Source organism: Salmo salar, chromosome 24 (assembly GCF_965601325.2).
Source record: "Salmo salar chromosome 24, fSalSal1, whole genome shotgun sequence".
NCBI classification, from domain to species: Eukaryota; Metazoa; Chordata; class Actinopteri; order Salmoniformes; family Salmonidae; genus Salmo; species Salmo salar.
Genome location: NC_138314.1, coordinates 11,928,295 through 12,033,544, shown reverse-complemented (window position 1 = coordinate 12,033,544; position 105,250 = coordinate 11,928,295). Strand labels below are relative to the sequence as shown.

At 42.0% G+C, this 105,250-nt stretch overlaps 4 protein-coding genes, 1 long non-coding RNA gene and 1 pseudogene across 7 annotated transcripts in view; 1 reads left to right on the top strand and 5 right to left on the bottom strand.

The window, feature by feature from the left end:
- The first annotated feature begins 27,137 nt into the window (after window positions 1-27,137).
- On the top strand, window positions 27,138-43,860 carry LOC106585116 (transmembrane protein 150A). Of its 2 annotated transcripts, none has more exons than XM_014170961.3 (8): window positions 27,138-27,363; window positions 28,819-29,084; window positions 29,199-29,246; window positions 29,406-29,492; window positions 29,992-30,059; window positions 35,080-35,207; window positions 35,562-35,739; window positions 40,334-43,860. In XM_014170961.3, the coding sequence occupies exons 2-8, from the start codon at window positions 28,903-28,905 to the stop codon at window positions 40,630-40,632; spliced, it is 990 nt and encodes a 329-aa protein (XP_014026436.1). In that variant the 5' UTR covers window positions 27,138-27,363; window positions 28,819-28,902; the 3' UTR covers window positions 40,633-43,860. The 2 variants fall into 2 exon arrangements, with proteins under 2 accessions (XP_014026436.1, XP_014026438.1); XM_014170963.3 differs by having other exon boundaries at window positions 27,257-27,363; window positions 28,823-29,084.
- Window positions 43,861-46,783: 2,923 nt separating this feature from the next.
- Window positions 46,784-48,604, bottom strand: LOC106584932 (E3 ubiquitin-protein ligase RNF181-like; annotated as a pseudogene).
- Window positions 48,605-53,134: 4,530 nt separating this feature from the next.
- Window positions 53,135-61,909, bottom strand: LOC106585117 (vesicle-associated membrane protein 5). The gene is made up of 3 exons (XM_014170964.3): window positions 61,629-61,909; window positions 55,103-55,246; window positions 53,135-54,044 (listed from the first exon to the last, which is right to left on the bottom strand). Exons 1-3 carry the CDS (start codon window positions 61,698-61,700, stop codon window positions 53,841-53,843), a joined length of 420 nt encoding a protein of 139 aa, XP_014026439.1. The 5' UTR covers window positions 61,701-61,909; the 3' UTR covers window positions 53,135-53,840.
- A 3,072-nt stretch (window positions 61,910-64,981) lies between these two features.
- LOC106585118 (vesicle-associated membrane protein 8) lies at window positions 64,982-75,532 on the bottom strand. 2 transcript variants are annotated; one of them, XM_014170966.3, is made up of 3 exons: window positions 75,301-75,532; window positions 67,460-67,615; window positions 64,982-67,130 (listed from the first exon to the last, which is right to left on the bottom strand). In XM_014170966.3, the coding sequence occupies exons 1-3, from the start codon at window positions 75,313-75,315 to the stop codon at window positions 66,945-66,947; spliced, it is 357 nt and encodes a 118-aa protein (XP_014026441.1). In that variant the 5' UTR covers window positions 75,316-75,532; the 3' UTR covers window positions 64,982-66,944. The 2 variants fall into 2 exon arrangements, with proteins under 2 accessions (XP_014026441.1, XP_014026442.1); XM_014170967.3 differs by having other exon boundaries at window positions 67,460-67,609; window positions 75,301-75,472.
- A 3,557-nt stretch (window positions 75,533-79,089) lies between these two features.
- Window positions 79,090-87,967, bottom strand: ncaph (non-SMC condensin I complex, subunit H). The gene is made up of 18 exons (XM_014170968.3): window positions 87,826-87,967; window positions 87,075-87,294; window positions 86,871-86,961; window positions 86,596-86,688; window positions 86,174-86,291; window positions 85,811-85,962; window positions 85,123-85,312; window positions 84,698-84,780; window positions 84,249-84,445; window positions 82,724-82,869; window positions 82,488-82,594; window positions 82,030-82,149; window positions 81,441-81,548; window positions 81,076-81,222; window positions 80,747-80,857; window positions 80,346-80,422; window positions 79,987-80,062; window positions 79,090-79,509 (listed from the first exon to the last, which is right to left on the bottom strand). The coding sequence occupies exons 2-18, from the start codon at window positions 87,287-87,289 to the stop codon at window positions 79,450-79,452; spliced, it is 2,091 nt and encodes a 696-aa protein (XP_014026443.2). The 5' UTR covers window positions 87,290-87,294; window positions 87,826-87,967; the 3' UTR covers window positions 79,090-79,449.
- A 15,602-nt stretch (window positions 87,968-103,569) lies between these two features.
- The window catches only part of LOC106584954 (uncharacterized), a 4,955-nt gene continuing 3,274 nt past the window's right edge, over window positions 103,570-105,250 (bottom strand). Inside the window, exon 3 of the long non-coding RNA XR_014382502.1 lies at window positions 103,570-105,250. This exon is cut by the window's right edge and continues 2,161 nt beyond it. This is a non-coding gene — a long non-coding RNA (uncharacterized LOC106584954).

Below are 105,250 nucleotides of genomic sequence, written 5' to 3'. Positions count from 1 at the left end.
GGGGGGAAGGTCTCGGCTACTGGAGGTGTAGGCGCGTGGCTATAGCAGCGTGCTAGCGCATCTGGTTTGACCTTCATTGATACCAGTCGGAGCTGCGGAAGCGAAGTTGCCCGGGCCTTACTGAACCCCTCCCAGAGGTCCTGGTACTCCGTGGGGCTGGCGGAGAGGTCCGGGGGAAATTCCAAGCCCCAGGAAGACGTCCCGAGGCAGGCAGAGCTAACTTCAGGCAATGAGTGTGGCAGAACGGACTCCAGCCCACGATGGCACCAGTAGAGGGATTGTGTCACTGGAGCCAAAATAATCCCAATACCACGGGAACCTGCAGAGACTCAACCAGCAGGATTTGGATCATCTCGCTGTGGTTCCCCGACACTCGTAGGTTGACGGGGTGGTCTGGTGGATGACCTGGCCTATAGAGCACCCGTCCAGTGCTTTAACACCCATGGGAATGGAGAGGGGTTGAGTGGGGATGCCCAGCTCGGATGCCAGAGTAACGTCCATAAGACTCACATCGGCCCCCGAGTCGATAAGTACCTAGAGAGACTTGGACTGGTTGCCCCACCGCAGGATGGCACGGAGAGGGGGGCAAGCAAGGGGAGACAAAAAATTATCATTAAGACCCACCAGAGTACTCACTCCAACGAATGAGCCTAGCCCTGCCGAGCTGCATCGGCTCGGGAAGAGGTGAATCGGCAGTCTCTGAAGGCTCTTGGAGGGACTCGGGTAAGCTCGGAAAGACGCCAGGGTTCAACAGATGCAAGGTGGGATCCTTGAGTGAGCGATTGGGACCGCAATCAGACCTCTTCTCCCTCCTACGTTCCCGTAGCCAACCATCGAATCGGATGGTTAAAGCGATGAGTGAGTTGAGATCCGTCGGTAGTTCTCGGGCTGCAAGCTCATCCTTTACCTCCTCCAATAATCCATGCAGGAACGTGTCAAACAGCGCTTCCATGTTCCAGGTACCCTCGCTCCTAGTGTGCGTAACTCTACCGGAATAGTCTGCCACACTGAAGGAGTCCTGCCGAAGCTGGAGTAACTTCCGGGCAGCTTCCCTCCCAGACCACGGAGCCTCAAAAACTTTTTTCACCTCCGCCACGAATCCCTCCAGACTGAAGCATACGGCCGACTGTTGTTCCCAAATGGCCATAGACCAAGCGAGGGCCCTCCCGGACATCAGCATGATAAGGTACGCTATCTTAGAGCGGTCTGAGGGAAAAGAGGAAGGCTGCAGCTCCATGATGATGGAATACTGAGCCAGAAATGTCCGACAGGAGCCAGACTCTCCATCGAAGCGCTCTGGGGGAGGTAAGCGGGGTTCCCGGGAAACCAGGGTGACGGTGCTGCTACCAGCTGGGTTACTGAGGGGCTGTGAGGTTACCTTTGTGCTAGGCTGCCTAGTAGACAACCCACAGACTTGCTCCCACAATGTGTCCAATGCTTGGTTGTGACGTTCGGCTACGGCCTGGAACCCTTCCATCAGTCCACGAAGCAACTCCTCTTGCCTTCCAATGACTCCTTGGGAGGCGATGGCATTGTGCAGCTGGTCCGAGTCTGCTGGGTCAGTCATAGCCAGTTCATACTATCATGTTTGAAGGTAAGACCCAGGTGCAGACAATGTCGAAGTAACAAAAGTGTATTAATTTGAACACTGGCAGGCAAAGGTACAGGACGGTAGGTAGGCTCAGGGTCAGGTCAGGCAGAGGTCAGTAATCCAGAGTAGTGGGGCACATTTACCAGACGACAGGCAGGCTCAGGGTCAGGGCAGGCTGAGGTCGGTAATCCAGAGTAGAGGGCAAAGGTACAGGACGACAGGCAGGCTCAGGGTCAGGGCAGGCAGAAAGGACAAAACCAGGAAAACTAGAAAACAGAAATATAGACAAGGGGGGAACGCTGGTAGGTTTGAGGAACAAAACGAACTGGCAACAGACAAACAGAGAACACAGGTATAAATACACAGGGGATAATGGGGAAGATGGGCGACACCTAGAGGAGGGTGGAGACAATCAAAAAGACAGGGGAAACAGATCAGGGTGTGACAGATATCCAAAACGGCATAAGTAGTACTTTAAAGTAGTTTAACTTAAGTACTTTACACCACTGCTTAATAGATTATACAGTGCCTTCAGAAAGTATTCAGACCCCTTGACTTTTTCCACATTTTGTTACGTTACAATCCTCAGCAATCTACTTATATTTCCCTCACTAACTTTAAACATCAACTATCTGAGCAGCTAACCGATCGCTGCAGCTGTACATAGCCCATCTGTAAATAGCCCACCCAATCGACCTACCTCATCCCCATATTATTTTTATTTACTTTTCTGCAATTTTGCACACCAGTATTTCTACTTGCACATCACCATCTGCTCATCTATCACTCCAGTGTTAATTTGCTAAATTGTAATTACTTCGCTACTATGGCCTATTTATTGCCTTACCTCCTCACGCCATTTGCACACACTGTATATAGACTTTATTTTTTTTCTATTGTGTTATTGACTGTATGCTTGTTTATTCCATGTGTAACTCTGTGCTGTTGTTTGTGTCGCACTGCTTTGCTTTATCTTGGCCAGGTCGCAGTTGTAAATGAGAACTTGTTCTCAACTAGCTTACCTGGTTAAATAAAGGTGAAATATATTTTTTTTTTTTAAACACACAATACCCCATAATGACAAGCCGAAAACAGTTTAGACATTTTTGCAAGGTATTAAAAATCAAAAACAGAAATACTGTCACGTCCTGACCATGGTAAGTTGTTATTTTCTATGGTAGAGTAGGTCAGGGTGTGACAGGGGGGTGTTTGTCTGTTTTTGTATTTCTATGTTCAGTTTCTAGTTTTGTATTTCTATGTTGGTGTTGTTTGGGTTGATCTCCAATTGGAGGCAGCTGATCCTCGTTACCTCTAATTGGAGGTCATATTTAAGTTGATGTTTGTCCCTCCTGTTTTTGTGTGTGATTATATTTTGAGTAGTGTGTTTTCTCTCTGCGTCACGGTTTGTTGTTTTTGTCAGTTCAAGTATTTAGTGTATTGCATTACGTTTCATGAATAAATAAAGATGTGGAACTACAAACACGCTGCATTTTGGTTCGATCCTTCAGACAGCCGTGACAGAATCACCCACCAAAAAAGGACCAAGCAGCGTGCCCAGGAGGAGCAGGGATCCTGGGCCAGGGAAAGGAGAGAACGGAGGACGTCCTGGACATGGGAGGAGGTAATGGCAGGGGACAAGACCCTGCCATGGAAGCAGGTGGAGACAGCGAGGGAGGAACGGCGACATTACGAGGAGCTAGCCCAACGAAGGAAGCACGAGAGGCATCCCCAAATAAAACTTTTTTGGGGGTCACACGGGAAGTTTGGCAGAGTCAGGATGGAGACCTGAACCAACTCCCCGTGCTTACCGTGGGGAGTGAGTAACGGGGAAAGCACCGTGTTATGCGGTGATGCGCACGGTGTCGTCAGGGCGCACTCACAGGCCGGTGCGATCTGTGCCCGCGCCCTGCATTAGTCGAGCTAGGTTGAGCATCCAGCCAGAACGGGTTGTGCCAGCTCTACTCTGGAGATCTCCAGTGCACCTACACGGCCCAGTATATCCTGTTCCTGCTCCCCGCACTCGCCCTGAGGTGCGTGTTACTAGTCTGGCGCCTCCTATGCCAGCCCCACCCATCAGGCCTCCAGTGCGCCTCCACGGCCCAGTATATCCTGTTCCTGCTCCCCAAACTCGCCCTAAGGTGCGTGTTACTAGTCTGGCGCCTCCTATGCCAGCCCCACGCATCAGGCCTCCAGTGCGCCTGCCCAGTCCGGGGTATCCTGTTCCTGCTCCCCACACTCGACCTGAGGTGCGAGTTACTAGTCTGGCGCCTCCTATGCCAGCCCTACGCATCAGGCCTCCAGCGACGCTCCCCAGTCCGGAGCCTCCAGCGACGCTCCCCAGTCCGGAGCCTCCAGCGACGCTCCCCAGTCCGGAGCCTCCAGCGACGCTCCCCAGTCCGGAGCCTCCAGCGACGCTCCTCAGTCCGGAGCCTCCAGCGGCGTCCCGCAGCCCGGAGCCTCCAGCGGCGGCCCGCAGCCCGGAGCCTCCAGCGGCGGCCGGAGCCTCTAGCAATGATCTACAGTCCGGTTCTTTCGACGACGATCCACGGTCAGGTGGTAAAGAAGCAGAGGGATCAGTGGGTGGTGTGGGGGTTACGCCCCGAACCTGAGCCGCCTCCATGGGGGGAGGCGCTAGATAAGGTTCTGGGTACTGCATATGAGCCGCCATAGACATTAGTCGCCCACCCTACCCTCCCTTTGTGTTTTGTTGTTGGGGGGGTTTGTTGTGTGGGGAGGTTTGTTGTTGTTTTTTGTTGTTGTTGTTTTTTAGGTGCGGTCGGAGTCCGCACCTTTGGGGGGGGGGGGGGGGGGGGGGGTACTGTCACATCCTGACCATAGTAAGTTGTTATTTTCTATGGTAGAGTAGGTAGAGTAGGTCAGGGCGTGAAAGGGGGTGTTTGTCTATTTTTGTATTTCTATGTTCAGTTTCTAGTTTTGTATTTCTATGTTGGTGTTTGGGTTGATAGTGATAGTTGATAGTTTAGTGTATTGCATTACGTTTGGGTTGGTGTGATAGTTGATAGTTTAGTGTATTGCATTACGTTTCACGAATAAATAAAGATGTGGAACTACAAACACGCTGCATTTTGGTCTGATCCTTCAGACAGCCGTGACAAATACCTTATTTACATATGTTTTCAAACCATTTGCTATGAGACTCGAAATTGAGCTCAGGTGCATCCTGTTTCCATTGATCATCCTTAAGATGTTTCTACAACTTGATTGGAGTCCACCTGTGGTAACTTCAATTGACTGGACATGATTTGGAAAGGCACACACCTGTCTATATTAGGTCACACAGTTGACAGTGCATGTCAGAGCAAGAGCCAAGCCATAAGGTCGAAGGAATTGTCTCTAGGGCTCCAAGACAGGATTGTGTCGAGGCACAGATCTGGGGAAGGGTAACAAAACATTTCTGCAGCATTGAAGGTCCCCAAGAACACAGTGGCCTCTATCACTCTAAATGGAAGAAGTTTGGAACCAGCAAGACTCTTCCTAAAGCTGGACACCTGGCCAAACTGAGCAATCCGGGGAGAAGGGCCTTGGTCAGGGAGTTGACAAAGAACTCGATGGTCACTCTGACATGAGCTCTAGAGTTTCTCTGTGGAGATGAGAGAACCTTCCAGAAGGACAACCATCTCTGCAGCACTCCACCAATCAGGCCATACGGGAGCCACTCCTCAGTAAAAGGCACATGACAGCCTGCTTGGATTTGGCCAATAGGCACCTAAAGACTCTCAGACCATGAGAAACAAGATTCTCTGGTCTGACGAAACCAATATTCAACTATAGGCAATAGGCTATGAAGTGCATGCTTGGAGAAGCACAGAGCAAAGTTATATTTCTAAGATAGCTGCTGGGATGTTGTAAATAAAACTAGGCTGCATTACACACTACAATGGATATTCCAACCCCGGCCTGCTCTGCTCTTGCAAATCCCAAACTTTTTTGTGTGCTGCCTAACCAATGTCTGTGCTGTGTTGGCCTATGGTGGCCGTTTCAAGAGGAGAGTCAAGGGCTTCTTCTGAAAATAATTTTAGATTACTTGCTACTTGCTTGCTACTACCATTAAAAAAAAAAAAATCTTGCCCATTATGTATTTATCAGAGTTATTGACAATAAGACAGATTTGAGTAATTTACACTGTGGTGCTGAAAAGCAGAAGCCTCAGCACAATCAATCAGAAATGGACAGCTCATGGTGCTGAAAGTAAGCAAATTAGAGTAGGATTAATTTTAATTTCTTCATTTTAATTAGACTTTACTAACAATAAGATGGCTTTGTTTTGGAGCCTATTACTTCCTATTTAAGAAATAAGAGGTAGGCCTACATGTTTGACAGATGAAATTAGGCTATAGGTTGCTACTGTATATCTATAGATTTGTCTGTCAATTCCTCCACACACTATGCACTCTTCAGAGGCTACCTCCGTGTCAGTGAAACGCTCTTAAGTTAAAACCAAAACTCTAATTGAGGGTGTATGAGAGGGTATGCCTAAGGCCTAACTTTTATTAAATCAAATGGCAAAAAGAACAGGCCTTAGCTTAAGATGTTGAAGAAAATAAAACTGATCCGATTATATAAAGTGGTTTATAATAGTGTTTTTGGTCCCCCCCCCTCAATGCTAGAAACAATTTGTAAAATACCATAGAATGATGTGACTCTGATGCATATGGGGATATCGTTGTGTCATTTCTTTGACATTCAGAGGCTGAGCTACAACCTTCTATAGCCAAAGAGAAGAAAAATAACTTTGCTTGGGAAGTAATCTAATTCTGTCAGTATCAATTGATTAAGCTATTCACTTTCTGTACAATAGATGTTTAAACCCAGACAGCTTTTGGGGAAACACTTGTGACCTTCTCTGATTGTGACCTTCCCTTTCCTGCAGTCAAATTACCTAGTGGCTTCTTGGGTGGAATGTTATTCATATTTTTCATAATTTCATAATTAATAAACATAATACAAAAATGAACACTGAAAATCCTGTGTTTCTATGTCAAACGGTTTTGTTATATTTCAGTGTAATATTGGGATGGAAATTCTAAACTGAATATATTTCAACTCTATATCTGACATGGTACAGGTGTCTTGTTTTTTTTAAGCCCATAAACATGTGTGTGAGCTATATACTTTTGTTTCAAAGTAGATTTGTTTAAGTCTACCAATAAAAACACACTGTGTGACCCTGATTTAGCCCACTGTTGTCACGTCCTGACCAGTAAAGGGCCTATTTGTTATTGTAGTTTGGTCAGGACGTGGCAGAGGGTATTTGTTGTACATGTTTTTGGTTATGTGTTTATATAGAGGGTTATTTTGTGTAGAGTGTTTCTGGGTTTAGTGGTGTATCTATGTAGAAAGGGTATTTGATTTAAGTGGTTCGGGGTTTATTAGATATGTATTTATGTAAGATGGGGTGTTTGATTTAGGTGTTCCGGGTTGTTGGGTATGTTCTTGTATTGTATTTCTAGGGGGCTGGTCTAGTGTTGTATTTCTGTGTTGGCCTGGTGTGGCTCTCAATCAGGAACAGCTGTACATCGTTGTTGCTGATTGAGAGTCAAACTTTGGTCGCCTGTTTTCACCTGTTAGTTTGTGGGAGATTGTGCTTGTTTAGCTGTGTGCCTGACAAGACTGTCCAGTTCGTTTGTGTTTTGTATATGTTTATTGTGTTTCCCTTCTTCACCAAATAAAAAGAAGATGAGTATATATTTTCCTGCTGCGTCTTGGTCTTTACCCTACAACAACTGTGACAACTGTAGTAAAAGGTTAGCAATGGAAGAAGATTAGCCAGCAGTTAAAGCTTACATTTTTCTGCTTCAGGTGGCCTACCCTGTCTGGGGTGGAAAGATAGGCTTACCCTTTCTGGGGTGGAAAGATAGGTCTAACTTTTGAAAGTACCATCCACAGATTCCTAATGACATCTCAGATTTAACTATTTGCAAACAGGGACAGTTTTGTTGCAAACAAGGCATTAGAGAAATATGATAAGATGAACACATAGGCCTATATCTCTGTCCATTCTTAGCCTGTAACTTCAGTAATTTGTGTGGTATTAAAAAAGATTATGCTAAAATGATGTAGAATTGCATGAAATGTTTATAAAAGTTTTGTCAGACATGTGAACACGATGATACGCTATATATACAAAAGTATGTGGATACCACTTAAAATGAGTGGATTTGGCTATTTCATTGCTGACAGGTGTATAAAATTTTGCACACAGCCATGCAATCTCCATAGACAAACATTGGCAGTAGGATGGCCTTACTGAAAGAGGTCAGTGAAAGGAGGTCAGTGGGATGGCATAGGAGGCGCCAGAGGTCAGTGACTTTCAACGTGGCACTGTCATAGGATACCACCTTTCCAACATGTCAGTTTGTCATATTTCTGCCCTGCTACAGCTGCCCTGGTCAACTGTAAGTGCTGTTATTGTGAAGTGGAAACGTCTAGGAGCAACAACGGCTCAGCCAGGAAGTGGTAGGCCACACAAGCTCACAGAACGGGACAGTCCAGTGCTGAAGCGAGTAGTGCGTAAAAATCGTCTGTCCTAAGGTTGCAACACTCATTACTGAGTTCCAAACTGCCTCTGGAAGCAACGTCAGCACAAGAACTGTTCGGCTGCAGCTTCATGAAATGGGTTTTCATGGACGAGCAGCCACACACAAGCCTAAGATCATCATGCGCAATGCCAAGTGTCAGCTGGAGTAGTGTAAAGCTCACCGCCATTGGACTCTGGAGCAGTGGAAACGCATTCTCTGGGGTGATGAATCACACTTCACCATCTGGCAGTCCGACGGACGAATCTGGGTTTGGCAGATGCCAGGAGAACACTACCTGCCCCAATGCATAGTGCCAACTGTAAAGTTTAGTAGAGGAGGACTAATGGTCTTGGGCTGTTTTTTATGGTTTGGTCTCGGCCCCTTAGTTCCAGTGAAGGGAAATCTTAACGCTATAGCATACAATGAAATTCTAGACGATTCTGTGCTTCCAACTTTGTGGCAACAGTTTGGGGAAGGCCCAAATATATTTTGCTTAAGGGCGGGCCATCCACATGTTCACTCCCTTATGCCAGAATTTGTTAAACAAATTATTATTATAATTGACAAGATTAGATTTCATAGGGGGAAACGCCACCATTTAGATTTTAAAACATGATCACAGAATCATATTTTCTTTTGCATTGAAAATTCAAGTGTCAGTCTTCGCATTTTTTGCTTTTTATTTCTTCAGAAACCATACACATCTCATGGATTTCTTCGAAGGTCATGTAGCCTTATCTGTGTGGAATTTCCTCTTTGTGTTCTTCTCAGGCAAGATGAACCATAGGCCTATCCTTACTGCAGATATGAACAGCAATATATGATTTTAACAGCAACAATGTGTTAAACGAAATAAAATACAGCACGCTGTATTATAGCACAAAGTATGAGAAAACATGGTCCTAGTGTTTTGTTCTACCTCTTATTCATTCTTGTTATATGAGGAGACAATTGTGCTGGATGTCTCAGTTCTCTGGAGCAAGATTCTCTCACTAATGAAGGTGGGGTCTGGCTACAATCGACTGGCTGTGTCGATGCTGAAGATCACTCCAGGGACCAGGAATGCACAACACCATCCCAGACACAGCCAGAATGCATTCTTCATGCAGAGAGAGACAAAAACCTAGAGATTAAGACAAGTACAGACAGAGAGAGAGAGTGAGAGAGAGGTGAGTTACATGCTCAGATTGATTAGACCAGCGAGAGAAAGAGGGACAGGGAGAGAGAGGGAGATCAGATGACATGTGGTATGTTTGGGATAAAGTAATAGGGAAATCTCTCACCCATGGATCAATCACATTGAGATAGACTGCTGTATACACATTGTCCAGAGACACAGCAAGTCAATGGCAATCCAGGACCTCATATAAGATCTATAAATCTTATAAGTACAGTCAGCATCAAATATCAAGTTGGCCTAGTTTAATTATATTGTTCTCCATGGAAAGTACTGTGCATAGAAAAAATATTTAATATAGGCTGATGTTTTGTGTCCTGTATGTAAGCTACTGAACATACAGTGAGGGAAAAAAGTGTTTGATCCCCTGCTGATTTTGTACGTTTGCCCACTGACAAAGAAATTATCAGTCTAGAATTTTAATGTTAGGTTTATTTGAACAGTGAGAGACAGAATAACAATAAAAAAATCCAGAAAAACCCATGTCAAAAATGTTATAAAATTATTTGCATTTTAATGAGGGAAATAAGTATTTGACGCCTCGGCAAAACATGACTTAGTACTTGGTGGCAAAACCCTTGTTGGCAATCACAGAGGTCAGACGCTTCTTGTAGTTGGCCACCAGGTTTGCACACATCTCAGGAGGGATTTTGTCCCACTCCTCTTTGCAGATCTTCTCCAAGTCATTAAGGTTTCGAGGCTGACGTTTGGCAACTCGAACCTTCAGCTCCCTCCACAGATTTTCTTTGGGATTAAGGTTTGGAGACTGGCTAGGACCTTAATGTGCTTCTTCTTGAGCCACTCCTTTGTTGCCTTGGCCGTGTGTTTTGGGTCATTGTGATGCTGGAATACCCATCCACGACCCATTTTCAATGCCCTGGCTGAGGGAAGGAGGTTCTCACCCAAGATTTTACGGTACATGGCCCCGTCCATCGTCCCTTTGATGCGGTGAAGTTGTCCTGTCCCCTTAGCAGAAAAACACCCCCAAAGCATAATGTTTCCACCTCCATGTTTGATGGTGGGGATGGTGTTCTTGGGGTCATAGGCAGCATTCCTCCTCCTCCAAACACGGCGAGTTGAGTTGATGCCAAAGAGCTCCATTTTGGTCTCATCTGACCACAACACTTTCACCCAGTTGTCCTCTGAATCATTCAGATTTTCATTGGCAAACTTCAGACGGGCATGTATATGTGCTTTCTTGAGCAGGGGGACCTTGCGGGCGCTGCAGGATTTCAGTCCTTCACGGCGTAGTGTGTTACCAATTGTTTTCTTGGTGACTATGGTCCCAGCTGCCTTGAGATCATTGACAAGATCCTCCCGTGTAGTTCTGGGCTAATTCCTCACCATTCTCATGATCATTGCAACTCCACGAGGTGAGATCTTGCATGGAGCCCCAGGCCGAGGGAGATTGACAGTTCTTTTGTGTTTCTTCCATTTGCGAATAATCGCACCAACTGTTGTCACCTTCTCACCAAGCTGCTTGGCGATGGTCTTGTAGCCCATTCCAGCCTTGTGTAGGTCTACAATCTTGTCCCTGACATCCTTGGAGAGTTCTTTGGTCTTGGCCATGGTGGAGAGTTTGGAATCTGATTGATTGATTGCTTCTGTGGACAGGTGTCTTTTATACAGGTAACAAACTGAGATTAGGAGCACTCCCTTTAAGAGTGTGCTCCTAATCTCAGCTTGTTACCTGTATAAAAGACACCTGGGAGACAGAAATCTTTCTGATTGAGAGGGGGTCAAATATTTATTTCCCTCATTGAAATGCAAATCAATTTCTAACATTTTTGACATGTGTTTTTCTGGATTTTTTTGTTGTTATTCTGTCTCTCACTGTTCAAATAAACCTACCATTAAAATTCTAGACCGATCATTTCTTTGTCAGTGGGCAAACGTACAAAATCAGCAGGGGATCAAATACTTTTTTCCTTCACCGTATGTACATTGACAGCTATTGTATGGAGATGATAATTAACCAATCCATCAGAGCAGTATGTTACTTGTCATGTCACTTGGTCAATGTACCCTCTTTAAAACCAAACAAATGGGATATCCTCACATCTATTGACACCATACCAGCATGACATTATGGAGAACATTCCTCTGTCTTAAGAATCATGGCCTAGGAACAACTGTCCATTACACTTTACTATTGCACAAGCTTTGGGGGGGTTATCTTTAGAGAAAAGTTGTCTCTTATGACTGCCTTAAGTGATTTGGTTCTAGGTGCTGAAATTAGAGAGAAGGGAAGAGCATACAGAAGCAATTAACCAATATTTGTATTGTACTGTATATGGTGTCAGAATGTAATACTCAAAGGCAGCAACATGGTGTCTGAAATCCTTCCTGTGTATGACTTTTGTTGTGTTTATAATAATATTGAGGCCCTGTATGTTAACACCATCACAAGTTCGTAAAGTTTGTGTGGAAGAGGAGGAAAAATGGTTGTTATCCATCCATAATGATAAGCCACCAAGTATAGATAACCTAGATGGGAAACTATTGAGAATAGTAGCAGATTGTATTGCCACCCCTATTTGCCATGTCTTTAACCAAAGCCTAAAGGACTGTGTGTGTTCCCAGGCGTAGAAGGAAGCTAAAGTAATTCCACTGCCTAAAAATTGTAAAGCATTCTTTGCTGGCTCTTACAGCCGCCAAATCAGTTTGCTGCCTGTTCTTAGTAAACTGATGGAGTGGATTATGTTTGAACAAATGCAATGCTATTTTTTAAAGAACAAGTTAACTACTGACTTTCAGCATGCATATAGGGAAGGGCACTCAACTTGTACTGCACTGACTCAGATTACTAATGATTGGCTAAAATAAATGGATAATAAGATGATAGCTGGAGCTGTACTGTTTCAGTGTAGCCTTGCTGTTATTGATCATCATTTGTTATTGAAAACACTCACTTGTTATGGCTTTACATCACCTGCCATCACATGGTTGGAGAGTTACTTATCCAATAGAACTCAGAGAGTATTCTTCAATGGAAGCTTTTCTAACATCAGATATGTACAGTGCGATATTCCTCAGGGCAGTTTCCTTGGGCTGTTACTCTTCTCTATTTTTACAAATGATGTGCCACCAGAAATTAAAATGACTATGTATGCTGGGTATTGTGTGTAGATCAGTGACACAAAATCAAAATGTAGTCGATTTTAAATTCAGGCTGTAACACAACAAAATTTGGAAAAAGTTAAGAGGTGTGAATACTTTCTGAAGGCACTGTTCCTGACCAATATTGAAAACTTAATGCCCCTTTTGCAGAAAATATTTGCTGAATACTCAAAAATGTCAGGAAGTAAAATTATCGTGAATAATAATAATAGGAAAAATACAAAAATAACTTACGGATCTACAGCAATCCTTTAATAAGTGAACCAATAAAAATATTTAAAACTTAGGATGCTTAATAAGTGACAACAAAACAACAAATAGATAAATAACTTCATGCATTGCAACTTATGGCTCCCTGATAAAATAAAGGTTAAATAAAATAATAGAAAAGTACAGAATATTGTTCATTGTCCTACGGTTCTTCAATAAAAAACGTACAGTATATTTATTGTTCATTGTGCTATGGGTCTTCAATAGAGACTTACTGTATATTGTTCATTGTGCTATAGTTCTTCAATAAAAACACAGTATATTGTTCATTGTGCTATGGTTCATCAATAAAAAAACATACAGTATATTGTTCATTGTGTTATGGTTCTTCAATAGACACTTACTGTATATTGTTCATTGTGCTATGGTTCTTCAATGGAGACTTACTGTATATTGTTTATTGTGATATGGTTCTTCAATATAAACACTTACTGTATATTGTCCGTTGTGCTATGGTTCTTCAATAGAGACTCACAGTATATTGTTCATTGTGCTTTGGTTCCAAGCTGTTTAAAGGCACAATCAACTTAGTGTATGTAAACTCCTGACCCACTGGAATTGTGAGACAGTGAATTATAAGTGAAATAATCTGTTAACAATTGTTGGAAAAACTATTTGTGTCATGCACAAAGTAGATGTCCTAACCGACTTGCCAAAACTATAGTTTGTTAACAAGAAATTTGTGGAGTGGTTGAAAAACAAGTTTTAATGACTCCAACCTAAGTGTATGTAAACTTCCGACTTCAACTGTATAGTCACCCTTTCAAGCTGCTACAAGCTTTCACGGTTCCTAAGGCCAGAACTGAAATAGGATAAATATAATTTTCCTATAACGCTCCTTGGTCTGGGAACGAGCTGCAAAAGACTTTAAAACTGGAGGAGAGGGTATCAATTGTTGAGTTTAAAGCTCTGATAGAGAAATGTTTTTGACCACTGTGATTGTTTTTGTATTGTATTTTGCTCTTTGTATATACTGTACACGCTGACTACTTCCTGCAGACCTCTTGGCCAGCTCCCTCTCGCAAAAGAGGTTTCTAACCACAAACGGTATTTTCCTGGTTAAATTAAGGTAAACAAATACAAAATAACACACACACAGATTTGCTGCTCCTATACATTATATACCAGCAGTAATTGCCCATCGTAGTTGAAGTTCAGCGGGCCCCGTCTGCCATTGTCAGGTATTATTTCAAGTAATTTAGGTTAACTGACCAATTCTGAGCACTCTGATTGAATCCATCCAAGAACTACAATAAATGAGAGAAGCAGACAGGCACATAAATAACGGTCACAGGCAGTATAGTTCCTTCAGTGCCAATATACTGTAATCAAAAGGTAGGCTACAATAGTAACAGTGCCTTAGATACACTGGGTGATTTTTTTTTTTTAACAGAAAACAAAATGAAATATGACACAATGTCAAATTGAGCAACACTTTGCTAGCATTGAGGAAGTCGTCCAGATCAAATTGCTGCTCCATGGCGCATGCTAGGGAACAATGACTGTCATCTCGTACAGCCACTGAAACAAAGAGCACAGACAGGGAGGTATGCATGAGTAAACCCAGAAACAGAGTGTACAAAACCTGTAATCCAGTTTAAAGGGCTGAGACACCTTGTGATTGTGACTGAGCATCATTGTGGAATGTTGGGGCAGTAACACAGAAAAGTACAGATGCTGAGGTGCTGGGCTGAATTTAGTGGGTATTAAAGCTGGTCTCTTCAACTGCTGTTGAAGTTTTGAATGATGTTGTTGAGGCTGCTGAAAATATCCTTCTGCTGGTCTAAGAACTGTGATAGAAACAACAGCAGGGGACAGAATCATTTGAATCAGTTGGGATGTGTATTTATTGATTTACCTATGGGTAAAAAGGTTTTTACAATAGCCAAGTACCTAAAGATTCCCTATGCACAGATATTTCCCATTCGCCATCACTCACCTCAAAGATCTGTCCATGGGTCCAGCTCTGCCAGCCCAGGGTGAGGGCCTTCCCCCCATAAAACAACCAGGGTGATGAAGGGCCAGCAGAACATGAAGCTCACCACCACAGCACTGTGGAATGATGTTAGAAAACAGCATCAGTCAATACCGTCAGGAGATGTAATGAAATACAGGGCAATGTCAGAAGAGGACAGGATATGTAATCTGTGGGAAGATGCAGAACAGGGCCCGTATTCCTAAAGCATATCATATTAGGAATGCTGACCTAGGATCAGTTTTTCATTTTGCATCACAATGAATATGATTACATGGACGGGGGACTTGATCCAAGATCAGCACTCTTGCTTTTTGCCGCTTTCTGAATACGCGCCCTGATTTTCTAAATCAGTTATACTTCACTTATGCTTTGAACAGGCCAATTGCTGTGTGTTCCAGTTGAGCATCTGGGTATGTGAAGTAAATGGTAGGGTAGAAGATCACATTCCCAGAGAGTGAGCAGCCACCATCAGTAGCACCATGACCAGCATCATCACCATGCTGTGTCACCACCACTGCCCACCTGCAGAGCACGCCCAGAGAGCACACAGACGTCAATCCACATCGTTGATATGTAGCAAAAAGTATGTCAACGTCATTATTTTATTCGTGATGGAAAAATGTGTGTGCCACTATAGGGAAAGACAAGGGAGACAGATGTATACAGAAGTCTGTGGGTAAACACTATCATAATTGTTTTTGTTTGTTTAAGTGACACTCATGAAAAAGTGCTACTGAATTACTAGGCAACTCATCACTACAACACAAAACATGTTGGTTTTACTACTTGATTGCTATTGAACGAGTAGTGATTTATGTAGTAATTTAAGTAGTAATAAGTGATAAATTGGGACGTTTCACTACTGGTGAACACTACATATGAACACTCATATTCAAATCACTACATAATTCTCCCTTAAATGATTACTGTGTAACTACTGAGCTTTTGGGTATATACACACCACATAAAACCTACATACTTACACAATTCCTACATGTTCACTATTGAATTACTACACAATGCTTACACATTACTGCTGTATGGCTACTCAATCCCTATTGAATTGCTACTGTAGTGTTCTGTCACTACTGAATTGCTCCTGATCCTTTTTCATTTCATACATAAACCTCTTTGAATTACTATTGGAAACGGACACATTTACAACTGTTTGCCTATTCAAAAATCACTATTGACATCTATCTTCTTGTTTCAATACTGCGTCACTACTAGACAAGTGCACCTGTAATTTCCTCATGTTTTCTAACTGTAGTTATATCAACAAACAATAAGCTTGTACAAACTTATTTGGAATTTTTGTATTTATAAAATGTACATATTAAATTACCTATTTACACATTTTTGTTAATCCCACTGAGGTCTTCATTCAGCTTTGACTTAACTATCTTCAGAATCTATTTTTTGTTGCAGCCACATTTCTCCACCACATAACCTTTTAGAAAATAAAGACAAACACAAGAGACAACCAGTTATAAGCCATTATCATGCATCTGCTAACAGAGGTCACATAAGACAAGACAGATAAGATTAACGTTGTTTAACAGCAATGGCCTCCAGTTTTCTTAATTGGTGGGCCTCCTTGGTAACAGGTAGGTAAGTATACCAATATGAACATACTGTACATTAGCATACAAACACACATTAGCTAGCATGACGAAAACAGAGGCTACATAGCTATACTGAACAAAAATATAAAACACAACATGTAAAGTGTTGGTCCCATGTTTCATGAGCAGAAATAAAAGATCCCAGAAATGTTCCATATGCACAAAAAGCTTATTTCTCTCAAAATGTTGTGCACAAATTTGTGTACATCCCTGTTAGTGAGCATTTCTCCTTTGCCAAGATGATCCATCCACCTGACAAGTGTGGCATATCAAGAAAGTGATTAAACAGCATGATCATTACACAGGTGCACCTTGTGCTGGGGACAATAAAAGGCCACACTAAAATGTGCTGCTTGGTCAAATTTTATCAATGGCAATTTGAATTCAGAGCGACCATGATAAGATCCTGAGGCCCATTGTCGTGCCATTCATCCACCGGCGTTCACCTTATGTTTCAGTATGATAATGCATGGCCCCATGTCGCAAGGGTCTGTACACAATTCCTGGAAGCTGAAAATGTCCCAGTTCTTCCATGGCTGCATACTCAGACATGTTACCCATTGAGCATGTTTGGGATGCTCTGGATTGATGTGCACGACAGCGTGTTCCAGTACCGCCAATATCCAGAAACTTCACACAGCCATTGAAGAGGAATGGGACAGCATTTCACAGGCCACAAACAACAGCCTGATCAACTCTATGCGAAGGAGATGAGACCACCATTTGCCTCATTCAGCGTGACACACCAGATACTGACTGGTTTTCTGATCAACACCCCTACCTTTTTTTTTTTTTTTAAAGGTATCTTTGACTAACAGATGCATATGTGTATTCCCAGTCAGGTGAAATCCATAGATTAGGTCCTAAGGAATTTATTTACATTGACAGATTTCCTTTTATGAATTGTAAAGCTGTCAAATCTTTGAAATTATTACATGTTGTGTTTAATTTTGTTCACTATACATTTCAATGGGACTAGCAAACAGCTAGGTTTAACACAAAACATCTGACAATGGCTAACGGCTATGTCACGGTTGTCGTCTGGAATGGAGGACCAAGACGCAGCAGGAATGTGGATGCTCATCTTGTATTTATTTTAAACCAAGAAAACACCAAAATAACAAAAGAAGAACTTACGAACAACAAAACAGTCTTGTCATGCTCACACACGCAAAACAAGAGACAATCTCCCACAAACACTAAACCAAACAATTACCCATATATAGGACTCTCAATCAGAGGCAAAGAGAAAGCACCTGTCTCCAATTGAGAGTCCAAACCCCCATTAACCTAAACATAAAAATACAACTAACTAGACTAAACACAGAAATACATTAACATAGAACAGTGCCCAAAAACCCCGGAATACATAAATCAAATACCCTTCTACAAAACCACCACCCCGAACCACATAAAACAAATAGCCTCTGCCACGTCCTGACCAAACTACAATAACAAATAACCCTTATACTGGTCAGGACGTGACAGGCCAAGACCATTTTGGATAGCAATCTTTTTGATGTGGTAAAAGGTTATATAAAACGGCTATACAATGACATGGGAATATTCATAAAACAAAGGAAAGTTAAACTTACAGATGGGCTATGAAAGACAAGATGATGAAGAATGAAAGATGATTACATTCGGGAATGTCAAAAACATTAGCTAGCTAACAACAACCAACTACTTCCGATTTTGTCTTCTTCTGCCTTTGTGTAAAGCCAATTTAGTTTGGCTGTAGTGTTGTGACTACTTATTTACTACCAACATCAAGTAGTAAAATCTACCTGATAACTATTGAAAAGCCTGGGTAGTAAAAGAGTAGTGTTGTGACTACTTATATACTACCAACATCAAGTAGTAAATACAGTTGAAGTCGAAGTTTACATACACTTAGGTTGGAGTCATTAAAACTCGTTTTTCAACCACTCGACAAATTTCTTGTTAATTAACACACTATAGTTTTGGCAAGTCGGTTAGGACATCTACTTTGTGCATGACACAAGTCATTTTTCCAACAATTGTTTACAGAGATTATTTCAATTATAATTCATTGTATCACAATTCCAGTGGGTCAGAAGTTTACATACACTAAGTTGACTGTGCCTTTAAACAGCTTGGAAAATTACAGAAAATTATGTCATAGCTTTAGAAGCTTCTGATAGGCTAATTGACATCATTTGAGTCAATTGGAGGTGTACCTGTGGATGTATTTCAAGGCCTACCTTCAAACTCAGTGGCTCTTTGCTTGACATCATTGGAAAATCAAAAGAAATCAGCCAAGACCTCAGAAAAAAAATTGTAGACCTCCACAAGTCTGGTTCATCCTTGGGAGCAATTTCCAAACGCCTGAAGGTACCACGTTCATCTGTACAAACAATAGTATGCAAACATAAACACCATGGGACCACGCACCCATCATACCGTTCAGGAAGGAGACGCGTTCCGTCTCCTAGAGATGAACGTACTTTGGTGCGAAAAGTGCAAATCAATCGCAGAACAACAGCAAAGGACCTTGTGAAGATGCTGGAGGAAACAGGTACAAAAGTATCTATATCCACAGTAAAACGAGTCCTATATCAACATAACCTGAAAGACCGCTCAGCAAAGAAGAAGCCACTGCCATAAAAAAGACAGACTACAGTTTGCAACTGCACATGGGGACAAAGATCATACTTTTTGGAAAAATGTCCTCTGGTATGATGAAACAAAAATAGAACTGTTTGGCCATAATGACCATCGTTATGTTTGGAAGAAAAAGGGGGAGGCTTGCAAGCTGAAGAACACCATGCCAACCGTGAAGCACAGGGGTGGCAGCATCATGTGGTGGGGGTGCTTTGCTGCAGGAGGGTCTGGTGCACAAAAGATGGCATCATGAGGAAGGAAGATGATGTTGATATATTGAAGCAACATCAAGACATCAGTCAGGAAGTTAAAGCTTGGTCACAAATGGGTCTTCCAAATGGACAATGGCCCCAAGCATACTCCCAAAGTTGTGGCAAAATGGCTTAAGGACAACAAAGTCAAGGTATTGGAGGGGCCATCACAAAGCCCTGACCTCAATCCTATAGAAAATTTGTGGGCATAACTGGAAAAATGTGTGCGAGCAAGGAGGCCTACAAACCTGACTCAGTTACACCAGCTCTGTCAGGAGGAATGGGCCAAAATTCACCCAACTTATTGTGGGAAGCTGAGGAAAGCTACCTAAAACGTTTCACCTAAGTTAAACAATTTAAAGGTAATGCTACCAAATACTAATTGAGTGTATGTAAACTTCTGACCCACTGGGAATGTGATGAAAGAAATAAAAGCTGAAAAATCACTATCATTCTGACATTTCACATTCTTAAAATAAAATGATCCTAACTGACCTAAGACAGGGATTTTGTACTAGGATTAAATGTCAGGAATTGTGAAAAACTGGGTTTAAATGTACTTGGCTAAGGTGTATGTAAACTTCTGACTTCAACTGTATACCAAATAATGATGAAGAGGAAGGCAGTCTTTAAATTCCTTTAAGGTCACTCTCACCTGCTATTGTGGGCGGAAGGTTAGGTTCCCCTAGATTAGAAGACACCCACTGGGCAAAGACGTCAATTCCATATCTATTCCAAGTTGGTTCAATGTAATTTAATTTAAATAACGTTGATTCAACCAGTGTGTGCCCAGTGGGCAGCCGATAAACATGATTTCAGTTTGATTTCATCCATTCCAATGCAACAACATATCAAGAAGAGTTTCGCAAACAATTCCATTCTGGTATGGTTAAAACTAATTCTGTTTGTGTGCTCACCTGTCCAACAAGGCCTGCAAGGCTGGATACAGGTGGTGACAGGTGTGCGGGATAATCAGCAGCCTGATGACCTAGAGGCCGGCGAGAGAGTGTACGTGACAAACAGACACATGATACAAAAAACAAAGGGAAAATGTCCTTTTCCTTGATCAGTCTTCATCATATCCTTGGTTTTCGACAGACAAGAAGACTAGATTAGAGAAAGAAAGACCTGGCCTGTCCCCCAATGGCACCCTATCCCCTAAAAGGGTTATTCGGCTGTCCCCATAGGAGGACCCTTTGAAGAACCATTTTAGGTTCCAGGTAGAACTGTTTTGGGTTCCATGTAGAACCTTTTCCACAGAGGGCTCTACATGGAACGCAAAAGGGTTCTACCTGGAACCAAAAAAAGGTTATACTTGGAACCAAAAATGGTTCTCATATGGGGACAGCCTAAGAACCCATAGGAGAACCCTTTTGGAACCCTTTTTTCTATGAATGTAGGGTCAGGGACTTCCCAGGTGTGGCACTTTCCCAGAATCTCCAATCAGCTTTGTAGCTCCTGGAGGCTTTTCTGCATCATTGTGTGATAGGCCTACAAGTCTGTCTTGTCGCCTGATACATCTGCAAGTTCTCAATGGTTCTAATAGCATCTGTGGCCATACCGAGAGACACACGGGCCCATGTGGAAGAAAATAGAAGTCAACGAGATTCATCCACACTTGAATAAAACATTGTAAACAACTGAAAGGCTGTGTATGTGTAATCCTATATATACACACTACTGGTCAAAGGTTTGGGGTCACTTAGAAATGTCCTTGTTACTGAAAGAAAAGCACATTTCTGTCCATTAAAATAACATCAAATTGATCAGAAATACAGTGTAGACATTGTTAATGTTGAAAAATGACTATTGTAGGTGGAAACGGCAGATTATTTATGGAATATTTACATAGGCGTACAGAGAGCCATTCTCAGCAACCATCACTCCTGTGTTCCAATGGCACGTTGTGTTAGCTAATCCAAGTTTATCATTTTAAAAGGCTAATTGATCATTAGAAAACCCTTTTGCAATTATGTTAGCACAGCTGAAAACTATTGTTCTGATTAAAGAAGCAATAAAACTGGCCTTCGTTAGACTAGTTGAGTATCTGGAGCATCAGCATTTGTGGGTTCGATGACAGGCTCAAAATGGGCCAGAAACAAAGACTTTATTCTGAAACTCGTCAATCTATTCTTGTTCTGAGAAATCAAGGTTATTCCATGCGAGAAACTGCGAAGAAACTGAAGATCTTGTACAACGCTGTGTACTACTCCCTTCACAGAACAGCGCAAACCGTCTCTAACCAGAATAGAAAGAGGAGTGGGAGGCCCCGGTGCACAACTGAGCAAGAGGACAAGTACATTAGAGTGTCTAGTTCGAGAAACAGACGCCTCACAAGTCCTCAACTGGCAGCTTCATTAAACAATACCCGCAAAACACCAGTCTCAACGTCAACAGTGAAGAGGCGACTCCAGGATGCTGGCCTTTGCAGAGTTGCAAAGAAAATGCCATATCAGACTGGTAAATAAAAAGAAAAGATTAAGATGGGTATAAGAACACAGACACTGGACAGAGGAACTCTGCCGAGATGGCCAGCATCCCGGATTTGCCTCTTCACTGTTGATGTTGAGACTGATGTTTTGTGGGTACTATTTAATGAAGCTGCCAGTTGAGGACTTGTGAGGCGTCTGTTTCTCAAAGGATAGAAATTTGTTTTCCAGAAGAAAACCGGCAAGATTACATCATAACCAGTGCACATTTCAAATAGCAAATACTTCATAATGGTCAGACTGGTTTTATCAATTGATGAAAATCTGAATGAGGAAAGAATGATCCCTTAGTCAGGGGAGACAGGTTCACCTCTTTGAAAAGCATGCGTTGCATACTGTTACCCCCAATGTTACCAGTGTGGGACAGAGGTTATGAAATTATCTGTTGAGCTGATATGATTGTAAAAGCTGGCCATTTGTCTTCATGTATCCTTGACACTGACTAAACAGTTACCGGTTAAGAATGGTATCTAACTGTCTGCATCCAATGACTGGGGTCCATCAGTCCCTACCAAAGGGATGTCATGCAATTGGACTCAATGGGTATAACAGCAACATATGAATAAATATATCTGAGGGTAAGGGAACATCATGGAGACAGACAATTTTATCTCCATGAGAAACACAAGCACATACTTGTAGAATGTATAATTGTTCAGTCTTTAAAGCTGTACATATGATATCTGAAAATAGAAATCATATCACACTAGTGTCATTGTTTGTCCACTGAATCTGCCACTAAAACATACCTTCTATAGGAGGGGATTGAGAACTAGTTGTACAGGGTTATATATGTTTGTTCCACGCAACATCTGAGTTGATTAATTGGCCCAATATATTCATAGACTTTAAAATAAAGTATTCAGTTTAGAGTGATTAACACAATGCTTAGCATATGTATATATTTTCCCTGACTGTAGCTAGGTTTCGATCCAATTGGCGACAGATTGTCATGATAATATTCTAAAATCCGCATACAAACAATAGGAGCATTTTCCCACCAGCGATGTGTTTCCGTCAAATGGACTTTCGCGGTAAAATTCCCATGTACCGAATAAAAAAAAAAAAAAACACAAATGGGTTTCCATCCCATTTTCAACTCTTCTGATGGTTCTCACAAAACAAAGTGCATTATATAGTGAGTGCCCACTCTCTTATAGGCACGTGCGCTCTAGGCAACAGCTTGCAGATACAGTGCAGATGGACTATGGTGAGATCATTGTGGACAAAAAAGCGAGTTTATTTTTATTTGTCAAACGGCAGCCAAGCATCCATGATCATCTCACCAGAATAAGACCCTCGATATTAATTGGATCAAGCTCATCCCCTTGCACTTTCACCATCCTGTGAAGGTCATCACCATGTATTTAATCTGCAGCCTAATAAAATGCATGCTTTCCCGACGAGTGGTAGTGGGAAGTCAATATGATGGTTAGAGGGCCTACATCAATATTTGCACATAAAAGCGTTTCCACCGACATTTCTCTCATAATTAGTCATTTTACCCACACAAAAAGATCCCACCGTGACTAGTGTATTAGTAATTTTACTGACACAAAAAGATCCTACCTTGTCTAGTGTATTTTGTTTTGTCAACATTTTTACATTTTACCGACAAATGTTCTGTTTCCATCAGGCTTGTCATAAAAAAATTTAACCATCATACTTTACCCGCATAAAAATGTTGGATGGAGACTTGGTTTTTAATACACATCATTTGTGTAATTAGGATAAAATGCCTTCTGACATTTTTCTCTGCTTCCGTTCTGAAGGTGTCTCCCTGTTGCAACTTGTAATTGATATTATCACTGACTGCGCTCCTTTTTGTTCAGCTGGAAATCCCCTTTACAAGTACTGTGGAATGCTTAGATTATAAATGACCACAGGTTCCGATATGGGGTGATGGAGGGGATCTTCCCTCCAATAAACACAAATATGAGAGAGAGAGAGAGAGAGAGAGAGAGAGAGAGAGAGAGAGAGAGAGAGTGTGTCAAGTCAAATCGAAATCAAATGAAAGTTTATTTGTCACATGACAGAATACAACGGGTGTAAACCATACAGTGAATACGTGATATATTTACTTACAAGTTCTTCCTCAACAATGCAGGGTTCAATATCAGAGGAAAGATATTGTGTGTGTGTGTGTTCCTCAACAATGCAGGGTTCAATATCAGAGGTAAGATATTGTGTGTGTGTGTGTGTGTGTGTGTGTGTGTGTTAAAGGTATTACATAGGTATAACATTTCATTTGGGGTATTATCATTTAACTATTTTTCTCTTTTAGTATGTGATGTCTAGGAAAATAAATGTTTAATTGGTCAGGTGTATGCACAGTCGTCCTGGCCAATACAGTGAGTGGCGAGGAGGAGCTCCACAGACCTGAAGTTATTTAGCCATTCATTGTTGCCATTGCGATCTGTAGAGTTGTTATTTTCTAGAGTTATCGTGTCAATTAACTCGTAATATTCATGGATTACTCATTATATTAATAAACTCTGATTTAATCAACAAATACGATAGGCAGTTGAAAATGTTTTAATGGTACAACAGTGTCACAGGAGGTTGGTGGCACCTTAATTGTTGAGAACTGGCTTGTGTTAATCACTGGAGCGGAATTCGTGGAAAGACATCAAATACATCAAAAACATGGTTTGCAGGTGTTTGATGCTATTCCATGTGCTCCATTCCGGCCATTATTATGAGCAGTTCTCCCCTCAGCAGCCTCCTGTGATTACAGTGTACATATCTGCCTGTGTTGGCAAAATCCCTACATATCCTATTGAACCAAGCGTGGAGAAGCTGCCTGTTGTCACAGTTCCAAGACCAGTCAGAAACGTCCAGTAAATGCCGCGTTCACGTGCTAGTCGGTCCTACGAAATTTGCTAATAGCTAACTGGTTTCACGCGGCACGTGTATAACTACAACCAGTTAGCAAGTCTACAATGTCCGAGTTGCTTAGTTCCGACTAGCACGTGAACGTGGCATACCCCTACGCCAATGATGCCGGTGGAGCTGATGCCGCGTTCAAAACAACTGGGAACTCTGAAAAATACGAGGTCAAATCATGACGTCAGTGAAAGAGGCCCGAGTTGAATGGCCGTTCAAATCAATTTTTCCCAGTCGGATCTCGTTTTTTCGAGTTCCCAAATGGATTGAACGCACGGAAGTCGGAGATTTTCAAGTTCCCCGTTGTTTTGAACGCGGCAAATTATATCCTTCGCCACGGTGGTTTTATGGCAGACATGTCGAACCATGAGTATTCAACAAAACAATACATACTTTAAGTTTCTTTCCAGCAAATTTCTTAGTTAAATTATTGTATAACTAGCAAAGGAATTTTGAAGTTGAAGGGTGCAGTATTTATGAAGTTTGGCAATGAGGACTAGCCACTAGCGGTTCTGGGGGGGGGGGGCAGTGCCCCTGTGACAACAATTTTGGACCCCCTTGTGGCCCCCCTAAATGTGGAGTATGAAATAAGTTTAACATACATTTTTGCTATCGTTCTTTTTTTACATCTGTTATTAGACAGTGGCAACGCGGAACATGGTCTTTTGCCTGCTAATGCCTGCAATTATATGACAACGATATGACCAATAACGTCTATTGTAACTGGCCCCTCTAACAGTACAACTGGCCCCAGCTTGGCCCCCCCAGTTGAAATGGTCTAGGACCGCCACTGGGCCAGCTAGTTTAGTTTTAGCCATAGAAAACAAGAGAAAACGAGCTCACGATACAGTTCTTATGCCCTGATATTAGGAGCTGCTGGCGAAAAGTTTTATTAAACAATAGAGACTGAAACAAATAAATCTTATGTTTAAGGACAGCAGATCGATATATACTGCTCAAAAAAATAAAGGGAACACTTAAACAACACAATGTAACTCCAAGTCAATCACACTTCTGTGAAATCAAACTGTCCACTTAGGAAGCAACACTGATTGACAATACATTTCACATGCTGTTGTGCAAATGTAATAGACAGGTGGAAATTATAGGCAATTAGCAAGACACCCCCAATAAAGGAGTGGTTCTGCAGGTGGAGACCACAGACCACTTCTCAGTTCCTATGCTTCCTGGCTGATGTTTTGGTCACTTTTGAATGCTGGCGGTGCTTTCACTCTAGTGGTAGCATGAGACGGAGTCTACAACCCACACAAGTGGCTCAGGTAGTGCAGCTCATCCAGGATGGCACATCAATGCGAGCTGTGGCAAGAAGGTTTGCTGCGTCTGTCAGCGTAGTGTCCAGAGCATGGAGGCGCTACCAGGAGACATCAGGAGACGTGGAGGAGGCCGTAGGAGGGCGACAACCCAGCAGCAGGACCGCTACCTCCGGAGCAGGAGGAGCACTGCCAGAGCCCTGCAAAATTACCTCCAGCAGGCCACAAATCTGCATGTGTCTGCTCAAACAGTCAGAAACAGACTCCATGAGGGTGGTATGAGGGCCTGACGTCCACAGATGCGGGTTGTGCTTACAGCCCAACACCGTGCAGGACGTTTGGCATTTGCCAGAGAACACCAAGATTGGCAAATTCGCCACTGGCGCCCTGTGCTCTTCACATATGAAAGCAGGTTCACACTGAGCACATGTGACAGACGTGACAGTCTGGAGACGCCGTGGAGAACGTTCTGCTTCCTGCAACATCCTCCAGCATGAACGGTTTGGCGGTGGGTCAGTCATGGTGTGGGGTGGTATTTCTTTGGGGGGCCGCACAGCACTCCATGTGCTCGCCAGAGGTAGCCTGACTGCCATTAGGTACCGAGATGAGATCCTCAAACCCCTTGTGAGACCATATGCTGGTGCGGTTGGCCGTGGGTTCCTCCTAATGCAAGACAATGCTAGACCTCATGTGGCTGGAGTGTGTCAGCAGTTCCTGCAAGAGGAAGGCATTGATGCTATGGACTGGCCCGCCCGTTCCCCAGACCTGAATCCAATTGAGCACATCTGGGACATCATGTCTCGCTCCATCCACCAACGCCACGTTGCACCACAGACTGTCCAGGAGTTGGCGGATGCTTTAGTCCAGGTCTGGGAGGAGATCCCTCAGGAGACCATCCGCCACCTCATCAGGAGCATGCCCAGGCGTTGTAGGGTGGTCATACAGGCACGTGGAGGCCACACACACTACTGAGCCTCATTTTGACTTGTTTTAAGGACATTACATCAAAGTTGGATCAGCCTGTAGTGTGGTTTTCCACTTTAGTTTAGAGTGTGACTCTAAATCCAGACCTCCATGGGTTGATAAATTGGATTTCCATTGATTATTTTTGTGTGATTTTGTTGTCAGCACATTCAACTATGTAAAGAAAAAAGTATTTAATAAGATTATTTCATTCATTCAGATCTAGGATGTGTTATTTTAGTGTTCCCTTTATTTTTTTGAACAGTGTACAATCCGGAAGTCAGCTGTAACCGTCGATTGTAAAACAAAGTTTAAAACGATATTTGAGTGACCCTGAATACATCAAATGAATGGTGACTCCTCATCACTATCTATGGTCAAGGCCCGGCCATTTATAGTTATGTTGATGGTTAATGTAGTCCATTACTCGTTGTCCTTCATCCATTGTCTCGCAAAAAAACTACAGTTACAGTGTCGGTGCTTGAGTGGCACGCACGATCGCGTGGGGCCCGAAATATTGTAGTTTTAAAGGGAAACCAAGGTTGTTGAGGTTCGTGGTGGGAGTAGCAGGATCTGGGGTATGTAAATAGTGATTTTCATTATATACATTTTTTTACAGATACAATGTCGTGGACGTTTAACGAGTATGTGTAAACGTACTGTTATTTTCTAAAGCGAACTAGCATAAAATAGCTTGGTGGGTCAAAACTAGCCAGCCAGGCAATATAGCCCCTCTTTTGTTCGATTGCCAGCCCGTAGCCAGCTAGCGGTCTAACTAGCTAATTGCTGTGTGGAAATTTGAGAAAAATGGACACCTAAACGTTGTGCCATCTGAAACAATCTGGCTGTCTGTGAACACATTTTACATGTACTACCGCTCTAAAGTGTACCGGTGTCTTGTTAGCAGCGCTTAATGTTGGCTAGCTAACAACTAGTTAGCCGTTGGTTAGCTTGGCTAGCTTGTGTTAGTCCATACACAATCAGTTTGAGATGTTGTTAGCTAGGAGGAAAGACGCACTGGGATGAAATGCATTACCTAGCCAGGTAGTTTACCTGTCACACTTGCAGGGTGTACTAAAGTGTAAACAATTTTAGAATCTAGCTTTAATTAGCTAGCTAAAACAGCCGGCGTTCTGACAATCTGCTGATGGTGAGTTGATAATCCATGCCAGCCACAGTTCAACAATGCATCATACATACATCAATTGTAGGTACCCCAAACCTTTTTGCTTGCTGCAGGTGGTCCTCAAATAAACTACCATTAGTTAGCTTGATAGAGAGAGACCCATTAGCCTTACAAAGTCAGATGCTGCAGTGGAGGGGTTGATCATTGTGAGACTTGAGAAGAGAGAGCCAGTTAAATGGGGAAATTGATCAAGCCTAGACAGGAAATAAGCCTAAACTGGCTTTGTATCATCAACCTCTCCCTGTATCTGTTCCCTGTGTAATTGTATAAGGAAACAATTGTCTCTCATTTGAGATGTGTTCACTGCACAGCCCCCAACATTGTAGGAAAACCTATTGCATACCTCTTCACCTGTTGTTATTTCTCAATGTGGTTATGGAAAACAAGAGCTTGTTTTATTTGGAGCGTTACAGTCGGATTTCCTCTGAAAAGGTCATTTTTAGTTCATTCTAGTCTGAGCAAAGGTCAGAGTTCTAAACTGCACACTGCAATATCACCACTTTATGATGGCCTCTGCTTTTGGCCATTGAATTATCCTCAATCAACACACTCATTTGACCAATTACCTGTTGTCAGATTGTTTGTCTTCTGTAGGTAGGCCAACCTTTGTGAAAAAGGCTTATTTTATTGTGTTTGTTCGTAGGCCTAGGCTATCTGATTTTAGAATTCCTGAGGTGTCTGATTTTATTTATTTAATGAAGGAATCTCAAAGTCAAGTCACCCTACTGAAAAATAAAACTCTAAATGTTAATCTTTGTCTCTTTCTTTCCTCCCTCTCTCTCTGCTCCCCTCCACCTCACATTTGGCCTTTTTGTTCAACTCTCTTTCTTCCTGCTCTGTGGTAAAGACAGCTGCTGGTTGCAGGCACCGAGCGGTGCAACAGAAGCAGTGTGCCGTCCCCCTGTCCTACTCTCATGCCTCCCCTCCATGTATGTCCTCCCTGCCTGTTAGTGTCCCCATCTGGTCCCCTCATTGTCTCGCTACCTTCTCCAGCCTGAAGCCCTCCTTTCCCTCATGCTTTGGACAAAGCCGGCACACAGCCAGCCCAATGACTGCCTGGATCGTCCTGCCTGTCAGCCTCTCTGCCTTCTCCATCACAGGGATATGGATTGTGTGAGTCCTGACGGCCAAGCATGTATCACAAAGTGATTGAAAGAGAACTATTCATAAGAAATTCATGATTGTGGGTTTGAATCATTGTTGATTTGTGTTTGTTTTTCCCCGCAGCTACGCCATGGCTGTGATGAACCATCACGTTTGTCCGGTGGAGAACTGGTGAGTGCTTCACTGAGAGTTTCATTAAAAGCAGTGGTAGTAAAGAAGACCCAGTTTTGTCTTTAGATTTATAGCCTACATTAACTTGATATACTACAGTATATCACCTGCTTGAAAAGAATAATAGCTAATTTAATTGTTTTTCTTTCTTATCTGCAGGTCCTACAATGTTACATGTACAGAGGAGATAGCCAGGCCAGGCTTCCCAAAGACATGCTGCACCATACAGGACATCCCCCTTATCAGGTGTTACATTCATTTATACTCTCTCTCTCTCATTCATTTATATTATCTCTCTTCGCGCCCTCTGTCTTTCAATTACATTTCAATTTAAAAAATTTGGCATGGGGAACATATGTTTACATTGCCAAAGCAAGTGAAATGTGTAATAAACAAAAGTGAAATAAACAATACAAAAATTAACAGTAAACATTACACGCACAAAAGTTCCAAAAGAATAAAGACATTTCAAATGTCATATTATGTGAAAATAGTTAAAGTACAAAATGGGTTGTATTTACAATGATATTTACAACAACAAAGTCTTAGCCTTGTAACCAGACCAGAAGAGAAATAGTAACAACCTTGTAATAAACCAGTGACATGAAGGCCTTTTCCTAACATTTGAATCATGGCCATATATAGGCCTAGTCAATGTCATTCAATGAATTAAAGTCTAGTGAGTGGATTTCTTATTCGTTTTGGGTGACATGTTGTTTCCTCCCCCATCTTGTGTCTTGTACAGTAAGTGTGGCTCCTTCCCCCCTGAGAGCTGCCTGTTCAGTCTGATCGGGAATGTTGGAGCCTTCATGGGTAAGTAAGGCCTCTTCTCCATCCCAAATGGCATCCATAGGGCTCTGGTTAGAAGTAGTGCACTATGTAGGGAACAATAGGGTGCCATTTGGGATGCAGACCTCTTCTCTCATCACTCCACAGCCCACTCACACTGACAATAAGCTGTGTCCTTTGTCTCACTCATCACTGATGTAGTGAAGAGCAAACTCAGTTTACTCACCTTTTTTATTTTGTGAAAAGTGTTTACCCAGCCATTATGCTAAAGTGTTTTTTTTTGCATTAGTGTTTAAAGCTGAAATCCTTAATGTTGGAACTGCCATGTCCACTTGCGATATTACAACAACAAAGAAGTTACTGCAAACAATAACAAAAAATGTCTCTCCTTCTGACATTATTGCACGCACGATAGAGCAGCAGATTGTGATTTATTTTACCACATTGGCCGATGCTCCTCACCTCCGCTTCGTCAACAAAACAAAAACAATAACAACGGCCGTTTGGCGGACAGTGGTGCTGTTTCCCCTACTGTGGATTCCATCTTTAAAGGGATAGTTCACCCAAATTACAAAACGACACATTGGTTTCCTTGCCATGTAACCAGTCTATGGACAAGGTATGACAGCAATCCGTGCTTTGATTTTGTTTCCCTGCTATTTTTGTGCTACAAATGGATTTGGAAACAGTGCCAGGGAAATTAAACCAAAGCATGGATTGGTGTCATACCTTGTCCATAGACTGCTTACAGGGTAAGGAAACCAATATGTAATTTTGTAGTTACTTGGCGCTCACGGTTTACACATCTATATTTACCCATAAATTCCTGCTTGTTTATGCAACCATGCAGATAATACTATTGTTGTGTCATGGTGATAATGATCTGAAGGTGGTGAAAATACCTGTAAAGATAGTCTATCAGCTTTTTGCTCATTGGTTTCAAGAATATATCACCTCACAGAATCTTCTTTTCAGTACTGTAGTCAATTGTGTGCTGAGTTAATCTGAATAGTTTACAGAATTTCCAATACAACTGATATTGTACACATTGTTTCAGCTATATACAGTGGCTTGCGAAAGTATTTACTAGAGGTCGACCGATTAATCGGAATGGCCGATTAATTAGGGCCGATTTCATGTTTTCATAACAATCGGTAATCAGCATTTTTGGGCACCGATTATGGCTGATTACATTGCACTCCACGAGGAGACTGTGTGGCAGGCTGACTACCTGTTATGCGAGTGCAGCAAGGAGCCAAGGTAAGGTGCTAGCTAGCATTAAACTTATCTTATAAAAAAACAATCAATCTTAACAAATCACTATGGTTGATGGTTGATGATATTACTAGTTTATCTAGCTTGTCCTGCGTTGCATATAATCGATGCGGTGCCTGTTAGTTTATCATTGAATCACAGCCTACTTCGCCAAATGGGTGATTTAACAAGCGCATTCGCGAAAAAAGCACTGTCGTTGCACCAATGTGTACCTAACCATAAACATCAATGCCTTTCTTAAAATCAATACACAAGTATTTTTAAACCTGCATATTTAGTTAATATTGCCTGCTAACATGAATTTATTTTAACTAGGGAAATTGTGCCACTTCTCTGTGCAACAGAGTCAGGGTATATGCAGCAGTTTGGGCCGCCTGGCTCGTTGCGAACTGTTCGAAGACCATTTCTTCCTAACAAAGACAGCCAACTTCGCCAAACGGGGGATGATTTAACAAAAGCGCATTTGCGAAAAAGCACAATTGTTGCACGAATGTACCTAACCATAAACATCCATGCCTATCTTAAAATCAATACACAGAAGTATATTTTTTTAAACCTGCGTATTTAGTTAATATTGCCTGCTAACATGAATTTCTTTTAACTAAATATGCAGGTTTAAAAAAATATACCGCTGTGTATTGATTTTAAGATAGGCATTGATGTTTATGGTTAGGTACATTCGTGCAACGATTGTGCTTTTTTCGCAAATGCGCTTTTGTTAAATCATCCCCCGTTTGGCGAAGTTGGCTGTCTTTGTTAGGAAGAAATAGTCTTCGCACAGTTCGCAACGAGCCAGGCGGCCCAAACTGTTGCATATACCCTGACTCTGCGTGCAATGAGTGCAAGAGCAGTGACACAATTTGCCTAGTTAATATTGCCTGCTAACATGAATTTATTTTAACTAGGCAAATTGTGTCACTGCTCTTGCGTTCATTGCACGCAGAGTCAGGGTATATGCAACAGTTTGGGCCGCTTGGCTCGTTGCGAACTAATTTGCCAGAATTGTACATAATTATGACATAACATTGAAGGTTGTGCAATGTAACAGCAATATTTAGACTTATGGATGCCACCCGTTAGATAAAATACGGAACGGTTCCGTATTTCACTGAAAGAATAAACGTTTTTTTTTCTCCAAAATGATAGTTTCCGGATTTGTCCATATTAATGACCTAAGGCTCGTATTTCTGTGTTATTATATTATAATTAAGTCTATGATTTGATGTCGCAGTCTGACTGAGCTGTGGTAGGCAGCAGCAGGCTCGTAAGCATTCATTCAAACAGCACTTTCCTGCGTTTGCCAGCAGCTCTTCGCAATGCTTCAAGCATTGCGCTGTTTATGACTTCAAGCCTGGCAACTCCCGAGATTAGGCTGGCAATACTAAAGTACCTATTAGAACATCCAATAGTCAAAGGTATATGAAATACAAATGGTATAGAGAAATAGTCCTATAATAACTACAACCTAAAACTTCTTACCTGGGAATATTGAAGACTCATGTTAAAAGGAACCACTAGCTTTCACATGTGCTCATGTTCTGAGCAAGGAACTTAAACGTTAGCTTTTTTACGTGGCACATATTGCACTTTTACTTTCTTCTCCAACACTTTGTTTTTGCATTATTTAAACCAAATTGAACATGTTTCATTATTTATTTGAGACTAAATTGATTTTATTGATGTATTATATTAAGTTAAAATAAGTGTTCATTCAGTATTGTTGTAATTGTCATTAATACAAATATACATATAAAAATCGGCCGATTAATCGGCATCAGGGTTTTTTGGTCCGTCAATAATCGGTATCGGCGTTGAAAAATCATAATCGGTCGACCTCTAGTGTTTACCCCCCCTGGCATTTTTCCTATTTTGTTGCCTTACAATCTGGAATTAAAATAGATTTTTTGGGGGTATGCAATCATTTGATTTACACAACATGCCTACCACATTGAAGATGCAAAATATTTTGTTGTGAAACATACAAGAAATAAGACCAAAAAAATGAAAACTTGAGTGTGTATAACTATTCACCCCTCCAAAGTTAATTCTTTGTAGAGCCACCTTTTGCAGCAATTACAGTTGCAAGTCTCTTGGGGTATGTCTCTATAAGCTTGGCACATCTAGCCACTGTGATTTTTGCCCATTCTCCAAGGCAAAACTGTACCAGCTCCTTCAAGTTGGATGATCTTTAAGTCATACCACAGATTCTCAATTAGATTGAGGTCTGGGCTTTGAAAAGGCCATTCCAAGACATTTAAATGTTTCCCCTTAAACCACTCGAGTGTTGCTTTAGCATTATGCTTAGGGTCATTGTCCTGCTGGAAGGTGAACCTCCTTCCCTGTCTCAAATCTCTTGAAGACTGAAACAGGTTTCCTTCAAGAATTTCCCTGTATTTAGCGCCATCCTTCAAATCTCTTGAAGACTGAAACAGGTTTCCCTCAAGAATTTCCCTGTATTTAGCGCCATCCATCATTCCTTCAATTCTGACTAGTTTCCCAGTCCCTACCGATGGAAAAACATACCCACAGCATGATGCTGCTATCACCATGCTTCACTGTGGGGATGGTGTTTTCAGGGTGATGAGAGGTGTTGGGTTTGTGTCAGACATAGCGTTGTCCTTGATGGCCAAAAAGCTCAATTTTAGTCACATCTAACCAGGGTACCTTCTTCCATATGTTTGGGGAGTCTCCCACATGCCTTTTGGCGAACACCAAACGTGTTTGCTTATTTTGATCTTTAAGCAATGGCTTTTTTTCTGGACACTCTTCTGTAAAGCCCAGCTCTGTGGAGTTTACGGCTTAAAGCGGTCCTATGGACAGATACTCCAATCTCCGCTGTGGAGCTTTGCAGCTCCTTCAGGGTTATCTTTGGTCTCTTTGTTGCCTCTCTGATTAATGCCCTCCTTGCCTGGTCTGTGAGTTTTGGTGGGTGGCCCTCTCTTTGCAGGTTTGTTGTGGTGCCATATTCTTTCCATTTTTTAATAATGGATTTAATGGTGCTCAGTGGGATGTTCAAAGTTTCTGATATTTCTTTATAACCCAACCCTGATCTGTACTTCTCCACAACTTTGTCCCTGACCTGTTAGGCGAGCTCCTTGGTCTTCATGGTGCCGCTTGCTTGGTGGTGCCCCTTGCTTAGTGGTGTTGCGGACTCTGGGGACTTTCAGAACAGATGGGTAGATATACTGAGGTCATGTGACAGATCATTTGACACTTAGATTTCACACAGGTGCACTTTATTTAACTAATTATGTAACTTCTGAAGGTAATTGGTTGCACTGGATCTTATTTAGGGGATTCATAGCAAAGGAGGTGAATACATATGCACACACCACTTTTCAGTTTTTTTTTTTTTTCATTTCACTTCACCAATTTTGACTATTTTGTGTATGTCCATTACATGAAACCCAGATAAAAATCTATTTAAATTACACGTTGTAATGCAACAATATAGGAAAAATGCCAAGGGGGTGAATACTTTTGCAAGGCACACATATATACTAGTGTGTATGTTAGCCATTACTTAGCAGCACGTGCAGAAGGGCTTCAAATAGGCTCTGCGATCAATAATGGATGTGGCTTTTCCTCCACTCCTCCCTCTCATCCTCCATTACTTCCTTTTCTGTCTTATTTATCACCACTCACTCTGACCCCTTTTTCCTGTGCTCCTCTTCACCCATCTCTCTGTCCTCCCCCCTCTCTCACCATCCCTTCTTCCTCTACTCCTTCCTGCTTCTATCTCTCTTTCGCTCTCTCTCTGTCTCTCCAGTGGTGATGGTGTGCCTTCTGCGCTATGCCCAGGTGATTGAGCACAGCCACCGTTGCTGGATTAACACCAGCGCTCTGGTGTCTGGCTGCACCAACGCTCTAGGACTGGTCATGGTGGGCAACTTCCAGGTGATTCTTCTCACTTCATTACTCTATGTAAAGGTTGATTCCATGGGTGTGTCCAAAATGGTCCCATATCTGTCACTCTTGGCTAGAGCGACAATTACTAAGTGGTGGTGGGTTATATTCTATATTTTCCTCATTTGTTATCTCCATTTGGTGATTCCCTGTGTTTTCTAACATGTCTCCATAAGTTACAAACAAGGAGTGTGGGCGGCCATGTGCATAGGAGTGGGAGGGTTCAGGGGGACGTCAATGGGATTTAGGTTTTCGGAGTGGGTTCACTTGTGCATTAAATGTATGTTTTCAATCACAGTAAAAAATACATGAATAGATAAATAAGATGTTTCCCTCCTTGGGCAGGTTGACCATGCCAAGTCTCTCCATTACGTTGGCGCGGGCGTGACGTTCCCCGCTGGTCTGCTCTTTGTGTGCCTGCAGTGTGTGCTCACCTACCGGGTGGCCGTCACCGCCCTTGACTACTGGATGGCACACGTACGTGTGGCGCTGGCCGCAGGAGCCCTCGTCTCACTGGTCCTCAGTATCCTTCCTGACTCACTGGGATTGGTTAAGGGAAGGGTTGAGTGGCTGGGATTGGATGAGGGAAAGGGGTGGGGGCTGGGCATTAGACTGGTCTTGTTATTGGTCGTGATGGGCTCCACCAGTTAGTAAAAGGTGACTGATAATTTATCCTTAGCGTTATTTAATTTCAATCAGGCACAGTTAAAGATGGAATCCGCAGTAGGGGGAAACGGCGCCACTGGCCGCCCCCACCACAGTTCAAATAGTTTTTGTTGCTGAGCTGAGGTGCGTAAAATTGCAGTATATATTGTGCTCTTCCATCGCGCAACGATGTCAGAGAGGAATAAACAGTGTTTGTTGTTTGCAGTAACTTCTTTGTTGTTGTATCACAAACGGACAACATTAACATTAAGGATTCCAGCGTTAATGTGGGATGTAGTATTGTCATTTCTCTTCTGTAATGAAACCTTGCGATGGCTAGTCTGTGATACCACCAAACAACTAGTAGGCCCCATGTGCTCCATATATATTTGGTAAGTCTAATTCCTTTCAGTGGTCTGTGTTAAATAGGCAGATTTATAGTGGCTGTAGGAAAGGAGGGTTTGGGGGTCTGAAGAGGATGTGTGTGTGTGTGTCTGTAGAGGCCAGGGAGGCTGTTGGGGGACGGTTGTTTGGATAGGTAGCTAGGGTTCTGTGGTTGGTTAGCTAAAACATATGTGTCTGTACAGGGAGGCTGTTGGGGGAGGGTTGTGAGTGTGACCAGTTGTTGGGCTAGATGGGTAGCTACGGTCATGGCTAGATTCTCCTAACCTGCAAGAGATGGCGCGGAAGAACATGGCTGATGCTTTACATTGTCTCATCCAATTGTGCAATTTTTTATTTATTTTAGCGTTTTGTGTAACTTATTTTTTTTGTTGCTGCTAACGTCTCTTATGACTGAAAATAACTTCTGGACATCAGAAAAGCGATTACTCAAGCGGACTGGAAGAAACTTTTTTCCTTTAACGAGTCCGACGAGAAGGATATCCTACTTTAACTGGAAAAGGCCCAGATCCACACCGCGTGAAGAAAAGACGCTGGAAAAGGGGACACAGATTGGGGATCCTTCTGAGAATCCGTAGGCAAGCGAGTAAACTCCCAATGCATTCCATTCTTCTTGCTAACGTGCAATTGTTATAAAATAAAATTGATGACCTACTATTAAGATTATCCTACCAACGGGACATTAAAAACTGTAACATCTTATGTTTCACCGAGACGTGGCTGAACGAAGAAACTGACAATATAGACCTGGCGGGATTTTCCATGCACCGGCAGAACAGAGACGCTACCTCTGGTAAGATGAGGGGTGGGGGGGCTGTGTCTTTTTGTCAATAACAGCTGGTGCGTGATGTCTAATGTTAAAGAAGTCTCGAGGTATTGCTCGCCTGTGGTAGAGTACCTTATGATAAGCTGTCGACCACACTATCTACCAAGAGAGTTCTCTGTATTATTTGTAGCCGTCTATTTACCACCAAAAAGCAAAAGACCACTAAGACCGCTCTCAACCAACTCTATAAGGCCAAAAGCAAAGAAGAAAATGCTCACCCAGAAGCGGCGCTCCTAGTGGCCGGGGACTTTAAATGCAGGCAAACTTAAATCAGTTTTACAAAAATTTTACCAGCATGTCACATGTGCAACCAGGAGAAAATCAATCCTTGACCAACTTTACTCCACACACAGAGATGCATACAAAGCTCTCCCCCGCCCTCCATTTGGCAAATCTGACCACAAATCTATCCTCCTGATTCCTGCTTACAAGCAAAAACTAAAGCAGGAAGTACCAGTGACTCGCTCAATACGGACATGGTCAGATGACGCGGATGTTACACTACAGGACTGTTTTGCTAGCACAGACTGGAATATGTTCCGTGATTCATCCAATGTCATTGGGGAATACACCACCTGTCATCGGCTTCATCAATAAGTGCATCGATGACGTCGTCCCCACAGTGACTCAGAAGCCATGGATTACAGGCAACATCCGCATCGAGCTAAAGGCTAGAGCTGCCGCTTTCAAGGAGCGGGAGACTAATCCGGACGCTTATAAGAAATCCCGCTATGCCCTCAGACGAACCATCAAACATGCAAAGCGTCAATACAGGATTAAGATTGAATCCTACTACACCGGCTTTGACGCTCGTCGGATGTGGCAGGGCTTGAAAACTATTACGGACTACAAAGGGAAACTCAGACGCGAGCTGTCCAGTGACGCAAGCCTACCAGACAAGCTAAATGCCTTTCATGCTCGCTTCGAGGCAAGCAACACTGAAGCATGTACGAGAGCACCAGCTGTTCTGGATGACTGTGTGATAACGCTCTCGGTAACCGATGTGAACAAAACCTTTAAACAGGTCAACATTCACAAAGGCGCTGGGCCAGACGGATTACCAGGATGTGTACTCAAAGCATGCGCGGACCAACTGTAAAGTGTCTTCATTGACATCTTTAACATCTCTCTGACTGAGTCTGTAATACCTAGATGTTTCAAGCAGACCACCATAGTCCCTGTGCCCAAGGAAGCGAAGGTAACCTGCCTAAATGATTACCGCCCCATGGCACTCACGTCGGTAGCCATGAAGTGGCTCATGGCTCACATCAACAGCATCCTCCCGGACACACTAGACCCACTCCAATTTGCATACCGCCCCAACAGATCCACAGATGACGCAATCTCAATCGCACTCCACACTGCCCTTTCTCACCTGGACGAAAGGAACACCTATGTGAGAATGCTGTTCATCGACTACAGCTCAGTGTTCAACACCATAGTGCCCACGAAGCTCATCACTAAGCTAAGGACTCTGGGACTAAACACCTGCCTCTGCAACTGGACTTCCTGACGGGCCGCCCCCAGGTGGTAAGAGTAGGCAACAATACATCTGCCACGCTGATCCTTAACACTCAGGGGTGTGTACTTAGTCCCCTCCTGTATTCCCTGTTCATCCACGACTGCGTGGCCAAACACGACACATTCATTAAGTTTGCTGACGACACAACAGTGGTAGGCCGGATCACCGACAACGATGAGATGGCCTATAGGGTGGAGGTCAGAGAACTGGCAGTGTAGTGCCAGGACATCAACCTCTCCCTCAAGTGAGCAAGACAAAGGAGCTGTTCGTGGACTACAACAAAAGGCGGGCCGAACAGGCCCCCATTAACATCGACAGGGCTGTAGTGGAGCGGGTCAAGAGTTTCAAGTTCCTTGGTGTCTACATCACCAACAAACTATCATGGTCCAAACATACCAAGACAGTCGTGAAGAGGGCACGACAAAACCTTTTCCTCCTCAGAAGACTGAAAAGATTTGGCATGGGTCCCCAGATCCTCAAAAGGTTCTACAGCTGCACCATCGAGAGCATCCTGACCGGTTGCATCACCGCCTGGTATGGCAACTGCTCGGCATCTAACCATAAGGTGCTACAGAGGGTAGTGCGAACGGCCTAGTACATCACTGGGGCCAAGCTTCTTGCCATCCAGGACCTATATAATAGGCGGTGTCAGAGGAAATCCCATAAAATTGTCAGAGACTCCAGTCACCCAAGTTATAGACTCTTTTCTCTGCTACCGCACGGCAAGCGGTACCGGAGTGCCAAGTCTAGGACCAAAAGGCTCCTCAACAGCTTCTACCCCAAAGCCATTAGACTGCTGAACAATTCATAAAAATCACCACCAGACAATTTACATTGTACACTGCTGCTACTCGCTGTTTGTTTGTTACCTATGCATAGTCACTTCACAAAGAAATTTGTTTAGTGGTTGAAAAACAAGTTTTAATGACTCCAACCTAAGTGTATGTAAACTTCCGACTTCAACTGTACATGTACAGACTACCTCAACTAGCCTGTACGCCTGCACACTGACTCTGTACCGGTGCCCCCTTTGTATAGCCTCGTTATTCTTATTGTGTTACTTTTTATTATAACTTTTTATTTTAGCCTAGTTGGTAAATATTTTCTTCTTCTTGAACTGCACTGTTGGTTAAGAGCTTGTAAGTAAGCATTTCACGGTCAAGTCTACATTTGTTGTATTCAGCGCATGTGGCAAATAATGTTTGATTTGATGTTAATTCTCCTAACCTTCGACAAAAAGTCAAATCTGATGTTAATTTGACAAAAGCTGGATCCCTTCTAGCCATTACCAGTAGCTACAAGCTAGGGTTCTTAAAACATGATGACTGTCCTCAGAATTGTGAGAAGTTCTCGGGGACAAGGCTGATCTTCCTCCTGCTGGAACTAAGTAGGGGTGAAGACTAGGAACAGATGTTCTCCTATCTATCTGCCTGGCAGGCTCAGCCATACTCTGAAGCTCTCATCAACATATTGATGGATGAAGAAGCATATTGATATATCCCTGCCTAAATATTTCCACAGCAACAGTACTGCACTCTGTGAACCGTGCACTCATTATTTACCATAGCATAATTTAAGTCCCAAATGGCATCCTATTCCCTTTAAAGTAGTGCACTATATAGGGAACAGAGTGCCATTTGGGACGAAACCATAGATTTATTAATGTTGCCCTTCCTCCTCCATCGATGTGGCTGTTGCTTCTCCTTAACTGTCTTTCCCCAGGTGGTATTTTCTTCATCCACGAGAGCTTTGTCCTCCAGCATGCGGCGGCCATCTGCGAGTGGGTCTTCACCGTGGACATCCTGGTCTTTTATGGCACTTTCACCTATGAGTTTGGCACAGTCACCAACGACACCATGATGGTCGGCCTGCAGCAGACCCACCACCACTCGGGGGTCATGATGGGCGGCGCGGCCGGGGCCATGACGCTGGGCATGGGAGCCAAGGGCCTCAAGTCCCCTGGAGGAAGTAGCACATCCACCCATCTCAACTGCACCCCTGAGAGTATAGCCATGTTGTAGCTTTGTGGGGATCACAGGAGGTCACCACGCTGCTGCAGAGAGGAATCACCACACAGGCAGCAGAAGTTAGGGCTCAATGATAGTACTGGCCGCCAGGGGAAGGAGGAAATACAAGACATTGAAAATCACAAGATATGATTGACACAACGGGTCGGTATTGCTGTATTGGGTTTTCGTGTTGTAATAAGCCGTCCGTTTCTCCACTACGGTCTAATTTTCTTTGCTTCATCAGCAGGAAGGAAGACTTACAGGAAGGATAAATATGTGGGATGATGATGTTCTGAGTGTTTCCAAAATGACAGCTGGCACATGGGCCTCCCAGCACACTGACCCGATGATACTTTTTTCTTTCTTAAAGATCAGTTTTTGACCGGTCACTGAGGCTTTTGCCAGTGTTCATCCTTATCATGTCGGGATGGCAGACACAAACGGTTTCTTTTATATGCCAACACAATGTTTTTTTTTTTGTGGCACATTTTACAGACTTCCTCTACCTGGTGAATGAGTGAGTAGAGTACGTTGTTGGATTGATCAGACTTGGTTTGAGTTTTTCTTTTGTGTATACTCTGCCAATCTTAAAGCATCGTAGTAAAAACTATTGAATGTTTGAGAAGTGGAACTATGGATAGTATACTGTTATGTACATGACAGGTTGTATGCACACGCCTTTTTATTTATCAAATCAAGTATAAATGAACTGTAAAACGATTTGTGAACTCAGAAACATAATTTGACAAGACAATTTACACATTCTGTGCACAATATCTGCCCAATATCTCGAATAGCTGCCTTGAGGGCAAGTGATATGAACAACTTTATTGTTTAAAAATGATATCTCTGTATGTTTAGATAAGATTTTCTAGATGTATGAAATGCTATACATCTAGATGACATGATATGAGCATAGAATGCTCACACAAACCTGTTGGTCTGTTCTGCCCCTCTGTTACTGGGGCAACCTCTGCGTCTCAATCACTCTTGCTTGATTTGTTTTATATTTCCCATGTTGCCACTGAATTTCCTTCACCTGTTAGCCACTGGCAACATGGCTTATTGTGTTGTTTTTACGGGGTCACCTTATTGTTTTCCATCTTTGTTGGTGAAACAATGGCCATTTCATCTGCCAAAGTAAAGTACAGAGTATGTGTTAAGCCTTGCTTTGGAGAGTTTTGAACACATTGCTCTTTGTTAGATGTCATAGTACAACATGTAATTAAATATATGGTTATAAATATGTCAACCGATAGGCTACGATCCATTTTTAAAAGGTGCAAATATGACTAATTATACAACAGCTGTCTTATCTGGGAAAAAAATACAGGGGTACCTACTATTTGGATTCCAGGCTGGTTCCTTGGAAGCCTTATTTGGAGACTGTGGGCAACACAATCTCTGTAAGAAACGTCTCGTCAAAGCCTGTCATTAATGTTCTGAGTGAGATACTGTGTTGAGAACAGTGTTCGTATTTATAAAGCATCTCAGAGTAGGAGTCCTCTTTAGTTCCCCCCTATCCATGTAACCTTGTTCGTTATGATAAAAGTGATCTTCGATCAGCGCTCTTACTCTGAGATGCTTTATGAATACAGGCCCAGTTGTATCGACGGTAGGGACTAAAGAGGATGATGCCTATATAGACCTTGTGCCATTGACCTGATAATGACGAGTGTCTGATGTGTGTCGACAGGTTGTGAGTATTGTTGAAATCCTTTCTGTCATGCCTCTGATTTGGAAATGCATGAGGACATTTGTCGTTTAGAGTTGAGATGCTGCATGCATGTACTGTGTGGGCGACGGGGTGCAAAATTGTTAGACTGAAATAGATGTGTATGATGATATGTAGACCATGACTTATGAATGACTTATAAAATTGTCTTTCTCATTGCCAAACATCTATAACTGAAATGGTACAGAATAAACCTCTCAACGTTGTGACTGACAACCAACCAAATATACCCCAGGTGAGAGTCACCAGGAAACAAATGTATTTCTGTAACCAACCAGCGCCACCTTGAGGCCAATGATTGTCTCCACATGGAGAAATCAAATGCAAGTCAGCAGTTTGTATGCTATGCTTTCTCTCTCTCTCTGGCTCTAGTAGGCCCCAGGGGCGGACTTTGCTATGTTGAAGGGGTTTCAATTAATTGAAGCTGTCCCCAGCTGCCCATGGGAACCCCACTGACTGTTATTTAACAACTTTATATGGCCTATATATTCCGTGGGATAATAATCATATACGGTCATTATCCATGGAAAAATGTCAATTTAAGTCCGCCCCTGGTTGGCACTTTTAACATTAGTGATCTATGATATTATCACTTCCACGGTATTCTCTATTGGGTCATTGTGTTCCTGGCAGAGTATATATTAAACTGTACAGTACAGCCACTGGATGGTTTTTCAGCCAACAAAACTATTTTAAACCGTGTTTTATAGTTTTCTTCATGTCAGCTACCTCTGTGATTGCGAGTGGACTTGATGTTATTCCAGAGCAGATGCATAGATTGTATTTCCTATTCCTATAGCTGGAAAAGATGAGAATCTACACTGGAATTTGATGGGTTGGCTCTGTTGCTATAAAACAGGCCACACAGAAAAGACAAGAAAATGAAAGCACTCTGGTGGTTTCCGATGCAAATATTCTGTAGCTCCTGTGTATGTTCACTATGTTCGATCTTTTGGCATTTTCCCCCTTATCCTGTACCAGCCAAAAAGTTTTTTTTCAAATATTTGATTTCAAATAACCATATTTTCTGATGTATTTCACCACACTGTAATTTAGTATCAAGGTTAGACTTCAACAGGCAGCTTTGATGAAAATGTACCTACATGGGATTGGAACTATTCTGTGTAAACTTTTGTGTTCTCTTACAGTGGACATGGCCAAAACATGACAAAATGGCATTTCTATACATGATTGTTTTTGTTAAAAAATAAATAAATAGATTCCTGCACTCTTTCAAGACGTGAGAGAATAACAATTCCAGTAGCAGAAGACAGCCTGTATGTTAAATTATGTCTTGAATTCGAAATAACAGCAATGCACATCAAATGTCTTGAAAGATGTAATAGTCATTTTATAATTTTTGAAAACTATGTAAAACGGATGGTATGGGAGGGAAGTTGATTACCCCCTTCTGTAAATGTGTGATGTATCTATCATTTAGCTATTTTTCTTTTCTCAGAGATTTATATTCAAATATGAAATAAAATGGATGAATTATAAGCAAATTCTTTGCTCTTCGTATTGTTTATTCGTGGGCAGAAGATGGGTAAATCATGTTTTATTACACAAGCTGAAGGTTTGTTTCGACATGACTGATCTGGGATGAGTCTCAGCTGCATACCCTCAGAGAAGGGAGTAAGTAAGCTGGCTTGGCAGACATTGACTTGGCAGACATTAGCCTACCCATTAAAATGATATTTCTTCAATATTGCATAAATCAACATTAGGCCTACCTTTGAGCCCAGAAAATCAACTTCTCTCTTCCGCTCCTCTGCTCTAGCCTTGTGAAACCACACTAACTGCAATGTGAGATATTGCAAGATTATTCAGGTTTCATGAGGCCTTTACTATAAATAAACGTATCATGTGCTCTCTACAAGACAGCCCTTCGTTGTAGACAGAGAGAAATATGGCAGAACAATTATCACTGCCTTGAAATAGTGTGTTCAGTACTGTCCACATTTCACAGCAACTGTTTATTTTAAGGACTCACTCACAGGACTCAGCAGTTGGAGGTTATTTTGTCATATGCCTACTGAGATACACTCATTGACATGAAGCACAAACCAGCTATGCCAGCCAGACCAACAACTGAATGCTATACATGCTTTATAACCACCCATTGGACTTAGCCTGTGTATTAACAATGCTGGGTCATTCAACAAACAATTTAATATTTGAGGAAATGCGATTGAATGGACCTGAGAAAAACTACAGTTGTGAGATTGGTCCTTAATCTACAATGCCTTTAGAAAGTATTAACCCCCCTTTACTTTTTCCTAATTTTGTTGTGTTATAGCCTGAATTAAAAATAGTTTAAATTGAGATTTTATGTCACTGATCTACACACAATACCCCATAATGTCAAAGTGGAATTTTGTTTGTAGAATGTTTTTTTGTATTAATACAAAATGTAAAGCTGAAATGTCTTGAGTGAATAAGTATTCAACCCCTTTGTTATGGCAAGCCTATATAAGTTCAGGAGTAAAATGTGCTAAACAAATCGAATAATATTTTGCATGGACTCGTGTTCAATAATAGTGGTTAACATACATGTTTTATGATTACCCCATCTCTGTACCTCACACATACAGATAATTGTACGGTCCCTCAATCGAGTAGTGAATTTCAAGCACAGATTAAATCACAAAGACCAGGGAGGTTTTTCAATGCCTCGCAAAGAAGGGCACAGATTGATAGGTGTAAAAATCTCCCTTTGATCATGATGACGTTATTAATTAGTCTTTGGATGGTGTATCAATACACAGAGTCACTACAAAGATACAGGCGTCCTTCCTAACACAGTTGCCGGAGAGGAAGGAAAATGCTCAGGGATTTTACCATGAGGCCAATGGTGATTTTAAAACAGTTACAGAGTTTAATGGTTGTGATATGAGAAAACTGAGGATGGATCAACAACATTGTAGTTACTCCAGAATACTAACCTAAATTATATATTTTTTCATTTTACTAGGCAAGTCAGTTAAGAACAAATTCTTAATTTTACAATGACGACCTACCCTGGCCAAACCCTCCCCTAACCCGGACAACACTGGGCCAATTGTGTGCCGCCCTATGGGATAAAGTGAAAAGATGCCTGTACAGAATAAAAATATTCCAAAACATGTATCGTGATTGCTACAAGGCACTTAAATAATACTGCAAAAAATGTGGGATTTTTAAAAACTTTTTGTCCTAAATATAAAGCGTTATGTTTAGGGCATATCCAACACATCACTGAGTGCCACTCTTCATATGTTCAAGTATCATGATGGCTGCAACATGTTATGGGTATGCTTGTCATTGGGAAGGACTAGGGAGTTTTTTATTATAAAAAGAAACGGAATACAGCTATAAGCATAGGCCAAATTCTAGAGGAAAACCTGGTTCAGTCTTCTTTCCAACAGACACTGGGAGATGAATTCAGCTTTAAAGCAGGACAATAACCTATTACACAAGGCCACATCTACACTGGAGTTACTTAACAAGATGACATTCAATGTTCTTGAGTGGCATAGTTACAGTTGTGACATAATTCGGCTTGAAAATCTATGGAAAGACATGAAAATGGCTGTCTAGCAATGATCAACAAATCAACTTGACAGATCTTGAAGAATTTATAAAAGAATAATGGGAAAATATTGTACAATCCACGTATGCAAAGCTCTTTGAGACTTACCCTAAAATACTTACAGCTGTAATCACAACCAAAGGTGCTTCTACAAAGAATTGACACAGGGGTGTTTACTTATGAATATTAGATATTTCTGTATTTAATTTTTAAGACATTTGCAAAATTTTCTAAAAACATGTTTACACTTTGTCATTATGGGGTATTGTGTGTATATGTATTTTTATATTTCATCTATTTTGAATTCAAGCTGTAATAGAACAAAATGTGGAATAAGTCAAGGGATATGAATACATTGTATGTTCACAGGTTTTTCTCTGTGCACTGAGTGGTGTTCATTGAACTTTCTTCAATATCCTATACCAGGGTAGGGAGTTACTGCTGGTGCCAAAGCAATCAACACTATAAACATATTGTTTTTAAAATCTGACAAATGTGAGGCCAGCAAAAACATATGCCATTTAATAATCTGCTTTGGTCATTATATTGCATCTTGGGGGGAAAAGAAAAGGAAGAGACATGGTATGACATGTTAACGCAGGGAATGTAGAGAGAGTTCAAACTGACTGAACTGCCTCAGTATTCCTTTAATATTGTATAATGATCATCCATAATTTATATCTGTATCAAAAAACAGGTCTTTGTACAATTGACTGTATATAAAACTGACATATTTACAATACACCCGATAAAACATAATAGCTAAACAATATTTTTTTGTAGCTCTTGTCAATTCTCAATTCTATTGCGACCCAATGCAATAAATGTGAAAAAAGCAATAAGTGTGCTCTGAGCTGCTATGTGTACATGGCTACATGTAGATACTCCAGTCTATGTTCCCTCTGTTTTCTCTTCTACTTTAACACACAAATACACGCTTTAGTAACAGGCTGACACTGACCATTTCTGTGTCCCAAATTTTTGACCAGGGCCCATAGGACACTAAATAGGAAAGAGGGTGCCATTTGGGACACATCCAAAGTCTCAACTCTAAATGGGACAAGCACTTTGATTATGATTTCCCATGCCAGAGTTCCACACCCACCTTGTCCTTCTTAAACTCCTCATACTCTGGATTGTCAGTTGGTAGCTCGAGTCGGCATAGCAGACAATAATTGGCCTGTAAAGATACACAGCAATGGTTAGGATTCTCCAAGGGTTATATATTGTTCAGGTAAATAGTAAATTCACATCAAAACCAACAGAATTGATCCGTGTGTGTGTGTCGACTCAGTGGCCAGGCCCTCACCTTCCTTAACCAGGGCAGGATACAACCAGAGTGAAAGAGGTGTTTGCAGGGCATCTCCCGCACTGTCTCCTGCTCCTCAAACTCCAGCAGACATACAGGACACTTCAGCCCTTTGTCTGGATGATGGGAGAGAGGGAGTTCAATCACAGACCATAGACTACACTTTCAGACTACATTGGTTGTCGTGCAAGCAATTATAATGAATTCAATGGATTTTTTTTTAAATAATCATAAATATTTTTTTACGGGGTGGACCAGCTTCAACATTGCAAATAGATTGCAGCTTCTATCAATGTAATGTTCTGCATCATTTCCAATCCCACATATTTTTTTAAATAAATATATTATTTGAAATATATATATTTAAAATGTTGATATTTAATGCAGGGCCGACAGACAAGTTCCATACTTTCTCCCCCTTCCACTTGCCTCTTCCATTTTTGCCGTAATGCTGCAATTAGTTGGTTATAATTTTGGATAGAGCAGACACTTCCATATATGTTTGTTAGCTGCATGTGTGACATAACTCCACCAGTCCTATATATATGATATAACTTACCAAGATTACACCGCACACTTTTTTTTTATCCATTTGTATATTTGAGTTAAACCATAATATATGTTGTAATATTTGTTGTGTATTTTCCATTCCATGGTAGCCAGATCTTATCTATTTTTGCTAACTTTCTTTTAAAATGTAGTGTAGTGAGATAATTTCTTTCTTTCGGAATATAAATACTGAGTATGTCCACCATTTTATTGGTAATGTACACAGTAATGTAAAAGTTGAATTTGTTTGTGATCCAATACCTATATCATAATTTGGTTGTAATCCAGAGGTTAGAAAAATTATCTAGATCCTCTATGAGGTTATGGAGGAATCCAAATTGTTGATTTAAAATAAAACATGAATCATCTGTGTACAATAACACCTTTGTTTTTAAGCCCTGGGTTTCTAGCCCCTTTATATTATTGTTGGATAAAATTTGAATAGCTAACATTTCGATGGCCATAATAAATAGATATGCCGATAGTGGACAACCTTATTTTACTCCTTTTGACAGTTTAATACTTTCTGAGAAGTAGCCAACTGAAATGTATTACCACATGAGACAGCACATTATTGTTGTCTCATTTTTGAAGAGACAGTAGCCTATAATCCCCAAAGGTTTTTCACAGCTAAATAGGGTAGTTTATGCGGGCAGCAGGATTCACCTGCTTGCTCTGGGGATATGACAACCACAGGTAAGGTTTGGACTGCTGTTTTAGCAGCTGGGGGAGGAAGATGCTGGTCCCAGTCAACAGGCATTCAGTGGCATTGATGCAAAATACAGACTGGATTGTGTTTTGCCAGAAGATACAGACCCTACACATGTATACACTGCACTAGGGGTCGGAACGCAATCATGGTTACATTAAGACACCGTGGAGCTGGCGCGAGATATGTGTCGGAAAACTTACCTCAATGTAGGGATGGGATATGCCACTGTACTCTGAATGTTACCTTTATCCACACTGTTCCATCAGGAAGATTGAAATACTGCTAGTTTTCCTGGAAAACTGCCCTTTTCGTCCTCATTTCTGTGACAAACGGTGAATTAGTTATTGATTTATACTGCTTTTAATGGCATCTTATAGATTTTATGTATTTCTATCAAATCAAAACTGGAATTTGTATTCAAAACAAAGGTTTTAAAAGTATGCTAGACATTTATAGAATAAACCATCTCTTTTTATGTTTCTGTGACTTTCAATGAATTAGTTATTTACTTTTACAATTCTAAGTGGCTTTTGGCGAATGTCTGTTGAATGTCTGATGAATGTCAGAATGTGTGAATATAAAACCAACTTCACCTTGGTAGATATTTTCTCCTTGTTCTATCTGTGCTACACCACTGTCATTCTACCAGGTACCGTCATGTAAAGTTTGTCCATCTGATCACAAATGATGTATGGGAGGGATTTAGGATAACAAGAGCTGGTACAGGGTTGGTTTGGGATTTTTATTTATAGTAGTTGAAATAGGGACTTGGTTATCGAGGGCTGATCCAGTTTGCAGCTGTTAACCTGTCAGCTCTCTTTCTCTCCGTCTCTCACTCTGTCTATTTAACTTGTCAGCAGCTCTCTCTCTCTCTGAAATACAAATTCACTTTATGATGTGTAAATGTTTTTGTAAACTCGCTCAATATTTGGGCTACTTCATGATAACTTTCTTAACCCTGTCAAATGCTTTTTATGTACAGTGCATTGGACCCCTTGACTTCCTCATTTTGTTTTGTAAAAGCCTTATTCTAAATGGATCAAATAAAACATTTTCCTCATCAATCTACACACAATACCCTATAATGACAAAGTGAAACAGGTTTTTAGAATTTTTGCAAATGTATTACAAATAAAAGACAGAATAGAAAGTATTCAGACCCTTCGCTATGAGACTCGAAATTGAGCTCAGGTGTATCCTGTTTCCATTGATCATCCTTGAGATGTTTCTACAACTTGATTGGAGTCCACCTGTGGTAAATTCAATTGATTGGACATGGTTTGTAAAGGTACGCATCTGTCTATTTAAGGTCCCACTGTTGACAGTGCATGTCAGAGCAAAAACCAAGCCATGAGGTCGAAGTTCCGAGACAGGATTGTGTCGAGGCACAGATCTGGGGAAGGGTACCAAAACATTTCTGCAGCATTGAAGGTCCCCAAGAACACAGAGGCCTCCATCCTTCTTAAATGGAAGACGTTTTGAACCACCTAGACTCTTCCTAGAGCTGGCCGCCCGGTCAAACTGAGCAGTTGGGGGAGCAGGGCCTTCGTCAGGGAGGTGACCAAGATCCCGATTGCCACTCTGACAGAGCTCCAGAGTTCCTCTGTGGAGATGGGAGAAGGACAATCATCTCTGCAGCACTCCACCAATCAGGCCTTTATGGTAGAGTGGCCATACAGAAGCCATTCCTCAGTAAAAGGCACATGGCAGCCCGCTTGGAGTTTGCCAAAAGGCAACTAAAGGACTCTCAGACCATGAGAAACAAGATTTTCTGGTCTGATGAAACAAAGATTGAACTCTTTGGTCTGAATGCCAAGCGTCACGTCTGGAGGAAACCTGGCACCATCCCTACGGTGAAGCATGGTGGCGGCAGCATCATGCTGTAGGGATGTTTTTCAGCGGCAGGGACTTGGAGATGAACGGATCAAAGTACAGAGAGATTGTTGATGAAAACCTGCTCCAGTGTGCTCAGGACTTCAGACTGGGGCGAAGACTCAACTTCCAACAGGACAGCGTCCCTAAGCACACAGCCAAGACAACACAGGACTGGCTTCGGGACAAGTCTCTGAATGTCCTTGAGTGGCCCAACGAGAGCCCAGACTTGAACCCAATCAAACATTTCTGGAGAGAACTGAAAATAACTGTGCAGCGAAGCTCCCCATCCAACCTGACAGAGCTTGAGAGGATTTACAGAGAAGAATGGGATAAACTCCCCAAATACAGGTGTGCCAAGCTTGTAGTGTCATACCCAAGAAGACTCGAGGCTGTAATCGCTGCCAAAGGTCCTTCAACAAACTACTGAGTAAAGCGTCTGAATACTTATGTAAATTTAATATTTCAGTTTTTTATTTTTAATACATTTGCAAAAATGTCTAAGCCTGTTTTGCTTTGTCATCATGGGGTATTGTGTGCAGATTGAAGAGGGAAAATACAATTTAATACATTATACACTGCTCAAAAAATAAAGGGAACACTTAAACAACACAATGTAACTCTAAGTCAATCACACTTCTGTGAAATCAAACTGTCCACTTAGGAAGCAACACTGATTGACAATACATTTCACATGCTGTTGTGCAAATGGAATAGACAACTAGTGGAAATTATAGGCAATTAGCAAGACACCCCCAATAAAGAAGTGGTTCTGCAGGTGGGGACCACAGACCACTTCTCAGTTCCTATGCTTCCTGGCTGATGTTTTGGTCACTTTTGAATGCTGGCGATGCTTTCACTCTAGTGGTAGCATGAGACGGAGTCTACAGCCCACACAAGTGGCTCAGGTAGTGCAGCTCATCCAGGATGGCACATCAATGCGAGCTGTGGCAAGAAGGTTTGCTATGTCTGTCAGCGTAGTGTCCAGAGCATGGAGGCGCTACCAGGAGACAGGCCAGTACATCAGGAGACGTGGAGGAGGCCGTAGGAGGGCAACAACCCAGCAGCAGGATCGCTACCTCCGCCTTTGTGCAAGGATTAGCAGGAGAAGCACTGCCAGAGCCCTGCAAAATGACCTCCAGCAGGCCACAAATGTGCATGTGTCTGCTCAAACGGTCAGAAACAGACTCCATGAGGGTGGTATGAGGGCCCGACGTCCACAGGTGGGGGTTGTGCTTACAGCCCAACACCGTGCAGGACGTTTGGCATTTGCCAGAGAACACCAAGATTGGCAAATTCGCCACTGGCGCCCTGTGCTCTTCACAGATGAAAGCAGGTTCACACTGAGCACGTGACAGACGTGACAGTCTGGAGATGCCGTGGAGAACGTTCTGCTGCCTGCAACATCCTCCAGCATGACTGGTTTGTCGGTGGGTCAGTCATGGTGTGGGGTGGCATTTCTTTGGGGGGCCGCACAGCCCTCCATGTGCTCGCCAGAGGTAGCCTGACTGCCATTAGGTACCGAGATGAGATCCTCAGACCCCTTGTGAGACCATATGCTGGTGCGGTTGGCCCTGGGTTCCTCCTAATGCAAGACAATGCTAGACCTCATGTGGCTGGAGTGTGTCAGCAGTTCCTGCAAGAGGAAGGCATTGATGCTATGGACTGGCCCGCCCGTTCCCCAGACCTGAATCCAATTGAGCACATCTTGGACATCATGTCTCGCTCCATCCACTAACGCCACGTTGCACCACAGACTGTCCAGGAGTTGGCGGATGCTTTAGTCCAGGTCTGGGAGGAGATCCCTCAGGAGACCATCCGCCACCTCATCAGGAGCATGGCCAGGCGTTGTAGGGAGGTCATACAGGCACGTGGAGGCCACACACACTACTGAGCCTCATTTTGACTTGTTTTAAGGACATTACATCAAAGTTGGATCAGCCTGTAGTGTGGTTTTCCACTTTATTTTTGAGTGTGACTCCAAATCCAGACCTCCATGGGTTGATAAATTGGATTTCCATTGATTATTTTTGAGTGATTTTGTTGTCAGCACATTCAACTATGTAAAGAAAAAAGTATTTAATAAGATTATTTCTTTCATTCAGATCTAGGATATGTTGTTTAAGTGTTCCCTTTATTTTTTTGAGCAGTATATAATAAGGCTGTAACATAACAAAATGTGGAAAAAGTCAAGAGGTCTGAATACTTTGTACACACTCAATCGAAATGCTCCACAGATATAACTTATCAATTTATTTTTTATTTTACAAATTGTGCACTAGAGTTTTACATGTATTTGAGATGGTAATAGCTCAAGGTTAAACAACAATTGGGAAAGGAAAGTCAGTAACAAATAGGGTAATCTCATCCACCAGCCGGTTAACAATTGAGCATGGGAATGAGGTTACAAATAGAGAGGACACCAAAATGACAAACTCATATGTTAAGAAGATAAGTGAAGATATGATGCAATTTCTCTGCAGCGGTTTTTGATACTGTACACATTGCTTACCTGTAGTCTAATGAATGACACATGTAACATAAATATTCACACTGCATTGCCCACAGAAACAAACTGTCCTCAAACATAAGTATTTCGTATACAAATAAAAAGTTCCTTTTCTTATGTTTCTTTTGACCAGAAAAAAAGGAAGAATGACATGAAATGACTTCCTCATAAAATGACATGACAATTATAATTTTGTGATGTCCCTTTTACAGCTTACATGGAATACTGAAAAAATTGATACACAATTCATCCAATGGTGATTTTTGCTTTTTAACATACCAAAGGCACAATATTTTTTATTTGAATTGACCAAACATTTACATATACCAAATCCTATGGTAAGGCTGGGTAGCCTAGTGGTTAGAGTGTTGGGCTAGTAACCGAAAGGTTTCAAGTTCAAATCCCCGAGCTGACAAGGTACAAATCTGTCATTCTGCCCCTGAACAACGCAGTTAACCCACTGTTCCTAGGCTGTCATTGAAAATAAGAATTTGTTATTAACTGACTTGCCTAGTTAAATAAAGGTACAAAAAAAATACCACAATTCTGAGTATGAATGTGAAACTAGTGAGCCTGACCAACTATGGCCAGTTGAAGATAATACTGAATTGGGTTGAGCTAGTGATGGTACCATTTCATTCAATGATCTACACACTGAGCACAGAGCCTAAAATGCCTCTAAAAATAAACAATATCACAGATTAAAAAGTTAAGAAAAGTCAACCCACAAAACCTATATTGAGCTCAGGTGAAAAGCATGTTTGTGCTATCATCATACCAACTCCTTGTTGCTCAATGTCATGCAAAATGTTTGGGACCAGGTTAATAAACCTATATATTCATCTACATCCACTATTCTTGTCTGATTGACTCCTTATTTCCGGGGAGGCCTCGCTTGCCCCTGTCTCCATCTTCCATCTTAATTTCCTCCATGTCCTTTGCTCTGACAGACAGTCTATGGTCCTAAGGCCTTGAGGTGGGCTGCTCTACAGCAGTGGGGCTGTTGTTTGAGCTGCGGTCGTCAGGTCCAGACGCTGACCATACAACAATCCCAATGATGATGGCTGCCACGACAACCCCTATACCGGTCAGCAACACTTTCATTTTCATGTGTTCCCACCACTTCTGTTGTTTAACTTTTCCAGCAGACTTTGAGAAAGCCTTACTCTGAAAACACATAATTATAAGATGTTAATATCAAGATAGTAGGATGTTAATACCAAGACTCTGTGCATCTATATCTGTCAGAATATGGAGGGGGGATCTGCTTTATCCGTGCAATTGAGGTTATGGTGCATTGTACATATTTTAAAATCCAGAAAGAACCATTCTGTGATGAAACTTGCTCTTTTCTGACAATTTCCTAGACAGAGGCCTTTAGTTACAGTGCACACTACTTTCCCAATGATCTTCCAATGAATCGAGACTGGTGTTTTTGTTTTTCTTGACACTTCTGTTTTATTTTTCCCAGTAACCTAGTCAGCCAGCCAGTCCTCAGAGAACTATGGCTGTGTCCCATGTGGGCTCTAGTCAAAAGTAGTGCACTATATAGGGAATAAGGTGCCATTTGGGATGCAAACCCAGTCAGCCACCTAGAGAGGCCTCAGAGAACTATGTGGCTGTTGTGATGTAACAGCCTGGCTGGGGAGAAATGTGGGAAAGCTGTGACCTGGTTGGTTAACCCCAGGATGGACCAGGACGGACATGCACCCTGTGGCACATCCTGGACACCCCTCTCTCTATACCGAGGGAGACTAGTGGGTTTAATTCATCTTACAACAATAGGAAATACCTTTCTAAAAATATCACCTTAAACCACAACCAGGATGTAAATTGTGCATTATTTCCCCCCTCCAATTCCACCTAAAGTATATTTATAAACACCAATATGACATTTCCTGCCTATTCCCTTTACTTGTTTTGAACCATGGAACATTGGAAAACACTTTCATGAGACACCAAAGCTGGAGAATTCCAAAGGAGAACCCTATTGTGCTATTTGTGTATGATAGCATTGGAATCATCAAAGTAAGACCTTCAAAGTCAGTGTCTTCATATTACGAATGCTTTGTTTTAAGTCATGATTTGGTTCCATTAAAGACATCTATTAATACATCTAGGGTACTTCCCAAATGGCACCTTATTCCCGATATAGTGCACAATTTTTGACCAGAGCTCTCTGAGAATAGGGCTCCATTTGGGACACACCCATAAACTTCAATTACCTTCTCCAGAAGTTCATCGGCCCTGTTCTCCAGTTCTCCCAGCTTGCCTGACCTCTCGTCAGCCTTGTTGAGATTATCTAGCATGATCACCTTCACCTCTTCCACCTCCTTCTGGGCCTGCTGCAGGCGGTTCTTCCCATTCTCCTGAACACACAACAAACAGTTTGGGATTAATGGAAGATAAATCATGGAACCACTTCCGATTTGGTGTATATTCATTAATGGTTTATTTGAATAGGGGTTGGTTTGAACAAATTGATTGACACAATGATTGAACAATCATCATAAGCACCATAGTGTGTGTACAGATGTAGGATCTTCACTTGAGCTAGTTTCCTACAGCAGGAAAATAATCCTGCAGCAACAGTAAATGTGAATATTTATGTGGATTATAATTCATGGACATTTTTGAAGAGATTGATGCATTTCTCGTAAAAGGAAATGATCAACTTTAGAAGCCCTTTTAAACCTCAAATACACTAAATGTTTTAAATGTCCTGTGTTGCAGGAAGGTTATCCTGCAACAGGGTGATCAAATTAAGATAATTACAACTGTAGCTCACACATTTTTCTTTATAGATTTGTCCCTATCTTTGTGTCACCATGTTAAAGGTAATATTTTGTATTTCTTATGTTGTGTAACCTATGCAATGGTTAACAATAGTGCATTGTTCACACAGTAACATTAATCATTAGTCATATTGGCTGAGAGATTACGTTTCCATAGAGCCAACAAGACAGAACAGGAATATGACAGCCAACAACTGAAGTGGGGCAGGTTTTCCTGGACATCTGGATTACTCTGTTTTCTGTAACCTCGGAGTCTGTCTGGAGGAACATGGCGGCACCCTACAGCTCTCCAAACAAATGAACCACTTTAGCCTGGGGCAACGAAGGTTGAACAACCCACTTTGACAATGACACTCTTGGAGGCCACCAAAATCTACTATAAACTATAAGGGCAGAATCCTAACTGAGATGTGCACACTTAGATCATGTATTGATATCAACAGAAGACGCAAATCTCAAGTTACTAAAAACATAAACAGGATATTTAATAATAGGTTGTGCAGAGCTTGATTTATATCCTGATGGGACTGTCCGTGACCTTTTGCCCTCTGAGCCGGACAGGGAAGTGAGTGATTCAGGAGTCAAGGATGCTGAGTGCTCTAACACTAAAGCTCAGACACACCGGTAGGATTGTCAAACGTTTTCCCGCCGACAGTACTTAGCACTTCTGAACAGAATGTAGGCAGTCAATCTCTTTTGTGTTCACACAGCAAAGACCTTGACATTGTTAGCCACTCAGCCTTGTTAAAATACTCAAACCAGACGGTGGCAGTAGAATTGTTTGGCAATGTATGTCTGTGTGTGTTGCTTAGTTTATGGTCTAGATTCCAATGTTAGCTAGCTAGCTAATATTGCTATTTTGTAAAAAGCCATTTTTGAAACTTTCCAGATGGCTATAGCTAGATAACGACCTAGCAAGTTAACAAAGAAACAATTCAATTCCCTCTCCATAATCCCAAACTGTCAGTGCCAGCTCATAGCCAAATGTTTAGCTAGCTAACATTAGCATATCCATTGTGATTTAAATATAATGTCAATACTAGCTAGAGTGGTTAGCTAGCTTTGAGGAAGTATTTAGGTTTGTGTGCATTGCGGATTTATATTTATATTGGAGAAGTATTTACTGCCTATCTTCATACTGTACTGTCTTTGGTACCACTTTTGTTCTAGCAAGAGAAGGAACGGCCTCCCACTGTGATAAGTACTTCTCTGCAGTGAGATTCTCTGTTTCATGCAGGAAACCAAGAGACTGAACAAAACAAGTGCAATCTCAGCAACTCTGATGATTTCACATTTCACTGTCATTACTTCTTCGACACCCTTTCATACACACAAACATAGTGGGATATGACGAGGTTAGAACACTAGTTCAGTGCCCTCGTAGTGACAAGTTAGGACTAGCTGTTATAAGTTACCGGTCAATGCATCATGAGTTATACAAGCTTTAGTAAAAGATGCATTTCTTTCCCATTTATATTCACTATTACAGCTGTCATATGGTGAATAAGACTACATCTGGATTGCTGTAGTTAAATTGGATTGAGACATAAAGTTTGAGGATATGCATGGCACTGATTTAGTTCGCACCACCAGTTAAGTTTTAATAGCTGAACAATAGTCTGTTTAAAAATCAACTGGCGACAAAGTCTTCACACAGGAACTGCTGCCCATTCCAGGAAATAGGAAATCTTAAGTCTTATTACATACAGCCGGGAAGAACTAATGGATATAAAAGCAACATCAACTTACCAACATTACGACTAGGAATACGACTTTCCCAAAGCGGATCCTCTGTTTGGACCACCACCCAGGACAATAGATCTAATCTCAGTAGCCGACCCAAAACAACGGCGCCGCAGAAGGGGCAGACGGAGCGGCCTCCTGGTCAGGCTCCATAGACGTGCACATCGCTCCCCGCTCCCGAGTATACTACTCGCCAATGTCCAGTCTCTTGACAACAAGGTAGACGAAATTCGAGCAAGGGTTGCCTTCCAGAGAGACATCAGAGATTGTAACATTCTCTGTTTCACAGAAACATGGCTCTCTCGGGATATGTTGTCGGAATCGGTTCAGCCACCCGGCTTCTCCATGCATCGTGCCGACAGAGATAAACACCACTCTGGGAAGAGGAAGGGCGAGGGTGTATGCTTTATGATTAAGGGCTCATGGTGTAATCATAACAACATACAGGAACTCAAGTCCTTCTGCTCATCCAACCTAGAATTCCTTACAATCAAATGCCGGCCATTTTACCTACCAAGAGATTTCTCGTCAGTTATTGTCACAGCTGTGTACAATTCCCCTCAAGCAGACACCAAGACGGCCCTCAAGGAACTTCACTGGACTCTATGTAAACTGGAAACTATATATCCGGAGGCTGCATTTCTTTTTGCTGGGGATTTTAACAAAGCAAATTTGAGAACAAGGCTACCTAAATTCTATCAGCATACTGATTGCACGACACTCAGGGCTAATACTCTTGACCACTGCTACTCTAACTTCCGCGATGCATATAAAGCCCTCCCCCGCCCTCCCTTCGGCAAATCCGACCATGACACCATCTTGCTCATTCCGTCTTATAGGCAGAAACTCAACCAGGATGTACCAGTGACGAGAACCATCCAACGCTGGTCTGACCAATTGGAAGCCACGCATCAAGATTGTTTTGATCATGCGGACTGGAATGTGTTCCGATCAGCCTCAGAGAACAACATTGACCTATACACTGACTCGGTGAGTGCGTTTATAAAGAAGTGCATTGGAGATGTTGTACCCACTGGGACAATTAAAACCTACCCTAACCAGAAACCGTGGATGGATGGCGGCATTCGCGCAAAACTGAAAGCGTGATCCACCGCATTTAACCATGGAAATAGGTCTGGAAATATGGCTGAATATTAACAGTGTAGTTATTCCCTCCGCAAGGCAATCAAACAAGCGAAATTCCAGTACAGGGACAAGGTGGAGTCAGATTTCAACGGCTCAGACACGAGACGTATGTGGCAGGGTCTACAGGAAATCCCGGACTACAAAAACAAAAACAACCACGTCACGGACACCGACGTCACACTTCCAGACAAACTAAACACCTTCCTTGTCCGCTTTGAGGATAATACAGTGCCACTGTCGCGGCTCGCTAACAAAGACTGCGTCCCCCCCCCCTTCTCCGTGGCTGAAGTGAGTAAAACATTTAAACTTGTTAACCTTCGCAAGGCTACTGGCCCAGACGGCATCCATAGCCGCGTCCTCAGAGCATGCGCAGACCAGCTGGCTGGTGTGTTTACGGACATATTCAATCACTTCCTATCCCAGTCTGTTGTCCCCACATGCTTCAAGATGGCTACCATTGTTCCTGTACCCAAGAAGGCAAAGATAACTGAACTAAATGACTACTGCCCCATAGCACTCATTTCTGTCATCATGAAGTGCTTTGAGAGGCTAATCAAGGATCATATCACCGCCACTTTACCGGCCACCCTAGACCCACTTCAGTTTGCATACCGCCCCAACAGGTCCACAGATGATGCAATCGCCATCACACTGCATACTGCCCTATCCCATCTGGACAAAAATAATTCCTATGTAAGAATGCTGTTCATTGACTAGAACTTAGCATTCAACACCATAGTACCCTCCAAGCTCATCATCAAGCTGGAGGCCCTGGATCTCAACCCCGCCCTGTGCAACTGGGTCCTGGACTTTCTGATGGTCCGCCCCCATGTGGTGAAGGTAGGGAACAACATCTGCACTTTGCTGACCCTTAACACTGGGGCCCCTCCTGTACTCCCTGTTCACCCACGACAGCGTGGCCATGCACTCCTCTACCTCAATCATCAAGTTTGCAGACGACACAACAGTAGTGGGCTTGATCACCAACAATGACGAGACAGCCTACAGGGAGGAAGTGAGGGCACTTGGAGTGTGGCGTCAGGAAAACAACCTCTCACTCAACGTCAACAAAACAAAGGAGATGATCGTGGACTTCAGGAAACAGCAGAGGGAGCATCCCCCTATCCACATCGAAGGGACAGCAGTGGAGAAGGTAGAAAGGTTTAAGTTCCTGGGCGTACACATCACAGACAAACTGAAATGGTCCACCCACACAGACAGCGTGGCGAAGAAGGCGCAACAGAGCCTCTTCAATCTCAGGAGGCTGAAGAAATTTGGCCTGTCACCCAAAACCGTGACAAACTTTTACAGATGCACAATCGAGAGCATCCTGTCGGGCTGTACCACAGCCTGGTACAGCAACAGCACCGCCCTCAACCGCAAGGCTCTCCAGAGGGTGGTGCGGTCTGCACAACGCATCACCTGGGGCAAACTACCTGCCCTCCATGACACCTACAGCACCAGATGTCACAGGAAGGCCAAAAAGATCATCAAGGACAATAACCACCCGAGCTACTGCCTGTTCACACCGCTATCATCCAGAAGGCGAGGTCAGTACAGGTGCATCAAAGCTGGGACCGAGAGATTGAAAAACAGCTTCTATCTCAAGGCCATCAGACTGCTAAATAGCAATCACTAACTCAGAGAGGCTGCTGCCTACATTGAGACCCAATCACTGGACACTTTAATAAATGGATCACTAGTCACTTTAAACAATGCCACTTTAAATAATGGCACTTTAATAATGTTTAGATAAAATAGTACAAATAAAGAAAAACCCTTGAATGAGTAGGTGTTCTAAAACTTTTGACCGGTAGCGTATATCCATTGATTCTTGAAGAATGTAACTTATAAATGCCTCATGAGCTTAGTTCAACTGTCACACTCCATGAGAAACAAAAATATAAGCTTGTTTTTCGCCAATCTTTGTAAACATTGTAAATGTAAACAAACACCGTATAGCCTCATAACATGGTTAAAACATATTTTTTGATATCATGGATGGTCAGTCATTGCATCTACAGCTCTGCCTATTAATCTGAGAGTGGTTACATTTCCCTAGGCCCATCCCTCAGCTTTTTACCAAAACAAAGGTGGGGAGAGAGTTTTGTTATTGTTTCATCTGTTTCATCTGCATATTATCAAGATATTAAAGTGTCACCAACAAAAAGGTAAACAATAGGCCTATAGCAAATGTAGCATTTGGCATACATTTTTTCACATGTAAATAGCACTTTTCAATATGGCTCAAAGCATGCCATGAGCCAACATTTATTTTTCAACTCAAATCAATGAGCCCAATCAGTGCGCCATGACAACAAAATCATAAACAACAGAGTAGGGCTGGTGGCTAATAAGTCCTTGGTTTTGGGGTTATGCTCAGGTAAAACAATTTGGCTAATCTATATTTCCATATTTCCAAGTCCTATTCTTGAAGATCAAGGGGTATAACATTTATTGGAATGTCTGGAATTCTGATAGACTTTGGTTTTTATTAATGTAAAGATATAACTTATAACTTAATTGTATTATTATATGAAGTAGAAGGCGATGGGTTAGAAGAAGCCTAAATAACCAACCCATAAAGTAAAATTTAACATCCATATATGGCTAGCTATGTCAACTTCAACAAGTTAAGTTACTGATTACAATTTTGGACAGGTAACTAGTCACTGTAACGGACTACATTTAGAAAGTAACCTACCCAACCCTGTCTGTATGAAATAATCTATTTACATGGATTTGTTTGAATTGTGTATGATCTCTCATAAATCAAATCCAAATAAAATAAAAAACTATAAAAGGGAATATTTATAAATCAAATGAACTGTATCACACGATGTAGGCTACATAACAGTCAAGTTCAATGTAGGAAAACTGTCTAACGCAATTCGAAGCCAGGCTGTAGCCTAATGTAGGCTATCCACATAAAGTGATAAAGGCACGCTTCTTACAGGTCTGTGCAATATTGAGGTTAATAAACAAAATTATGAATACATAAACATATATAAATATAGTATTTCTTAATCATTTATTTGTAAAAAAAAAAAACATCATAGAAACTTACCATTGCTTTCACGTTACTATCTCTATTCCCGTCGTAAACTGTCACTGAATACAGTGCATTGCGTCTTGGCATAAACTTTTGTGTTCGAACAAATGTTGTCTTTATCCAAGATGATTTTCCGATATCACAAACTTTTATTTTAACCTTATCTCATTTCCAGTTGGCTACAGTTCGTTGCAATCTTTCTTTTAGTCGATATTCTTTATATTCCCTTATCTACTCTCCCACTTTCACTGAAATCTGCTGGTCGGGTCGGGTAACACCCACCCCTTTTCTGGAAGTCAGCAGAACAGACCCTGTGACGTCGCGGCTGTAATGTCACTGAATTTAAATGTTGGTTCGTAATATTAGATGCGTGATCATACTACATAAGTGAAAAGGCAAAACCGTACCCCTATCCTACCATTTGAAAATCTACAGATTTTACAGGCTTTTGACGAGTGGAATTAATACAGAGTAAGAGAGCCTACATATATATATATATATATATCAGAGTGTTGTAGTGTGCCCCTGGCTCTCCGTAAATAATAACAAATAACAAATAAATTGTGCTGTCAGGTTTGCATAATATAAGGAATTAGGAATTATTAATACTTTTACTTTTACTTTTGATACTTAAGTACATTTTAGCAATTCCATTTACTTTTGATCCTTAATTATAATTAAAACCAAATACTTTTACACTTTTACTCAAGTAGTATTTTACCAGATGACTTTCACTTTTACTTGAGTTATTTTCTATTAAGGTATCTTTACTTTTACTATGTATGACTTTGAGTAATTTTTCCACCACTGCTACTATGACAGTAGCTAGTCTAATGAGTGGGCTATATGACCATGATTTGCCTTTTGAGCAAGCATCAAACACATTAGTAGAGGGGATTGAAAACAAAAACTGCATTTTATGACAATTTGGCCCACATTCAACAGGCTCCAAAACTCAAACAATGGGTCCTTGTCTGTGTTCACTGTCAGCAACGGTCAGTAGTGTGGCTCTGAAATTTTGTTGTTATGGGCTACCAACTTCCATCCCAAATTCCTTGTGCTTCTAATGTACACCCTGTTCTGTTAATACTGTATTTCAATTCTAGTTTAACTCACAGCCTTACTCTGCATTAATACAGTTATAATACATAATAAATAATGCTCACCATAAGAGTTACAGTTGATGTAAACCTACATTACACTTATGACAACTGACATAGCGCAGTCATAATAGGAAACGTTCATGCAGTACATCTAGAAAAGGAAGGAAGGAGTGGGGTGAGAGAGCACAAACCCCACTTACAGAAATAAATCAGGAAATTGAAAGTGAAATAATACATGTGAGAGGAAGTAAACTTTTCTCACAGTTAAACAAACTTAAAAATGTATATCCCATTTGGTAGGGAATTCACAAGTTTTCAGTAGGAAAATGCAGTCTGAGTAATTTGATCACTGAGCTGAATGCACATTCTTACATTATTTCATCATTACAACTATTTCCATCAAGGTTTTGTGACATGAAACCAGAACAGAAACATGCATGTGAACGGAAACCACACTTTTTGTCTGAGTGCACTGTGTACCTGTATGCTTAGTATGTTTGTAATTAAGGTCATGCAGGAATATCTGTTGTCCTCCATCTTACCAATATGACATTAAACCAACCAACACTAATGTTATGTTTTCATACATTTTCATTAACTGTACTTTAACGGTAATAAAGAAATCATAAATGGGTTACCTGGGAAGGCAGGATTTTCTCTTTATCGCCATCATCTGTCAACATTGACTTAATGATAAACATGAGTAAGGGGTAAGCTATAACCCTGGTTGCCTGCCTTGGCTTATCAGAGCATACTAGAGCTGTGCCCAGTGTTGGGGCCCTTAATTGTGTATGGGGGCAGGGATGGACTGGGACCACAAATCGGCTAACACATTGCCCATTTTTTTCCCTTGAGGCCCCTATATTAGGCAAATAATGATCATTCTGCACAAAACCCCCAATTTAGAATGGTCCACTGGATTAAAGATGGACAGGCCCATCCGGCATTTACCCAAACTGACCTATGGCCAATCCGTTTCTGTATGGGGGCAGATGACAGCCACCATGTGAGGCTGTGTCAGGTCGTGTGGTACTAACCAGACTCTCTCAGGCCTGGTTAACAATGGGTCACGTCTGGGTCTGTTCCACACCAACACAAAGAACATATTCAGTCCACTCGGCCCTCCCTCCTTATCATTATGTAATATGGAGGAATGAGGACTCACATCCACATGACTTCCAATCAGAATCTGGACAGAATGCCTAGACACCATTTCCTGTCCAGTATAAATGGGCTCTTTTAGTTTCTTACATTGGAATCTGTTGTTTCAGGAACACATGATTGGTCATAAGGATTGCAAATGTAAATGTAAAATGTCATGTGAGAAGTACCTTGGTAATATAAGATTAGCATTTTTTTATGTTTTGTTAAAAACAATCACATTCCTTCTTTGGGATAAACCAGAACTACTCTACTCCGTTTACTGTTTACCATATATCCTGATTCCTAGTTACCTTACCCATATACATATAGCTTATATACCTTAACCCCTATGCCACAGGAGGTTGGTGGCACCTTCATTGGGGAGGGCGGGCTGGTGGTAATGGCTGGAGCAGAATCAGTGGAATAGTATCAAATCCATCAAACACACAGTTTCCATATATTTTGATGCCATTCCATTTGCGCTGTTCCAGCCATTATTATGAGCCATCCTCCCCTCAGCAGCCTCCACTGCCCTATACATATCTACCTCTACCGATCCAGTATCCCTTCCAATTAGTGGAAAAAATATCAGAATTGGGTAGAACGCAGCCTAAGGAGATCAGATCCAAACAACCTGGACCCCCTTCCCATCTGTGAGATCTGTGCTGTGAGATATCACACATGGATGGATATTTAGAGATGTCATTGAGGTCTTTGCATGGCGAGTATAAATTGCAAGATGTAAACACTGTTTATGCCCACTGTAAAACCTAATATACAGTCCAAGAAAATACTGTTAATGGTTCCAAAGATATTAAATATTAGATTAAAACTCTGGGAACCTTGACTGTTCTGGTAATGGCTCAACTGTTCTTTTCTGTTGATTCAAGATAACACCTTCACAAAGTAAACACTTAATCAAGACCCCCCCTCCCCCCCTCCCCTAGCTTATTGAGAGATCCCGGCAGTCAGTTAGAACACAGTAAAAACAACCTAAGGGGTTTCCCCATGATCCTTTGAGCAACTATACCAACCTCTTTGTGTTAGTGTAATGTGTCTCCCTCTTGTGACATTATGATCAAGCAAATATAACGAGACAATAAAGAAAGTACAAAACAAAAATCACCGTGTAAGGTAATACTATTTATTATATAACTAATCAGAAACAACATGATTGAACTCTATCAATTAATGAAAAACAAATAATTCTCCAGCAATTGGAACTGGCCCAAATTCCCAATACATCCTACTGGTCTAAAATATCATTATATATCTCTGGCCCGGAGCCCCACGGCTACACATATCTGACCTTTATGATCGGACTGTAGCAAGGCACATTATGGTGGCAGCCTTATAAAAAACAACAACAAAAATATTAATGTGCTCATACTTTTAATTAAGGCAAAATTGTATTTAAATAATTTCCCATTATAAAAGTGTCAGGCATTTTCTAAGTATGTAGACACTTTTTAATCCAAGCATGTCAGATCATACTCCTTCATTGGTATTGTTGATTAAAAATAACATTAATACAGTAATATGAAAAACAAAAGATGTTCAGAAGGGATGACAAATAGCCTTAAATGAACCTCAATGTTACACTAATCGGATGGTTTACAAATGTACTAAACAGGTGAAAACACTAAACATGAACTATATACACGCATGGGAGTTAACCCCTTGACCTCTCCAAAGCTCAGATGGTATTGCACCATTGGAGTGGGCAGTGGGATAAGTTAAAAGGCAAAAGTAGCTAAAGAATACATGTACCAAAAGCTACTCTGCAATTTATCGTTTTAATGGAGTCAAGATTACATTATCAGAATTAATACATTTTGGGGGATTTAAGACTAAAGTGGGCAAAGAAATAAAGGGGAAGAAATAGGTAAGCAATTACTGAATTACAGTACATTATAATTGAAAGATAGTGTCTTCCTAAAACAAGGCAGTAACTAAGCCATGTCATGACAGCAGTCATAGGAGCTTTAGACATTAGTTTAGACCAGCAGGGGAGTTGTTAGCTGTTCAATCATCCCTCTCTCACAGCAGCTTGACTGGAGTTAGCCAGGGTTTCCAAGACCTGGGTACAAGGAACATGATAACCAGCATAGGTCCTGACAAGAGTTCCAGCAGGTTATGTATGATGGAGTATCAGAAGGTCATGGATAGAGGTGTAAAGACCTTTCACTTCTCCAGTCTCCCACCATTCGCTCTCTTTCCCTCTCTCAGTTCCCACCAGCCTATGTCTCGTCTATGGCCTCCGATGCTTCCTTTAAGTGTAACATTGCAAGTCAGAAAATCTGTTCTCCCATCTTTCAAAACAAAAACACTGTGACAACCGTTCTAGTAACCAGTTCAGCTAAAACCCATTCAAATACTGTGAAAAAGTGGGAAAAGACTAACTATACAATTTAAAATAAATATCAGCAACAATGACCATGACAAACACACATCTCTACAGCACAAATATTTTCATATCTCCCATGTTCACCCATTCAAATCTGTCCTGACCTTTGACCTCTTGGAGGCTTAACTCCTTAGCCCTGACTGTGTGTGGATCACATTACATACCCTCAAACCACCAAATGGATAGAAACCATAAATGCCAGCATGAATTTAGAAATGTGTCACAAATAACATTATATAGGCTACAATGACAATATCTACCGCTTAATTAGTACTTTGGTCTTTCCTGAAAAACATTTGCGGCCTAGCATTAACAGAGAGCTTGAACAGAGAGAGCTTTTTCTTGAAATGAACCATATGGTGTTTGAATGGCCAAAGACTGGTTAGACGGAGGGTGTGAAGCTGTACACGAGTTGAGACAGTGATGTATTTAAGAAAAAGGTAGAAAATGTGCAAATAAGTGAGGGTTATTCATAAAAGCCAACATGCATCATTTCAAAGTGATGACGCATTGTTGAACTGTAGAGTCAACAGTAGCTATTGATCATGAGCCAAGTTGGTCTCGAAGTTGGGCTTCTCTTGAAAGAAATTGCTCAGGTGGTAAGCAAGCTAACAAGTATGTGAGTTTGTATGTGCGTGTGTGTGATGTACTGTAAATGTGTGTCTACGCCAAGGAGGGTTATTGCGCTTTCGTGGGTGTGGGAAGAGGGGGAGCAGGCGAACTTGTAGGGATGACGCCAGTGGCGAGCAGTACGATGATGAGGATTATGACGAGGACGATGACCACGATCACCACCCACAGCTTCATGTTCTTCCACCAGTAGGAACGAGCCACCTTCTGAGACGTGTGCTTGAAGTTCTGAGCCTGAGGGAGAGATGGGATGCTATTAGAAATATGCTAACACAAATCATACCATTTGCATTGTTTTGCAGTAACCAATGCTTTGCAAACTGTGTGTGTGTATAATGCATTTTGTTTTACTGTAAAGTGTGTTGCGAATTTTAAATGCAAGTTTGATTTGATTAGATTTAAACTGAAGTACACTACACAAACCCAAACTGTGGGGCACAAGTCCATAGATTACTTTAAATCCAATGATGGATACCTAATTTGGATTAACTATGAAATAAAATTTAAAAAAACAAACAGTAGAGGAGCACACAAGAGGGGAAGAACAGTGTTGTAGGACTGACCCCAGCCTGCAGGTCCTCTGACTTGCCCATCAGGTCGTCCAGCCTCTCACCCCGGGCCAGGATCCGGTCCACATTCTGGGTCATTATGTCCTTCACCCCATCCACCTGAGATTGCAGGGTCTTCACCTTGTCCTGCTCCACCACCTCACCCTGCTCCTGGAGAAAAACAGAGACAGACAGTGATAGAACATGAGAGAAAGAAAGTAATAGAACACGAGAGAGAGAAAGAGCATGAGAGAGAGAGCGAGAGAGATCAATGAGGATAATACGCTTCAGCACATGTTTTCGGAAACTGGTGATATCTGTGTGAGTCATTTTGTATTCTCTTACAAAAGCTTTATCAAAAATCAATTTACAACAGTAGGCAGGGGACCTGTGCAGCAGTTTTACACCTGTATGTACTGTATCTTTAGGTCATATCTCCAAGTCATAACTGCCTTTTAATGACGACGTAAGACCTGCACACATAAAACAGGTGTAATCATTGGTCCAAAAGGTTTTGCAACGCCAACCGTTTACTCCAAACGGAGAATGTTTTGCAACGAAAACGAGAGTTTCTATTGGATAAATTCAGGTAGGTCCCTCCCCGTTTCTTTCCATTTGGAATACACCCAACGATCCAAGTCAGAATCAGGAACATATGTATATTTCAACTAGGCCTACTATATTGCCAAGAGGCGTACATGAAAGAAAGGCCCCTGTAACTGTTCATCACTCCCCATGTTTTTTTATTTGCATAGTAGATTGTGCATATGTCATTTTTGTACATATTTCACAGACAGTTTGCTGTGTGAACTTTGACACCTTGAAGTGTAAAAGATGCTATAAGATGTTGAAGTGTTATGCCAATACTATATGTATGTGCCAGAAAGGGGGGGGTGCGTGTGTTGCACATTTCTTCCAAACCCTGTGAGCCCTCTGGCTCACAAACACAGGAATCTCTTCTTTCTTTCCACTCTGTGAGTCTCCTCGCTCTCTCCTTCACAACCTGCTCTCTCCCGGCACAGGGCTCTGCCTGCATGAGGAATACTGAATGGCAGACTGCTATCAAATGACAAGTCCCACTGAGAGCGAAACATTACATACTGACGAACAAAGGAAGTTCACTGATGTTAGAAACACTAGTAGGCTACATACAGTATTACACAGAATCTTATTCAAATATACTTGAGAAGCAAGCCCTTTTGAAGCTCGTTGAACATCTCATTCCAAAATCATGGGCATTAATATGGAGTTGGTCCCCCTTTGCTGCTATAACAGCCTCCACTCTTCTGGGAAGGCTTTCCACTAGATGTTGGAGCATTGGTGCAGGGACTTGCTTCCATTCAACCACAAGAGCATTATAAAGGTCGGACACTGATGTTGGGCAATTAGGCCTGGCTCGCAGTCGGCGTTCCAATTCATCCCAAAGGTGTTCGATGGGGTTGAGGTCAGGGCTCTGTGTAGGCCAGTCAAGTTATTCCACTCCAATCTCAACAAACCATTTCTGTATAGACTTCACTTTGTGCACAGGGGCATTGTCATGCTGAAACAGGAAAGGGCCTTCCCCAAACTGCCATAAAAGTTGGAAGCACAGAATCGTCTAGAATGTCACTGTATGCTGTAGCGTTAAGATTTACCTTCACTGGAACTAAAGGGCCAAGTCCGAACTATGAAAAGACAGCTCCAGACCATTATTCCACCTCCACCGAATGTTAAGGTTGGCACTATGCAGTCGGGCAAGTAGTGTTCACCTGGGATCTGCCAAACCCAGATTTGTCCGTTGGACTGCCAGATGATGAAGTGTGATTCATCACTCCAGAGAACTTGTTTCCACTGCTCCAGAGTCCAATGGCGACAAGCTTTTCACCACTCCAGCTGACGCTTGGCATTGCACATGGTGATCCTAGGTTTGTGTGCCGCTGTTCGGCCATTGAAAACCAGTTCATAAAACTGCCAACGGACAGTTATTGTGCTGACGTTGCTTCCAGAGACAGATTGGAACTAGGTAGTGAGTGTTGCAACCGAGGACATCAGCACTCGGCGGTTCCATTCTGTGAACTTGTGTGGCCTACCACTTTGCGGCTGAGCCGTTGTTGCTCCTAGACGTTTCCACTTCACAATACCAGCACTTACAATTGACCGGTGCAGCTCTAGCAGGGCAGAAATTGTTGGAAAGGTGGCATCCTATGACGGTGCCACATTGAACATCACTGAGCTCTTTAGTAAGGCCATTCTACTGCCAATGTTTGTATGCTGAGATTGCATGGCTGTGTGCTCGATTTTATACACCTGCCAGCAACGGGTGTGGCTGAAATAGCCAAATCCACTGATTTTAAGTGGTGTCCACATACTTTTGAATATATAGTGTATGTCTGTCGGCTCTGATAAAGTACATCCAACAGATAATCCCTTCGCTAACATAAATGAGGAAATTATTGAGATGAATTATGGATCAGTAAAGGTCAGTAAATAAGTGCCAGTCTGTGCTATCATGCCAAACATGTTTGACAATTACAGCAACAAACAGATCTGGGACCAGGGCAAGCTAAAGATAATAATGATGTTTGACAGCAAACTAGGTCCAGTTTCCTTTCTCAGATAACCTTCACTAAATGAATCCCAGTCTGGTCAGAGGTTGCCATGAAATCATAGTCAATCTGTTTCAGAGTAGCTCATGTGTACATGAACCTGAACGAACAGTTGTTCATCTGGGATAACTACTGTGAATTAAGAATAAATTACTCTTTGTGTGACAGTATAGGCTTGAACAGGGCTGAAGAATGTTTTGTTCCATTGAACCTCTATCATAGATTGCTCTAAAATGTACTTCTAAATGCCAATTCATTTCCCTAACATGTTGGTCAATAACATTAAAACCTGATAGTGATGGTTGGGAAATTGTAGCCTAAGTATTCTGTTTTATTTTGTTATAAAATACATCTCTGGGACGTTGTGGATTTATGGAGCTACTGTAAGACATTGATGTTGAGCCTATCGAGTGGTCCGTCTACAATGTACCCTCCACGACCATACAGCCCTGGCAACTAACACAGTAAAAGTACCTACCAACTTCCTAAACTCCGGCCTAGATTAGACCCCCTGACTTTTTCCACATTTTGTTAGGTTACAGCCTTATTCTAAAATGTATTAAATAGTTCCCCCCTAATTAATCTACACACAATATCCCAAAAGCAAACAGGTTTTTAGACATTTTAGCAAATATATATAAAATTAAAAAACTGAAATATCACATTTACATACGTATTCAGACCCTTTACTCAGTACTTTGTTGAAGCACCTTCGACAGTGATTACATCATTGAGTCCAAAGAGTTCAATCTTGGTTTCATCAGACCAGAGAATCTTATTTCTCATCGTCTGAGTCCTTAAGGTGCTTTTTGGCAAACTCCAAGTGGGCTGTCATGTGCCTTTTACTGAGGAGTGGCTTCCGTCTGGCCACTCTACCATAAAGGCCTGATTGGTGGAGTGCTGCAGAGATAGTTGTCCTTCTGGAAGGTTCTCCCATCTCCACAGAGGAACTCTGGAGCTCTGTCAGAGTGACTATCAGGTTCTTGGCCATCTCCCTGACCAAGGCCCTTCTTTCCTGATTGCTCAGTTTGGCCGGGCGGCCAGCTGTAGGAAGAGTCTTGGTGGTTCCAAACTCCTTCCAATTCTGAATGCTAGAGGCCACTGTGTTCTTGGGGCCTTCAATTCTGCAGAAATGTTTTGGTACCCTTCCCCAGATCTGTGCCTCGACACAATCCAGACTCAGAGCTGACAATTCCTTCAACCTCGTGGCTTGGTTTTTGCTCTGACATGCACTGTCAACTGTGGAAACTTATAGACAGGTGTGTGTCTTTTCAATTAAATTGACCACAGGTGGAATCCAATCAAGTTGTAGAAACATCTCAAGGATGATCAATGGAAACAAGATGCACCTTAGCTCAATTTCTAGTCTCATAGCAAAGGGTCTGAATACTTAAAAAACAGAAATACCTTATTTACATATTTTAAATTAATTTGCAAACATTTCAAAAAACCTGTTTTCACTTTGTCATTATGGAGTATTGTGTGTAGATTTTAGAATAAGGCTATAACGTAACAACCATCAAGCGCTATGATGAAACTGGCTCTCATGAGGACCGCCACAGGAAAGGAAGACCAAAGTTACCTCTGCTGCAGAGGATAAGGTCATTAGAGTTAACTACGCCTCAGATTGCAACCCAAATAAATGCTTCAAAAAGTTCAAGTAACAGACATCTCAAAATTAACTGTTCAGAGGAGACTGCGTGAATCAGGCTTCCATGGTCGAATTGCTGCAAATAAACCACTACTAAAGGACACCAATAATAAGAAGAGACTAGCTTGGGCCAAGAAACACGAGCAATGGACATTAGGCTGGTGGAAATCTGTCTTTGGTCTGATGAGTCCAAATATGAGATTTTTGGTTCCAATCGCTGTGTCTTTGTGAGACGCAGAGTAGGTGAACGGATGATCTCCGCATGTGTGGTTACCACCGTGAAGCCTGGAGGTGTGATTGTGCTTTGCTGGTGACACTGTCAGTGATTTATTTAGAATTCAATATGTGTTATTTCATAGTTGAGGTCTTCACTACCATTCTACAATGTTGAAAATAGTCAAAATAAAGAAAAACCCTTGAATGAGTAGGTGTGTCCAAACTTTTGACTGGTACTGCATATTTCACATTTGTATCTTAAAGCTTAATTGAGGAATAATCAATTGAAGTTGTAACATTTGTGACATTTTGGTCTTACCCAGACATTCTCTAAAGCTGAGATCCGCGATAGGCACAACAGCGCCACAGGCCACCCCAAGCGCATTTGTTATTGTTTTGAGGGAATGAGCATTCAGCATCATGGTAAAAAATACTCTGATGTTTTATTATAGGTGCAATGATGTCCAACTGGGGAAAAAAAAGTGTTTGTTGTTTGAAGTAGCATCTTTGTTGTTGTCATATCGCAAACGGATGTGGCAGTTTCAACGCTATGAATTCCAGATCTAAATGTTTCATCTGTAGGTGCTACAAAGCAAAAAGTGTTGTCATTTGAATCGTTACTGCTTGCTCTGTAATAGGAGTAGTATTTTCATTTAAATAACAATTGTCTTACATTATATTTTTCAGTATTCATAAATTAAAACGTGAATATTGTTGAACATAATAAAATGATCTATGGGCATATCAAAGTTCCAGTGGGATCTCTGCTAGTTTTAAGGTTATGGCCCATTTTATACAGAGAAATTGCCATAGTAAGCAATGTAACCAATCACAGCACTTCTTTTACTTGTACCATTGCACATCCTGCAAATAACCAGCAGAGAGCTACCATTTTGAATCAATTTTTACATTCACTATGTTGGTAACGCTTACAAATTGGACCATAGCCCAAAAGTAGCAGAAATACCACTCAGGAACTTTGATATGCCTGTAGAGTATATTATGTTAAACAATATATAAAATATGATTTTGCAAATGTTCTATCTATGAATATATTTTCAATATTCATAAATTACTGTAAAATGCTTTTTTTTATACTACTAATATTACAGAGTCAGCGGTAAAGCTTCATATGACACATTTTTGCTTTGTAGCACCTACAGACTAAACACTATGTAGTCTTAAAAAGGGTAAGGCCAAAATGTCACAAATGTACCTCTTCAACTTATTATTTTTCCAATTATGCTTTAAGATACAAATGTCAAATATGTCAATAATCTTTCCTCCAAAGGACCCTTCTATGGATTATTTTTAATGAAAATACAACAAACAAAAAAACTATTTTTCTTTAAGGAATCATCCATTTAGTCAATTGTACACTGAGCAAAAATATAAATGCAACAATTTCAAATATTTTACTGAGTTACAGCTCATATAAAGAAAATCAGTCAATTTCACATGACTGGGTATACAGATATGCATCCGTTGGTCACACATACCTTAAAAAAAAGGGTCATGGATCAGAAAGCCAGTCAGTATCTGGTGTGACCACCATTTGCCTCATGCTGCCCGACACATCTCCTTCGCATAGAGTTGATCGGGTTGTTGATTGTGGCCTGTGGAATGTTGTCCCACGCCTCTTCAATGGCTGTGCGAAGATGCTGGATATTGACGGGAAACGGAACATGCTGTCGTACACGTTGATCCAGAGCATCCCAAACATGCTCAATGGGTGACATGTCTGGTGAGTATGCAGTCCATGGAAGAACTGGGACATTTTCAGCTTCCAGGAATTGTGTACAGATCCTTGCGACATGGGGCCGTGCATTATCATGCTGAAACATGAGGTGATGGCGGCAGTTGAATGGCACAACAATGGGCCTCAGGATCTGGTCACTGTGTCTCTGTGCATTCAAATTGCCATCGATAAAATGCAATTGTGTTCGTTGTCCATAGCTTATGCGTGCCCATACCATAACCCCACTCCCACCATGGGACACTCTGCTCACAACGTTGACATCAACAAACTGCTCGTCCACACGACGCCATACACGCTGTCTGCCATCTGCCTGGTACAGATGAAACCAGGATTCATCTGTGAAGAGTACACTTTTCCCGTGTGCCAGTGGCCATCGAAGGTGAGAATTTGCCCACTGAAGTCGGTTAGGATGCCCAACTGCAGTCAAGACGATGAAACAGTTTCTGACAGTTTGTGCATAAATTCTTCGGTTGTGCAAACCCACAGTTTCATTAGCTGTCCAGGTGGCTGGTCTCAAGACAATCCCACAGGTGAAGAAGCCTGATGTGGAGGTCCTGGGCTGGCGTGGTTACATGTGGTCTGCGGTTGTGAGGCCAGTTGGATGTACTGCCAAATTTTCTAAAACGACATTGGAAGTGGCTTATGGTAGAAAAATGAACATTCAATTCTCTGGCAACAGCTCTGGTGGACATTCCTGCAGTCAACATGCCAATTGCACGCCCTCTCAAAACATGAGACATCTGTGGCATTGTGTTGTGTGCTAACACTGCACATTCTATTATTCCCAGCACAAGGTGCACCTGTGTAATGATTATCACCGTTAATCAGCTTCTTCATATGCCACACCTGTCAGGTGGATGGATTATCTTGGCAAAGGAGAAATGTAAACAAATGTCTGCACAAAATAAGACAAATAAGCTTTTGTGCGCATGGAACATTTCTGGGATCTTTTATTTCATCTCATGAAACCAAGTGTCGTGTTTATATTTTTGTTCAGTAAACTTCAAGACTTTATTACATCCTCTCCTGAGGAAGCACAGTACACAGTATTCCACAGTAAGTTCATACTGGGTTTTCCAGTATTCTCCCATAGAGCCGACAAAGAGGAAGGTGTAGTATTTGAGTTAGCCTTGTATATTTGACTATCATCTCCTTCAAATTTACACAGTTGAAGCTTCATGCCGAGGTTGTCTTGGAGGTGGTAACTAATTACAGTATTCTTGTAATATTGTTCAATATATTGTTTCAATAAGCTTTATTGTTGTTATCTAATATATAGATTTGGCTACATTCAAGGGTGATTATCAAATCAAACAGACTACCCAAAAGTAACAACTGTTGCGCAGGCGCCAGTAGAGAAATGTACGAATTTCAACACTTTGGTACATTTCCTCAAAAGCGACATTGCCACGACATCTTGGTCAGAAAGAATTTGCGGCGAGGGCAAAACAGAACCTTTTCATTACATAATATGAAGCCCAAACAGGAGACGAAACGATCAACCTGTTGCATTTAGATTCTCAAGTGAGATGGATAGACTGTGTGTACTCGACTGAGACTGGTTATAACGCTGTAATGTTTTGTTTTCTATACAAAACAAAATATTTCAAGTACATCAGAAAATAACGATTGTTCCAGCACCTACCAGATCATTATACATGTTGTTGGAAAATGGAGTCCTTTGCCACCGGAGTGATAGCTTCTTTAATCCTGATGCATCAAATGTGTCGAACTTTTGTATTGAGTTTGTGGTCCCCGTTCAACAGCCGATTACGTTACCTCCTACCTACTTCCTGGTTTGTTGTTTTCTCCCTCAAAGTGAATTCATTGCTTCGCTTTGACCCTGCTTGAATATTTTGCTTCCACTTGCATCCTCGTGAGGGCGTCAAAGCGCGGCGCCCTAAGGTGCACCTGCAGCAAGTAAGAAAAAGTAGACCCAACTCAGGAGAATGTCGTTGATGCTGGTTGTCCCACACACGTTCACATCAGCATTCTTGATAATAGTTATGTGTTCATATGCTGGGGCCTGGAGATTACAGTAAAGAACATTTTCCTTTTTACTTGCAACTTATCTGTGTGCATGCACTGTAGAACATACAGCAGCAGGTGGATTGACATCTCACCCCTATCAGCTGTCATGCCCATAGTGGGCACAGGGGCACGTGCCCCATCAGATTTGTCCTGTTTCAAAAATAAAATATATACAGTATTGTTTAAAAAAGTATACATTTTTGTTTGTTTCTCTCAGGGTTTGGAACCAAAATATTTTTGGGGTTTTGTTCCACTGTTCCAACTAGCAAAATAAAGTTCTGAATTGGTTCCCGAACAAAAAATAAGTACTGGTTTATATCCTTCCTTTCTGTTCCTTTTTTAACCTGTGAATAAACAGTTTTTACATTTAGTTCATTCAATTACTTCACCAGTCAGTGAGGATAGAGCAGGCAAGCTAGTTGTTTACATAAGTAAACAAAAATGTAGGTGTGGAGAGAGTGAGAATGTTGACAAGAATGCTTGAAGCTCTGGGCATCTTATGACATGAAAAAGTACTAAATTGCCATACTTGAGTAAAAGTAAACATACCTTAATAGAAAATGACTCAAAGTGAGTTACCCAGTAAAATACTACTTGAGTAAAAGTCTAAAAGTATTTGGTTTTAAATATACTTAAGGATTAAAAGTAAATAGAATTGCTAAAATGTACTTATGTATCAAAAGTATAAGCCATTTCAAATTCCTTATATTAAGCAAACCAGGCGGCATCATTTTTTAATTGCCGGATAGCCAGGGGCACACTCCAACACTTGGACATCATTTACAAACGAAGCATTTGTGTTTAGTGAGTCCGCCAGATCAGAGGCAGTAGGGACGACCAGGGATGTTCTCTTGATAAGTGTGTGAATTGGACCATTTTCCTGTCAAAATTAAATGAGTACTTTTGGGTGTCAGGGAAAATGTATGGAGTAAAAAGTACATTATTTTCTTCAGGAATGTAATGAAGTAAAAGTTGGCAAAAATATGAATAGTAAGGTAAAGTACAAATACCCCCCAAAAAACTAATTAAGTAGTACTTTAAAGTATTTTTGCTTAAGTACTTTACACCACTGATTACAGTGCATTCGGATAAGTATTCAGACCCATTCACTTTTTCCACATTTCGTTACGTTACAGCCTTATGGATTAAATCATTTCCCCCCCAAATCAAACGACACACAACACCCCATGACAGAGAAAAAAAACAGATTTTTAATTTTTTTTAGCAAATGTAAAAACATACTAAACTGAAACATCATATTTACATAAGTATTCAGACATTTTACTCAGCACTTTGTTGAAGCACCTTTGGAAGCTATTACAGCCTCGATTCTTCTTGGGTATGACACTACATGCTTGGCACACCTGTATTTGGGGAGTTTCTCCCATTCTCTGCAGATCCTCTCAAGCTCTGTCAGGTTGGATGGGGAGCGTCGCTGCACCGCTATTTTCATGTCTCTCCAGAGATGTTCGATTGGGTTCAAGTCCGGGCTCTGGCTGAGCCACTCAAGGACATTGAGACTTGTCCCGAAGCCACTCCTCCTTTGCTCCGTTAATTTTTCCCTCGATCCTGACTACTCTCCCAGTCCCTGCCGCTGAAAAACATCCGCACAGCATGATGCTGCAACCACCATGCTTCACTGTAGGGATAGTGCCAGGTTTCCTACAGACCTGACACTTAGCATTCAGGCCAAAGAGTTCAATCTTGGCTTCATCAGACCAGAGAATCTTGTTTCTCATGGTCTGTGAGTCCTTTAGGTGCCTTTTGGCAAACTCCAAGCGGGCTGTCATGTGCCTTTTACTGAGGAGTGGCTTCCGTCTACCCTCTACCATAAAGGCCTGATTTGTTGGAGTACTGCAGAGATGGTTGTCCTACTGGAAGGTTCTCCCTTCACCACATAGGAACTCTGGAGCTCTGTCAGAGTGACCATCTGGTTCTTGGTCATCTCCCTGACCAAGGCCCTTCTTCCCTGATTGCTCAGTTTGGCCGGGCTGCCAGCTGTAGGAAGAGTCTTGGTGGTTCCAAACTTCTATTTAAGAATTATGTTTTGGTACCCTTCCCTAGATCTGTGTCTCGACACAATCCTGTCTCGGAGCTCTATGGACAATTCCTTTGACCTCATGGCTTGGTTTTTGCTCTGACATGCACTGTCAACTGTGGAACCTTATAGACAGGTGTGTGTGCCTTTCCAAATCATGTCCAATCAATTGAATGAGCTCAATTTCAAGTCTCATAGCAAAGGGTCTGAATATGTATGTAAATAAGGTATGTTTTTTTATTTGTAATACATTTACAAAATGTTCTAAAAACCTGTTTTCACTTTCACTATGCTTAGATATGCAGGTACATTTACATAATATATATATTTTTAACATACAATTAAGCATAATGATTATGGCTTTAGATTGCAGTTAAACAGTGTTTCAGGCGTTTGAAAAAAAGCCTAAATCTCAAATTTACAGACGGGGGCCTAGCCCTCTGGTCCACCCCCCAGTTATACTCACATATTTGTGCCCCGTCTGATTTTCTGGGGTGCATGACTCCCCTCTTAACATCCCAGTGATAAAGATGGATCTTGTCTAACAGGATGGATCTCACATGCTGAGATATAGTAGCCTATCTGATGGCGGTTCAGACAAGCTTTTAGGTCGACAGTCTTGTGCTGGTACTGGTAGGCTGTTTGCTGTAAGCGTTTGATGCTTACAGACAAGTGTCAAGCTAAATCTCCTCATACAGCACATTGTGATACCCTGTTAATGCTGAGTGGGTCTATGGAAAGCAATTATTGCATTTACATTTGTCATTTAGCAGAGGCTCTTAACTAGAGTGATGTATAGTAGTCAGTGCATACATTTTTGCATTGCACTTTCAGTCATTATCTGCTTTTAAATTCCAAATGTAGTGTGTCAGTCAAGGTAAGGAATGGGGTGTGCAATGCCCTGCATTCATTATTCCATATAGAATCATGTTGAATAGAGTTTGAGGCAGTGTAACATGTATACAAAATATTTTCAGAATAGTCTGACTATAACCTTGCAAACCTCCCTCTACAGCCAGCCATGTGTGCGTGATTGGACCCAGCCCAGTCACGCCTGCTGTACCAGTCATGCTGATGCAGTATCACCCAGCCCATCTGCACTGCTAACCCTGACCAACCGGTTTTAACCATGTGTCTGCGTACCAAATGGCACTCTATTGCCTTAAGGCTCTGGTAAAAAGGTAGTGCACTATGTAGGGAAAAGGGTGCCATTTGGGACGCAACCTCTCTGTGACCTGGCTGCAGGGAGTTCGCTACAATCCAATGACGTCTGTTTACTGTAGAATAAGGTACAGCATAAATAACCATTCGTTAAATAAGGGCTACCCTGCAGTTTGCCTTTGTTTGTACACAGGAACCAGGTAATTTAGAAAACAAATGTTTTATTTGTTTTGGTATGTATGTACACATTCCACCGTTGTGAGGAAGGCAGGAGTGAAGGATTAAAATTATCTACACACAATAGACGTAGAGGGGAAAAAAAGGACAGATTAAAACAGAGTACAAGTAAAATGTTTAAAACACTTCAGGTAATAAAATAGATGAGTCATTTTAAAAAGGCCACTTATTATACATTTGGGAAATAACATCTTTCACAGGCTCAATCTAAATGTGAGGGTGCCTTTGCTTGACATGAATGGCCCATAATTCATCAAACATAGAAACGGGGAAATTAAGCAGATTGAAGAGAAAAGGAAATAACTCTGTCCCATTGTCTATCCCTTTTTATTGACCTTGCTTGATGATGATATCTGACATGTCGTCCACCTTGATGAGCTCCAAATTCTGTTGAATGAAACAATGAATGAGTGAGTGCTGTGATTAACTCTTCCGTCACACTCAACCACCAAGTGAAAACAGTTGATACCAAAGACTATTTGAAATGAAAGACTAATTTCAAGTTTATTTGGCTGTGTTTATACAGGCAGCCCAATAATGATATTTTTTTGGACCAATCAGATCAGCTCTGAAAAGGATCTGATATGAAAATCTCATGTGATTGGTCATAAGACCAATTAGTGAATATTAGAATTGGGCTGCCTGTGTAAACGCAGCCTATTTAGCACAGCCAAGATCAATTAAAGTACACCATGATTCCTTCCACAAACCCTCTCAACTAATAAAACCTCAAAATATTTTGTTTGTTTGTTAATAATGTAGCTTTGTACAACTACATGTCATATGTCAACATAATAACCATGTCTAGAACCAACTTATTTTAGGAATGCTATGATGCTGGCAGTCAGAGGAGTAGCTACTCACCTTCTCATTGGCCAAGTGCAGCAGGGCGACGAACGCCAGGGGCACGGACAGGTTCTGAGCCATGTTGGGGGGCAAGCTTAAGTGACAGGAGAGGAAGGAGAAGACATGGGATTTATTACATTATTTATCAGCACGTATGTCCTATCTACATCCATTTGAGCAAATGAATGTTTGGACCATCCAAAGGCCCTCAGTTGGCAGCAGTCTAAATAAATTATGCATGTCTATCTAGCTACCAGTTTAAGAAAAAAATAAGAAGCAAATCCACCACAATTTCCAAGTTGTTCTCCAATGGCAGCTGAGAAAGAACACTAGAGCCATTTGAGAATGGGCCCAGTGCTGATATTAAGGCTTGGTACCTTTGACGCAGTGTCTGTGTGGTCTGGCTAAAGACCTTCTCCCCAGACACTTCTGAAGTCTCCACATTTTCAACCTCCTGTTGAGAGCACAACACTGTTAATCACACGGAAGCAGTCCTGGGTTCAAATACTTTTCAAAATAATTTAAAATACTTCATCTGAGCTTGATTGCGCTTGCCCGTTACAATAGTACCAATAGAAAAATGCAAACACTGCCCACCTGGCACTCCATGCAGACTTAAGCAAACGCTTAAAGTATTTGAACGATTTTTAAATAGTATTTGAACCCAGGTCTGTAAGAAAGAGGCATGGAGAGAGAGAAAAAACAACAACATTTGCAGACCACAGAATACAATCAATGAGACCTGGGGGGAAGAAACATGGAAAGACTTAAAATTGACCTTGGCTGGTTTTTCCAGACTGTCAGTCAGAAGATTCCACATGGTGATCTTGAGCCTCTTCATGTCCATCTTCTTGGCTGTCTTGGCATAGTTTATCTCAATCTTGTTCACCTGAAATGAAAAGTAAAGCTAGGCTTAACAACATTTAAAGGGATAATTCAGCCAAATTAGAAAATGAGATGTTGGTTTCCTTGCCATGTAAGCAGTCTATGGACAAGGTAAGACAGCAATACATGTTTTGGTCTTGTTTATCTGGCCACGTTCTTCAAATGCTAACTTTTCAAAAACACACTTGCTAATCATTGGCTTCCCCTTCCCTCCAGTCTTACCCTGAATGGCTCTGGCACCAGGTCATCCTCCCCGTAGGTGGACACGTCGTCATGGTCTTGTGAGGCGGCGGGGTTACCATCTACACAAGGCTGGGTGTCATCTGTACCCCCACTGAATCCTTCACCATCATCATCACTTTCACCACCCTTATTTATATATATATATAGATTGATAGAGACGTAGAGAGATTACCCCATTATTTGAAGCAGCTACTAAACAATTGAGGGTCCAAAATGTGGCATTGATGAGGGATAAATAATGTTATGTTATAATGGCTACTTATTACAAGGTGAAAAAAAGGTATCCGAGGGAAATGAAACGTTGAAAAAGACAGTGTGAGATTGACAGTAGGGTGGTTTCGGACCTGCATTCCGGGGCAGAAGTTGGCTGTGTCATTGGCATTGTTGTAGTCGTAGTCTCCGATGCCTTCCCCCAGCTCTCCAGACAACCTCTTCTGGCCCTCTTTACATAACTGACGTAGAACACACAAGTTAACTGACATAGAGCACATCACGTGTGTTAGTGGCATCACAATCCTCACTTCCAATTAGTCAATGTTTACCATCAAGGTTCTACATTAAATGTGTCATTTTCCCCTCTTTATTGTTGTTGAGTGTGTGTAAGAACAGTGAGAGAAAGAGAAAAGGATTGAGGGGGATAGGTCAGAGAGGGGTAATAAATAGGGCAGAGAGAAAAAGTGAGAGAAGGCGTGCAAATCAAACATGTTAATAGTACATTGGACAACATTGTAGCAGCATATCAGTTCCAGTCAGCTACGGTGATGAAGGTCTGATTGTATCTGGTGGCGGCTGCACATTGTTTTAGCACACCACTGTCCCCCTGTATCGCCATAGACACGCAGGACAGGGTCAACTGGTGTGCGGTACATTTATTTCTATGCTGTTTATTCCATGCTGGTTGGTGGGATAAAGAGAGTGTAAGGGAGAACTTACTGTGCTGGCAGGCTTAAGGCTGAGTTGGGACAGGGTCTCAGGGGGGAACTGGAAGTTTGCAGCCAGAGTGGTCTTCTTGTTGCTTGTGCTGAGGGCTGACCTGGTGTTAGTGGTAGCGGCCTGGGAGAAAAGAAAGGAACATAATAGACAGAAGTGAGAGAACTGTTTGAGTCCATATATGAATGGTGGGGAAACTCCATCAGCAACTAAAATCCACACTTCCTCTGCTGCAGTGAGTAGCATGAAACTGCACAACTGCCTCACACATAGCCTGGGATTGTTAAGACACTTGACCCACGTATTAGCATCAAAACAAATTTACACAAGTGAATAATACAGTAATTGTCACAATTGCAATGGCTCAGAATACTGGCACTTAGTGAGTGATGCTCTTGGGTACGGATCAAACAATGAGGATGAATTGAATCAGCGAACTACAGGGGCAACCAAGGGCTTACTCTAGTGGTGCGGAAGTAGGTGTCAAAGTTGACATCGTCATTAAAGTCGATTTCAAAGGCCTTCTTTGGCTTTCTCTTGCGACCCTCCTTCTCAGGCACGTTGTCCTCTAAACACACAGAGTGAGACAGAGAGCAAGAAGGGAAGAATTAAGATATATTTGGAGGACAATGCTGTTAAGGGAATATCCCAAACATAGGTAAACAACATGGCTCTCTGTGTACAACCACCACCTCACTTTTGTGCAGAGGTTTGAAGCGCCAGTAGCCAGGGCCTGCCCAGGTAGCCATTGTCCTGGGGCTGAAGTAGGAGTACTCTCTGGGCTGGTCGGACAGCTGCAGACACATGGTGGCTATGTCCCCCTCTCCGATGGGAATCACATCCCTGTGAACAGTCATAACATCACAGAACCATGTTCAAATTCATTTGAGATTAATTATAAAAAGACAAACATCAGTTCTTATTAAGTCTAGACTGAAAGAGAAAAAAAAAGGACCAATTTGTGTAAAATAACGAATTAACTTACTAACACGCCATCAGTTCTGTAAGAAAAATTACTTCTGCTCTGATAAGTAACTACATTCTAAAGCTTTATGTCTGGACTGAAGTAGCCCATAGTCAATCGTAGATCTGTTTCTATTCAGAGTCAAATGGTTTCTCTTCCTTCATCCTGACATCTAAACTGGATATTTAAAATGGCAAACTTTTTTTTCCTTCTTATAAATATTTGAATGACATACACCGAGTGCACAAAACATTAGGAACACTTGCTCTTTTCATGAGAGACTGACCAGGTGAACGCTATGATCCATTATTGATATCACTTGTTAAATCCACTTCAAATCAGTGTAGATGAAGGGGGGAGACAGGTCAACAACAAAAAAGTTAAGCCTTGAGACAATTGGATTGTGTATGTGTGCCATTCAGAGGGTGAAAGGGCAAGACAAAAATATTTAAGTGCCTTTGAACGGGGTCAGTAGTAGGTTCCAGGTGCACTGGTTTGTGTCAAGAACCGCAAAGCTGTTTTCAAAGCAGTTTTCATGCTGAACAGTTTGTGTGGATCAAGAATGGTCCCACCACCCCAAGGACATCCAGCCAACTTAACACAACTGTGGGAAGCATTGGAGTCAACATGGGCCAGCATCCCTGTGGAACGCTTTCGACACCTCGTAGAGTCCATGCCTCGATAAATTGAGGCTGTTCTGAGGGAAAAGGGGGCTGCAACTCAATATTAGGAAGGTGTTCCTAATGCTTTGTACACTCGGTGTATACCCATTGATTCTTGAAGAACGTAACCTATAAATGCCTCATGAGCTAAGTTCAACTGTCATAGCCCATCAGAACATCAAATGTACGCTTGTTTTACTCCAATGTCTGTAAACAAAATAGCCTCAAAACATGGTTAAAACAAATGTTTCTGGTCAGTCCCTGCATCCATAGCTCTCTCTATGAATTTGAGAGTGGTTACATTTCTCCAGCCTCATCCCTCAGCTTTTTGTTATCGTTTCAACTGCTGATAGATGCTTTACTGGGTCTGTTACGGTCATAAATGTTTTAACACTCAGGAGATCATGGTAAAAACTCAAGGCAGATCAAAGTCACTTCAAGCTACCTGACCCATTCAGAAAAGGATTACCCCTTGGTGCCTCATGAAACACCCCTGGGATCCTCTACAGGGATAAACAAGCAGAGTACCCCCCCCCCCAAAAAAAATACGTTACCCCATGGTTGTTACCACCCGGTAAAAAATAAAATATCCTCACCTTCCTCTCCCGGGCCCTCCAGCCTCACAGCGATCCTTGTGTTCCTTGGAGCCGTCGCCACCATGGTCCCCCTGACCCTCCTCATAGTCTCCATCAAAATCACCCCCAAAGTCCTGACACTCCTCCTCGTCTGCCTCCGCGTTCACGTCAAACACGTGACCCCCCTGCTTCATCTTCTCCAGCATCTGGTTCATGGTCTGTATAGGACAACAGTTTATATAGAGACTATAGCTACCGTTTCAAACTATACATCCAATCTGACCATCTGTATAACCCCCCCCCCCCCAAAAAAAGACTGGGTGTCCCAAATGGCACCCTATTCCCTATATAGTGCACTACTTTTGACCAGTGCTCTATAGGCCTTGGTCAAAAGTGGTGCACCATATAGGGAAAAGGATGCCATTTGAGACACAGGCTGTGTATATTGCCAGTGTATATGTTGCTCTGACCTGGTCAGGGTTCCAGCTGGTGAAAGAGAAGTCTGCCAGGGAAGGGCAGATAGAGCTCTTCTCCTGGATCCGCTGGAGACCACCTGTCAATCACACAATCAACACATTTACATGCTTGATAACATTATCGGAACATGTAGGCCAACTGCCAATACCTTAGCTTACAGCATCACTCAATGATCAGTAGAACCAGATGTGTCTGTTAAAATCAAGAGATACTATGCTAGTCCATTAGGGGGCAGTACACAACAACAAAAAGCACAGGGGCTGTATTTATCATGCATCTAAGATGAGAAGTGCTGATGATATCAGGCTCCCCTTATTCATATTATATTATTTAAAAGGAAAAACTGATCCTAAATCAGCACTTCTACTCTGAGGCGCTTGCTACATATGGCTCAGTGTGTTGACACGGTCAGTGTTACCTGTGAAGGGTGTTGCAGGGACGCGCTGCGGTGGAGGCTGGGAGTAAGAGGGCCTGGAGTGCAGCAGGGTCATGTGGGAGGGAAAGAGGAGCTCACAGTGACTGTCCTCACTGAACAACACTGATAGGAAGACGCCTGCCGTGCTGCTCTCATCGAAGGACGACGCCATGCGCTGGAACATGGGGTCCACCTGGAGTTGGATGGACGATAATGAGGAGGGGGATAATATGTGTGAGTTTACCATGAATGAGCTTTGTAGAAACTCACACAACCCAGGCTAGATCCATACTCTCAGGAAATATGATAATAAGTCCTCACATTAAATCAAGGCATTCCTAATCAATTCCATCACTATTCAATGTCTGGCTATCAGTCTCAAAGATTTCCATGTGAATCCACAATGAACACAAGTGTAGCCAGGGTTGCATCCCAAAGGGCACCCTATTCCTTAAATAGTGCACTACTGTCGACCAGATCCTTCCCTATATTGCGGGTGTAGCATTTCGCTACACTAGCAATATATGTGTATGTGACCAATCAAATTTGATATAGGGAAGAGGGTGCCATTTGGGACTCAAGCACTCTTTGGCTACCAGTCTCGAAGATTTCCAACTGAATACACAATGAACACAGGCATAGCCTGGTCCTTTAACTTAGGCCAGTCCTGGAGCAGGAAACCATCCCTTACCTCACACTTCCTCTCAGACTCAGAGCTGTTGATGTTGCTCAGGTTCTGCTCCACAGTCTTCTTGGGAGGCCTCTTCTTCTTCACCACCTGCTTAGCAGCCAGCTCACCTTCAGCCCCCTCCTCCATCTCTCCTCCTTCCCCTGCTCCATGCTCTACACACAGACAGGCACACAGACAGACAAGGTTCAAACAGAAGCTGTTGATCTTTTATTAAATTACAGAAAGTCAGTGTTGCACCCTATTCCCTATATAGTGCACTATCCTATGGACCCTGGTTAAATGTAGTGCACTATAGGGAGAATAGTTTGTAATTTGGGAAAAAAACAGGACAGTTTATAGATGTTATAGTTAAGAGGCTCTCACCTTCCCCAGGCTTGGTCTCAGCACCCAGTCCCCCCAGCACTCTGTAGGCATCAGCATGGACAGCATCCACTCTGACCGCGTAAATCTTGGTGCTGGCGTCCAAGGTACCCGCTGCCACCTTGGCAGGGACAGAGAAACAGTATGAGATGGTTACTCTCTCATACAGCCAACAGACGCTAGGCCAGTAAAGTGAAATTAATAGTCTATCATAAGCTTCATTATTTTGGAGTAGGCCTATAAAAACAATGAATATCTTAAGTGGTTGGGCTATAAGTGCATTTCGTCTCTCTCCATTACCAGATTATACTTTCATCTCCTCAATAGTAGCACAAATCTGAAGAAAGTCTCGTGTAAAAAGGAAATTCAAAGAGACAAATAAACAGAAACTACAACAATGGAATAATTTGTGTCTAAAGCCATACCTTGAAATTTGTGAGCTCAGAATCCTTCTGTTTGAGGATGTCAGCCATGTAGTCAATCAGGTGGAGACCAAAGGCATTCTTGGTGGTAATTTTCTACAATAATAGAACAACAAGGCTTTGTAAATCTGAGATGCCAGTTTCTAATAACTTACATGGTTGGAGATATGATGCAATAAGAAATGAGGGAGAGCAACAACATTTCCTTGGGATGGATTCTGCCCCTCTTAGAAGTGGCTGTTAAAGATAGTAAATATGTGAATGGACATTCTGCTTACATTTTCAGTGGAGAGTTTGATGCAGGTGGAGTAATGCTCTGAGATCTGTGCATTTGACAGCTTAGGCACAGCGGCAGGGGTCCCGGTGGAGCTGAATACAAAAACACGGATTGTATCTTATACAAAGGTCTAAAAATCAATATGACACCTGTCAAGATTGTGTTAACTTAATTACTAGCAAAAAGAGGGTTTGGGGTGCCCTACCTATGAGAGGTAGATTCATTAAATGAAGAGTCAGTGGCGGCTTGCAGATCAATGACCCGGGATCTGCGCCTCTGACGCCGCTCCAGCTCATCATCGTTGCCGGGGAAAGATGCGAGGAGCGGGGTGCTGATGGCGGCAGGAGAGGCGCCCTTGTGCTTCAGGGACGGTGAGGCCCACTGACGTACCCGGGAGATGGGTGTGGAGGATGCGCTCATCGTGACTGTCCGGGGGAGAGACGGACACAGTGATGCACTTTCAGTTCTATATTCCTCTCTGCTTCCTAAAGTTGCATTTAGACAAGTTATACTGTAACTAGCTACCGTTGCCATTATCTGTTAAATTCAACAGTTGGATATAGGAGCCTAGCTAACGCTACCAAGGCAAAGAAGGCTTGATTTGACAATCAAAGCAGTAATAACATTTTGTTGTTGGCAAGTAACCTTAGCTAGTTAGTAGGGCTGCACAAGCAAAATCCAGCCTAGCTAACTAATGTTAGCTAGATAGAGCAACGTATCGTTTGTGATTGTTGTTACGGTTAGCAGTGATACCAACGTTAACTAACCAACGATGTAGCTTAAAGACATGACACGCTGGATTAGTTTGCTAAATTGCTATAGGTATCTGACATCAGTGAGTGAACTAACTAACGTTAGCTAACTTGCTATCCTACCGAACATGTTTTAGCTTACGCTAGCTAGCTACGAATGCTGGATGAAAACAAAAAAAACTGTAGATCGATTTCATACATTACCTCGATTATATCCAACGCTTCTGCAACAGTGAACGTATCTTTCTTTATATAAATATGAAACTGCCTAAATTAACATGAAGCGTGTTTTACTTTGTACTGATGCACTTTTGTTCCTGATCACATTTGAATTTTTGCGCCGAACGGTTTACGTAACGACAGTATGCGTCACCACGTGGAATCAAGAATCTAAACACTCAACTCCGCCCATACCAACATTTTCGGCAGAGAGGTTTCTTCTGCATGCATCCACCTGTGCTGGCATGTACGATCAATCATGATCTGCCCCATTCTGTACTACCAGGAAATTCAAATTCAAAACCAAATAAATCCCTAACTTCTACCATACCCCCCCCCCCTCTCCCCAAAACCCCTCCCCAACCCCATTAAACGTTATCTATATCATGCTGAAACACTCCACCATTAGGATTGTTCAGCATGTCAACAACCTTTTCTTTTTTACTTTATATATAGATTTTCATATATAACAACAAAAACAGTACAACCACAACCCCTCATTTTCCATCCATCCATCCCCTCTCCCCACCAAGGCATCTATAAAAGTAAGTTAAATATGAAAGAAAAACAGAAACAAACAGTAATAGAAACAAAAACAATGGGAAAAAGTTACATAAAAATGCTTATGTGCACAAATGGCCACTAGAACAGACATTACTGCTTACCAAACTATGCAAGTTACACTAAGTAAAAGACAGGCTCTTCACGTATTGTATTAATGGGGACCAGGTTAAGCCAACTCTAAACGGCATGAGAGGACCTTAGTGAGAAAGTTATAATCGCAGCACAAAAGGCTATAGGGCGGTATGAGCCACAGTCTAGGGGATTCTTGTCTTTTTTAAGCAAAACCGAAATAGTCACCTGGGTAAGTGTCTGTGGCAGTTTCTGACTAGAAAGGATTTTCATTGTACATTGAGCTGAGGATAGGGGATAATTTAGAGGAGAATGCTTTATAAAATGTAATAGGGAAGCCATCAGGCCCAGGGGCTTTACCGCTCTGCATGGACTGGATTCCCAGAGCAGCTTCATCATCACTTATTGAGGCATCCATGTTGATTTGTTCATCTGAATTGAGACAGGGGATGTCCAGATTGTCTAGAAATGCATGCATGCGAGATGTGTCAGGAAATGCCTCTGACGAGTAAAGAGCAAAATAGAATTGCTTAAATTGATTGTTATTTTATTTCACCTTTATTTAACCAGGTAGGCCAGTTGAGAACAAGTTCTCATTTACAACTGCGACCTGGCCAAGATAAAGCAAAGCAGTGCAACACAAACAACAACACAGGAATAAACAAATGTACAGTCAATAACACAATAGAAAAAAAGTCTATATACAGTGTGTGCAAATGGCATGAGGAGGTAAGGCAATAAATGGGCCATAGTAGCGAAATAATTAGAATTTAGCAAATTAACACTGGAGGGGTAGATGTGCAGAGGATGATGTGCAAGTAGAAATACTGGTGTGCAAAAGAGCAAAAAGTAAATAAAAACAATATGGGGATGAGGTAGGTAGATTGAATGGGCTATTTACAGATGGGCTGTGTACAGCTGCAGCAATCGGTTAGCTGCTCAGATAGCTGATGTTTAAAGTTAGTGAGGGAGATATAAGTCTCCAATTTCAGCGAATTTTGCAATTCGTTCCAGTCATTGGCAGCAGAGAACTGGAAGGAAAGGCGGCCAAAGGAGGTGTTGGCTTTGGGGATGAGCAGTGAGATATACCTGCTGTAGCGCGTGCTACGGGTGGGTGTTGTTATCATGACCAGTGAGCTGAGATAAGGCGGAGCTTTACCTAGCAAAGACTTATAGATGACCTGGAGCCAGTGGGTCTGCGACGAATATGTAGCTAGAGCCAGCCGACGAGAGCATACAGATCGCAGTGGTGGGTGGTGTATGGGGCTTTGGTGACAAAACGGATGGCACTGTGATAGACTGCATCCAGTTCGCTGAGTAGAATGTTGGAGGCTATTTTGTAAATGACATTGTCGAAGTCGAGGATTGGTAGGATAGTCATTTTTATGAGGGTATGTTTGGCGGTGTAAGTGAAGGAGGCTTTGTTGCGAAATAGGAAGCCGATTCTAGATTTAATTTTGGATTGGAGATGTTTAATATGAGTCTGGAAGGAGAGTTTACAGTCTAGCCAGACACCTAGGTATTTGTAGTTGTCCACATATTCTAAGTCAGAACTGTCCAGAGTAGTGATGCTAGTCGGGCGGGCGGGTGCGGGCAGTGATCGATTGAAAAGCAGGCATTTAGTTTTACTGGCATATAAGAGCAGTTGGAGGCCACGGAAGGAGTGTTGTATGGCATTGAAGCTCGTTTGGAAGTTTGTTAACACAGTGTCCAAACAAGGGCCAGATGTATACAGAATGGTGTCGTCTGCGTGGTGGATCAGGGAATCACCCACAGCAAGAGCGACATCATTGATATATACAGAGAAAAGAGTTTGCCCGAGAATTGAACCCTGTGGTACCCCCATAGAGACTGCCAGAGGTACGGACAACAGGCCCTCCGAATTTGACACACTGAACTCTATCTGATAAGTAGTTGATGAACCAGGAGAGGCAGTCATTAAATTACCAAATGTAAAAACACTACAGTATTCCAGCTATATCAAATGACTGTTGAGTCTGCCGATAAGAATGTGGTGATTGACAGAGTCGAAAGCCTTGGCCAGGTCGATGAAGACGGCTGCCCAGTACTGTCTTTTATCGATGGCGTTATGATATCGTTTAATACCTTGAGCGTGGCTGAGGTGTACCGTGACCAGCTCGGAAACCAGATTGCACAGCGGGGAAGGTACGGTGGGATTCGATATGGTCAGTGATCTGTTTATTAACTTGGCTTTCGAAGACGTTAGAAAGGCAGGGCAGGATGGATATACAGTTGAAGTCAGAAGTTGATATACACTTAGGTTGGAGTCATTAAAACTCGTTTTTCAACAACTTCACAAATTTCTTGTTAACAAACTATAGTTTTGGCAAGTCGGTTAGGACATCTACTTTGTGCATGACACAAGTCATTTTTCCAACAAATGTTTACAGACAGATTATTTCACTTATAATTAATTTACTGTATCACAATTCCAGTGGGTCAGAAGTTTACATACACTAAGTTGACTGTGCCTTTAAACAGTTTGGAAAATTCCAGAAAATGATGTCATGGCTTTAGAACTTTCTGATAGGCTAATTGACATCATTTCAGTCAATTGGAGGTGTACCTGTGGATGTATTTTAAGGCCTACCTTCAAACTCAGTGTCTCTTTGCATGACATCATGGGAAAATCAAAAGAAATCAGCCAAGACCTCAGAAAAAAATTGTAGACCTCCACAAGTCTGGTTCATCCTTGGGAGCAATTTCAAAACGCCTGAAGGTACCACGTTCATCTGTACAAACAATAGTACGCAAGTATAAACACCATGGGATCATGCAGCCGTCATACCGCTCAGGAAGGAGACGCGTTCTGTCTCCTAGAGATTAATGTACTTTGGTGCGAAAAGTGCAAATCAATCCCAGAACAACAGCAAAGGACCTTATGAAGAATCTGGAGGAAACAGGTACAAAAGTATCTATATCCACAGTAAAACAAATCCTATATCGACATAACCTGAAAGGCCACTGAGCAAGGAAGAAGCCACTGCTCCAAAACCGCCATAAAAAAGTCAGACTACAGTTTGCAACTGCACATGGGGACAAAGATCGTACTTTTTGGAAGAATGTCCTCTGGTCTGATGAAACAAAAGTAGAACTGTTTGGCCATAATGACCAACGTTATGTTCGGAGGAAAAAGGGGGAGGCTTGCAAGCCGAAGAACACCATCCAAACAGTGAAGCACGGGGTGGCAGCATCATGTTGTGGGGGTGCTTTACTGCAGCAGGGACTGGTGCAGTTCCCAAAATAGATGGCATCATGAGGCAGGATAATTATGTGGATATATTGAAGAAACATCACAAGACATCAGTCAGGAAGTTAAAGCTTGGTCACAAATGGGTCTTCCAAAGTTGTGGAAAATGGCTTAAGGACAACAAAGTCAAGGTATTGGAGTGACCATCACAAAGCCCTGACCTCATCCTATAGAACATTTGTGGGCAGAACTGAAAAAGCGTGTGCGAGCAAGGAGGCCTACAAACCTGACTCCGTTACACCAGCTTTGTCAGGAGAAATGGGCCAAAATTCACCCAACTATTATTCTGACATTTCAAATTCTTAAAATAAAGTGGTGATCCTCACTGACCTAAGACAGGGAATGTTTACTCAGGAATTGTGAAAAACTGAGTTTAAATGTATTTGGCTAAGGTGTATATAAACTTCTGACTTCAACTGTAGGTCTGTAACAGTTTGGGTCTAGAGTGTCACCCCCTTTGAAGAGGGGGATGACCGCGGCAGCTTTCCAATCTTTAGGGACCTCGGACGATATGAAAGAGAGGTTGAACAGACTGGTAATAGGGGTTGCAACAATGGTGGTGGATAATTTTAGAAAGCGACGGTCCAGATTGTTGATATGTTTCAGATTGGTAGAAGTTAAATCAGCTGCAACACAGATTTCAGGTATGGTTCCGCTAGCAGCGGATTGTCGAAGCTGGTGAGATAACAACTTGCCAGCTTTCTCTCCATGTTCATAGAATTTTTGCGTCGACTAAACCAGAAGCTGCTCTGTTGGTTTGGTGGAAAGGTTGTCAAATTTCCGATTGGTGTAACAGTCTCTCTTTGTAGAGTTCAGTGGTCGCAGAAGAGGTATATCTGTTGTCCATATGTAGAATGAGTTGAGATAGCTCCAATAGGCGTTTGGTGCGCTGTTTGTTGTCATACACTGTGTATGAAATAATTTGGCCCCTTAGATATGTTATTAACGACTCCCACACAGTAGAGTGAGACACGTCAGGGGTGCAGTTGATCTGTAAAAGACATCAATGTGAGTTGATATGTATTTTTTAAAGGCACCACGCGTGTTGTGACACAGTACAGTCCGGAAAGCGGATATTTGGCTGGACAGGGCTAAAGTCTGAGATAACCATGCTGTGATATTGGCTATTAGTTACAAAAGGAAGAATTCTATTATCCAGCAGGAAAAATTAAATCCTAGAGTATGAGCGAGACTGGAGAAAAAAAGGAGTACTCTTCAGCAGTGGGATTGCTCCTCCTCCATGGATCAGACAAATTATAGGATTCTAGAAATGAGTTGATTGCTGCGCCTGATTTTGAAATTACATTGTTGGGCTTCGGTCTGGATCTGTCTAGGCTTGGATGCAATACACAATTGAAATCTCCGCCCAATATCAGCTGATGAGAGTTTAGGTCGCGAAGTGTTGCGATGAGGTCCGAGAATAATTGAGCGTTATCCCAATTAGGAACATAGAGGTTAGCCAGAATAACCTGTGTGCTAAACAATTTCCCCATCACTATAATATATCTGTCATTAGTATCTGAAATGACTTTGGAGGAGACAAACGGGCTGCCTTTTCTGATAAGGATGGCTGCCTCTCTGGCCTTAGCACCAAAGTTGGAATGAAATATTTGGTCTACCCATCCTCTCTTTAGTTTATCATGGTCACTGGACCAGAGATGGGTCTCTTGGAAAAAAACAATGTCCGGACTTAAGGACTTAAGATGAGCATACACTCGGCTACGCTTGACCCCCTGGTTAATTCCTTTCACGTTCCAGCTGATAAAGCATGTGTAGCCTAGAGTATGTGAATTAGGCATAGTCATAGAAATCAGAAATTAATGTTAGTACGATCACATGGCCAGTGTGCTGAAAGGTCAGAGTAATAAAATATAAAGAAAAGAAAAAACAGCTAAAAACAACAAAATACCCAGAGGAAAACCTTGGACCACTATGCTGACCTTCCCCCTTTTGGAAGGCTGCATCTACCTCTCCTAGATTAATGTAAAATGCTACCATGCTCAAATCAAATCAAAGTTTATTTGTCACGTGCGCCGAATACAACAGGTGTAGACCTTTCAGTGAAATGCTTACTTACAGGCTCTAACCAATAGTGCAAAAAAGGTGTTAGGTGAACAATAGGTAAGTAAAGAAATAATACAGTAAAAAGACAGGCTATATACAGTAGCGAGGCTATAAAAGTAGCGAGGCTACATACAGACACCGGTTAGTCAGGCTGATTGAGGTAGTATGTACATGTAAATATGGTTAAAGAGACTATGCATATATGATGAACAGAGAGTAGCAGTAGTGTAAAAGAGGGGTTGGCGGGTGGCGGGACACAATGCAGATAGCTCGGTTAGCCAATGTGCGGGAGCACTGGTTGGTCGGCCCAAATGAGGTAGTATGTACATGAATGTATAGTTAAAGTGACTATGCATATATGATAAACAGAGAGTAGCAGCAGCGTAAAAAGAGGGGTGGGGGGGTTGGTTGGGGCACACAATGCAAATAGCCCGGGTAGCCATTTGATTACCTGTTCAGGAGTCTTATGGCTTGGGGGTAAAAACTGTTGAGAAGCCTTTTTGTCCTAGACTTGGCACTCCGATACCGCTTGCCATGCGGTAATAGAGAGAACAGTCTATGACTGGGGTGGCTGGGGTCTTGACAATTTTTAGGGCCTTCCTCTGACACCGCCTGGTGTAGAGGTCCTGGATGGCAGGCAGCTTAGCCCCAGTGATGTACTGGGCCGTACGCACTAACCTCTGTAGTGCCTTGCGGTCAGAGGCCAAGCAATTGCTGTACCAGGCAGTGATGCAACCAGTCAGGATGCTCTCGATGTTGCAGCTGTAGAAACTTTTGAAGATCTCAGGACCCATGCCAAATCCTTTTAGTTTCCTGAGGGGGAATAGGCTTTGTCGTGCCCCCTTCACGACTGTCTTGGTGTGTTTGGACCATTCTAGTTTGTTGTTGATGTGGACACCAAGGAACTTTAAGCTCTCAACCTGCTCCACTACAGCCCCGTCGATGAGAATGGGGGCGTGTTAAACTGGGGGCGTGTTAAACCATATTAAACTGAACCTCAGTAGAGCTCTATCCAGGGCGAACATAATCAAGTTTACACCTAGGGAAGGGATTCTGGAGGGAACCACCTCAATTATCTAAAGTATCTTATGCAATATGCATATTTGAAGGATAGTAAAACAATATATAAAAAAGGAGGTATAGGTATATGTCTCAACATCAACAGTGAAGAGGCGACTCCAGGATGCTGGCCTTCTAGGCAGAGTTGCAAAGAAAAAGCCATATCTCAGACTGGCCAATAAAAAGAAAAGATTAAGATGGGCAAAAGAACACAGACACTGGACAGAGGAACTCTGCCTAGATGGCCAGCATCCCGGAGTCGCCTCTTCACTGTTGACGTTGAGACTGGTGTTTTGCAGGTACTATTTAATGAAGCTGCCAGTTGAGGACTTGTGAGGCGTCTGTTTCTCAAACTAGACACTCTAATGTACTTGTCCTCTTGCTCAGTTGTACACCGGGGCCTCCCACTCCTCTTTCTATTCTGGTTAGAGCCAGTTTGAGCTGTTCTGTGAAGGGAGTAGTACACAGAGTTGTACGAGATCTTCAGTTTCTTGGCAATTTCTCGCATGGAATAGCCTTCATTTATCAAAACAAGAACAAACTGACGAGTTTCAGAATAAAGTCTTTATTTCGGGCAATTTAGAGCCTGTAATCGAATCCACAAATGCTAATGCTTCAGATACTCAACTAGTCTAAAGAAGGCCAGTTTTATTGCTTCTTTAATCAGAACAACACTTTTCAGCTTTGCTAACATAATTGCAAAAGGATTTTCTAATGATCAATTAGCCTTTTAAAATGATAAACTTGGATTAGCTAACACAACGTGCCATTGGAACACAGGAGTGATGGTTGCTGATAATGGGCCTCTGTACACCTATGTAGATATTCCATAAAAAAATCAACCATTTCCAGCTAAACTAGTAATTTATAACATTAACAATGTCTACACTGTATTTCTGATCAATTTGATGTTATTTTATTGGACATTTTTTTTTGCTTTTCTTTCAAAAACAAGGACATTTCTAAGTAACCCCAACATTTTGAACGGTAGTGTGTGTGTATATATATATATATATATATATATATATATATATATATATATATATATATATATATATATATATATACATACATACATACATACATACATACACACACATACACACATATAGTACAAAAACATTTAATTAATTAAGTAAATAGGAAAACAAACCCAGTAAAATTCAACATTTGTATAAATGTAACCCTCTGTTGAATATCCTAACAAGCCAGAACACGGAAAATTGACTGGCAAACGCTTAGTAATTAATACCTGTCCTGCAAAGCTGCAGTGTTCGCTCGGCTATACAACCTGCAAACCCGTGCCATCCGCCACCAATCACCAGGGAGGACCAACTAGTCAAATAGCAAAGAATAATACACATGGTCCTTTGGGAGTATAAACTTGAATGTATTAAACATACTCACAGTATGTTAGTAGGGTATCCTATTAAGGCATGGAAAGAGAGCTCAGTGGCTAGCCTTAGGTAGCGACTAGGCAGGCTAATTATTACCGCGCCACCTAGCACCGTGGCTGTACAGCCGCAGCTAGTTGGTAAAATACAATTGTGCCATGTAGTGTAAATAAAATACTATTCAAACTATATTGTCCTTGTGAGAACTTGTCACCCTATACATTCCATCATTGTTCATAACGTTAAGTTACCGGATGAATAATTGTCATTTTCTAATCAAGATATGAATTCACTAGTTGGTCCTTGGTCACGTTAGCACAGCTAGTGTAGGGTCACAGTATGAGCCCACAATGGCTAGTTAGTATTATGTCGCCTGTCCTCCTGTGGATGTAGGTGCGCGGCAATGTATTCTTTGGCCTTGGTTGGATCTAAGAATGTCTTCTGCTCGCCGGAGGGAGTAGTGATCTTCAGCACAGCTGGGTAAAGAATGCCGAACTTGGTGTCCAGACAGCGGTGGAGGAGCCCCCTCATCTCGTTGAAGGCTGACCTCTTCTTCATGACTGCCGCCGTGTAATCCAGGTAAATGCGAATATTCTGGCCGTCGTGGGTGATGGGAGCCGCTCGCGCTGCTTTACAGAATATTCCTTCTCCTGAAGGTAGTGGAATTTAACTAATATGGGTCTGGGCGGCTCCCCATTCTTCGATGCGGACTGTATGCTTCTGTGTGCACGGTCAAGGGTGGGGGCGTAATCGAGGCCTAGAATTTCCTGTAGCAGTTTAGCTATGGACAGGGTAGGCCGCATTCCGTCTACGGTCTCGAGTCCCTCTCTCACGCTGAAAATGCGACCGTTCCCCCAGCGCTGTCTGTTCTCAAGGTCCTCAACCTTGGAAGTGAGTTTGACGACATCTGATGATAGCCGGGAGACTTGCTTTTCCAGTGTCACCAGTTTGTCGGAGTAAATATTTGCTCCATCTTCCAGGCTATTCAGACGGTGTCATGTCTTGCCAAGTCTTCGTTAACGGAGTCGATTTTTATGTTGACCTCGGTGGCGAGAATAGCTATTTGTGCGGATAGGTCAGTGGATAATGACTCTACCTTAGCCAGCACAGTCTGTTCAGATTTAATGATAGCCGCCATTACCATGGCTAGGTCGGAGGGATCAGAGTCCGTGTCAGGTGAGCCCGAGGCTTCAGCAGAGGCCTGCTCCTTTATGGCCCGCGGCCATTGCCGTCTCGACATTTTACGATTAAAAGGCCAAAAACTTTTGATTGGTAAATTGGGTTCGATTCCAAATGAAATGTTCCAAAATTAACATGTGGGGAGGTGTTGATCAAGTTTTAATATTAAATAGTTTGCCCTGGATCAAAGCACAGAGAAAACGCGTCTTCACATGTTGCTGCTCACCAGCGTCCCCGTCAACAACCATTTCTACAGTAACATCTGTTATTCCCAATATCTATTTTGCCCTCTCCACAATAACCTTCAACCTGGCATTTCTGCTTTCCACAACCCAAGTCGTATTGATAACCTTACCAATAAAAGCTATGAAGTCAACTTTATTCATTATCGAAGTGTCCTTTGAAACCGCACATTCATGAGCACAAGATTTCTGAACAGGCCTTGAAACCATGCCAGGACCATCAGAAGCACCACCCCCGACAGTAGGTCCACTTACTACAGGTACATCTATGCAAACTCCTGAGGACTTCCTTTGTCTGTTATCCTTTGCTTTCCCACATCGTCTGGTGTGGCCTTCTTTTGACTTGAATTCTATCGTTGAGAGAGCTGGTTGAGTTTTCCATTTTCATTGGCAATCTGAAGGGCTGCTATGTTTAGGAAAAAGGCAACAAATCCTCATAAAAAGTTGTGAATGGATGAAAACCTTGTGATATCACAAATAAAAAGGGACATGTTACAGTTCTCTAAAGGAAGAGTTGACTAAAACATTTCCCATCTGGTCAATGGGAGGGGCAGGTCCATCCTGGCTGTTCCTAATGTTCTTAAAGTGGAAGTTGACCTAAAATAAAACATTTCCCAAGTGATTCCATACACTGAAACTAGTTAGGTGAGAGAGAATACAGTAGACGGCACACGTCAAACATGTGATTTATGACCCTATGTCATGGGTGACGTGTGTATGCCCATATATAGGCATCCTGTCAGGACATCCTGGCGGGATGTTATCACATGCTCTATTGAGTGTCCATATATGGGCATCCTGTCAGGACATCCTGTTCCTGTTCTCACGCGTTAGAGTGTGTGTTAATTTATGCATATATTGCATCTATTCCTTTGAAGTTGTTATGATGATTGATGTGTAGGGACCTCGTTGAACTGGGGGGGGATGTGTTTGAACATTTCAAAGAGTATGGCCCCCACCCCCTGTTTTATTGACCTTAGGTCTGTTGTCCATGAAACAGGAATGTCCAGGGGTATTGGGGGGCAGACGCATTATAAATAAGCCCCCGGACCTGCGCCGCTTCCTGTGTAAGGCAGGGTCGTACTCCGCGAATGTTGTATAGCATGAACCTACAGGATCGGGTCACCGCCTTGATGTTAGCGGAGAACGACAGGGTGTTGTCCAGGGTCACGCCGATGCTCTTAGCACTCTGGGAGGAGGACACAATGGAGTTGTCCACTGTGATGGCGAGATCATGGAAAGGGCAGTCCTTCCCCGGGAGGAAGAGCAGCTCCGTCTTGCCGAGGTTGAGCTTGAGGAGTGGAGTACGGGCTTGAAGACTGGCAGGTTTTTCGCAAGGTGGTGTGTCCTGAACTGAGAGTTATCACAAAGGGGTATAGCTTGTTCACGGGCTACGAGACCCGTTGGGAAGGTGCCCCTGACTCCTCAGGAAGAATATTTCACAGGGTGAAAATACAAAGAAAGAATGGACTTCCATGTGGGTGCATGGAGTTCTATATCAGCAACGAGGAAATCCGCAACCAAAACATTCGGGATGGTGGCCTGACTGGGGATCTTAGGTTGCGCATGTTTATTCCTTTTAAAAGTTGGGATCTAATGGAATTGAAAATGTTAGTTGTTGGACGCTCTTTTTGTACAGAGCCAACAACGGCAGAGCATTGCTCGGCTAAGGAAGTGCATAATATATACGAATCCTGAGGATTATGATTCAAAGGAACCCCAAGAAGGGTCATCCTCAGAAGGGTTAGCCCCCGAAGAAAACTAAGTACGCGGCTGCTGCGTTAACCACACCCTGATACCAAAGGACTGGTTCAACAATAAAAGGAGTGCCCATAAAGCCTCCGGTTCTTCATTTCAGCATATACCATGGATATTCATATACCACACCAGGACTCCGATACGTCATGGGTACCAGACCCTAAGGACTCTATTCCTCACAGCCCTCCATTCTACTCCCCCCAGGCAAGACCCCCGACACCCCCTACATGTACACCGCCTGAGGATGTGTTTGATGGGGTGGTCAGTACTATTTTTGTGGACACCATCAAGGCCTCTGTAGCCGCACTTTTAGACTTGGTGATTGGAGAGTATATAAGAGAAAAATGCATCGGTTGTGAGATCAATCACCCCAGCCAACGACGACATCCTTGTTTATACGACCCCCCCAAGGTACTACATCTTCAACCATTTTGAGGAGCTGGTGAAAAGACTGTGGTCCAGCAGGTTTACACCTTCGATGGTCAGAGCCCTGGAGTCTCTGGGTCTTGTGCCATCTATTCCCAGAGTTTACGGGGTAACCGAGGCTTTCCTACATGAACTGAAGGAGGCGATCTACATCCATGAGAAACTCAAAGAAATCCAGCACACCCTGGTGGACGACAACAAATACAAGGAAGCTGTGGTGGCTGATGTGGTGACTTTCTGGCTCAATAAACCGCAAGAGACCGAGTAACAATACATATTTTTTATTTCGATGTAAAGCAATGGGTAACTGTATGCATACGATGTTAGAGAGAATAAATACGTTTATTTGTTTTGAGAGAACTTACATATGTTATGCAGCAAATTATTGAAAATAAAGTGAACAATGTATCATTCTACACAACCCACAATACATGGGCTAATGCAGAGCGTGTGCTAAAAATTGAGCAAATCATGAATCATGTACGACATACGGGCGAGAGTCTACAATGGACACAACTGGTATCCCATCTTGTGGATGATTCTGAAGAACTAGAAACAAACGTATCTACGATTTTACTTTAATTGTTTGAAACACCGTTTAATTGTAACATGTATCATATATGTTGTTTATATACTTATATAATGGATGTGTGTGTTTCAAAAATTCAGTGACACAAGCCTGTAAATCTAAAACAAATATACAGGCTGTTGCATGCTTGGATCATTGAGAAAACGGGGACTAGTATCCTGCTACGAATCCTGAATTGTCTGTATACGTAATACTTGATGTTTGCAAAAATAAAAATGAAATGTCGTTATTTGAAAGGGGCTCATTAACGTTATTGTACATCAGAGAGGCAAAAAGGATGGCGGAGCAGATGTTGAAAAACATTTATTATACACCCTCTAACCCAGGATCTTATGGGGGTAAGAAGTGTTTACAGAGAGCTATAGCCGAAGAAACAGGTAGCCGGTTAGGTGCTGCTCAAGAGAATGAATGGTTGGCAGAGCAGGATGCTTATACTCTGCATAAACCTGTGCGAAAACAATTTCCACGAAATATAGTTTTTTTTTCTCATCCCTTGTCCCAGTTTCAGGCGGATCTATGTGACATGCAGGCCCTTGCAGATAAAAATGATGGAAATCGCTACATGCTAACGGTTATTGATATTTTCTCTAAAATAGCATTTGTAAGGGTCTTAAAAAGTAAGAGTGGGGCAGAGGTGACCCGGGACCGGTAGGGAATGTGATAAATGGTTGGTCTCTCTCTCACCTTGTTTTACCAAGGCCAAATACCTTTGCAAGAGGTTTGTGTATTTTTGGACCTTATCATAGGGGTTCAATCCTTTTCGATTCAAAATATCCTTCATGGCCGTATCCAAATCATTTTACGCTGTTTGTCTGATATTTTCAGGACCCTGTAATTGCTTTTTAACCTGTCTGGGCTAGGGGGCAGTATTTTCACAGCCGGATGAAAAACGTACCCAATTTAAACAGGTCACTACTCTTGCCCAGAAACTAGAATATGCATATTATTAGTAGATTTGGATAGAAAACACTCTGAAGTTTCTAAAACTGTTTGAATGGTGTCTGTGAGTATAACAGAACTCATGTGGCAGGCAAAAACCTGAGGAAAAAGTCAACCAGGAAGTGGAGGATCTGAGAATTGTAGTTCTTCTTTCTAGTCCCTTTCGAAACTACAGTATCCGTGGGGTTACGTTGCACTTCCTAAGGCTTCCATTGGCTGTCTAAAGCCTTCAGAAAGTGGTTTGAGCATTCTCCTGTCACTGGGCAGATAACAGCAGCTCAGTTTCTGAGTGGACTGCCTGGCAACAAAGGGATTGGATATGCGCAGTCACGTGAGCACGCTGTTCCTTCTTTTTCTCCTTGAATGAATACGCTATTGTCCGGTTTGAATAATATCACAATTTTACATAAAAAATACCACAAAGATTGATTTTTAACAGCGTTTGACATGCTTCTAAGTACGATAATGGAACATTGACTTTTCGTCTCTCGTTCCGCGCTCACACGTTATGCCTTTGGATAAGTGATCTGTACGCACAAACAAAATGGAGGTATTTGGACATAAATATGGATTATTTGGAACAAAAAACAACATTTCTTGTGGAAGTAGCAGTCCCGGGAGTGCATTCTGACAAAGATCAGCAAAGGTAAGAAAATATTGCTAATACTAATTCTGTGTTTAGGTTTCCCCGAACTTGGCGGATGTCTGAATAGCTCGCCGTGATGGCTGAGCTATGTACTCAGGATATTGAAAAATGTGCTTTCTCTGTAAAGCTATTTTAAAATCTGACACAGCGGTTGCATCCAGGAGTAGTCTATCTATAATTCTTTAAATAATTGTTATATATTTTGTCAATGTTTATGAGTATTTTTGTAAATTGATGTGCACATTCACCGGACGTTTTGGTGGGAATACATTTTCTGAACATCACGCGCCAATGTAAAATGCTGTTTTTGGATATAAAAATGAACTTTATCGAACAAAACATGCATGTATTGTGTAACATAATGTCCTCTGATGAAGATCGTCAAAGGTTAGTGCTTCATTTAGCTGTGTTTTGGGTTTTATTGACACATGTCCTTGCTTGGAAAATGGTTGCGTGATTATTTTTGTCTATGTACTCTCCTAACATAATCTAATGTTTTGCTTTCGCTGTAAAGCCTTTTTGAAATCGGACAATGTGGTTACATCAAGGAGAAGTGTATATTTAAAATGGTGTAAAATAGTTATAGTATGTTTGAGAAAGTTGAATTATGACATTTTCTTGTTTTTATAATTGCCGCCCTGATATTTCACTGGCTGTGAAACGCTAGCGTCCCACTTGCCCATAGAAGTTAAGTCTATACAACACTTGTTGAGGCACCAAGTACATTTTATTTGCCATCAGACTCGGTGTTCCACCCCCACGTCTGGCAGCAATAAGGCTGGGGATGAAGGGCACGGCTATACTTAGTAAAGGTAGAAGAAAACCCCCAGACAGTTGTATGCTATGTCTTTTCTTTTGAAGACTGGCCTTTTTATTGGCAAAGAGTTTGATCGCGGTCTTTTGTCTCTTTACTTTGTTTAATGGGGTCAGGGTGAGTGGAATTCGTCCTTTGAGAAGATTCAAAGCAATCTCACATAGGGATAATATGAGATCTTAAGAACAGTGACCCAAGATGGCCTTACGTTCTTTAGCGGTAGCCCCAACTAGGCTTCTCAAGAGGGGCAGGTTTCTTTTTAAACGCAGAGACATAGCGGTTACTTTTTAGGAATGTAAGCCGCCGGCCACTCCCACGGGAACAAGCCGGTTCGGAGCCTCAGGTGTTCTGGAGTATTTGATTTTAAATCCACGATTAAATAAGAAAATGGCGCTTTGGTAGCGTCCTCATAGCTCTCCATAAAGTAGGATTTCCTTCCAGGGTACATCTGCTGAGCTAGTGTTCATTTGTAGTTTGTCTCTAGGGTTTTTGAACAAAACCATGTAATTGGCGTTCAAACTAATGGTATGGCTATTTTTACCTTGGTGAAACACATTCTGCACCAAGTAAAGCACGGACAGGTTCCTATGATGAGTATATTGGGTAGAAGCTCGTGCAATTTCATGATGTTTGCTACCGGCAAATAGCATATCGTTCAAAACCAGCAGATTGTTTTTATGAGGTAAAAGTTCATCATCAGACAGGGATTCGGGTATTCCTTCAACAAACTTGATTTTTATTTTCTTCAACAGCTCATCATACAAAGGTTTATAACACGAATAACACCACACAATACTGTCAGGTTTCTGAGATAATACATGTTCAGAATTCTCTAAAATACTTTTTACAAAACAAGTTTCACCGCTATTGGATGGGCCTGCGATTAAGGCCGAAAATGGTAGTTGCAACCAGGGATCAAAATCTTCTACAGCAGCCATTATATCTTAAGCTTTAAGACACATATGGCTTGTAACATAAGTCAGTAGCCAAAGGGCAAGGTGGTCCCGTCAGGTAAAAGCAATCTCTTGTCATAGACTACCCGGAATATTTTAATAAGTCCTTAGATGGAAGCCCTTTTTATCTCTAACAATCAAGTCACTATTCCGGTCGTTTATGAACCCCTCAACCAAGCGTGTGATTGATTCCAAGTTTACACGCGGGGCATTTTCATAGTTTTGAGTCACGCCTTTGGCTTTCAACACCACGTGATTGTCTTTAGTCCTAAAAGCATAGCTTTTGGGACCACAGGAGGACCACTCTGTGATATGGTCACCATCTTCGAGTTCACTCGTTAAACCACCCACATAGTTGCTAAGTGGGGGGGTTCCCAATCACCAGGTTTGCTTACATAGACCACAGTCTGTGTCGTGGTAAAGAACCCTCCTCTGCAGCTGCGCCACGAGGTTATATAGTTCAAGTCGACCATAGGCCGTGGTAAATGCTGCAAGAAACACATTTACATTACCCGGGGGTAGGACCCAATTCTTGTTACATCTCCATTGCACCAGGGCAATGTCTTCACTCAAGAATGAAAATTTTGAAATTTCGTATTGATTCGAAAAAACAAATTCCCCAAATTCTTTGGGGTCTTTAATGATCGACCTTGTTAGCATATTGCTTCTCTGGAAAAGCTTGCCCCAAAGAGAGTTTAAGTACAATTTCGACAGATTTCTTTTGGTTTTGTTGACCTCTATTCTGTCTGTGTCAAGAAGTATGCCTTCTCTGTCGTGATAGTCTTGAATGTACTTGTCTTTGCTCTCTTGATCTGTGACCGATGCAGGATAGCCTGAAGCCATTTGCTTGCATCTCAAGAAGGTCTTGATGTACTCTTTAAAAAGAGTGTCTGATTTCCTGGAAAAGTTCCACACTTCAAAGATTTTGGCCACATGATACCCCATCTCTAGAGCCTTAGAGAATTCAACTGTGACCCATACACCGGTCTGGGCTCTTTCTTGATCTGAATGATCACAAGGCTTTTCCTGTTTGTTGTTTTCACTGCAGGTGCGACAAAGGGGAAAGAAAGGTTTTCCTCGAGGTCCCTTGTAAGGCAACACTGGCAGAAACAAACCCCTAGGAGGGTAGACAGTTGCTTTGATCAGACCAAAATAGTTTTGGGGTAAGTCAAAGTCACGGTGAATAATTTCAGGATGCCCCATAGGATAGCATGAGGAACTCATTACATGAGGATAAAGGGATGTAAAATCTACATATCCTATTGTCTCGTCGGGTTGCGCTACATACCGCAATGTCGAAGCATTGGTACGGCCTCCATACAAGGCCTGTCGTGGTTCCAAGGGTTCTGGTGTGTCAAAGCTGGAAAGGAAAGCTCGAACATAAGGATCCGACTTTTTGAGTGCTGTCCACTCATGCTCCCACATCACATTCACTTTCAACCC

What these genes read in the sequence shown, in the direction of transcription:
- LOC106585118 (XM_014170966.3), bottom strand. An exon ending in CAGAGGACCTGCAGGCTGGG is followed by an intron (nt 67,131 to 67,459) that starts GTCAGTCCTACA and finishes TCTCTCCCTCAG; the next exon opens with GCTCAGAACTTCAAGCACAC.
- LOC106585117 (XM_014170964.3), bottom strand. Translation starts at nt 61,700, where the DNA reads ATGCCAAGACGCAATGCACTGTATTCAGTGACAGTTTACGACGGGAAT. An exon ending in ATAGTAACGTGAAAGCAATG is followed by an intron (nt 55,247 to 61,628) that starts GTAAGTTTCTAT and finishes TTGTGTGTTCAG; the next exon opens with GAGAATGGGAAGAACCGCCT. An exon ending in CCGATGAACTTCTGGAGAAG is followed by an intron (nt 54,045 to 55,102) that starts GTAATTGAAGTT and finishes ATGTGTTTTCAG; the next exon opens with AGTAAGGCTTTCTCAAAGTC.
- LOC106585116 (XM_014170961.3), top strand. Translation starts at nt 28,903, where the DNA reads ATGTCCTCCCTGCCTGTTAGTGTCCCCATCTGGTCCCCTCATTGTCTC. An exon ending in GTTTGTCCGGTGGAGAACTG is followed by an intron (nt 29,247 to 29,405) that starts GTGAGTGCTTCA and finishes TCTTATCTGCAG; the next exon opens with GTCCTACAATGTTACATGTA. An exon ending in CCTCGTCTCACTGGTCCTCA is followed by an intron (nt 35,740 to 40,333) that starts GTATCCTTCCTG and finishes GTCTTTCCCCAG; the next exon opens with GTGGTATTTTCTTCATCCAC.
- ncaph (XM_014170968.3), bottom strand. Translation starts at nt 87,289, where the DNA reads ATGAGCGCATCCTCCACACCCATCTCCCGGGTACGTCAGTGGGCCTCA. An exon ending in CCAGCTGGAACCCTGACCAG is followed by an intron (nt 84,446 to 84,697) that starts GTCAGAGCAACA and finishes TGTCCTATACAG; the next exon opens with ACCATGAACCAGATGCTGGA. An exon ending in ACACAGACACTGCGTCAAAG is followed by an intron (nt 80,063 to 80,345) that starts GTACCAAGCCTT and finishes CTGTCACTTAAG; the next exon opens with CTTGCCCCCCAACATGGCTC.